This window comes from Jatropha curcas, chromosome 11, assembly GCF_041381405.1.
Source record: "Jatropha curcas cultivar XTBG-Jc1 chromosome 11, XTBG_Jcur_1.0, whole genome shotgun sequence".
Classification (NCBI taxonomy): Eukaryota; Viridiplantae; Streptophyta; class Magnoliopsida; order Malpighiales; family Euphorbiaceae; genus Jatropha; species Jatropha curcas.
In genome coordinates, this window is record NC_143161.1 from 7,404,793 (window position 1) to 7,523,184 (window position 118,392).

General features: G+C 33.2%; 15 protein-coding genes, 2 long non-coding RNA genes and 1 pseudogene across 38 annotated transcripts; 9 read left to right on the forward strand and 9 right to left on the reverse strand.

The window, feature by feature from the left end:
• Positions 1-10,003: 10,003 nt before the first annotated feature.
• On the forward strand, positions 10,004-11,047 carry LOC105641243 (germin-like protein subfamily 1 member 13). Its single transcript, XM_012225752.4, has 2 exons — positions 10,004-10,182; positions 10,312-11,047. The coding sequence occupies exons 1-2, from the start codon at positions 10,059-10,061 to the stop codon at positions 10,893-10,895; spliced, it is 708 nt and encodes a 235-aa protein (XP_012081142.4). The 5' UTR covers positions 10,004-10,058; the 3' UTR covers positions 10,896-11,047.
• A 1,542-nt stretch (positions 11,048-12,589) lies between these two features.
• Positions 12,590-15,986, reverse strand: LOC149492462 (uncharacterized). The gene is made up of 2 exons (XR_016318694.1): positions 15,550-15,986; positions 12,590-12,880 (listed from the first exon to the last, which is right to left on the reverse strand). It is a non-coding gene; the product is annotated as an uncharacterized LOC149492462 (long non-coding RNA).
• A 2,249-nt stretch (positions 15,987-18,235) lies between these two features.
• Positions 18,236-21,669, reverse strand: LOC149492463 (uncharacterized). Its single transcript, XR_016318695.1, has 2 exons — positions 21,167-21,669; positions 18,236-18,526 (listed from the first exon to the last, which is right to left on the reverse strand). It is a non-coding gene; the product is annotated as an uncharacterized LOC149492463 (long non-coding RNA).
• A 6,203-nt stretch (positions 21,670-27,872) lies between these two features.
• Positions 27,873-30,155, forward strand: LOC105642882 (germin-like protein subfamily 1 member 20 pseudogene; annotated as a pseudogene).
• Positions 30,156-39,070: 8,915 nt separating this feature from the next.
• LOC105641253 (hypothetical protein) lies at positions 39,071-43,067 on the forward strand. Its single transcript, XM_012225761.4, has 9 exons — positions 39,071-39,436; positions 39,595-39,932; positions 40,101-40,134; positions 40,344-40,577; positions 41,035-41,124; positions 42,046-42,111; positions 42,200-42,291; positions 42,375-42,422; positions 42,634-43,067. Exons 2-9 carry the CDS (start codon positions 39,598-39,600, stop codon positions 42,749-42,751), a joined length of 1,017 nt encoding a protein of 338 aa, XP_012081151.1. The 5' UTR covers positions 39,071-39,436; positions 39,595-39,597; the 3' UTR covers positions 42,752-43,067.
• A 547-nt stretch (positions 43,068-43,614) lies between these two features.
• Positions 43,615-44,636, reverse strand: LOC105641264 (glutaredoxin). The gene is given in 4 exon segments (NM_001308706.1): positions 43,615-43,700; positions 43,985-44,083; positions 44,336-44,424; positions 44,581-44,636. Coding segments are annotated over 4 exon segments (330 nt in total).
• Positions 44,637-51,687: 7,051 nt separating this feature from the next.
• LOC105641272 (isocitrate dehydrogenase [NADP]) lies at positions 51,688-57,320 on the reverse strand. Its single transcript, XM_012225785.4, has 15 exons — positions 56,964-57,320; positions 56,604-56,647; positions 56,401-56,510; positions 56,136-56,173; positions 55,888-55,965; positions 54,998-55,051; positions 54,814-54,915; positions 54,625-54,713; positions 54,440-54,543; positions 54,244-54,312; positions 54,053-54,168; positions 53,523-53,557; positions 53,290-53,432; positions 52,941-53,063; positions 51,688-52,073 (listed from the first exon to the last, which is right to left on the reverse strand). Exons 1-15 carry the CDS (start codon positions 57,226-57,228, stop codon positions 51,980-51,982), a joined length of 1,464 nt encoding a protein of 487 aa, XP_012081175.1. The 5' UTR covers positions 57,229-57,320; the 3' UTR covers positions 51,688-51,979.
• A 3,586-nt stretch (positions 57,321-60,906) lies between these two features.
• Positions 60,907-71,742, forward strand: LOC105641282 (polyribonucleotide nucleotidyltransferase). Its single transcript, XM_012225796.4, has 16 exons — positions 60,907-61,339; positions 62,016-62,171; positions 62,279-62,449; positions 63,649-63,774; positions 63,852-64,013; positions 64,213-64,332; positions 64,856-64,993; positions 65,128-65,290; positions 66,376-66,501; positions 66,738-66,868; positions 67,159-67,378; positions 67,484-67,567; positions 68,346-68,425; positions 69,528-69,671; positions 70,206-70,763; positions 71,098-71,742. The coding sequence occupies exons 1-16, from the start codon at positions 61,007-61,009 to the stop codon at positions 71,200-71,202; spliced, it is 2,817 nt and encodes a 938-aa protein (XP_012081186.1). The 5' UTR covers positions 60,907-61,006; the 3' UTR covers positions 71,203-71,742.
• A 240-nt stretch (positions 71,743-71,982) lies between these two features.
• On the forward strand, positions 71,983-77,146 carry LOC105642891 (cysteine-rich receptor-like protein kinase 46). Of its 5 annotated transcripts, XM_089716266.1 has the most exons (9): positions 71,983-72,457; positions 72,755-73,082; positions 73,553-73,678; positions 74,044-74,174; positions 74,275-74,485; positions 74,616-74,850; positions 75,709-75,859; positions 76,169-76,315; positions 76,797-77,146. In XM_089716266.1, the coding sequence occupies exons 1-9, from the start codon at positions 72,029-72,031 to the stop codon at positions 76,872-76,874; spliced, it is 1,836 nt and encodes a 611-aa protein (XP_089572392.1). In that variant the 5' UTR covers positions 71,983-72,028; the 3' UTR covers positions 76,875-77,146. The 5 variants fall into 5 exon arrangements, 4 of the variants coding, with proteins under 4 accessions (XP_089572392.1, XP_089572393.1, XP_020537927.2 ...); XR_016318807.1 differs by lacking the exon at positions 75,709-75,859; XM_020682268.3 differs by lacking the exon at positions 76,797-77,146 and having other exon boundaries at positions 71,985-72,457; positions 76,169-76,502.
• A 1,896-nt stretch (positions 77,147-79,042) lies between these two features.
• LOC105641290 (cysteine-rich receptor-like protein kinase 42) lies at positions 79,043-82,441 on the forward strand. Of its 3 annotated transcripts, XM_089716671.1 has the most exons (7): positions 79,583-79,723; positions 79,801-79,972; positions 80,341-80,454; positions 80,623-80,973; positions 81,089-81,323; positions 81,510-81,654; positions 81,748-82,441. In XM_089716671.1, the coding sequence occupies exons 2-7, from the start codon at positions 79,897-79,899 to the stop codon at positions 82,135-82,137; spliced, it is 1,311 nt and encodes a 436-aa protein (XP_089572797.1). In that variant the 5' UTR covers positions 79,583-79,723; positions 79,801-79,896; the 3' UTR covers positions 82,138-82,441. The 3 variants fall into 3 exon arrangements, with proteins under 3 accessions (XP_089572796.1, XP_012081199.1, XP_089572797.1); XM_012225809.4 differs by having other exon boundaries at positions 79,047-79,972; XM_089716670.1 differs by lacking the exons at positions 81,510-81,654; positions 81,748-82,441 and having other exon boundaries at positions 79,043-79,972; positions 81,089-81,327.
• A 3,072-nt stretch (positions 82,442-85,513) lies between these two features.
• LOC105641300 (Cytochrome c oxidase subunit Vc family protein) lies at positions 85,514-86,339 on the reverse strand. 2 transcript variants are annotated; one of them, XM_012225821.4, is made up of 2 exons: positions 86,232-86,339; positions 85,514-85,943 (listed from the first exon to the last, which is right to left on the reverse strand). In XM_012225821.4, exon 2 carries the CDS (start codon positions 85,928-85,930, stop codon positions 85,733-85,735), a length of 198 nt encoding a protein of 65 aa, XP_012081211.1. In that variant the 5' UTR covers positions 85,931-85,943; positions 86,232-86,339; the 3' UTR covers positions 85,514-85,732. The 2 variants fall into 2 exon arrangements, with proteins under 2 accessions (XP_012081211.1, XP_020538538.1); XM_020682879.3 differs by having other exon boundaries at positions 85,514-85,962; positions 86,232-86,315.
• Positions 86,340-87,244: 905 nt separating this feature from the next.
• RCK (DNA helicase ROCK-N-ROLLERS) lies at positions 87,245-95,295 on the reverse strand. Its single transcript, XM_012225832.3, has 27 exons — positions 95,228-95,295; positions 94,801-94,981; positions 94,379-94,540; positions 93,890-94,127; positions 93,761-93,797; positions 93,647-93,693; positions 93,374-93,411; positions 93,184-93,205; positions 92,847-93,059; positions 92,608-92,764; positions 92,459-92,510; positions 91,686-91,757; positions 91,536-91,585; positions 91,301-91,418; positions 91,152-91,215; positions 90,994-91,077; positions 90,790-90,915; positions 90,523-90,719; positions 90,248-90,436; positions 89,893-90,144; positions 89,708-89,757; positions 89,428-89,445; positions 88,922-89,004; positions 88,644-88,845; positions 88,432-88,481; positions 88,011-88,358; positions 87,245-87,926 (listed from the first exon to the last, which is right to left on the reverse strand). The coding sequence occupies exons 1-27, from the start codon at positions 95,293-95,295 to the stop codon at positions 87,328-87,330; spliced, it is 3,717 nt and encodes a 1,238-aa protein (XP_012081222.3). The 3' UTR covers positions 87,245-87,327.
• Positions 95,296-96,336: 1,041 nt separating this feature from the next.
• On the reverse strand, positions 96,337-98,919 carry LOC119369920 (pentatricopeptide repeat-containing protein At2g21090). The gene has a single exon (XM_037636882.2). The coding sequence runs from the start codon at positions 98,654-98,656 to the stop codon at positions 96,461-96,463; it is 2,196 nt and encodes a 731-aa protein (XP_037492810.1). The 5' UTR covers positions 98,657-98,919; the 3' UTR covers positions 96,337-96,460.
• Positions 98,920-103,016: 4,097 nt separating this feature from the next.
• Positions 103,017-105,481, forward strand: NRT2.7 (high affinity nitrate transporter 2.7). The gene is made up of 2 exons (XM_012225883.4): positions 103,017-104,155; positions 105,175-105,481. Exons 1-2 carry the CDS (start codon positions 103,017-103,019, stop codon positions 105,428-105,430), a joined length of 1,395 nt encoding a protein of 464 aa, XP_012081273.1. The 3' UTR covers positions 105,431-105,481.
• On the reverse strand, positions 104,427-109,040 carry LOC105641318 (uncharacterized). Of its 14 annotated transcripts, none has more exons than XM_089716200.1 (9): positions 108,812-109,031; positions 108,577-108,705; positions 108,419-108,490; positions 108,111-108,334; positions 107,358-107,405; positions 106,317-106,493; positions 105,690-106,118; positions 105,032-105,074; positions 104,427-104,717 (listed from the first exon to the last, which is right to left on the reverse strand). In XM_089716200.1, exons 1-6 carry the CDS (start codon positions 108,915-108,917, stop codon positions 106,326-106,328), a joined length of 747 nt encoding a protein of 248 aa, XP_089572326.1. In that variant the 5' UTR covers positions 108,918-109,031; the 3' UTR covers positions 104,427-104,717; positions 105,032-105,074; positions 105,690-106,118; positions 106,317-106,325. The 14 variants fall into 14 exon arrangements, with proteins under 14 accessions (XP_089572326.1, XP_089572325.1, XP_089572330.1 ...); XM_089716199.1 differs by having other exon boundaries at positions 104,427-104,812; XM_089716204.1 differs by lacking the exon at positions 105,690-106,118 and having other exon boundaries at positions 108,812-109,036.
• Positions 109,041-109,528: 488 nt separating this feature from the next.
• Positions 109,529-111,548, forward strand: LOC105641366 (hypothetical protein). Its single transcript, XM_012225890.4, has 6 exons — positions 109,529-109,685; positions 109,779-109,953; positions 110,084-110,276; positions 110,370-110,476; positions 110,641-110,839; positions 110,929-111,548. Exons 1-6 carry the CDS (start codon positions 109,606-109,608, stop codon positions 111,066-111,068), a joined length of 894 nt encoding a protein of 297 aa, XP_012081280.1. The 5' UTR covers positions 109,529-109,605; the 3' UTR covers positions 111,069-111,548.
• SIRB (sirohydrochlorin ferrochelatase B) lies at positions 111,467-113,441 on the reverse strand. Its single transcript, XM_012225904.4, has 6 exons — positions 113,308-113,441; positions 113,017-113,234; positions 112,866-112,927; positions 112,469-112,579; positions 112,274-112,366; positions 111,467-111,734 (listed from the first exon to the last, which is right to left on the reverse strand). The coding sequence occupies exons 1-6, from the start codon at positions 113,421-113,423 to the stop codon at positions 111,633-111,635; spliced, it is 702 nt and encodes a 233-aa protein (XP_012081294.1). The 5' UTR covers positions 113,424-113,441; the 3' UTR covers positions 111,467-111,632.
• Positions 113,442-113,456: 15 nt separating this feature from the next.
• LOC105641394 (RNA-binding CRS1 / YhbY (CRM) domain protein) lies at positions 113,457-117,347 on the forward strand. Of its 2 annotated transcripts, XM_020682204.3 has the most exons (6): positions 113,457-113,594; positions 113,961-114,238; positions 114,890-115,358; positions 115,928-116,329; positions 116,953-117,107; positions 117,237-117,347. In XM_020682204.3, exons 2-5 carry the CDS (start codon positions 114,174-114,176, stop codon positions 117,103-117,105), a joined length of 1,089 nt encoding a protein of 362 aa, XP_020537863.1. In that variant the 5' UTR covers positions 113,457-113,594; positions 113,961-114,173; the 3' UTR covers positions 117,106-117,107; positions 117,237-117,347. The 2 variants fall into 2 exon arrangements, with proteins under 2 accessions (XP_020537863.1, XP_012081307.1); XM_012225917.4 differs by having other exon boundaries at positions 116,953-117,347.
• The last annotated feature ends 1,045 nt before the right edge of the window (positions 117,348-118,392 follow it).

The window sequence follows — 118,392 nt, forward strand, 5'->3', positions numbered from 1 at the left end:
ACCATCCTCAAATCTCAACCCAAACGTGAAATTGCTACTGTTGAAAAATCCAAATAGCATTAATATTCCAATTTTATCAATTTTAATGAAAATAACCATAAAAATATCTAGAAAATGTGTTTTTTGCTTTGTTTGGGAAAAAAATATTGAAAGAAGAAATATTTCACGTATTTTCCACTAGACTCCACATGTTTTGAAGCTCCCGAATTTAAAGAGAAAAAATAAAGGAAAGTGAGAATTTCACTTATTTTTATTGAATTATCTAAAAACCTCAAAATAACTAGAATTACATTTTATTATAAAATAAATGAAAGTATAATTGTAAATTTTCAACAATAATATTTTATTTCTTTCCAAACAAAGGAAAATAAATTTATTTTTTTCCTTTATTATATCGAAATATAACGATGAAAATTAATAATTAGAGATATATAATTTAGGGAAAAATATCCTAATTTGTGGTCGGACACCAAGAATCAAATTTCAGTCAATAAGTGTTGTGTGGTGCCCACTCAATGGGACCCACACATGTTGAATATTAAAAAAAAAAAAAAGAATGGCAAGATGAGCTGTGTACAGCTCATGCGCAGTTGCATGAACTATGCATAGCTCATGCCCATGCTTTCTTCTTCTATAAATATAGGAGAAGAATGCTTCTTAAATCACACCAACGAAGAAGAAAAAAAAAATATATATATATATATATATATATAGAGAGAGAGAGAGAGAGAGAGAGAGAGAGAGAGAGAGAGAGAGAGAGAGAGAGAGAGAGAGAGAGAGAGAGAGAGAGAGAGAGAGAGAGAGAGAGAGAGAGAGAGAGAGAGAGAGAGAGTTTTAGAAAGGGTTCTAAAACTAGGGTAGAGAAAAAGATAGTGAAGAAAATTTGGGGTGTTTTTGGGGAACACTTGTAAGTGCCACTATTTTTATATTACTCTCTTTGTAAGCCTACTATTTTTAATAGTGGAAAAATAATTTAGAGTTTGTCTCGTGCACGTAGCCCTAAACAGTTAATGGTGAACCACGTAAATATCTGTGTGTCACAGTTTTATTTTTTCGCTGCCGTAATTATTCTTGTAATTTTTTTTTATCACCGGTCCTAACAAGTGGTATCAAAGCTTGGTTTCGGTAGGTCCAACCGATTAGATAGTGGTACCGGATCCGTGGATATATTTTGAAAATAAATATACCACGACGAAAAGAAAATTACGACAAGTCCATTGATGCAGTCCGTTCGAAAAGACATTGCAGAATCAACCTAGAGATGAATAGTCAAATAATAACTCAAATTTGGTAGTGAACAGTACTATTGGAGTTAAGTAAGCCCAGCAATATTCACACATAGTACTATTCACATGTACAGTTACTATTCATGTATATTATTACTATTCACGTATATTGTTACTATTCACACATACGGTTTCTATTGGTGATAATATTCTGCACAAGTCAAAAATGGACGATAGAACAAGAGGCACAATGGTTAGACTCAACTTATCAAACTATTCAGTATGAAAGATATTAATGGAAGATCTTCTATGCTGCAAAGATCTCTTTGAAATGATTGAGTTGAAAGGAGTCAGACCAACTTCAATAAATGAGACTGATTAGAAGTCGACTAACAGAAACGCAGTCACAACTATCAGGCAGTCTGTTGAAATGAGCGTCATAAATCATATCGCTCATGAGAAAGATGCCTATTCAATCTGGAAGAAGTTGGAGAACATGTACGAGCGAAAGAACACCCAGAACAAAGCTTTTTTAATTAGAAAGCTTGTAAATCTAAAGTACAGAGATGGCGAAAGTGCTTCCAATCACTTGGGCAAATTTCAAGAAATTTTGAACCAACTGACGACGTCAAAAATAGTGCTAGACAACCAGGTGCAAGCACTATTCTTATTGAGTTCCTTGCCAGACATTTGGGAAACGCTGATTGTTACGCTGAGTAATGTGTTAGAGGGGAATCTAACCTTAACCACAGTTAAGGAAAGTATTCTGAATGAAGAAACCAGACGTAAGGAGAATGGTACGAGTAGCAACTCAGATGCACTCGTTACAGTTACAGAAAGGAAGGGGAGAAGCAAAACCAGATACCCCCAAAATCTAGACAAACGTGACAATTCACAGAGAAGATCAAAGTCAAGAAAAGGTGTCACTTGCTATCATTGTGGTAAGCCCAGGCACATCCAAAGGCACTGCAGAAAGTGGAAGAAGGAACGAGCCAAAGAAAATGATGAGGAAAAGAAAGACGATACAGATGTAGCCTCAATAGCTATTGATGTTGACGCACTTGGTGATGGTAGTGCGCTAATTTCTCACGCTAGTCTCAGTGAGTGTTCCACAAGTCAACAATCTCTTTGGATTATTAACTCTGCATGTTTTATCATATTTCTTCAAAGAAGGAATATTTTTCATCACTTACCCTCGGAGATTACGGCCATGTCAAGACTTTGAATGGCACATATGTGAAAAATTGCGACATTGGAACAGTATGCATCAAAACCAATAGTGGTTATGATCTCTGGTTAGAAGATGTGAGATACACTCTTACGGCAAATTTCAATCTGATCTCAGTTCATTGTCTTGATGAATTGGGTTATGCAAATCTGTTTGTCAACAGAACTTGGAAGCTTTCCAAAGGTAACCTGGTGTTCGAAAGAGGAAGAAAGTTCAACACCCTCTACTACACCCAGACCAAAGTTTGCACAAGAGTGGTGAATGCAGTTAAAGATTCATCTGCTGAGTTGTGGCACAAAGACTTGGTCATTTGAGTGAGAAAGGAATGGAGACTCTCACCAAGAAAAAAATGTTGTCTTTGAAAGGTTTGCCCTTAAAAATATGCACTGATTGTTTGTCTGGTAAACAACATAGAGTCTCCTTTCAAAGATCCCCTTCTCCTTCTAGAAGGCCTGGTATTCTAGAATTGGTACACATTGATGTTTACTCAATGGTTGACAAATCCTTGAGTGGTTGCTCATATTGTGTTAGCTTTATTGATGACTGTGACATCCTACCGAGTCGAGTCTTAGCATTGAGTCGAGTCATTTCATGGGGTCGAGTTGAGTCGGGCCAAACCAAACCCGGTTGGGGTAGAATGGGTTTATAAGTGGAGTTACTTGAGTGAGAGAAAAAGATCAAAGCATATGGGTGAGGATTTATTTGCATTAAAAGATCAAGCTTGGGTATTAAGTGATAGCCTTTTGCTGATTGAGGTACCAGTTAGGAAGTTTTACATAAAATCCCTTGATTTTTGATGGCCTACCCGTGATTATCACTTCACTTTTCCATTTTTCATCTTTATCTTCATCTTCTTCATTTTCTTCCTTTCCTCTTCCACCTTCCTTTCAATTTTAATGGTAGTTAAGCCTTAACTTCAATTTTTCTTCTATCCAAGTAAGTAAACCTTCTTGAAGTTCATAATTGAATCATTTGGTGCTATTATTTTAGAATTTATAAGAATTCTTATTTATAGGTGAAGGGAGTTCAAAGAGTGTAGAAAAAAGAAGTTAAAGAGGAGCTCAAGCTTTTGGAGTAAAGGTTTGATATCTCTTGTTATTTTCCATTTTCTTTGCATGAGAATTGTGTGGTGTGTTGCTAGTGAGACAAGATATTGCTTCATGTTGAGTGGGAGGACTGGTAATGGTGAGAAACAGGGGAGAACAGGGGAGGTATTGAATAAATGAAGTACATATTGAGTTTATGTTGAAACAGGGCTTGCTGGAAATTTTACCAGTAACTTCATCTTGATTTTGACCCCATTTAATGATGGAATTAGGAAGTGTCATAGAAGAGTTATTTGTTCCTCTATGTGTTAGCTTTACATGGGTTTTTGAATCATCCAAATCGGAGTTGTATATTGAGAGATATGACCAAAAGAGTACAGACTGTGCAGGCTGGAAAACGCGAAGCGCGCGCGCGAATCGCATGACGAGCTCGCGTTGCCTTCTCGCGCTCGCGATTTTCAAATGCTCGCTCGCGACTTTCACCTGAAACTCTCTGACTCTCATTTGGCACTTCTCGCGCTCGCGACTTTCAAGTGCGCGCTCGCGTACTTGGTCCTTAGCCTGTAAGCGCTCGCGACCTTCATCGCGCGCTCGCGAATTTGGCCTGGGAACTCACTGTCTCTCATTTTGCACTCTACGCGCTCGCGACTTGTGCCCGATAACTCACTGTCTCTCATTTGGTGCTTTACGCGCTCGCGACTTTCAAGTACGCGCTCGCGACTTGTGTTTTCATGCATTTTTGGACTTCATTTTCAATGCAATTGTATTCCTTTGCTTCACTTATATGCCTCCAATCATTTTAACATCAAATACAACATGAGAACATGTATCAAAACAACATGCAAGCATGCAAATGATGTGAAATCAAATAAACATTATGAATTATGAAGTTATGAACTATTAATATGATGTTGTGTTATATTATTTACAATACCAACATTATGCTCCATTGAGGTTAGGTAAAAACCATGTAGATAAGGCTATGTTGTGATATAGGATAGCAGATCTGCACCTCATACAGTTTGATACTCCGGCTATAGGCCGTTGAGTGGATATGATTATATATGGACCATAGCAGCCAAGCATACAGTATTCATCCAGTTTCATACAGTTTTTCTTATCACTTCGGTTTCACTATAACCTTATGGAGCCATACAGATATATTAACATAACATTTCATGCATTATACAGTATTATAAACAGTACAAAAGATAATCAAGGTATCATGAAAGTATCATGATGTGTGTGCTTATATGTGCCATATGTGTTTACATGGTTCTTTCTATACATATATGTGTTTAATTGTTTCTTTATCTGTTGAGATATCCACTGAGCTTTATTTGCTCAGCGAGTTACCTGTTTAACTCGCAGGTTTTGAGTTTGGACCGTAGAGAGTCAGCTTACAACTGCTGCAGTTCATCTGTAGAAGACTCAGTCTTCAGGGTAGCTACTCATTTGGATGTGTATCTTTTGTCTATCCTTTTCATGGCATGTACAGGGCACACAGTTGGGCCCATTTCATTTTGACACTAGTATCATGTTTTGTAAATATAAATTACATTATTTTTGTATACAACATCAGCATGCTATTATATTCAATATACATTATGACTTCAGCATGTCAGGCCATACAGTCAACCAGTTTGTAGCGTCTCGGTTCGGTTCATTCGGGTTTACGGTGGACCGGGAAGGGGTGTTACAATGACCATTCTAAAAAGGTGTGGGCTTTACCAATAAAGTCAAAAGACCAGGTGTTGGATATGTTTAAAGTCTTTCATGTCAGTGTTGAAAGACAAACGGGAAGAAAGTTGAAATGTGTTAGAGCTGATAATGGTGGTGAGTACGCAGGACCATTTGAGAAGTATTGCTCAGAACACAGCATCAGACTTCAGAAGACAGTTCCCAAAACTCCACAACAGAATGGAGTTGCAGAGAGAATGAACAGGACCACTGTTGAAAGGGTTAGATGTATCCTCTCTTATGTCAAACTTCCAAAAACCTTTTGGGCTGAAGCAATGAGTACTGCAGTTTACTTAATCAACCTTTCACCTTCAACCTCCCTCAATGGAGATGTTCCAGAAAAGGTGTGGTCAGGGAAAAATATTTCTTACGATCATCTTAGAATAACTGGCAACAGGGCTTTTGTTCATATTCCAAAAGATGAAAGATCCAAGCCTAATTCGAAGTCAAAGCAGTGTGTCTTCTTGGGCTATGGACATGATGATTTTGGGTACAGATTATGGGATCGAGTTGAAAAGAAGCTCATCAGAAGTAGAGATGTAGTATTCCTGGAAGACCAAACCATTGAAGACTTTGAGAAAAATGAAAAGCCAAAGTCTATCAATGAGTTTCTTATTAGTCTTGACGTAGAACCTCGTGTAGAACCACAAAATGATGAAGAAGACAATGGTGAACCAGTTCAGAATGATGCTGAACCAGGTCCTACAGAAGAACTACTCAATTGAGAAGATCTGCGAGAGGCAGGATACCTTCCCAGAGATATTTTCCTAATGAGCATGACTTGTTGACTCAAGGGGGAGAACTAGAGAACTACCAGGAGGCAATGGAAGATTGTAAAAAGAATGAGTGGTGGAAAGCCATGCAAGATGAGATGGAGTCCTTGCATGAGAACCAGACTTATATGAGTTGGTGAAACTGCCTCAAGGTAAGAAGGCACTGAAAAACAAATGGGTGTTTAGGTTGAAGACTGAACAGAACAACTCACAACCAAGGTACAAGGCGAGACTAGTTGTGAAGGGTTTCAGTCAGAAGAAAGGAGTGGACTTAAAAGAAATTTTCTCACCAGTAGTCAAGATGTCTTCTATCAGAGTTGTGCTTGGTTTAGCAGCTAGCATGAATTTCGAGATCGAGCAACTTGATGTAAAGACCGCTTTCCTCCATGGTAACTTAGAGGAGGAAATTTATATGGAGCAGCTAGAAGGATTCAGAGTCAAAGGCAAAGAACACCTGTTGTGTAAATTGCAGAAGAGCTTGTCTGGCCTTAAACAAGCTCCAAGACAGTGGTACAAAAAGTTTGACTCTTTTATGGTAAATCACGGGTATGAAAAAACTACTTCTGGTCACTCTGTATTTGTGAAAAAGTTCGTAGAAGGTGACTTTATTATTCTCTTGTTATATGTGGATCATATGCTTATTGTGGGCCAAGATGTTAAGAAAATTGAGAGCTTGAAAAATGAGCTTGGAAAATCATTTGCCATGAAGGATTTGGGATCGGCAAAACAGATTCTCGGAATGAAGATCTCCAGAGACAGGAAAAAGAGAAAGTTGTGACTGTCTCAAGAGAAGTACATCGAGAAAGTTCTTAGCAAATTCAATATGTGAAATGCGAAACTAGTTTGTACTCCACTTGCAGGTCATTTCAAATTAAGTCTCAGTCAATGTCCTTCAAGTGAGAAAGAAAAAGAAGAACTAAAGAAGATTCCTTATGCATCTGCCGTTGGCAGCTTGATGTACACCATGGTATGCACAAGATTGGATATTGCTCATGTTGTTGGTGTTGTTAGCCCATTTCTTTCAAATCCAAGTAAAGAAAATTGGAATGCAGTGAAGTGGATTCTCAGGTATCTTAAGGGCACTTCCAAAATCTACTTATGTTTTGGTGATAATAGACCTGTGTTAGATGATTACACAAATGCAAATATGGGTGGTGATGTTGATTCGCGCAAATCAACTTCTGGATATCTGATGACCTTTGCAAGAGCAGCGGTTTCTTGGCAATCAAAATTACAAAAATGTGTTGCACTCTCATCCACTGAGGCGGAATATATCGCCATTACAGAACCTAGCAAAGAACTCTTGTGGATGAAGAAATTCCTACAAGAATTGAGAATAGAACAAGAGAAGTACACTCTGTTATGTGATAGCCAAAGCACGATACATCTCAGCCAAAGCACATTGATGTAAGGTATCATTGGATACGTGAAGCACTGGAGATGAAGTTATTTCAGATTGAAAAGATTCATACTAATAATAATGGCGCTGATATGATGACTAAAGCTTTATCTACGGAGAAGCTTGTCACTTGCAGAAAGATAGCTGGTATGGCTAACATCCCCACTTGAGTGTGCCGGAGAAGATTTGTTGTGGTGGTGCCCACTCAGTGGGACCCACACATGTTGAATATTTAAAAAAAAAAAAAAAAAAGGAGAAAGACAAGATCAGCTGTGTACAGCTCATGCGCAGCTTGCATGAACTATACACAACTCATGCCCTTGCTTTCTTCTCCTATAAATAAATATAGGAGAAGAATGCTTCTTAAATCACACCAACGAGGAAGAATATATATATATATATATATATATATATATATAGAGAGAGAGAGAGAGAGAGAGAGAGAGAGAGAGAGAGAGAGAGAGAGAGAGAGAGAGAGAGAGAGAGAGAGAGAGAGAGAGAGAGAGAGAGAGAGAGAGAGAGAGTTTTAGAAAGGGTTCTAAAACTAGGGTAGAGAAAAAAATAGTGAGATAATTTGGGGTATTCTTGAGAAACACTTTTGAGGCCATTATTTTTGTATTACTCTCTCTGTAAACCTACTATTTTTAATAGTGGAAGAATAATTCAGAATTTATCCTATGGACGTAGCCCTAAACAGTTAGGGGTGAACCATGTAAATATCTGTGTGTCACAATTAATTTTTCCACTGACGTAATTATTCTCGTAATTTTATTTTTATCACCGGCCCTAACATTAAGGTAGAGAGTTAAAACTACTTACCAACCAAATGAATTTCTAGGATTGAGCTTTTAAAGTTTGAACATTAACCTTAAAATTTTGAGCATAGTTTGACTCATTATTCCTAAAGTAAGCTAGTCCACATTTAACACGGCTAAAATTTAATTTGTAACATAAAATTCATTGAATATCAATTCGTATAATCATACAAATTCATTGAATATCAATTTATGTTATTTTTTAATGTTAATCCATTCAAGTTTAAAAGTTCTTGCTCCATAGTCAATTCCAAGAAATTAACTATATGAATTATCTTTGGTGCTGTATTTGTAAATGGAAAATGCTGCAAGGATCCAGAGCATGTAACAGCAGACCAACATCAGAACAACTTGGAGTCCATACAAATCTCGTAACGGTCGAAGAAATACCAGGGCTCAATGCTTTAGAAGACTATACCAAGTGGTCTCATATATTAGGGACCGCTAAAGCACAGAATAAAAGGAAAGAAATTGTGTTTTTTTGCACTATATCTAAATTGGGGATAGCACATGGGAAATGCTTCCACAGTGCATTAGTTGTTGCCCACTAAACTATGCACTAGCCACGGTCATGGTAGATTGGGTGCATAGTTTCCTTTTCGATAAGTAGATTTTTATTGTCCTTGGCTTTGTGTGAACGTAAAATCCTGCCAAGAGAAGAGAGGAGGGCCAACCTTGGAAAGAGAGCTTTCAAAAAATAAAGTTGGCCAGTGATGCATAGAAAGAGAATTGATGCGGAAAAATCCTGTCTTTATTGAAATTGAACAAAAAGAAATTATCTCAATAACTTTTTAAATTTGTGTCTTTTATAGAATCACTCACCGAACAATGTGGCTATTGAAGTTTTTAAAAATTCTGTTCATCACTTCGCGAGTGTGATATGTTAGTTAAAATGGATTAAACTTTCAGCTATTTGATGTCCAATTGATAAATAAGAGAAAAAATGTTGAATTGGATAGCAAAATCAAATAGAAAATCCAATATGTATCAGTATAATTTCAATGTGGACAGGCGACTTAAAGGAAATTTAATTCAATTACACTTGAAGCATATCATTTTCAATAAAGAGGATAACCACGTGGGTCATTTTTGGATAGATTATTAGTTGCAGCAGCAATAAAATTAAAATTATACCAATTTTGAAGAAAATCTTGATTAATTTATTAGTTGAGATCATTAGATTATGAGATCATTTTTATTTCAATTTAGTTCGAGCTTGATAATTAATCGATGTATTATTATTATTATTATTATTATTATTATTATTATTATTATTATTATACAAAAATATTAGTAGTAATTAGAAACACAATCTCAATATTATTAAAATTCATTGTCTGACTACAAATTTAGATTTTATCTATCATTTTGGAATTGAAAACATTATATATAGCACATCAAAATATAAATCGAATTATTTTTTATTCAAAATGGAAATTTACTAAAATACAATTATTATATTGTAGCAATTTTGAAGAAGAACATTTAGTTTGAATAAAAAAAAATTTGAGGAACTAAAGTGACTGGACAAAGTAATTTGATAATTACGTGTCAAAAAAATGTATCTATATTAAACAGAAAGAAAATACAAAATTTGCTATTTTCTATGCAAAATCAAAATTCTATGGTCTTTATTTCCACATTCTACTTGTGCAAATAAAAGTGGTTACGCAACTTTGATTAATAATAACTCTTGTCTCTTGCTAATAAGAGTAATAAATTATAATTAAAACCCTCATCTATAAATAGCCATGCATTCCATGCAATATTTCTCATCATCTCTTACCAAAATCAAGTTCATAACACATAAAGAACAACTTTAAGCGCAATAATGAAAATGGCTAATTTACTTATAGCTCTTGGTGTTTTGGCTATGGCTTCCTCATTTGCCATTGCCTATGATCCTAGTCCTCTTCAAGACTTGTGTGTGGCGACGGAAGACTACAGCTCTGGCGGTATGTATATTTAACTTCTTTCTAGAGTTTCAGATTTATTTATGCAGGTCTTATTAGCTCATTATTCATGCTATGGATTGTAATGCATAATTGCTAAACATGGCTTTTGATCTTATTTTGTGCATGCAGTACTCGTAAATGGAAAATTTTGCAAGGATCCAGAACACGTAACAGCCGACGACTTTTCCTTTTCTGGACTTAACAACGCTAGAGAAACCTCAAAACAACTTGGAATCCGCACAAATCTCTTAACAGTAGAAGAGATTCCTGGCCTTAACACCAATGGTCTCTCCATTGTTCGTATTGATTATTCACCTGGTGGTGTAAACCCACCTCACAACCATCCTCGAGCAGCAGAGATTATCACTGTCTTAGAAGGAACCATATATGCTGGTTTTATCACTTCAAATCCCGATCACCGGCTTTTCGCCAAGATTTTAAAGCCAGGAGATGTTTTTGTATTCCCATTTGGGCTCATTCACTTCCAAATGAACATTGGCAAAACTCCTGCAGTTGCTTTAGCTGCATTGAACAGTCAAAATCCAGGAGTGGTAACATCAGCAAATACAATATTTGGAGCTGTGCCAGCAGTTAATCCTGATCTTTTGGCAAGAGCATTCCATATTGATAAGGAATTAGTGACTAAACTGCAAAAAGATGAATGGGTTAATCCATCAGACCTTAATAGCTTTGACTCTACTTCATCCTATTAAGTATGAAATGGATTATAATTTGGAGATGTTAATTTAATTTCAGGGTTTTTAATTTACTAGTGAATAAATAAATTAAAAAGGTTGTTTATATGACAATCTTTATGATATTGTATTTGTTGAGCTTATAATAATAATAATAAGGGTGAAGAGGATATATGGTATATGCCTCTCTCACTAGTTCATTTTACAAGTGTTTGCAGTTTGTTTACCATCTCTATGATAATGTTGTATTTGCATATAAGGCAAATGATAAAAAAAAAAAAAATTTAAATGATTACTTATTTTTATAATAATATCACTTATTGGATCTATATACTTATTTTGAGAGGAAATAAAACATTTAAATGATTTTTCATCAAATGACTGTTTATCTATCATTTTGATGTAGGAAGCAACAAAAATCATCTCTATCAAGATGATAGACTCACTATCTGTATTTTCAATATGATAAATTATAATAAGTCTCACGCTCATATTCCAGAAATGCATTAACCTTTATTAACAGAAAGTTAGATCAACTTAAGTGACTGCATTAAGTTTAGAGATTTTAAATCTAAAATCGCTTCTATTTTAATGAATCAATACCACCCTCAAATCTCAACCCAAACATGAAATTGCTAGTGTTGAAAAATCCAAATAGCATTAATATCCCAATTTTATCAATTTTAATGAAAATAACCATAAAAATATCTAGAAAAAGTGTTTTTTGCTTTGTTTGGAAAAAAAAGTATTGAAAGAAGAAATATTTCACATATTTTCCACTAGACTCCACATATTTTGAAGTTCTCCAATTTAAAGAGAAAAAATAAAGGAAAGTAAGAATTTCACTTATTTTTATTGAATTATCTAAAAACCTCAAAATAACTAGAATTACATTTTATTGTAAAATAAATGAAAGTATAATTGTAAATTTTCAATAATAATATTTTATTTCTTTCTAAACAAAGAAAAATAAATTTATTTTTTTCCTTTATTACATCGAAATATAACGATAAAAATCTGAGTAGCATTAATTATTTTATTCCAATTTTATCATTGTCTAGATATTTACGCTATACCTTGTTTCAATTGAATGAGTATTAATTAAGGGTAATTTAGTCAATCACTTTTTTTCTTGAATTGAGATGATTTAACCATTTTCTTAATTTTTGTGAAAAAGTCAAAAACTGTCAAATTTAACTGAATAAAATGGATATTAAGTTTGGTTATTTTAAATTTATTGTCCTATCTCATATATCAATTGCTCACTTTATTATCAAATATTTATCACATTTATAGATTTAACTAATAATAAATTATTTTTTTCATTTTTATCCTTTGTACATGACCAATAGTAGTTAATGAAAAATTAAATTTGATGTTTGAATATTGTGTATTACTATAATATAGTCAATTCACTAAATAATTTATTATAATTTAGACAAATTAAATAATTTTCTTAAAGTACTTAAAATACCCAAATATTGCAAGTATTTAAGAATGGATAAAGTATGGTAAAGTCCAAGGATGGACTACATTAATTAGTTTTAAGAGTTAGTTTTCGCATGTGATACTGAGTTCACTGTCACGACCCAATTCCATGGGCCAGACCGGCACTAGGGCCCAGGTAAGCTTAAGGCCCCCGAGGCCCGTAGTAAGCCTGAAACACTAGAATCTATTATCTCAGTATAAATTTCAACATTCAGCCCATATGATAATGAAAAATAACCTCAATATTTTATTATTTCTCGGCCCAAGTTTATCTTCTACAGCATTCCATAGTTCGGGCCCAATTTACAATACATCACATTTCTAACATGAGCTTACAGAATTATTTTGTCTATGTTAATACACGACTAAATATATGTAAATCCTACAACTGCGGAGTCACTAACTCTTTGGTATACATAATTACATAGCAAATAATTGTGGAACTAGGAAAAATTTCTCTGTTGCCCTCCGCCGAAGGAACATAACCTAAATCAGATTAAAGAAGAACTTACTTCCTGAAACATCAAACAAAATATGTGAGTCTTTTAAGAAATAATACCTATTGCACCGCACACGCATTCACACAAATGAATAAATATATCAATCTAGTCATCCGACTAGTTATATGCTCACGCAGTCAGTCACACAAATGGCATATCATTAACACCCACAATCATTAACATCTTCATGTAATCACATCACGTGGAAATTGGTCTGTGGCGTCACCGAAACCCCCGATGAGCCGTCCTCCCACATGGCTCATCCTCTCATAACGTGTGCACCAGGGAGCCAATCCCCCATACTGGCCGACCGGTCTAATCCTCACTTGACCAGCCCTCTCGTTGTTTTTCCATTCTCTCTTTTCTTTTCCATACCAACAGGAGGCAACCCGGTCGTCTCCATCAAATCTAGATCATCAGGCGCTCATAACAGGAGGCCACCCTGCGGGCTGCGATCAAATCTAGATTATCAGGTGCGCCCAATAAAGAAGCCAACCTGTGGTTTTCCATATCATACAAACCACAATGGTAGGTACACACGGGGGCGCCGATCTCCCATTTACCCGGCCGACGGTCCAACCGTCCTCACAAACCCATGGTGACCCACTTCATCCCAACTCCACACAAACAAAGCACAGCAATATCACACACAATTAATCAAGTATTGCAATTAAATGCAAGCATATTAATCAATTAAACATCGTAATGCAATGCACAACTAGACATCCAATTTCAAATGCAAATAAATAAGTAAATAGTGTTAACAATAAACAACAATAATAAAATAAATAATAATAATAATAATAATAATGAACAAAATAATGAAAATAAATAAATGAATAATGGAATGCTTAAATGAATAATAATGACAATAAATAAACAATTAGAGTACTTTATTTATTATGTAACAAATAATAGAATTTATCTAAATAAACTTATTAATTATATTATTAATTACAACTAGTCTAAGTTCTATCGAAATTTCGGCAGCACCTCCCCTAAAAATTGGACTATCCACCTGTTTAGATAACACAGTATTATTATATATTTATCAATCAATACACACAGCCCATCCGTCGGGCAATCAATCAACTTAATTCCCATCCTCCTTCAATAGCAATGTCATAGCTAACAAACCATTTAAATTGTCTATCCATTATACATTACTTGTTTATATATATATATATATATATATATATATATATATATATATATATATATATATATATATATATATATATATATATACATCCTTCTAATACAACACAAAAACTCAAATGGTTGATGCCAACTTGCAGAAATAAAAGTTTTCTAAGTCTAAATCATGGATTAAACATTAACTAACTATTCCTATCGAAATCAAATTTATAACTTCAATGTACTATACTAGGCTACAATTTTCCAAAAATAAATAAATTGAAATAATTGCTTGCCAAATCTAAAAGTCTAGACTTCATGATTAAATTTTCATATTTTACACACTAGCTAACTCACTACCCTACAAGAACTTCATTTACAACTTCAAATACCCATCCCAAACATTATGATTCAAAGAACCAACTAATTAATTGCTGCTAACTCAAGGAATTCAAAATTCTCTATTTAATACCCAAAATATATCCACCATTCTTTAATCATTACTAAAATTCTAGATTAGGCATTACAAACCAATGTTTCCATTAAGTTGCAATTTAGTAATCTCATCTCTCAAGTAATCCAATACACAGCTTAAACATATATACCAACCCCAACAAGTATAATTATCTACCTTTTAATTTCATCAGGTATACCAGCTTCTAAGAACCTTCAACAATATAAATATTTATCTTCTAAATCAATCCCAACGATAAAAAGCTATTTAACTGTAATTCATTGGGCTTAAACACTAAATTAGTTCATACACCCCATTACAGCCAATTATTTAAAGACTATTAAATCCTTGACTCCTATTCAAAGAGTAAATATCTAATTAGCACTTAAAATTTTCTAAAGTTCTAAACAAATAAATTAAACATATCCGGCTACCGCAAATACCACAGACTAATCAAATTTAATTATTTACAGAAGAGTAAAAATATTCTATTTAGATATAGACTATTCCGATAATCTTATTTCTTATTATTTAATTAAATCTACTTATATATAATCCTATCTAAATAATTTAAATCTTATTATTTTATTGTACCTACTTTGATAATTAATCCACATAAATTTGCTAAGGTCACTAAATCTAAACTTCTACAGTTTTTTTTTTTTTTTTTTTTTCAGCTATAACACCGAATTTCTAAATTTGTGTCGAATAATTATTTGAAGGTCAATTGAATTCGGGTTGCAAAACTAACTGTATATTCGTAATCTACATAAAAAGGTCAACATTCTGCCATACCCATGCTCCGGTGACCGGAACAACCGCTGGCCGCCGGCATCGCCGCCATACAGGGTGGCGAGGGAGGCGGCAGTCCGGGATCAAGCAATTTCGACACTAATTTGCTTAATATTTCCATGAAAATTACAAATTCCTCTTCACTTTACACAAATCATGCCATTATCTAATGAAATCCCAAATTTTAATTTTTGACACCTTAACAAAATTTCTTCAAGGAATTTCCCTAAACCCCACAGTTAATTATCTATTGACACAAGAAAATCCAAGAAAGGAGGTTAGGGAGTCATGATCGGCTCACCTTGTTGATAGCGGTCGCCGGAAGGCCGGAGGAGAGGGAGTTGCCGAAGGAGGCAGCTTCGAGCTACGCCACTGCAAGGCCGTTCGGCGCGAAGAAAAGCGAGAGACGCGATTGGTGGCGTGAATGGAGTTGAGCGCCGCCTTGCTTTCCTCGCGTGGTGGCCGGAAACGAAGAGAGGAAAGGGGGAGAGGAGGTCGCGCGCTTGGTGCTGGCGCAAGGAAGAAGAAGGGAAAAAGAAAAGAAAAAAAAAGAAAAAAAGAAAAGAAAGAAAAAAAATCTTGGGGCTTCTAGACCATTCCGGTTCGATTCGAACCGGTTTGGTCTAATTCAATGATTCGGCTCAATTTGCTTGGTTTTCGAGTTTTTCGCTTGGTTTTCGAAAAATCAAATTGGTTAATGGGTCCAGTTTAGCAATAATAAAATACTAGCTGGTATAATCTCATTAGTTGAAAATAAAAAATTTAGTTTTTAAATGAAAATTCTACGAAATTAAATTTTCGGGTCGTTTCAATCTTCCCTCCTTATAAAAATTCGTCCTCGAATTTTAGAGATGAGCAAGAAATAGGAATGCAACTAGAAAAGAAAGCATGTAAGGACATTTAACAAACAAATTATCATTTGATTGACATCCACGAATAAATGAATGAAAGGTTTCATTATAACTCAAAATGTATTCGTTCAACCATCTATTACATTTATTGTCACTTGATTAAAACTCACAGGAAACTTAAGTCTATTACTATAACCTCGAATTTCTATTGCCAACAATCCTATTTAGTGCCACTTGGCTGAAGTTTACGAGAAACTTAAGCTTATTGTCTAATTCTCCAATTACTATCTTCAGACAGCTACTGAAATCTCTTTAGAAAATCTTTCTTTGAATAAAACTTTTACAATAAAACGGGATTTATCAAGAAGATGCATAATATATGTCATATATATTTCTCAAAATTATATAATTTTCTTTGAAAATTTAAATTTTCACTAAGTATTCCTTCATGAAAACCCAACATATAGTTTACAAACACAAAACGACTGAAATTTAATTTACTTCTAATATCAAGATTTAACTCGTTTAATTTACATATATTATTATTCAAACTTTTCTTTAATCAAAAATTCAAAAACTTATTACTTTAATTCAAAACTTTAAGAGAAAAAAAAAAATTCGTCTACGACTTCCGTTATCTATTATATCATAGGGCACTTCGAAATAACTGTCTGTTAATCCTCGTTAATCGTGATTTATCTAATCACCAACATTTCAATCTAAGACTTATTACTTACCCTTTCATCTAATACACATCAATACTAATGTCTTCTATGAAAATCTCGTAAGTCCTAACCTAATGCCATCTTAACACCCAAATATCACACCAAACCAATCTCATTAGTTTCTTATCGTCGAATGCATATATACTAATAACTTCACTTTTCTGTCCATATCATGGACTAGAATTTTTCTAATCTACAGTCTTAACATTTAATTAAATGTCTTAATTAGCCATACGTCTACCTATCACTAACTTGAGTCAACTGTATATTTAACTTACCTATCTCATTTGTCCTTAATCAATCAATATTCTCCTATTCAAGTCGAGTAAGGTATTTATAAATTCCAATTTTTTTTTTTTTTTTTTTATCTACCACTAACTCCTAATATATATATATTACAATTTGTCAACTATTATGTCTTACCCTTAAACTATCCAAGTTCATTTCTATTGTTATCTTTCTTACTTACACATTAAACAATCCTATACTCCTAATTTAGTAGCAACTCAACTTCTGTACCCAAAATTGCCTACCTGACCATTCCAACATTCGTGTTTCTATCTTGACTGCGAACTACCTACTTACCTATATCATTGTTATCATTATTATTACCACCCCTTTATCTTATCCCACCAGCCCTGTGATATAAATAGACAATTTTTCAAAAATAATTTTTTTCTATATAAATAATCAATTTTAAATTTATTTATCATAACACAATTTGAATTCAAAATAAAAATGGGGTTTAAAATTTAAATATCAATATCAAGTAAATAAAACAATAAAAAGAAATTCTAAAGAAATTCAGTAGCCGAACTGAATACTAAAATACCGATTCCTAATCACCCAAAATTCATCAATCCACCATACAATTAGAAAACCTACTTATTCTCTACACTATCCTGTTCACTGATAGGAATAGAGTTCACATGAAAAGTAGTGTACTGGGTGATCAGGCCAATCCACTACCATCAGGTATTACTCTATTCCCTAGCTTAAGGGTTGATAATTGCTTTCGCTCCTACAGGTATTGTGATGGGTTCATCCTACTATCCATTACTTTCACTCTAATCCTCAATTAGTTCTTCTATAGTTTATGGATCTTCACAATAGGTGTGGGTTTTCCCACCTCATAGGGTCTAGTGCGTCCACCATCCCTAGAGAGGGAAATCACAAAGTTTCCTTCCTTATGTTGGTTACGGCCGATCCCAACATAAAGAAATTTCCTATACTCCGCAGTTGTGTCCTAAAACCCTAACCTAAGCTCTGATACCAACTTTGTCACGACCCAATTCCATGGGCCAGACCGGCACTAGGGCCCAGGTAAGCTTAAGGCCCCCGAGGCCCGTAGTAAGCCTGAAACACTAGAATCTATTATCTCAGTATAAATTTCAACATTCAGCCCATATGATAATGAAAAATAACCTCAATATTTTATTATTTCTCGGCCCAAGTTTATCTTCTACAGCATTCCATAGTTCGGGCCCAATTTACAATACATCACATTTCTAACATGAGCTTACAGAATTATTTTGTCTATGTTAATACACGACTAAATATATGTAAATCCTACAACTGCGGAGTCACTAACTCTTTAGTATACATAATTACATAGCAAATAATTGTGGAACTAGGAAAAATTTCTCTGTTGCCCTCCGCCGAAGGAACATAACCTAAATCGGATTAAAGAAGAACTTACTTCCTGAAACATCAAACAAAATATGTGAGTCTTTTAAGAAATAATACCTATTGCACCGCACACGCATTCACACAAATGAATAAATATATCAATCTAGTCATCCGACTAGTTATATGCTCACGCAGTCAGTCACACAAATGGCATATCATTAACACCCACAATCATTAACATCTTCATGTAATCACATCACGTGGAAATTGGTCTGTGGCGTCACCGAAACCCCCGATGAGCCGTCCTCCCACATGGCTCATCCTCTCATAACGTGTGCACCAGGGAGCCAATCCCCCATACTGGCCGACCGGTCTAATCCTCACTTGACCAGCCCTCTCGTTGTTTTTCCATTCTCTCTTTTCTTTTCCATACCAACAGGAGGCAACCCGGTCGTCTCCATCAAATCTAGATCATCAGGCGCTCATAACAGGAGGCCACCCTGCGGGCTGCGATCAAATCTAGATTATCAGGTGCGCCCAATAAAGAAGCCAACCTGTGGTTTTCCATATCATACAAACCACAATGGTAGGTACACACGGGGGCGCCGATCTCCCATTTACCCGGCCGACGGTCCAACCGTCCTCACAAACCCATGGTGACCCACTTCATCCCAACTCCACACAAACAAAGCACAGCAATATCACACACAATTAATCAAGTATTGCAATTAAATGCAAGCATATTAATCAATTAAACATCGTAATGCAATGCACAACTAGACATCCAATTTCAAATGCAAATAAATAAGTAAATAGTGTTAACAATAAACAACAATAATAAAATAAATAATAATAATAATAATAATAATGAACAAAATAATGAAAATAAATAAATGAATAATGGAATGCTTAAATGAATAATAATGACAATAAATAAACAATTAGAGTACTTTATTTATTATGTAACAAATAATAGAATTTATCTAAATAAACTTATTAATTATATTATTAATTACAACTAGTCTAAGTTCTATCGAAATTTCGGCAGCACCTCCCCTAAAAATTGGACTATCCACCTGTTTAGATAACACAGTATTATTATATATTTATCAATCAATACACACAGCCCATCCGTCGGGCAATCAATCAACTTAATTCCCATCCTCCTTCAATAGCAATGTCATAGCTAACAAACCATTTAAATTGTCTATCCATTATACATTACTTGTTTATATATATATATATATATATATATATATATATATATATATATACATCCTTCTAATACAACACAAAAACTCAAATGGTTGATGCCAACTTGCAGAAATAAAAGTTTTCTAAGTCTAAATCATGGATTAAACATTAACTAACTATTCCTATCGAAATCAAATTTATAACTTCAATGTACTATACTAGGCTACAATTTTCCAAAAATAAATAAATTGAAATAATTGCTTGCCAAATCTAAAAGTCTAGACTTCATGATTAAATTTTCATATTTTACACACTAGCTAACTCACTACCCTACAAGAACTTCATTTACAACTTCAAATACCCATCCCAAACATTATGATTCAAAGAACCAACTAATTAATTGCTGCTAACTCAAGGAATTCAAAATTCTCTATTTAATACCCAAAATATATCCACCATTCTTTAATCATTACTAAAATTCTAGATTAGGCATTACAAACCAATGTTTCCATTAAGTTGCAATTTAGTAATCTCATCTCTCAAGTAATCCAATACACAGCTTAAACATATATACCAACCCCAACAAGTATAATTATCTACCTTTTAATTTCATCAGGTATACCAGCTTCTAAGAACCTTCAACAATATAAATATTTATCTTCTAAATCAATCCCAACGATAAAAAGCTATTTAACTGTAATTCATTGGGCTTAAACACTAAATTAGTTCATACACCCCATTACAGCCAATTATTTAAAGACTATTAAATCCTTGACTCCTATTCAAAGAGTAAATATCTAATTAGCACTTAAAATTTTCTAAAGTTCTAAACAAATAAATTAAACATATCCGGCTACCGCAAATACCACAGACTAATCAAATTTAATTATTTACAGAAGAGTAAAAATATTCTATTTAGATATAGACTATTCCGATAATCTTATTTCTTATTATTTAATTAAATCTACTTATATATAATCCTATCTAAATAATTTAAATCTTATTATTTTATTGTACCTACTTTGATAATTAATCCACATAAATTTGCTAAGGTCACTAAATCTAAACTTCTACAGTTTTTTTTTTTTTTTTTTTTTTTTCAGCTATAACACCGAATTTCTAAATTTGTGTCGAATAATTATTTGAAGGTCAATTGAATTCGGGTTGCAAAACTAACTGTATATTCGTAATCTACATAAAAAGGTCAACATTCTGCCATACCCATGCTCCGGTGACCGGAACAACCGCTGGCCGCCGGCATCGCCGCCATACAGGGTGGCGAGGGAGGCGGCAGTCCGGGATCAAGCAATTTCGACACTAATTTGCTTAATATTTCCATGAAAATTACAAATTCCTCTTCACTTTACACAAATCATGCCATTATCTAATGAAATCCCAAATTTTAATTTTTGACACCTTAACAAAATTTCTTCAAGGAATTTCCCTAAACCCCACAGTTAATTATCTATTGACACAAGAAAATCCAAGAAAGGAGGTTAGGGAGTCATGATCGGCTCACCTTGTTGATAGCGGTCGCCGGAAGGCCGGAGGAGAGGGAGTTGCCGAAGGAGGCAGCTTCGAGCTACGCCACTGCAAGGCCGTTCGGCGCGAAGAAAAGCGAGAGACGCGATTGGTGGCGTGAATGGAGTTGAGCGCCGCCTTGCTTTCCTCGCGTGGTGGCCGGAAACGAAGAGAGGAAAGGGGGAGAGGAGGTCGCGCGCTTGGTGCTGGCGCAAGGAAGAAGAAGGGAAAAAGAAAAGAAAAAAAAAGAAAAAAAGAAAAGAAAGAAAAAAAATCTTGGGGCTTCTAGACCATTCCGGTTCGATTCGAACCGGTTTGGTCTAATTCAATGATTCGGCTCAATTTGCTTGGTTTTCGAGTTTTTCGCTTGGTTTTCGAAAAATCAAATTGGTTAATGGGTCCAGTTTAGCAATAATAAAATACTAGCTGGTATAATCTCATTGGTTGAAAATAAAAAATTTAGTTTTTAAATGAAAATTCTACGAAATTAAATTTTCGGGTCGTTTCATTCACCTACCTAGTTACATCCATATCAAAATTAAGCTTTATTTAAATAAAAGTTTTTTTTTTTTTAAGGTAAATAACTATGAAAAAAATTTAGAAAAAAGTTGTTTTACCTTATATGGAAAATGGAAAGAAAATGTTGAAGGAAATAATATTTTCATTATTTTTCACTTGGATTTGTATGTTTTGAATCTCTCCAATTTGGAGAAAAAATAATAGAAAAGCGAGAATTTCACTGATTTTTATTAAATTACCTAAGTCAATTTTTGCATATGATACCAAGTTCACCTGCATAGTACCTAGTTACCATCCACATCAAAATTTAAGTTTTTGTTTGGATGAAAGTAATTTTTTGAAGAAATAACAATAACTATACAAATATTTAGAAAAATGTGTTTTACCTTATTTGGATTGAGAGAAAATATTGAAGAAATTAATATTTCATTTATTTTATCAGATCTATTATTTAAAATAAACGAGTGTATAGTTGTCGATTTTCAATAATAATATTTTTTTATAATAATATTATTTTATTTTCTCTAAAATTTTACCGAGGAAAATAAATTTATTTTCTTCCCTTGTTATATCCAAATACAAGTGTAAAAAATAAATATAAAAAAATTAATAATTTCTCATTATTTCCCTTCATTTTCTTTCCAAACAAGGTGTAAGAGGTTTCTAATTGAGAGAAAAAAACTCCTAGTTTATGGTCAGACACCACGAATCAAATTTCAGTTAATAAGGTAGAGTTTTAAAACCACTTACCAACCAACTAAATTCTTAGGATTGGAGGCAACTAAGTTAATTGAGCTTTTAAAGTTTGAAAATCAACCTCAAAGCATAATTTGATATATTGTTCCTAAAGTTAGCTAAAATTTGGTTTGTAACATAAAATTCATTGAATATCGATAAATAATCCTATAACATATTTTGAATCTCAATACATAAATTTCCCATGTATTTTTCACGAAAAAATTTCGTGACACTACTAATATTTTGATCCCTTGAATGTTTCAACTTATAAAATTATACTTATTAGTACTTTAATTGGATAGTTGAAAGATATGAAAAATGTATGAATATTATGTTGGATTTAATTTTCTATTGTGGGCTTAATATGTAAAATTAAATATGTACAGCAGTTCAATTGTAAAGTCAATTTTAAATGTGGTCTTGATTGTGAATAATTGACTATTGAGGTATCAACTAATTATAGATATTAAGTGTAGAGACCATTATATAATTCATATTTCGTTAAAGGACCGAAATAGGAATTGTACTAACCCTACAAGTATATAAAGGTCGTGGTCCCCAGAGGAGTTGAATACGATTCAGTTTTACGTTCCTTTCGTATTGCTTCCGCTAAATCGATTCTTCAATTCTCTGGAAGGCTGCAAACCTAATTCTATACATCAAGATCGACGAACAACGATGTCAGGTACGCAACCTTTTCTTATTTAATCTATTTTGTTGAATCTAGTGGTTTGCACGATCTAGGTTATTATTGAATTATTTGATATTAATTCTTAACAAGTGGTATCAGAGCCTTGTGCATAATTGCTAGATTTTAGATTGATTTTCGTATGTTTTTTTTATTTGTTTACCCTACTGTTTACGGATTGAGGGTTTTGTTTAATAAAAAATAAATAAATAAATAAAATTGTTCTCACTGTTCTTCGGATTCCCAAGAACAGGTAAGAGGTTTTGAACTAACGCCATTAACGATTAGTTGTTCGTTTGGTTTTTTTTTTTTTTTTTTGCTGGCTGGATCTTTTTTTTTAAAAAAAAAAAAAAAAAAAAAAAAAAGAAAAGAGAAACAGGCTGGTTTCTTTGGAGAGAGTCGGCGGAATGGAGGTTTCCGTCTCTGATGATTTGTGTTTTTAGGGTTAGGGATGGAAAATTACAGTTAGGTCCCTGGAAAATTTTGTATTAGGTCCTTAATTTTTTTATAACTTCAGATTAGACCCTTAAGTTTCTGTAACTTCATATTAGGCCCCCTAATTTTCTGTTTTTTTTCGTATAGACCCATAAACATATATTTAATTAAATTAGACCCCCGAACTTTATTTATTCAAATTTATTTAGTCCAATTTTATAACTTAGTCTCTAATTTAGTGACTTAAAGACTAGATTATATATATATATATATTTTTTTTTTTTTTGGGCTAAATAATTTTAGATTATTGAATATTTAGACAATCAATTCATTTAATTGCAATTGTTTTGTTTTAATTACAATTAAATGATTTAATTTGTCGACTTGAGATTAAATTTGGAGTGATTAAGTCCCTATTGTGTTTGATATTTGTTAAAATAAATTGATTTGATCAATAAGTCACCAAAGTGACCTCTATTGCTTGAATTGATTTATTTTAGAATATTAGACAGGTGTATTAGAATTCGTTGCGGATAGTTAATCGGCCCAAAGGGAGGTTACTATCTGGCTGAGTTTTGAATACATGTTTGGCAATAAGTATGTGATAATTGTTTGATTATTTTCCATGACAATAATATATCGGCCCAAAGGAAGATTTATTATTTGTCAGGACTATGTTATCAATATTTGATTGCTGCGTTGAGATACTTATTACAAGTTAATGTTTTACATCCAAAGATGAGAATGTTAATGTTGTGTCTGTATCTTATTTCCATTTTTTGATCTCTACTTATGTGAATTGTTTCATTTGTGGATTGTGAGCTTATACTTGTCTATTTGTTTATTTTCTCTGATGTCAGCTAACATGTCATTTAATCCTGATTGTGTCCCTAAACTTGAGGGATCAAATTTTGAGTCTTGGAAATCAGACATTATGATCTTTCTGGGCTGTATGGATTTGGATCTTGCATTCAGGATGGACGAACCTGCTCCTCTTACTGATATGAGCACTGATGTTCAAAGGTTTCAGTATGAGAAGTGGGAGCGTTCTAATCGCTTAGGTCTGATGATCATGCAGAAAGGAGTCCCAGAACATGTTCGAGACTCTGTCTCAGCTGAAAAGAACAATGCTCAAAACTATCTTGCCGAGCTGGAGAGGGCTTATGTCAAGAATGACAAAGCCGAAGTGGGAACACTTTTAGGAAAATTAACCTCCATGAAGTTTGCTGGCAATGGTGGTGTTCGGGAGCATATTCTTAGCATGTCTCAGATTGCAAAGAGACTGAAGGAGCTGGGTATGGCTTTACCAGATGACCTTTTAGTCCATTTGGTTATGAATTCTCTTCCTTCTCAGTATGGACAAATTAGGACTTCCTATAATTGTCAACGGAATAAATGGACTCTTAACGAGCTCATTTCTCATTGTGTTGATGAGGAGGAAAAGATGAATTCTAACAAAAGAGAGAGTGCTCATTTTGTTTCTTCAGCTGGGAAGGGCAAGAACAAGAAAAGAAAGAGGCCTTTTGCAAAGACTGTTGAAAAGGCTATTGAGAAACCTGCTGCTGCTACTGCTGTAGATCCAGTACAAAAGAAGCCTTATGTGCCAAAACGCTTCTTTTGTGGAAAGACGGATCACTTGAGAAAGGAGTGTCCTAAATTTGCTATTTGGCTTGCAAAGAAGGGTAAGTACCTTGTTTTAGTCTGTTGTGAAGTTAATTTAACTTCAGCTCCTAAAAACACTTATTGGATGGATTCTGGTGCTACCGCTCATATAAGTGTTTCATTGCAGGGCTGCCTCAACTACAGAAAGCCAACTGACGGTGAAAGATACGTCTATGTGGGAAATGGCGATCTGGTTGAAGTAGAGGCAATTGGACATTTTAGATTATGTTTAAGTACTAGCTATTTTTTGGATCTTTTAGATACTTTTGTTATTCCCTCTTTTAGAAGGAATTTGATTTCTGTTTCCTTTTTGGACAAATCTGCTTTTCATTGTTCTTTTGGAGACAATGTATTTACTTTATCTATGAATTCAAAAGTTTTGGGTACTGGTTGCTTGAATGAATGTGATAATCTATATATGTTAGACATTGATACTAGTTATCATGAATCCCTGCATGTTACTACAAGAGGTACCAAAAGAAAGTTGAATATTGATAACTCAGCTGTACTTTGGCATAGACGTTTGGGTCATGTATCCAAATCAAGAATTGAGCGTCTTGTTTCTGATGGTATCTTAGATACACTTGATTACACAGGTTTGGATTCTTGTATTGAGTGTATTAAAGGAAAACAGACTAAACAAAAGAGACTAGGTGCCATTCGGTCATCCAATGTTTTAGAACTGATTCATACAGATATTTGCGGTCCATTCCATATTGCAGCTAGAAATGGCCAAAGATATTTTATATCATTCATTGATGACTATTCTCATTATGGTTACTTATATCTCATTCATGAAAAATCTGAGTCTTTGGACGTGTTCAAATCTTATAAAGCCGAAGTTGAAAATCAACTAGGAAAGAAGATTAAATCTGTTCGATCTGACCGTGGTGGTGAATATTATGGTAAATATGATGGTTCAGGCGAACAACGTCCAGGACCTTTTGCGCTCTTCCTACAGGAATGTGGAATTGTCCCTCAATATACAATGCCTGGTACTCCCAGCATGAATGGTGTATCTGAGAGACGTAATAGGACTCTTATGGATATGGTAAGGAGTATGATTAGTCATTCTACTTTACCAGAGTCTCTGTGGGGTGAAGCGTTAAAGACAGCAGCTTATCTTCTCAATAGGATTCCATCTAAAGCAGTTGCTAAAACACCTTATGAACTTTGGACTGGACGTAAGCCTAGTCTAAAGCATCTTCATGTTTGGGGATGTCCAGCTGAAGCAAGGCCTTACAAGCCGAATGAAACAAAACTGGACTCCAAAACTATCAGCAGCTACTTTGTTGGATATTCTGAGCGGTCTAGGGGTTACAAGTTTTATAATCCTACTTCCAGAACTTTTTTTGAAACGAGAATTGCAACATTTTTTGAGGATGTTGATTTTGGAGGGAGAAATAAAGAAAGAAACATTGTCTTTGAAGAGGAACCAAGTAAGGATGATTCGGTTCTCATTCCTTTTGTTGTTTTTGATAGCGTACAGACTCCAGTTGCTCCTGTAGCTATTCAAGATCCAATTCAAGACAATGTTATTCTTCCTCAAGAACAAATTCAACAACCTCAAGAATTAGAGCCTGTTCAAATGCCTTTGAGGAGATCTACTAGGGAGAGAAGAAGTGCTATTCCAGATGATTATATAGTGTTTCTTCAGGAACATGAGGATACTGTAGACAGGATAGATGATGATCCAGTTAGTTTCTATCATGCCATGCAGAGTTCTGACTCTCATAAGTGGATTGAGGCAATGAACGAAGAGTATAAGTCTATGCAAGACAATCAAGTTTGGGATCTTGTTCAATTACCTGAAGGAAAGAAACCCATTGGTTGCAAATGGATATTTAAAACCAAAAGGGATTCTCAAGGTAATGTGGAAAGATATAAAGCACGTCTTGTAGTAAAAGGCTTTACTCAAAAGGAAGGGATTGACTATAAAGAAACCTTCTCTCCAGTTTCTTCGAAGGATTCTTTTAGGACAATCATGGCCTTAGTTGCAAATCTTGATCTTGAGCTTCATCAAATGGATGTTAAGACTACGTTTCTCAATGGCGACATTGATGAAACAATATATATGGTACAACCAGAAAATTTTGTAATTGGAGATCCAAAACATCTGGTATGCAAATTAAAGAAATCCATTTATGGACTCAAGCAAGCTTCTCGTCAATGGTACTTTAAGTTCAACCAAGTAATTGTCTCGTTTGGCTTTGAGGCAAATGCTGTTGAAAATTGTGTGTACCATAAGTTCAGTGGGAGTAGGTTTATCTTTTTGGTCTTATATGTGGATGACATACTTCTTGCTACTAATTGTAAAGTCTTGCTACATGAAACCAAAGTTTTTCTTTCAAAGCATTTTGAGATGAAAGATTTAGGTGAAGCTTCTTTTGTTTTAGGGATTCAGATACATCGAGACCGTTCTCGAGGTATTCTTGGATTATCACAAAAGAGCTATATTGATAAAGTGCTCAAGAGATTTAGTATGCAGAATTCTAGACCATTGGATACCCCTATTGCAAAAGGTGATAAATTTAGTAATCAACAATGTCCAAAGAGTGAACTTGAAATTCAGGAAATGCAAAAGGTTCCTTATGCGTCAGCTGTAGGAAGTCTTATGTATGTTCAAGTTTGTACTCGTCCAGACATTTCTTTTATAGTTGGCATGTTAGGTAGATATCTCAACAATCCAAGAATGGATCATTGGAAAGCAGCCAAAAGAGTCATGAGATATCTTCAGAGGACTAAGGGACATATGCTCACATATAGGAGATCAGATCAGCTTGAGATCATTGGGTATACTGATTCTGATTTCCCTGGATGCCAAGACAGTAGAAAATCCACATCTGGCTACGTTTTTCTATTGGCTCGTGGTGCTATTTCTTGGAAGAGTGTGAAACAAACTCTAGTAGCAACCTCCACCATGGAAGCTGAATTTGTAGCATCTTATGAGGCATCCAATCAAGCTATTTGGCTGAGAAACCTTGTCACTGGGCTGCGTGTAGTAGGTGGAATAGAAAGACCACTGAAGTTGTATTGTGACAGCAGGTCAGCCGTTTTATTCTCCAACAACAACAGGAGCTCTTCTCGATCAAAACACATTGAGATTAAGTTCTTGGCTGTGAAGGAGAGGGTACAGAGTGGACAGATATCCTTAGAGCATATTGGAACAAACTCTATGATTGCAGATCCGCTTACAAAGGCAGTGATACCGAAAGTTTTCCATGAGCACACCGCTCATATGGGTATCGTTTTGTTTGAGACTGTCTAGTTTTAGTGGGAGTTTGCTCTTTATGTATGCATTATGTTTTTGAATGCTCTATTTTGTTTTGGATATGCTTTATTATGAAATTTTGTTGAGTACTCATTTTGGTTGATGGTTACACTCTGTATTATTATTATTGTTTTGCTTGATCTCACTTTTGTTGGTGACCAGTTGGAAACAGACATGATGATCACATTGCATGTAGTTTTCATGCTACACTTCTATAATGAATCTATGTCATTTAGGGATATTGGTAATGTAGTTGATGATGAACTTAGTCATGAGATATATGGCGAATGTTTCTTCAACTCTTTATCAATATAACTAATATAACTAATGGACGAGATTGTTTTTGGATACCTTGTATGACTGCGTTTGTTGAGCTCATTTTGGTGTATGTATTTTATTTAACATATGTTCGCCCAAGTGGGAGATTGTTGGATTTAATTTTCTATTGTGGGCTTAATATGTAAAATTAAATATGTACAGCAGTCCAATTGTAAAGTCAATTTTAAATGTGGTCTTGATTGTGAATAATTGACTATTGAGGTATCAACTAATTATAGATATTAAGTGTAGAGACCATTATATAATTCCTATTTCGTTAAAGGACCGAAATAGGAATTGTATTAACCCTACAGGTATATAAAGGTCGTGGTCCCAGAGGAGTTGAATACGATTCAGTTTTACGTTCCTTTCGTATTGCTTCCACTAAATCGATTCTTCAATTCTCTGGAAGGCTGCAAACCTAATTTTATACATCAAGATCGACGAACAACGATGTCAGGTACGCAACCTTTTCTTATTCAATCTATTTTGTTGAATCTAGTGGTTTGCACGATCTAGGTTATTATTGAATTATTTGAGATTAATTCTTAACATATTAGTCCATTCAAATCTAAAATTTCTTGCTTCACAATCAATTCAAGTTAATTAACTATATGAATTATCTTTGACTAGTATTTGTAAGTGGAAAATTCTGCAAGGATCCAGGCATTTAACAGCACGCGATTTTTACTGTACTGGGCTTAATATTGCAAGACCAACATCAGAACAGCTCGGAGTCCGTACAAATCTCTTAATGGTAGAAGAAATACCAGGGCTCAATACTTTAGCAATGTCCATTGCTCGCATTGACATCGAAGCAGGAGGAGTCAACCCGCCACACCATCATCCTCGAGCATCAGAAATCATAACAGTATTGGAAGGAACTATTTATCCTGGTTTCATTACAAGAAATCCTGATCATAAGGCTTTTGTCAAAGTTTTGAAGGCAGGAGATGTTTTTGTATTTCCGTTTGGATTAATTCACTTCCAGTTTAATATTGTTAAACGTCCTGCAGTTGCTATAGCAGCATTATGCAGTCAAATCCAGGAGTGGTGACTTCAGCAAATACTATTTTTGGAGCTGTTCCTTCTCTTTATCCGAATCTTCTGGCTAGAGCTTATCATCTTGATAAAAGTATAGTGGCCAATCTTATAAAACAAAAATGGGTTAATCCATCTGACAGAGAAATAAAATGAGGATTGGTTTTGCCAACTCTGTGTTATTTGTATTCATTTCCCTAAAAGTTTCATTGTAATAAGAGGGGACTCTCTCTCTCTCACTGAATTGATTTTACATCTTATATCTTGTATTATTGTAATTTCGTGTATTATCTAAGGATTCAACCAGGCTTTCAAAATAAAACGGTAAAAATATTTAAACAAAATCAAGATTTTATGATTTGTAATTTACATTAATTACAATATAGATCATACTGTGCGTGTGATTTTGACAGGTCTTGCAAAGGGAATGAATGGAATATATCATGCGTTTTTGTTTTGGAAGCAAAAATTACATATTTGTGATAGAAGAAGAAGAAGAAAGAACACAATGCTATATATAATCCTATATCTGGTTTGGGTAACAACTAACAAGTGCTCCTGCAACCTTAGAAATAACGACCTAGAAGAATCAAGCGATGGAGCATCCGGTCGATGAAGCTGCTGCAAGTGAGAAGGATGGCGGTTCTGCAAAAAAGGGGAATGAAGCAAGTGTTTCAAATGAGCATATTCCGGTTTATTACACGCTGTTGGAGGGCAAGTTTTGTATCAGTAATATAGAGAGAAGTGAAATGAAAGATTTGGAGCAATTGGAATGTGAAATCGAGCGAATTGCTCTAGATGATATGCCTTTTCAAATACCTACCAAATATGTAGGTGTGTCGGAGACAAAATATATAGGCGCCAATGAAGAGCCATTGTCGGCTGAAGAAATGGAGTGGGCAGATTTTATCAGCAAATTGAGTTATGTTAATGTTGTTGGACCAATCAGCAAACCGACTTAACTGCGTTATTCAGTTTGCTGCTACTATTAATTAGGATATGATATAATTATATAGTTATTGAATAACCAGTTGTAATCTGTTCTATCTATATTTATAGACTATATACTGTATTGGGTTTCTTTCATTTCTTGTGAAACTGAACTGTTAACTATTTCTTGTCAGCTTGAATAACAAACACATCGTTTTTGCAATATTGCAACTTCTGAAAATGAAAGTTTGAAGCACAAGAATACAGAAGTTCAGCCAAATCTGGGACTTTAGCTTCTAGGACAGTTCATAGTGATTGAACCTTAGCTTAGCACATAAGCCTTGTAGCCAATTCTGGTGTCCACAAAAGTTTGGCCACCATAGCAAATTGTCATTTTTTAGCTAGACCCTCTTGAAGACTTCGGGAAGGGCACAGCTGCTGATTTACCAATGAGATTATTCTTTGACACAATCATCCATCATGTTATCCTCGTTTCGTCTGTTAACCAATTGTCTGTGAAGGTTACATATGGATTATCTCTTACTTTATTACTAATAAGCATATTAATGCGTATTATTAATGAAGTAAGAGATGATGGATAAAAATTAAACCTAATGTTCATGGACTTATTAAGTATGATTAAGCCAATGTTAAAAGATTTAGATATTAACCAAAAATTATACATATTGGTAGGGATAGAAGCAGAATGGATATTAGTGAATTTCTGTATTCATTTAAAATGATATTTTTATTTATCCCAGAAACATATTTAGATGTACACAAATTTGTTAATAAATTTATTATATGTATTTATAGGGGCAAAACTAGATGGACGGTTGATGGAGCCCCGCATCTACGACTGCACATAGCCCGTCCTAACCTGATTATCTAAAGCTGCACAAGACCCGTTCTAATCTGATTCAATCTAATCCAGTGAGTTTGAAAATATAATAAGTTAGATTGAGCGGGTTATTTTTATAAGGGGATATTATAGTACATATCAGATATTGAAACTTTATTTTATACAAATATTAGTTTGACCTAAACGGCTAAATCATTAAAATATTATGTGTACATCTAAATGAATAGCGCCTAATTTAAGTTTAGTTTCAATAGCGCCTAATTTTAAATTGTACCCAATTTAATGAATAAAATTTTATTTTTGTGGGACCAATTTAACTTTTTTTTTTTCTAAATTAGACTCATTCCACATCACTATTGCTTATATATAAATAATTTTTTATTTTTATTGTTATAAATATTAAAATAAAAAATAATATATTCATCTAAAAATAAAATATTTTTATTTATTTATATGATATTGACAACAAGTAATGATTCCTTAGAAATCAAATGATGCTGTAATGAACAAAACATATTTTTATAAGAGATTTAACTTGAATATAAACAAATTTTCATGCTTAAAAAATGGCAAAACAAATACCTAAACTAATATTCTATAATTATAACTAACTAAAATTTATTATTTTACTTGGCTTTTTATGAATTTAAATTTCTACCAATATTAATGAAGGCGTTGTTAAACAGTAAATTTTTAGTTAACCTAACCATAAGAGAAAGCATAAATCTAACGAAAATAATATTTTATTCATTAAATTAGATACAATTTAAAATTATGATGCTATTGCAACTAAAATTAAAGTTCATGATATTAGAAGAAGAAAATGAAATTTACGGTACAATTAAAACTATCCGCAAAATTTAGAGTATTTTTAATGATTAACCCAACCTAAACTATTAAAAGGCTTCTTCTTCTTCTTGTTTGAATAGTAGGCATGAACTCTGTTGATTATTGTAGATTTCTATGTTTCAAATGAGTTATTTTTGTTGATTATTGTATGAAATTCATCAGCATTTTGAATTGACATATATGTGCGTAGACATTATTTAATTGATTTCATTCAATGTGTTAATTCATATATATATATATATATATATCACCGTATTTAATTGGTTTTGTATATGTATACATATTGTATTTACCGTATATATTTGTGTGTATATTCAATATATATATATATATATATATATATACACACTATATATATCGTTGAATGGAAAAAGCTTGGCTATTTATCTCTTTGATTACAGAAACAAAACCACATGTTTATTTTGTATATATACCTAACTTTTTTATTTGTTTAGTTTTTTAATTTTGTTACTGCATTTTTCTGTTTTTTTTCTTGGTTTTCTGTTCGTTTTATTTTTTGCTTCCGTTTTATTTTTATTTTGTTACTTCATTTTTTCTTCTTCTCTATTTCTTCGCTTTTTTACTTGGGTGATAGTATGTGTGTTTGAGTGTGATGTGGATTCATTAAGGTTGTTGTGAAATTTATTATTTTTTTTGACTAAAAATGATATTCTCTTAATTTTTAAAATTTTCTAACATTTGGTTTATATGAAACCTTAATTTTTGACATTTATTAAATTGCCTCTTTTTATAATTTATGAGTTGGATCACTGGTTCAATAGGTAAACCCGCAAATCGGATCCAACCCGTAAATAATATCTTATATAGATGTATGTATGTGTTTAATTATGAATTATTTGAATTAATTTATTTTAGGGGAAAATTAGTATTTCGTCCCTGAATTTTGACCTAATTAATAATTCCATCCATATATTTTAGTCAAATTATTCAGACATCTCTAAGATTTGATTCCGTCTCACAATATAGTCTTTACGTCCAAATCGCTGATTTTCCGTTAATTTTACACAAAAAAGACAAAAAAAAAAAACACTATATATATGTTGAGGTGATGAGAACGAGGATTTCATGAAAAAAAAAAAAAAAATATATATATATATATATATATATATATATATATATATATATATGTTGAATACTTTTGTCAGGAATAGAAGAGGAAGAGAGAAACGCATTAAAAATATTTTTTAATTAAATTAATTCTAAAATATTATTGTTCTCAATTTTAACCAATAGAGTACAATTATAACCAAGTTTCTTAATTGTATTATCTATGCATGAAGTTTTATGGTTAGTACATATATAACTTGATAATAAATTCAGACTTCGAATCCCCTCCCTTACTCAAAAAAATAAAAATTAAAAATTAGACTTTGACAATTAGATTAACTTTGTCTTCAAATCCAAAAAATAATGAATATCATTAATTTATTTATTCACAAACATTATATATATATAGGCATATGTATTCTGCTCTGTTGAAATATCGAAAAATATTTTTGGCACAATTTATACTAGACCCAACATAAATGAAAAAATTAATGTCCTTAAAAAATTTTTTAACATGCTGATGTCACGTTAAGGGTATATTATAAATATGCACACTCTGTGTTAGGCACCACTTGTGTTATTTAGTAAAGTTTTATATGAACGGCATAAACATATAAATAAGAAAAAAACAAAACTGATATTATGTAAATTTTATTTTTTCTGTATTGATGTAACCAAAAAAAAAAGGGGAGCCTGAAAACCACAAAACAAAAATAAAATGGTAAAAATATTTAACAAAATCAAAGAAGAAATGGCAAAATCAGGACTTTATAACACTCGAAGGGAGTTCCAGGCATGGAGTTTTTTTAAATATTTGGAAGTGAAGTGAGCGTTTTGCCTCTCTTTATAGGCCTGCCCGACATGAATCTAGATTGATCGGGCTAATGAGCTTCGGACACGGATGGTTAAAAAAAAATTATAATATTAATCATACTGTATGTGTGCTTTTGCTTAATGAAAAATTGCAAGAAGAACGTGATTTTGACAGGTCTGCAAAGTGATTGTATGGAATATATCATGAGTCTTTGGTTTTGGAAGCAACAATAACATATTTGTGATAGAAGAAGAAGAAAGAACACTTAATAATGCTATATACAATCCTATATCTGGCTGGGGTAACAACTCACAATTCTCCTGCAGCCTTAAGTAACAATCTAGACTACGGCGATGGAGTATCAGATTAATGAAGCTGCTGCAGATAAGGAGAATGGAGGTGCTGCAAATCAGGGGAATGGAGGTGGTTCAAATCAGCAAATTCGGTTTATTATACGCTGCCGGAGAGGCAGTTTAGTGTTGACAATATAGAAAGAAGTGCAATGAAAGATTTGACCCAATTTGAATGTGAAATCATGCGAATTTATATGCCTTTTCTGATACCTACCAAATATATAGGTTGTGAAGAAGACGAGATATATAGGCGCCAATGAAGAGCTGAAGAAATGGACTGGCCGGATTTTATCAACAAATTGAATTATGTTAATTTTGTTGGAGCATGAAGATCATCTTAAATCCAAAGTCGTCAAACAATAACAGTCCAGCATTTATTTTGGCCCTTTAATAAGGCGTTTTTAATTTTGTTGGTTAGAAGTTTGTTGATTATTCATGTTAAATAGTTGTATTTTATGCAAAATTATTTTTATTATTTATCATTTATTTTGATCAAACAGTCTTGTAACGTCCCATTTTTCTATTGAATCGAGTCGTTGCTTAGAGTCGAGTCGAGCTGATCCAAAATCCGGTTCGATCCATTAGAGTCTAGAGTGGGCTAGAATGGGATGTAATTGAAATAAGGAAAAGAAGTGGACTTACTTGAAGGAAACAAAAATATCAAAGTATAAGGATTAGGACTTGCTTGCACTAAAGTATAAAGTTGAGGTATTGAGTTGTACTATTTTGACACTTGAGGTACCATTTGGTAATTTTACACACAAAATCATGATATTTTTGGAGATGTACCGAGACTTCCATTCACTTTCCCATTTTTCATCTTTATCTTCTTCATCTCCTTCATCTACTTCCTTTCCCTTAGTTCACCTTCCTTTCTCCATCAATTTTTAAGGGATTCAAGCATTATATTCAACTTCTATTCTATCCAAGAGAGGTGAGCTCAAAGGTAGAAGAAAAAGGAAGCTAAAAAGAAGAGCTTAAGCTTTTTGGAGTAAAGGTGTGCTATCTCTTTTAGTTTAATTCATTTCCTTACATAATAATTTGTGTGATGTGTTGAAAATGAGATGATATGTTGCTTAATGTTGAGTGAGAAGACTGAAAATGGTGAAAAAGCATGAGATGAAATGAATAAATGAAGTAGAGATTGAGTTCATGCTGAAACAGGTTTTGCTGGAAAATTTATCAGTAACTTCACCTTGATTTTGACCCTATTTAATGATGGAATTAGGAAGTGTCATAGAAGAGTTATTTGTTCCTCTATGTGTTAGCTTTACATGGGTTTTTGAATCACCCAAATCGGAGTTATATATTGAGAGATATGACCAAAAGAGTACAGACTGCGCAGGCTGGAAAACACGTCGCGCGCTCGCGAATTTCATTTGCGCGCTCGCGAATTGTGTCTGGAAACTCTCTGACTCTCATTTGCACTTCTCGCACTCGCGACTTTGCATGGCGCGCTCGCGAATTGTGTTCTGATGCTCTTTTGGACTTCATTTTCAATGCAATTGTATTCCTTTGCTCAACTTATATGCCTCCAATCATTTTAAAACAAAAAGACAACATTAGAACATGTATCAAAACAACATGCAAGCATGCAAATGATGTGAAATGAGGTAAACACTATGGTGTATGAAGTTATGAATGCTATGCAATTGTATTCCTTTTCTCAACTTGTATGTCTTCAATCATTTTAAAGCAAAAAGACAACATGAACACATGTATAAACACGAAATGCAAGCATGCAAATGATGTGAAACTAACATGACACAAGTTGCCCGCTTGGCGAGGCTATCAGCATACAGGTAAGCAGTATGGTTATGAAATGATGAAGCAGTTAATTTTATGACACAAGCATGTGAAAATAACATGACACAAGCATGCAAATTATGACACAGTTACTATGCTTTTGTTTTATCTATTGTCATTCCATTAATATGCTTCATTGAGGTTAGGTAGAAACCATGTAGATAAGGCTATGTCAAGACATAGAATAGCAGATCTGCGCCCCATACAGTTTGGTACTCCGGCTACAGGCCGTTGAGTGGATATGATTATATAGGCCATAGCAGCCAAGCATACAGTTTCATCCAGTTTCATACAGTTTTTCTTATCACTTCGGTTTCACTATAACCTTATGGAGCCATACAGATATCTTGACATAACATTGCATGAATCATACAGTATACTAAACAGCAAGAAAGATCATCAAGGTAAACTGAAAGTATCATGATATGTGTGCTTACATTCCATCTGTGAGTACATGTTTATTTCTACATATGTATGTGCTTATATGTTTCTTTATTCATTATGATATTCACTGAGTTTTAATCAAAGTTGCAGAATTCATACAGCATAAAGAACATCAGGTAAGATCATGAAAGTATAATGCGATATATGCTTACAAGTTTATTTATTGAATCTTTAAGGAGCCATACAGTCATGAGATGTTATTAATCATAACTTATATGATGTAACTAAAAGTGCATAAGTCATACAGCATAATGAATAGCAAGTAAGACAATGAACATATACTGTTATGTATTCTTACATGTTTATTGATTTCATTCATACAGCATAATGAATAGCAGGTAAGATCATGATAGTATCATGATATGTGTGATCAAAGGTTCATGTAAAGGAGTTATGAGATAATTAGAACTCAATTATTTATGTTAGAATTAGAAGTTTATTCTTCACTATAAAGATACATTTATGTTGAAATTCAATGATTCTAAGATTTTCAATGCTTTTATGAAATTTGTAGTTTAAGTAAGTTGACATCACACTTTGTTAAGTATGTGAATTATGAGCACCACTGAGTTTTATACTCAGCGCGTCGATTTTTATCACGCGTAGGTTGAAGATCGTGGTTGCTACTTGAAGACTTGAAGAGTACTATCAAAGCAAAAGTGACTAATTTGGGAGTAGTAGATTGAGAGTTGTATAATTAAGAATTATGGCATGTATTAAGATTTATGGCATGTATAATTATTACATTTGTTAGAGCTTATATGACTGGAAATATAATTGAAGCATGTAATTATTTTGGTGTAAGTATTTGGAGGAAATGATTGAATATGAAATATTTTACTATAGTTGGTATGATTAGGTCATGAAGACTTGATATAGATCATGAATGCAATTAATTGCTGGATATTAAATGCTATAGGATTTATACAGTTATGACTATATACATAAAGTGTTGTTGTGTTATGATGATTAGTTGGAGATATTGAAAGTTTGAAGTTTAATTGGGAGTGTTTTATATTCATATTTAGCATACAGGATGATATCAGCATGACAGGATATAAGTTCAACCAGATTGTAGCGTCTCGGCTCGGTTCATTAGGGTTAACGGGTGGACCGGGAAGGGATGTTACAAGTCTACTATGAATCTGTATCCAATCTAACTTGTACATAATTTGCGGTTTAAACATTTTATGGATCAGATTGGATATTCATCCACACATATTAGTTGGATACTTTAAATCAATCAATTCGATCCACGTGCAACTCAAATATTGGAATTTATAAAATCAACCGATACTTTAAATTTGACACTACGCCAATTCACACTCATTTATAAGATCAAATGTTGGAATTTTCATATCAATATTTCTATAATAATATATGGTAAGATATTCGCTTTTATTCCCAATTAAATCCACTTAACAGTGAATATGATAGCTAATAGTCACCTATGTTAATTTTATAATATGTACTTTCTCAAAATCAATTTATAATTATTTAAATTTGTAATAAACCAGTTGAGTACCCGAAAATAACTTTTATCTACATGGGCGATATTACTACGGTTCTAAAATCACTAGTTTTGATTTTAAAATTATCAGTTCCTTTTATAAAAAAAATAGAACCAAAATCAGTCATTTTTTAGCCGGTTTTGAAATGCTAATTTCAATTTTATTCCGATTTGAGACCAAAAATTAGATAATCACTTCAAGAGCTTGAATAAATAATAATACCTATTAAAAAAATTAAACCAATTTAATAAAAATTTATAAAATTATTTTAAAAATTATAAAAAAATAAAAAAATAAATTGAAAATTTCTTTTAGAAAATGTTTTCTATGGTTCCAAACCAGAACTATCCACTTTAAACCAAAATCATCACTAGAACTGAAATCGAATTTTAAATACACCGTTTTTTTTAAACAAGAATCATTGATCACAGTTTATTATCGATTTTGACTGATTTAGACCTAAGACCGAACAATGGTCGTACCTATGCGTGGGATACAAACTAAACTAATTAAAAAAAGTCTAGGGACCAATCTGTAATTAACCCATGATTAATGTCATGGTGTGAATCGGATGTCGGCTTTGCTCTTGGTTGTCCTCGTATCGCCGCAAGCATGTGTTCCAATTGTCAACTCCACCATCCAAATTCTCTGTCCCACTCCTATCATTTCCACAAACAAAAAGGAAAAATAATTTGTCTCGACAAAAATGAATTTAATTGGTCCGTATAGATTTTATCCTCCGTTACCATGAAAATTTGATCACCCACTCGCAGCAAACTCATTTCCAAGAACTTTCCGATCAGCCTCTGCAAATAAAGTCTACCCTTTTAAACGTCTTTTAAGTTTTCTTTTTTCACCAAACCAATAGAAAGCCGACCCTATTTCACATTTCTATAGTGTTTCCAATTCATTACTTACAGCAAAAGGAGGAAACTGTCTTTTTTTTCTTTATTTCTACTGTGAGTGCCCTTTTCTCATTCACTTTTTGTTAATTAGGTTCTGTTTTTTGTTTAATTGGTTGACATTTAATAACAACTTCGAAAACAAGAATCTGAATTTGTGCAATTGATGAGGAATCAAGAAATGGGTATGTATAACATTTTCATTTTTTTATCAGGATATGCAGCTATTGGTTACCCCTGATTCTACAACCTTGAATTACTGGTTAAACTGGAGAGTCTTGCTATGTGCAATCTGGGTGTTCACTCCTGTACTTGTATCTTTATTCGTTATCTGGAAATATGAAGATTTGGATAATTTGAGATCTTGCAGAAGAAAAACGCAGCAAGAGGTGGATCATTCATTGTATGAAGATAGAGCATGGAGGCCTTGTCTTGTGCAAATTCACCCCATTTGGTTATTGACTTATCGAGCTATTGCTTTCTCTGTGCTTTTGGCTTCACTTATTTCCAAAGTTTCTACCAATGGATTTGGCATGTTTTACTACTATACCCAGTATGCTATCTCTCATCTTTGTTGAATACAAATTGAGTTTGAACTTTTATGTCGATCAATTAATTGAAAATTTTCTTTACAAGCTAAGTTTAGTCCTTCCAGATTTCAAGCTAATTTTAAAATTTTTATTTTATTTCTTAATCTAATTTTAGCTTTGGGATTCCACAGGTGGACTTTTACTTCTGTTACCATTTATTTTGGGGTATGTGTTTTCCTCCCTAGACACTCCCTTCTATTTTGATTGAATGTATCATCCAATTTGTATTGTACAGTACAGTTACTTTAGCTGTCATAATCATGGATGCAGTTTGCTTGTGAACAACCTTTTGCATTTGTTCAAATAATATTTCTGGCATCATTTTGCACTTGGAGCGTTAACCATGTTCATTATGATCTCAACTTAATTTGTAGTTTGGGTTACTGCTATCCATCTGTGGGTGTTACCGGTATCACAATATGGACAAGGCCGTATCTCATATCCATGATGTTGTTGGAGACCATGCTGAGCAGGGGTACTTCGTTCCTCTGACATACGACGAAAGGACAAATATACCAAGTGTGCGAAAATCCTCAAATACTGAAGAGGGATTTTATGATTTTCAAGCAGCAAGCATTTCCAGTTATCTCTTTCAAGTTCTATTCCAGGTAAATTCTCTTCCAAGCTGAAAAAGCTTTGGTACAGTGGAGATAGCAGATAGGGTCCAAAGCATTTGAATCTGAATGTTAAAATGGCTGGACAGTAATTTGTCAAATACTTCTATTTTTTTCCATGTTTATAGGATTCAAATGTTCTCTTTTTTTTTTTTTTTGGTTTTTTTTGGTGCCATGTTCTTGTACAACTTGGTAGGGGAAGTTTCTTACTAATGAATGCAAAGTAACCATCTGTTAATTCGAAGTTTCCTAGCCCTCTACCTGAGATTTTTAACATGTACAGCTATCAGGCATAGTTTTGGCCTTCAAATAGTCTTATCTCTGAAAGCATTTGTCTAATAGAATTGCTTTACATTTTGATAAAAATTGGAAGTATATTATGAGAATATCTTCTTTCTATATTCTTTTTTGTTTCTCTCACAATTTCCTCTGTTTCATCTATCATAAACAGATGAATGCTGGGGCGGTCATGCTTACTGATTGTGTTTATTGGGCCATTATTTTTCCATTTCTTACCATCAGAGATTACAATCTGAATTTTGTAAGTACGACATTTTAAATCAGCTATTGACCTATTTTCTTTACTGGTTCCTGCATCTAGATATAACTGTAGGCGCACTTGATCCAGTCACATGTTAATATTCCCTACTTGCGTATTAGCTAATGAAAGACTTGTTGGTTCATGCTGGAATCTTACTGTATCTTTTTGGAAATGTAATCTCTTGGATGGCATATGTCTACGATGCTTGTATACATACTCATGCATATATAATTTCTGTTTATAAAATTTATCCAGCATCTTGCGCCAAGTGCTATCTCCTATGGCTTTGGCTTAGGAGGGTTTGGGAAGGCAGAACTAGCCTTTCAATTGGGCAATTTGATATATGTCTTTCTTCATTGCCTAAGCACTTGACGAAGCTAATGCTGTGAACGACAGCCTGTGACATTATATACTATTCTTTAAGTTTTTTTTTTTTTTTTTTTTTTCCAAGTCTTACTGATTTGGGTACTATCAGTACCCAGTGCCTGCCTTCTTACCTCCAGTTTCCTACATGATTTTGTTTCATTATCTCAAAGTTGGGAGCTGATCTCATCCGGGGTTGAGCATCCCTTACATTTCTGTCATTCTAACCTTCCAAATTAAACATCAATATCCACAGTATGCGCTTCATTGGGGTTAGAGATATCACATAAATATGTTAAATGGTCGTTGTGCTCAAACGAGCCTTGGCCTAACTTTGACCATGCTTAATCTTGAGACCATTTTAGCTGTTTTGTCTATATTCTGTGTTTATACCTTGTCTTTTGGGTTTCAGAGGTTCAGCAAATTGGACCTAGTGGCCACAATATGTAATGGATTACTAGTTGTGAATTGTGATGCTTCTATTTTTCCTCACATCTTGGTTTATCTATTTTGATTCTTTTCTTGTTCTTTTCTTTTGGTGTCTTAAAATCATATCAGATGACAGTAAATATGCACTCGCTCAATGTTATTGTACTCCTTGGTGATGCAGCTTTGAATTGCCTGGTAAATTAATAGCTTTTATTTTTCTTTTTTCTTTTCCATGAATTCTTTTCCAATTATCATTCATTTACTTTTCTTTACTCCATTTCAGCCATTTCCTTGGTTTCGGATGTCTTACTTCATTCTATGGACGGGTAGTTTTGTCATTCTCCAGTGGATTTTTCATGCTTGTGTATCAATTTGGTGATTTTCTTTTCCCTTTTAACTTTCCTCTTCCCCATCTTTGTCTCCCTAACAAATAGTGGGACTATTGTCTGTCATTTCAGGTGGCCATATCCATTCCTTGACTTGTCATCACCATTTGCTCCATTGTGGTTTGTACCTCCAAACTCTCATTACCCTTTCATATAGGAAATAAATCAAATTTATGCTTTACAAAGTTAATTTGAATAATCCTGGAGACGGTTTGAAATTAAGTTTTGCGCTTGCCATGATTATGCTTCGAGGTTATTTTTTTATGACAAACTTGTTCTGTTTTTACGTCATATGTACATTTTGATATTTTTCTTTGATATGGATTTACAGGTACTTGATGATAGGCTTGATGCATTTGCCATGCTATGGCTTCTTTGCACTGATCATCAAAATGAAACACAGCATTTTGTCGAAATGGTTTCCCGAGTCTTATCGATGTCTAAGATGAAAAATGTACCAATACTGTTAAGACACAGAATTTAACGCAAAAGGGTAGAGTTCCTGCAATGCTTAATTACTTCGTTCAAAGTCTAAAGGTAATTGACACACCAAGAGCACAGCAAGGTGTTTCCAGACGGGATTGCATGAAGAAACACCATACACGATACTGACAAGAAAGTGAAGAAGCAATCGGGGGCGCAAGGGAGAGGATTAGTCTAGGGAAATTAGACACTAGAGGTAAAAATGTATGTACAAAACAAGGTGAGTCTCTTACTAAAATTAGATAATTCAAGATCCCAGGAATACATGAATTTGCCCACAAATATTGCACATTATTATTATTATTATTATTATTGTTTTTTAGGTTGACCACCACTTATGAAAGGGTAAAAACATTTTACCGCCACTTTAAAAAAAATTACATTCCACTGACAAATTACATGGTTTAAAACTAAGTATCACGAATTTAAACGGATGGAGTCACAAACATGTATGACAAGTTTAAGAATAAAAATGCAATTTTACATTGACTTATCTAACCCGTCTATTTAAGAATAAAAATGCAACTTTATATATATATATATATATATATTATGCGGACTCATCTTTAACACCCGTAGCATTTGCTAGAGTACAAAAATCTGTAGATAATGTGAGGAAAATCATAGAATTTCATGTTAATATTCTTTCAACACTGGGCTATTTAAACAGCCATATATTCAGACTTGCAATATTGAGAATGACACTGGATACCATCAGATCAGAACACATACAATGTATTCAATCTGATCGGTTTAAAGTTTTACCAACATAAAATAAACACAAACATAGTTATTTTTTATTAACAAGGTAGTCCAACTCCTTTATAGCTTAAGCCTTGGCAACAGCAGCAGCAAGAGCTCCAGCTTCAGTAAGCAGAGGAACCAGCTTTCCTTCACCGTGCAAGCCTGTAGTTGCTGCAATGACAGTATATATAAATATGTATATATCAAAACCCATTTAATAAGCAAACAACAGGGAAACTCCACTAGCAAAATCTGGAAATGAAACTAATAATTTGAAACAAATGGCTTGTTCGGCAAAATTATCTTCTTTTTAGTAGCATTCAGCTGATTTAGCTGTTGGAGCAGCTAGTTTTTCGTAAAAAGTTAAAAGGCAAACGTTATAAAAGGCTAAAAAAAAAAAAAAAAAAAAAAAAAAAAGATGTTGGCATGGCATAGCTAGCAAATTAAGAGCATACCATCACAGCCACCAATGTGCTTGCCCCCAATGAAAACGTTAGGCACAGTGCGTTGTCCAGTCCACTCTGCTAAAGCTGATTGTATCTCTTTACCATCACCTTCAAAAAAACAAATAAAAGAGATTACTCATCTTGCCTTTTTTTTTTTTTTTTTTCCCTCTCTTTAAAGATAAGCAAATAAATTAAATAACCCTGTTTACAAATGAACTTAACAAATTTTGAGAAATTCGGGTGAAGAAAATATCTCAGACATAATTAAACCAAATTCTATCACTTATAATTTCTATATTTTAAAAATTTAAGATTTTCCCAGGCATCAAACAGAAAATTAAAGATTAATGAGTAACTTACTCTCAGTATCCAATTCGATGGCCTTGAAAGCTGCTCCCAATTGATTAAAAAGCTTCTTCACGGTTGTGCAAAAAGGGCAAGTAGTTTTGCTGCAAATTTCATAAAAATGATATTTCAAGTCAAAAAAAAAAAAAAAAAAAAAAAAAAAAAAAAAAAAAAACAGAACAAAGAACAAGCCAATTAACCAATTAAAAACAAAAGTATATCCGAGAAGATAAAGAAATTGACAGACAGAAAGAGAGAACCTAAAAACGACGACGGAATTGGAAGAAACAATCTCCTTAGCCTTTTCCAACGCCATCTTTCAATTCGATTCTCAACCCTCAAACGGTAAACAAGTCTCTAAATTTTCTCGCGCTGTATCGATTTTTTTCTAGAGGGGATATAAATAGGGAAAAGAAGGAGAAGTTGGAAATAATATGGTGCAGCCCTCGTTTAAGAATCAACAATGAAGATGTGAAATGAAGAAATGATCTAGACCGCACGTTTTGATTCCACGTGTATTATAGACCGCAAAAGCGGCTTGATTCCTTGAGTTTGTGGGCCATAGTGAGATAAATAGGAATAAAATCGGTTTTGGTCAAAAGATTAAAATAACGTCAATCTAATTATGAATTAATTAAACGAAAAATAACAACAATGTTTTTCCTTTATCAAATTCAAGTTGGCGTTGACGTATATATAGGGGTGCTGTGGGTTAACCGAGACAAACCAAAGCGAATAAACCCCGGTTCGATCTAACTGAATACATTTCTATAATAACCAAATTCAGAATCGAATAGTAAAAAAATCAAATTGAATTGATTTAGCTCGTCTGAATTTGATTGGTTCGAACCAAATAAACTATTTTGAGTATAAACATAAATTTCATTATTTATATAATAATTGAACTAGAAATTGAAATCAAATGGTTTTTTTTTTTCAATAAACCCATCTGTGAATAAATTTTAAAATATGTACTGCATCTTTAAATGTAATAAATTTACAATTTTACCAACTACATATTGTTTAGAGTTGAATATTTGAGATTTGATCGTAAAAAAATATTTTATTTTCATTTTGAAAATCTTGTTTCTTCAGTAAATATAAATAATTTTATCTTTAATCAATATAAAACAAATTTAATATAATTATTAAAATTAGTTTGTAATAGCACTTTATTGTTAAATGAAAAGAAAAAAATAATATAATATAATTTGGTGAAAGAACAAGGAAATTTTAGTTTGATCTTTTTTAGAAGGTTCTTGCTATGAGACAATCGGGAAAAGCCAGGGATGAGAACTTGCATGCCTTCACCCAAATGGAAATCCGCGTCTTCCCCCCCTTAAATCCAATATGATTACGTCATATATATTCTAAAATAGTTTTATATAATATTATTTAATAATTTTTATTATACAAGATAATAATGTTTAAAATATAATTATAAGAATCAACTAATTGGAAATTAATTTAGCTTAGGATATGGTTTCGATTTTCGCACTTCAAATCAGCCTCTTTGTTTCTTAAAGCAATCCAGGTTATAAAAATATTTTTAGACTTGGACATTTTGAAAAAATATAAAAAAAATTCTTAAAATTGTATTAAAATAGGTCCAATACTTCAATAATAATCATGATTCTGATAATCCAACCGCATCAATCAGTTGGATCGGTTTATCTGTGAATAGATCATCATTGGGTCGGAATTGAATATTTAAAAATGGATGCTGAAAAACCAGATTATACCGGTAAAAACAGATAAAAACAGTCGAATCGGAGCTGTTATTGATTACGGTTCAATTGAAATGAAAAGATTTAAGTAGCTTATGTCACCCACGTTTCTGTCAAAAAAAGTTTTCTGTCACTTCTTTGGCCCTTCGATGATACTCACCGACCACCCACGTGATCACTTTTATTTCTTCCGTTTCAGTCTTCCATTATACAATGACGACTTCGCTTTTAAGTCTTCGACTAGAAGTAAGGTATGATACCAAAATTCATCTACAAGGAGAAGAAGATGAGTTGTTATTTACTAATATTTTTAAAGTATTGTTTATGAATAATTAATATGTTACGGTTAGCTAATACTTTTTCTTATTTGTGAGATCAAGATGTTTCTAGTAGAACCATGTTCCTATTCTGAATATAAAATCTAAACTTTCATGTTAAACAATGAATAATTTTTTAGGACGTGTTTAATTATTGGAATTTTACGAGGAAAGGGAGTTGAAAGTAGTGTTATTAAATTTGATTTAAACATTATTAATTAGGTGTGATTTGATTGACTTTTTTATTTACGTGAAGAGTGAAAGATTTGAGTTTGAATCTTCTTCTCGAACACGTGTACTTCTTATTGTTTTGCTCTGAATTTTATAACTTGTTATAAATAATTGTATTTACATGTCATTTCTAAATCTAATGTTATCATATCCCAATTTGTAAGTTTGAAATTTATTGCATTATAATATAGGTAGTGATAAAAATTTTACTCCAAGTTGGTCTCTTATTATTTCAATTATGTTCGATTAATTCTAATTTTTAAATTTAGGAATAAATTAAAATAATATTTTCTTTTTATTCAAAAGGATAAAAAAATTTAAATTCAAAAAAAAGGAGAAAATTTTGCAATTCTTTTTTAAGAAAAAATTTCAAGACTAATTATTCATAAATATTCAAAAATTCATCAAAATTTTATATATTAAAGCTTCGTTTGTTTCCGTAAAATAACTTGCAAGAAAATATTTTTCACAATTTTCCATTATTTGGAGCGTTTAGAAAAATAAGTCAGCGGAAAATATTTTCATGGTCAAAGAAAAATTAAGTCATTTTTTAAGAAAAATAACTTCCTATTTTTTAGAAAATAAAACATTTTTCAGACATTGACAAATCACTATCAGTGTCACGACCCAATTCCATGGGCCGGACCGGCACTAGGGCCCAGGTAGGCTTAAGGCTCCCGAGACCCGTAGTAAGCCTGGAACACTAGAATCCAATATCTCGGTATAAATTTCAACATTTAGCTCATATGATTATGAAAAATAAACCTCAAGATTTTATTAAATCTCGGCCCAAATTTATCGGCTACAACATTCCACAGTTCGGGCCTAATTAACAATGCATCACATTTATAAAATGGGTTCACATAATTATCTCGTCTATAATAATAAATGATTAAAAGTATACAAATCCTACAACTGCGGAGTCACTAATTGTTAGTATACATAGCAAAATAATTATGGAACTAGGAAAAATTCCTTATTTCCCTGCGCCGAAGAAACATAGCCTAAATCGGATTAAAGGAAAAACCTACTTCCTGAAAAATCAAACAAGACATGTGAGTTTTCTAAGGAGTAATAATTATTGCACAACACACGCAGTCATACAAATGTGTACACATATTAATCTAGTCATCCGACTAGTTATATGCTCACGCAGCCACTCACACAAATGGCATATCACCAGCACTCACAATCATAAACATCTTCATATAATCATATCACGTGGAAATTAGTCAGTGGCACCACATGAAACCCCAACGAGCCGTCCTCACACATGGCTCGCCCTCTCATACATGTGCACCAGGGAGCCGATCCCCCATACGGCCAACTGGTCTAATCCTCACTGACCAGTCCTCTCATTGTTTTTCCCATTCTCTCTTTTCTTTTCCATACCAACAGGAGGCAACCCGGTGGTCTCCATCCAATCTAGATCATCAAGTGCTCACAACAGGAGGCCACCCTGCGGGCTACAATCAAATCTAGATTATCAGGTGCGCAACAACAAGAAGCCATCCTGTGAATTCCCATGTAATCTATATCATCAGGTGCACAAGGGGGCGCCGATCTCCCATTTTCCCGGCCGACGGTCAAATATCATATAATATTCGGATCCATATCACAGACCGTCCTCACAAACCCACGGTGGTCCACTTCATCCCAATTCCACACAAACAAAGCATAGCATTATCACAACACAATTAATCAAACATTGCAATCAAATGCAGACATATTAATCAATTAAACATCATAATGCAATGCACAATTAAACATCCAAAATCAATGCAAATAAATAAATAAATAGTATTAACAATAATCAACAATAATAAAATAAATAACAATATTAACAATAATAATGAAAATAAATAAATAAATATGTAAATAATTAAATGAATAATAAAGATAGTAAATAATCAGAGCACTATATTTATTATATACCAAATTATAGAACTAATCTAAATAAACTTATTAATTATGTTGTTAAATAAAAATTTAGTCTAATTTTTATCAAAATTTCGACAGCACCTCCCCTAAAAATTGAACTATCTACCTGCTCACATATCACAATATCATTATATCTTTATCAATCAATGCACACAGCCCATCCGTCGGGCAATCAATCAATTTAAAATCCCATCCTCCTTCCATAACAACAATATCATTAAGTTAATTTCAATTACTTTCACTTGATAGTTTCGTAGTGTCTAACTATTATAGTACTCTTTATCAATCTTTCATTTCTTCATTCTTGCTTAAAGATAATAGCCACATATTTATACCTTTGTTAAATTTTATATTAGCCAATACGAACAAATGCTTTTATTAAATTAAAATCTAAAGAATACATATACTAAGAGATTTAACTTACAGCTTAAAATATATCGATTAACTATTCCTAGCGAGAATTAAACCTACTATTTCAAATGTTTCAGTTTATCTTTCGCGTTTGGATTCATAATAATCATTCTGAATGTTTCGCATTCATGAGTTCAGAATTAAATGTATTTACCTATCAAGGTTCTCTAACAAGAATCATAATAATTTTAACTAGGCCTATTCGATCACTCCTATTTTCAACATAAAATTAAAACCCCTCTTATCCCAATTCATGTCAATTTCATGCTTAGAAAACATTAAAAATCCATATAAAGCTATAAAATTCAAACAAGAAAATAATCACAAATAAATTCAGACCCAGATCAAATTGACTTAAGCCATTTTCTAATAGAATTAAGCATTACTTCAGCTTTGATTACTAAAGATTACTATTAACTAATATATTGAAGCTTAATAACTAACAGATCCACAAGGAGATAGATTCCTATCTTAAACATTACTTTTGTATAACTAATTCATTCTTAGGTATTATTCATGTAATTATGTAGCTAATATCCTTAATTAACAAATTTTCTGCAGTCTTATACTTTCTAAGCCTAATTATAAATTCAAGTCAAACAATAGTTTGAATATCAATCAATGTCAGATTACAAATCTAACATTATAGTCATACTCTACTGGTTGAGTGCAAAATTCTGCCTATTTAGCACTTTCCGGTTACCGGAAACATCAACCGTCGCCACAAGCCACGGTGGCCCGACGGCCAGCAGGCCTGAGATCAAATAACAGTATACTGAAAATAAAGAATGCTTCCTGTAAGTTCGATTTTGAGATCAATATCTACAAAATATGGCAATTAATTACTAAAACCCCAAATTTTATCAATTGACAAAACCTAAATCTTCAATCATCTCAAGTGGCTCATTCAAATTCAATTTGTCCATTAATTATTTATCTAAAGATAACGGGAAGGCATTTTGGGACTCACCTTGCTAACGTGGATCGCCGAAAAACGATGAGGTCGCTGGAAATCGAGCAGGAGACGCGATCTGGCGGTGGAGCAGAACTGCGACTTCTGCCATCGTTGCGCTCGCCAGAGAGGAGGAGAAGGAGGCTTGAGCATCTGCGGCGGTGACGCGACGGCGAGGTGGCGCTGGTTCTGGTGGTCGGACAAAAACGAGAGGAGGAGAGGCAGTGAGGTCGCTGCGCCGCAGAAAAACGGGAAGAGGAGAGGCAGTGAGGTCGCTGCCGTTCGATGGTGGCACGATGGAGGTTCGGTCGGCTCAGGTGGCCGGAAACGGAGGAGGAAAGGGGGAGAGGAGGTCGCGCGCTTGGTGCTAGCGCAAGGAAGAAGAAGGGAAAAAAGAAAAGTAAAAGAAAAAGAAAAAGAAAAAGAAAAAAGAAAAAAGAAAAAAAATCTTGGGGCTTCTAGACCATTCCGGTTCGATTCGAACCGGTTTGGTCTAATTTAATGATTCGGCTCGATTTTTGCTCGATTTTCGAGTTTTTCAATTGGTTTTTGAATTATTCTTGTGGTTTTCGATTTTTGGGCTTGGGCCCAATTTGAAAATTTGAGCTCGAATTGAGCCTGTTTTACATTTACAGCCCACACGGCCAAAATTTGCGATTTTTGATTTAAAAAAAATTCGAAGGTTTTGAAAATAAAAATTCGGGGTATTACAATCAGCCACCAGCAGCTTTCATAATTTATATATTTTTTTTACATTTTTCTTATATTTAACAATAAAATTTTTAAATTATAAAATTTATATTATTAATAATATTTTTTATGGTCATAAGAGATAAAAACTTTAATTTTTAACTAATTTTTAATATTACAACTAAACAACTGAAAATAAGTCATTTGAAAATATTTTTCAAAGACAATATTATAAGCAAATTATTTTTTTGCAAGTTATTTTACAAAAAGAAACGGAACATAAGATTTAACTATCAATGAAACTAACTGTAATCATAGCTTTACATATATATATTTATTGCTTATAGTTAATTATATCCAATTAAAAAATAAAAAATGTAGAAATAAGAAAGTACCAAATTGGAAAATAACGATGAATCAACTTTAACAATTCTATTTTTAAATATCAGTTTTTTTTCCTTTCGGATTTTGTTTTAATTTTCATTTTTTACCAAAATAAAAATATTTTCCTATTTTTGTTCAATAAAAAATGATTTTAATTTACCCAAAATATTAAAATATAATAAAACCAACTTTTATAATTTTTTATCTTAAAATTTCGACATTTTTTTATTGTTATTATTATGAAAATCAATCCTACTGATTCTAATCGAAGAGTTCCCACGCTTGAAGAAAAAAAGAACCTCATATCTATTCAATTTCTTCTTTTTGGTTGCTTCAATTTTTAGTGCCTTTTTTTTTTGTATCTTTAATTTTTTAAAAAATTCATTTGTATAATAATTTTTATTTTATTTGAGAAAATTAAAATCAATTAACTAAACATAAAAGAATTATATTAATTTAGCCTAAATATAAAATTAAACGTAATTGAATAAAATTGAAATAATTTGGAACTAATTTGAAATGAAAATTTCTCAAAACCTATTAACCATACAATTAATCTCAAACCTACAAATTGAAGTATAATAATAATAATAATAATAATAATAATAATAATAATAATAATAAATCTACAAACGAACCATTGACATTATTGGCACTCCAGCTAGTCTTTTAAGTTCTCTTTGTTTTCAATACATTTGATTGCATAACTAGAGCTCAGCAGAAGATAAGAATTTGCATTTGAAATTTCAGATTGGAGATTCGTTTTACACATACAGGCCACAAGGGAAAAATTTTTTTTTTAAATTTTGAAGGAAGAAAGAAAACAATGATATCTCAGTATATTATCACTTGGTCAATAAAAAGAAACGTACTCATGAAACCTGAAAGGCTCCATCCTTTTGACAAAGAAACTGTGTGATAAAAAAATGATAAATTAGGTTTTAAAAAATATTTATTTTACTGCAAAAAATTATCCCATCCATGTGAATTTCCTAATCAGACGTGTTTATACCACTGCAGGTTCCTTAAGCTTTGCATCCAGATTTTGTTCAACAGCATCGATGAAATCCTCCGTGTTCAAGTAAAACTCCCTCGACACCCTGCAAGCATCAGCATCAGCATCGTCTTATAAATATTATCCCTTACCAACATTTGCCGAAGTTACTGACAATTTCAGCATAATAAAGCTCCCGATAAAAACAGAAAGGTTTGCATAACTGACGACACCTTCTACATGATTAATAAACTACCATATCTCGGATAATGCAGCATAAAAGCAAGTCAAGGGAAATTCCCACTCCAACACTGTCTCTCGGATAACGCAGGACACAGCTACTTTTCTTTCTGTTAGATGATAAGTTTCTCATTCTCTTTTTTTTTTTTCCTTTTTTTTTCTTTTCTTCTAAGTATTGTCCAGCAATCAGAGCCCTTCCACTTACAAATCTTTAATTCAGTCAGAAATGGATGATCAGTTCCAAGCTGACAAAAGCAATTCACTTTTTAATGCTACAAACTCACCTAATATTATTTTTGAATGTATTGGATTTTTACTTCCTTTGTCCTCCTAATTACCTATAGCATTAAAAAAATTTTATCTCTAGGGTCGGCTCAAAACAGCTCCATAAAACTTTCATGCTCCACCAGGCAAGAAAGAGAAATATATGCTCCCAACTTTTACATTACTATTTTTGAATATCAAAAAAGAACGCAAGGCCAAGTCCTAACTTTATGCAACATCAAAAAGATTCAACCTCCTATAATCTTTACTTTCATTTCCTTATCAGTTATTGCCAACGTTTGCTAGGTGATCTATGAATCGCTATGAGGCTTTCTTTAATCCAAACATTAAGTTCATTGACATTTAATAAGATAATATCCACCGAAGGAAAAGAAAATCCCAAAATCAGCAGTTAAGCACTCAAATCAAGAACCAAGGATAGAATGGGTAAAAACACAAAACCACTTACTTAGGGCCATGGATCAAGATCGCAAGATCCTTTGTCATTTTTCCACCTTCGACTGTCTCAATGCATGAAGCCTCCAACTTGTGCACAAAATCAAGTAACCTTTCATTCTTATCCAGTTTGGCCCTAGGTGGAAGAAACCATAGCGGTCATTTATTAATGAAAAACAAATTGAAATGTCATAGGATCATGATTCAACTTTATTGCATGAAGAACATCGACCAGCCTAGGACTTCGTAAGAGGCAAAACAAAGCCCAAATTGTTATATAGAATGTATTATATTGGTACTAACAATGATATCAAAATAAGTCGCCAAAAAATTAAAGATATCTTATAATGTCAATTAGATACCTATGTTCTAGTCCTCGTGTCCATGCAAATATTGAAGCAATACTATTCGTGCTAGTTTCCTGTCCCTTCTGATGTAACCGAAAATGCCTAGTTACAGTCCCATGAGCTGCTTCAGCTTCGAGTGTCTTTCCATCAGATGATAACTGCATATTTTACAGTATCCAAAGCATCAAATTATCACATAACAAAATAAAGAACCTAGCATTAGTCTTGAAAAATAACTTGATACAAACCAACACAGAAGTCATAAGGCCCAAGGAACCAAACCCTGCACAAAGCAAACCAAATTTAGAAAGGGATGCTAAGTCACAGCAAGCAAGTGCTTAAGGTCATTATAATGAAAAACAGAACCATCATTTATCGGTTCGATTTGGTAATTCTCGTGCCTCTTCAATTGAATAGGAAAAAAGGTGTTAATATTTTATTAAATAATAAATTGTCCATACTAAATCCATTATTTTCTATTAACTGTGTTGGCTTCAATTAATCTTAGTTTCCCTACATAGTTTTCGCAAAACTAGAAAATTCACTACTTTAACTGAATGAGATTTTCTGTGCAGAGCAGGAATCCTTTGATCTAAAATTAGTGGAAAATACAAACCTTAATCTGCCATCTAGTAACTGACAAGTGTCAGTTAGAACTTATCCTAGTATTATAAGTTCTGTCTTGAGAGGTCCAGCGATACACATGCCATTATCTTACAATATTTAAAACCTAGACATATAAATGAGTAAGGAGAGTCAGAGTGAAAAATTTTAGCACCTTGAGCTAGTAAATCACTCTGGACATCTCCATCATAATTTTTACAAGCCCAGACATAACCACCTTCACTTTTTAATGCATAAGCAACCATGTCATCAATTAGCCGATGCTCATACCTGAGAACCAGAAGGCATTCCATCAATTCTTTTTATCATAGTGAACAACAGAATACAAACTATATTTAAGCATACCATATTGAATTTTCTTCAAATTTTTGCTTCCACTTCTCTTCATATACCTGTTGGAATATATCCTTAAACCTGTGAAATGTACAAGTGATTATAATTGTGCATTTCTTCTCTCATTTAAAAATTGGAGGTTTAACTGATACAACGATTAGAGGTTTAAAGTATGTAGTTGAGGTGCAAGGAGGAAAGAAGCAATCACCGGCCATCGTATTTCTTCAAAATTGTGTTTTTAGTGCTCAAGTAAAGAGGCCACTTCTTTGCAAACGCCAATGACATTGATGACTCAGCAAAAGCTCGAATAGACTGCTCAATTACATAAAGGTTAGGCAAGTATTTACATATTGCAATGCAGATCTCCAGGAAATATTCATGCAACAAACAAACCTGGTCAACATTATACATAGCGAGCGCTACACCAGGACCCTTAAAATCATAAACATCAAGCTCTATCGGGGTTTCACCATCCTCTGGCACTGGATAATATGAAGAGAAAGTTGTAACTACTAATAACACCTAATAAGGACTAGGAGGAAAGAAGCCTTGTCGCTTAGATATAGAAATATGAAAGCTTACCAAAAACCATTTTAAGTTTTCCTGGCCCCTTAATGATTGTATCTGTGGCACGATATTGATCACCAAAGGCATGTCTACCAATGCATATAGGTTTCTTCCAACCTGCAGACCTGTTTATAAGTACTTAATACAGCTTCCAAACACTTAATAGGCTCTCAAGCGTACAGCAGGAACTGAACATTACCAGGAACAATTCTTGGAATGTTCTGGCAGAGAATAGGTTCACGAAAAACAGTGCCTAGATAAGTAAGAAACCCTTCCGTTAGAATAATCTAAAATACATGATAATTTAAAAATAATAGAAAAAAATCCCAAATAAACTGTTACAATAGCAACTAAACAGTAAAACTTTTGCATTCAACATCTGTAGGAAGGGTTCACAAGGACAAAATGTAAACAAGATGCCAACCAGAAATACTGCATCCAAGCCATACACATGTAGAATGAAATGCCCAATTGATGACGGACAAAAATTTATCCAACTTCAGTACTCTCTACCACAATATATCATCATTTACCATACTGGGATTGAAATTAAAAAGAAAAATGCATACTGCACCACTAACAAGCATAGTAAAGTTGTGAGAAACAGGAAAAAAAATATTCACATTCATTTCAAGAAGTTCCTTAGATACTACCCCACTAATCCTTGTGCTGTTTAAATACATGGAAGAAGAAGGAAAAACATTGTGATAGACTGTATCTTGAAATTTAGAGATGGTTGTCTAGTAATAACCCCTAGAAGAAATTAAATAAACCTGCAACAAGCTGCCCAGAATACAGAAAACAACCACCTACTAGATTCTTTCTTGCACTACTTTCAGACACCCTGTTGTAGACAGGAGATGATATACAGTCAAAGGTGTCACAAGATAATAAAGCAAGAACTTCAGTTGTAAAAAATATAAGCAATGGTGTTTTGCAGTTCTAAATGTTAGCAGTAGCTCATAAAATGAGAACTTTAAAATATAGAAATTTCCAGCAGCGTAGGATGTTTGCTAAAATATTGATGCATATCCACCCATACCCAAAATAAAAACTTTTTATTTTTTTTAACACAAAACAATAACCAACCATTTAAGATGTTTCTTATTGTTCCATTTGGACTCCTCCACATAGACTTCAGATTGAATTCTTTAACTCTGGTCTCATCTGCAGATAATGGCATAAAACAAAATCAGTAGCAGTTTCCACCCCAAAATCTCCATTTACACGTATAGAATTAAGATTACATCAACGGTTACATAAACTAGCACCTAGAATGACAATATGTTCTGATCACAAAAGATGCCAAAAGGGAGGGAAGAACAAGAATAGCTTACCAGGTGTGATTGTAGCACATTTTACAGCAACATTGTACCTGCACCATATAAGACATTAGGATGAAAACATAAACATATTAAACGAAAACTTAAAATAACTATGTACTATAAATAAGTTCAACTGCGGCTTGTTGAACGGTAATCATTTTATCCTATAAGCCCATAGGTTCATTATCTTCTACGCTAAAAGATACTTCCAAAAAAATAAAAAGGGAAAACTACATAGCAAGGAGTGATAACCTAAGTACAGGTGTAGCCAACTTACTTAAGAGTGGCCTCTGCACTTTCTACAGTGACCTTATCATCAGTGGCATCACGATTTAAGATCCCCAAATCATAATACTTAATATCCAAATCCAGATACGGAAATATAAGCTGCAATCACCAAAGCTCTTTAGAAATTTATATGCTCACAAAATTACTCCGTACCTATGAAATTGGAGAACTATGAAAGACAAATACGGTTACCTTTTCTTTTATCATTTTCCAAATGATCCTCGTCATTTCATCGCCTAATCATCAGACAGAATAACAGTAGTAAATTGAACTTCGCATATTCAAAAAAAAAAAAAAAAAAAAAAAAAAGAAAGAAACAGGAAAACTAAACCAAAATCAAATGAACTAATTAACAAATAAGAAGAAGAAGACCGATAAACAATCAACTGTAGAATTTCCAGCCTTTCATTAATTTTCACGCAATCCAAGAGAGAACATAAACAACTTAAAAAAATCTTTTGGCCTTACATTTTCCTCCATTTCAACGTCAAGTCCAACAAAACACATTCAACCACAATTCAAAACAGAAGCTAGGGTTTTAGGAGGTTTTACCATCCATTTCAACGATTGGATTTTGAACTTTAACTCGATCAAATCCAATTGAAGAGGAAGAAGCAAAGCATCGAAGCGAAATAGCGCGAGCAAACTGAGAAGATAAAGCAACACGACTCTTGACAGCTCCTCTTCCTCCATCGAGGAGATTAGAACTGGAAGAGAAATGCAAAGAAGGGTTTTTTAGGACAACTGAGGATTTCGAAGGAGAGAGCATCGTAGCGCCGGACATGGCTAGCAATCGGACTCTAGAAACGGTTAGCATTCGAGTAAAGGATGAAGTGGAAACTTCGCGTTTTTAAAGACGGAGCTGTTTGGTATGGGTCCAGCCGTCCAGCTCGTGGCTTCGTGTTTGTGTTTTTGTTCGTTTTTAATTTTGCCTTTTTTGGAGAAAAAGATGACGGATTTTTAGGCTTCGTTTGGGAAGGAAATGAACCAAAATATTGGAATAAATGTCAATTTTTTTCGATAATTTATTTTTTATCTTGTGTTTGCAATTTTGTATATAATGAATGGAAGAAACAATTTTTTTTTATTTGGATCCTAAAATTTTAGATGAAAAAAAATATTATCATTAAAATTGATAAATATATCTTCACTTAAATAATTAAGAAAAAGTTAAAGTTTATTAATTAATTTAAAGTATTTAAGTAATTTAACAAGAATAAGTGAATTTTTCACCTCTTTCTCCCATTATTTTCTCTCCAAACTGGAGGGATCAGTGAAATCACTAGTAGAACATGGAAGGGGCATAAGGGACCGAGGCTCAAATTTTATATTATATATATATATATATATATATATATATATATATATATATATATTAAAAATAATAATCCTATTTGTATTTTCGGCCTGCCATATAAGTAGACAATATTTGATTGAAAAAATATAATGTTCAGATACTCGATTGTAAAAGTTTTCTGTTGAGATATTAAAATATAAATTTTTCAAAAATTGAGATACCAAATTTATAAATTTTTCCGCATAGAGGATTTGTTGTCCAAATAATGATGCTATTTTCATAAAATGGACCTCAAGGTGAATGTTAATCCATAGGTGTTTGATCGTTAAAGTTGTGGGTTGGATTGAGTCATCGGGAATATAACAGTCTAGGCTTAACGAGATATTGTCCACTTTGATTCTAACTCGCTCAGGGCCACATGACTATGTTATTAGCTAGAACAAACTCAATTGCCCAAAGACGTCTTGTTAGTCTAAGACTTACCATTTTTATGTGTTTCACTTATACCTTGTACTTATTCGATGTGAAATTCACCTAGAGTGCCACGCCACCCTGCCTATGGGGTATATGAAACCATTTGGGACAGATGATGGCAGCATATTGAAAGCGTCTTCCTTTAGTTTTAGCTGCGGAACAGGCAGAGATTGAGGCTGCAAGCTTGGTTCTCAAATTGCCATAGAGTTAGGCTTTCACTCTTTCACTTTGGAATCAGATGCTCTTCAACAGGTCCAGCAGCTATCTTATGCTTGCTTTGCTGATATTGAATACGAGACTTATCTTTTTTTCTCTATTTTCATTACTGCAACAAGTTGGAAACTGGAGATGCTCACGCACCTCGCAGGCAGGACAATTGCGTTACTCATGCTCTTTCTAGATTAACTTTTTCTTCTGCCGATACTGCAATACGTTCCTATTTCTATTTTTCCTATTGTCATGATGGATTTTCCTTCTTCATACATCAAGTCTTTTTCATAAATCATATTTGACCGCCACACTCAGGTAAAAGCTAAATTTGATATGAAAAATCAAGTTGAGAGTGTTGATTGATAAAATTAAAAGAATTAGTTAGAATTAATAAAAGTTTAACGTTAATGATTTTTTTTTACTATTTAACTTATTTTTTATTTCAACATGTAATATAAGCAAAAGATAATTTTTAGTAGTTTTCTATTATTTGTAATAATTATAAATAAATTCACTAAATAAAGATATTACTTTTTAAAATATTTATTGATAATTAATTTCATAAGATTAATGTGTCTATGAGTCCTTATTTATATATATATACGTACTAGTCCTTATATATACATACGAATTTTTATGAATGTGCGTTCACATTGTTTGTACTCGTTTATCCCACTCGTAATTTATTTTTTATTAATTTTTTACTTATAATATACTTAACATATAATAATATTTTTAAATTGATGAGATAACTTAAATTAGGTTTAAAATTAATGATTTAAACTTTTTTTTTAAAAAAATATAATTCATTAATAAAATATTAAGAATTACAAATAATCATATAGATCAGATATATAACTCTACTAGTAGTAGCTAACAGAGTTTGTTGATCTTTTAACAAACCAAAAGAATTCATATTCTTTTGAACAATAAAACTAAAGTTAAAAAATATAATGTTCGATCTTTACGCTTGAATTTGTTATTTACAAAAAATATAAATTTTCATAGCAGCACATAGTCTGTTAATTGATTTAAGCGACAAAATAATAATTTTTCTGGATCTTCTATACCTGGATTGTTTTTTCAATAATTTGCAACATATGACAAATACATATGAGTGTACGTGCCTCAATAGCATCAATGAAGGAACAAGTTGCACTATCAGGCTCCATCGATCGAAATCGATCGAGGATCCATACTTACAAATCAAAATCTAAAGTCTACAACCAAATAAAATCAAATAATATATTATTTTAATTAGTAATAAACCCTCACAATAAAAGAAGGGACAACAAACACCAAATATGGAGACAAAAATAACAGTAACAAAATAAAAAATAGGACAAATCTGTTGTAAAAAAATATATCTGAATTTATTAGAGTGAATAAAATATTAAAAGCAAAAAAAAAAAAAAAAAAAAAAAAGAAGGCAGGAGGTAGAGGCTACCATTGATAAACAGCGACAGTCCCAAAACAAAACTAAAGTTAAAAGACTAGAGAGAAAAGAGAGAGGAGAAGAAGGAGGGAGAGCAAATAATTATTCTTCTAGTTTATTTTATAATTATTCTTAAAAATTTTTACAAGGGAGGGATATAATGTAGTTACGAATTTATGTTCCTATTATTAACAACATATAGATATAATTTATACTCACTAATTTAATAATTTAACATATATCTTTAATTATTACTATTAATAATTAAAAGGAATAATATTTAAATTAAAAATTCTAAATTTAGATATGTATGCGATGTATGTTTTTTCTACTTAACATGAAAATTTCTTCCTAATTACTATATTTTTATTTTTTCTATTTAATTTATTACTAAAATTACTAATTTTTTTATTTTCTGGTACATAATAATAATAACAATATGAAAAATTCTGCAAAGTCTATAAAAAATGAAAAATATAAAAAGAAATACCAAGAGTTATGTGTATGCAAGGTTTAAAAATTATCGCTTCAACTTGTTTGGTACAAACTAATAGGAAAATCTATTTCCTTTTTTATATTAATTATTATTCATGCTGCTAAAATCATAATAAATAATATTACAATCCAAACAATTTAATTAATTTTCTTTTTGTTTCATTAATAACTGTGCGAGAAAGAAAAATTTTATTTTTCATTTTTATTTCAAAGAAAAAATAAAGCATATTTTGCATAGTCTGAGTACTATTTTACAAATAAGAAATTTTTTTTAAAAATTTATTCCGTATATTATTTTAGGAAGGAGTGGAAGTAGTCATCATTGTAATTAGATGAATAAAATTTTTACTGTATTTACATGTATTAACAATTAAAAATATTCTTAAAAAAAAAAAAGCACTCTTAAAACTATTCTCTCTATTAGTTGAAAATGTTAAAAGGTATTGAAAACCTTCAAACCTTCTTGTGATGGAAATTAAAGACTCGGTTGGTAATGAAAATTTTTATTATAATTATATATAAACTTTTTATATATACATTTGAAAAATAGTTAAATGGGTTTGAATTGCTGGTACCCTACACCCCCACGTACCAAATTATAATTAAACCTTTCCTTTGCATTTTACTGTCAACTCCCTTAAACCCTAAACCCTTTCCCTCCCATTTCTCTCACTCAATTAGTCAATGTCCTCGATAGCAAGCAGAGGCTACAGAGCCAATTCTCTTCGCAGTTCTCTCCCTTATTTCCTCACATGGCGTGCTCTCGGCTTCCGCAACATCTGCAGCGGCCGTCTCGGCTTCGCGCCCTCTGATCCAGACCTACCCGTCGCCGGGACCAAGGTCCTTGAGACCTTCAAAGAAGAATTTGAGGTTGGATCGCGCCTTATTACCCTTGAGACTGGAAAAATCGCTCGATTTGCTAATGGCGCCGTTGTATTGGGCATTGATGAAACCAAAGTGCTATCCACTGTTACTGCCGCTAAAGGCGATTCTGTTCGAGATTTTTTACCCCTCACTGTATGACCAATTCTCAATTTTCCTATATTTTTCAGTTACTTTTTCAAATCAAACAGACGTGTAATTTCATACAAGGGAAAGTAGACGAACATATTTTTGCCTTAAAATATGGCTTAACAGTGCCTACTTTGTCTTTGAACTATTGTGAATAATTTAATGTTTAGATGATATTATTAGACATCAAATTCAAGTAAAAGTTTGGACTTGTTTTATATCTTGCATGAGTAGATAGTGGTGAATGCGGAAATTTTATGTTGAAGGGTCCATTAAATGGATGAGTACCTTCAAGAAACTTCTCTATAGGAATATTTTTTCAGCTTCCTTTTTATCATACGAGATGCCAGTGGACTAAGGATAATAGCCTTTTTTTTTTTAAGATGGCACTGCCTTTTTCTTATTATTATTTTGAATGGCCAACAAAAAGGGAGAAAAAGTAAGTTTGCTATAAGTAAAAATAGATGGGTAGTTGCTAGGAGTTGGAGCCCTCTTAAAGACTTATGATAAAAATTAATATTAATGGACCGCAGAATGCACCTGCTATGTTATTCTTCATCATAATGTTGTTGCTATACTACCTGCAAATCTATCTATTGCCTCATGATGCTATTAGATGCATCTCTGGAGATGTTGCCATCTTGCCGCTAAGTGTGTCTTAATAATTTGTGCCTTTGAAAAGGTTGATTACCAAGAGAAGCAATTTGCTCAAGGTGTAATTCCTCATACATTCATGCGAAGAGAGGGTGCTCCAAAAGAAAGGGAACTCTTATGTGGTCGTATCATTGACCGACCTATACGACCACTCTTTCCAGCTGGATTTTACCATGAAGTACAGGTATAGTCTTTCTTTCTAGGAGCTCTTTTTTTTATAATTTGAGTGTTAGCTCTGCTTGGCTACCCTATTCCACATTATGTCTTTTGACAAATGTTATTAATTCATAGGTAATGGCCAGCGTTCTTTCTTCAGATGGGAAACAAGATCCGGATGTAATGGCGGCTAATGCTACATCTGCTGCTCTTATGTTATCAGATATTCCTTGGGGTGGACCAATTGGAATGATACGCATTGGAAGGATCGGTGGCCAATTTGTCATTAATCCAACCATGGATGAGGTAATAGTCAACATCAATTGCTTTTTATCTAGCTTCATCTGAATTTTCAAGTGGTACACTTGAGTTTCAAGACGGGTATGTAGTCAGCTAGGAGAAATATGAGTAGGATGACGAATTTTTACGAGTATTTTGAGTTTCTACTTTATTGGTAGCAACAACTTACTGTGCATTGGTTTTTAAGTGGATCATCCTATAACATATTCAAATAGCTGAGAGGATTAGCTTTACAATCATAGGAATTTTATGGTTTTGGGTCGGCGGGGGAAAAATAGCAAAGTTTTTTCTTTGATCCCTCCCATCTCTTTTGGGATGGTATGGAAGGAAAAGATTTAGAAATTTTTAGAATTGAGATAATGAAATTGCCTATTGCTTGAGAGGCATATTTTTCTTATTTATTTAATGATTTTTTGTAGAACAGAAGGTCTAATAAAGACTTATATTCTGACTTCTGTCTTTTGCATTATAAACATGTTGAGACTTATCCTCACTTGTTTCTGTGTGATGAGGTGGTTTACCGATTTGGAATTTGCCACTTTAGACTTTAAAGGAGCATTGGACATCTACAGAAGCTTTTGGAATTTTTAGGTTTGTTTAACTGGGGAAGAGTGGGTGATAGTAAAGTTTCCAAAGTTGTTTCAAGTTTTGCTTTACTTTTTCCTTGTTGTGGCTCAAGTATTGTGATGGATAGAATGCACACATCTTCAAAATCTGAATATGTCCTTTAATTTGTTGTGGTGTGGGATATGGTAATTTCTTTGGCAATGTGGGCTTATGCATCTGATGCTTTTAAAGGGAGTTTCTTTTGGTGTTATATAATCTGATTGGATGGAATTATTATTATTATTATTTTATTTTTATAATTCTTTTGCATTTTGGTTTTTGTTTTATAAGGTTTTGCTATGCCGTTGATAGATTGCTTTTAATATGAACAGACCAAATGTTGGATACAGAGGATTCAAGTTTTGCTAAGGCTGAATTGTTGTTGTTGCTAAACCTTGGATAACACTTTCTTTGCTTTGTTTTTACATACTGGAGTATGAAACCTTGCACATGCATGTCTTGCCTTTCTTGAAATTATTTTAGAGAAAAACCTTCAAAAGTTTAGTGCCACAAATACATAGATTTTATTTGTGGTTATTGTGTATGGTCTTTCATTTGTCTGATACTCAGATTGGCATGTCTCTGTTTGTGTGATGCAGCTTAGCTTAAGTGATCTAAACTTAGTATATGCATGTACAAAAGACAAAACGTTAATGATAGATGTGCAAGCTCGGGAGATATCAGAGAAAGATCTAGAAGCAGGGTTAAGATTGGCACATCCAGAGGTCAGTCATTATAATTTCAGCAGTTGCCATTGTGCTATAATAGGGAGGCGCTAAGGTGCTTGGCTCTGATATTTCAGGCGGTTAAATATCTTGAACCTCAAATCAGACTTGCTGCCAAAGCTGGGAAGAAGAAGAAAGATTATAAACTGTCTATGGTGTCTGAAAGAACATTAGAAAAAGTTAGAAACTTAGCGGAAGGGCAAATTGAAGCCGTTTTTACTGATTCGTCATATGGCAAGGTGCATAATGTCTTCTTTCTGCAGGAAATGTTTCAATTTAAGGAATTACTTTTCTGAATCTTGTGTTCTTAGTATGTGCACAAGCATGTGTCTTTGCTCCTGTTTACATGCAAGGAAGCAAATGCGTAAAATATGATTATCTATGCCTTATACTTTCTTTTTTTTCTGGTTTTAATTATGGTTGTTTTCACTCTTCCAGTTTGAACGAGGAGAGGCCTTAGATAACATTACACAAGATGTAAGAAGAACGCTTGAAGAAGAATGTGATGAAGAAAGCTTAAAAGTCCTTCCAAAGGCAATAGACACAGTAAGGAAACAGGTGAGCTATCTACAGATGAAACCTGGGAATCCAGTGGGTTTGTGGTTTTTCTTTCCACAATATAGTTATGAAAGTGAATTGCTGACATGACTGGTCCATGTTTCTGCCCTTTTTTTTTTTTTTTTTTTGTTGGAATCTGTTGAACAAGCAACCATAACCGAGGTGCACTTTTTTCATATTCTTGTTTATTTTGGTAACTGGCTAGGTCGGAATCAAGCCTGAGTTGAGTTGGATTTTTCATTTTTAAAATTATAGAGCTGGCATATATTACTTTCACTGACCCATGGCTTTGTTGTAAACCATTTATTTTGCTTCCTATGATATGGTAATTTGGGGTTTGGCATTTGAACAGAACACAGTATTTTACAAGAGATGCTCTAATAATACACAGTTTATTTTTAATTGTGGATACTTGGGCTTTAGATTGCTCACCTCTTTTTCTCCCCCAATTTTGTCTTTAACATTTTTGCTCATCTATGTTCTCAATTGTCTGCAATTTCTTAAATCTTCTCTAAAATACTAGGTTGTTCGGAATAGAATCATTTTGGAAGGGTTTAGAGTTGATGGGAGACGTCTTGATGAAGTCAGGCCTTTGTATTGTGAAGCTGGTAATTTACCTATATTACATGGATCTTCACTGTTTTCTCGTGGGGACACTCAGGTTAGTGTGCATTATTCTTTAACACATACTTTACTGATTTACAATGCTTAAATGTTTATAAGGTTAGAATCCACATGCTACATCAAGTTGCTTTTGTGTTTTGAATGAAGGACTATATTTAATATTAAATGCAGGTTCTCTGTACTGTGACACTTGGAGCACCTGAAGATGCTCAGCGGTTGGAATCTTTAGTTGGACCTCCAACAAAGCGTTTCATGCTTCACTATAGTTTTCCGCCGTTTTCAATAAATGAAGTTGGTAAACGAGTTGGCTTGAACAGGCGTGAAGTCGGGCATGGTGAACAATTTGCACTTTCGCATTGTTAGATCATTAATGAAATATTAATTAAATGAAGTCTCTTATATTCAGTCATCTTCTTCTAGTTTAATAATTGCGTACTGACTGCTTAACTTTTCAATCATTTACTACTATCACCAATCAATGCTTACTTTTTTCTTAAGTGCCATTTGTTGGCAATATTTAGTTAGAACTATTCTCTTGTGGTTTTTATCATTGATCAGAAAGACAATCCTAGTGCACCTGGACTTATTGCATTTTGTCTATTGAGTCCTGAACTTTTATCAATCCACATTGAGCTCTCAAACTTCCTTTTTTTTTCCCTTTCATATGGAGGATTTATGAGGGTGGCATTGGTGTAACATTAAAGTTACTCTACTAATGATCTTGAGGTCATGGTTTGAGCCACGGAATAGCATTTCTGCCAAAGTTGGGGGAAGCTTTCCAAAGTCCACAAACGTTTCATACTTCATGTATTGGGTCACCTTTTACTTTTCATTGAGATTTCTTATGGGAAAATAAGATTCATGAGAAATTTATTAAAGACAGTTTCAGAACATAATTTTTTTTTTCATGAAAACTGCTCAAGATATATAAAAGAACTATCTCGTTTTTGTGTCTCTAATATTTTCAAGTTTAATCTATGAAGGGTGCATTGTTTAGTAATATATTATCCAGTGCTAATCAATTTTACATTTGCCATAAAAAAGTTCTCAATGTGAAAAGAGTAATAAACAATTAAAACAAAATTTCAAGGCCCTGATGCAGAGAAATTGAAGTTTAAGGGCTCAGTAACCAAAACATGATATTTCAGGGGCCCTAGGATAGGTATTTTCCATTATTGTATTTCTGTTTGCTTTACTGGTCAAATTCACAGAGTATGCTAGTAAATACTAGCTTCAGGATATCACTTTGCACAATGTGTGCACAATGTTTCTACCTTAAGCCATTTGTTATCTTTTCTTTTAAGCATCGACTTGGAATCCAGATAACTGTCTATGCAATAGAAGCTGATTGAATTTCCTAGACATGTTAAGGGTTCTTCCAAGGCAGTATATGATGTTTTGTAACTTCACTATTCCTAGGAACACTTGCGGAGAAGGCTCTGCTTGCTGTTTTGCCTCCTGAAGATGACTTTCCATATACAGTTCGTGTCAATTCAGAAGTCATGGCATCTGATGGTTCAACATCAATGGCAACTGTTTGTGGAGGTATCCCTTTTTACCTGTTGCTATAATGGCTTTTGTCTTTTCCCTGTTGTTATTTTCAATAGCTTGTATCTGCTTGAAAAATTGGAGTTAATACGAATTTATTTAGTACTGAAAGAATCCGATTCCTGAGAAACTTGAATGTCTTGTAATATATACATGGCTGTGCCGTTACGCTTTTTGTTAACTTTAGAATAGCTAGCATTAACATATAGTGCCTTTTTCTTTTTTCGTAACAGGTAGTATGGCCTTGATGGATGCTGGCATTCCGTTACAAGAGCATGTTGCTGGTGTTTCTGTGGGTCTTATTAGTGAAGTTGATTCCTCCACTGGAGAAATTAAGGACTACCGTATACTGACTGATATTTTGGTAAGATGCTTGCTTGGATTTTCTCGAGTCATTATTAACATTGTAGCTTCAGGATGTGTACTTCTTTGTGCTAGAGATCCTTAAAAGATGTTACAAACATTTGCTCATTATTCTTCCTCATTGATAATATTTTCTCAGTGTTAAAAATATTGTCAATTCTTCTGTGAAATGACTTTCATTTTTAAGGGCTTCTGTTCATGTCTTATGATATCCATTTTTAAGTTTTGGAAATTCTCCCCAAACTTTTCTGAGTCGCCTTTAAGAGTTTTTTGTATGTTTGATTTGTTCAGGGGCTGGAAGATCATTTGGGAGACATGGACTTCAAAATTGCTGGAACACGTAATGGTGTTACTGCAATTCAGTTGGATATAAAACCTGCAGGAATTCCTTTAGATATAATTTGTGAGTGTTTAGAGCCCGCACTTAAAGGCCGTCTTCAAATCCTTGATCGCATGGAACGAGAGATTAGTGCACCACGTACTCATGATGACAATAATCGCCCTCGACTAGGTTGGTTTTTCAGCATCTGCTACCTGCATTTTTTCTGTATATAAATAATTGTGCTGGCTAGAATCCTGTTGTTCTCCAACTCAATATCTTTCATTCATGATGCAGCTACCCTTAAGTTCAGCAATGATGATCTTCGTCGGCTAGTTGGCCCTCATCATGTTCAGAAGAGAAAACTTGAAGTGGAAACAGGTATGGGTCATCTGTCATAAATTACACAGTTTCCCTCTCCATTGATTAGTTTCATTTGCACTAGATTAACACATGTCTTACCATTTAACTAATTGGTTTCTCTTTTCCGGAACTATGATTACTGACATAATATTGTTGTCTAATTTTCTTGTTCATCTAAAATGCATTCTTAAAATGGCAGTCTACAGGCTTAGTATTACACTTTATCTTCCTTATTGACAACTTGAATTGAATATACTAATTTGGGGTTTCAGATTCAGGATTATATAGAAGAGTGAAGAGTATATATACAATTAGTATCTTTAAGGATTGCTTTTTTCGTCTCACTAATCTTGGTGTTGCTGCCTTCTAATCTTTTATTTGTCCATTGGTAAAATACATTTTAATATGTTGATTTTATTTTTAAAACATGATGTTATGTCCACTGGAGGTATCTAGCAAGAACATTTTTAAGTTTCCCATGTTATCATTTTGATGGAATTACAACTATCTTAAATTTTCACTTTGTAAGTATTCTACTGTGCAGGGAACTTATCAATTACGCTATTCATGAGCATTTTCTGGTTAATTCTTTCATCTGGAATGCATTACCAGAGGCACCCTTTTATCTGGATTATGCACTATTTTGGATGGGAAAACCATGGGCATACTCTTTTTTTTCTTTTTACATGCATGAAGATCTAAGTAAAATCTGCAGTAAATTTAGAAAATTTCTGTTGATTTTACAAGTGCATTAATATGATATGGATAATTCTGGTTGTATTGTTGCCCGATGCAGGTGCGCGATTGTCTGTAAGTGATGGCACACTTACTATAGTTGCTAAGAATCAATCCGTAATGAAAAAAGCACAGGAGAAGGTATTTGCCATGCTCAGTTGAGCTCTCTCTCTCTCTCTCTCTCTCTCTGTTTTCTGTTGTGATCCCTTTTAATTCGATTGAATTGGATTCTGTTTAGTAGCATTTTGTGTCAAATGGGTTTGTTTTTAAGTCAATATTGTACTTCAAAACTTATCAACCACTTTCACCAAGCCTTAAGCATTAGAAGAAATTTAAAAAAAAGTTTCTGAAGATTTTTCGTGTTAATTCAATTGATTTTATTACAAACCAAGTGCTTTAGAAGTTTGTGTTGCAGAAAGTCATAAATTTAGTGAAAACTCGACCCTGAAAATTCAACTATGCTAACATGTGGCTTCAATAGTGAATTCTCAGTGCGACCTTTTCGATGAGGTAGAAATATAATTCAACTGTGCTAACTGTGTAACATATTTTTTTGTAGAAATATAATTAGATTTGGTCAATTCCCAGAAGACCACTTCAATCCTATTCTATATGGGTGTACTTTAGAATGTACTGAAGCATTTCTGTCTAAAAAGAAGGTATTTGTTCAAGTTGTGTTAGGAGGTTGGGGGAATTGAAGCATCTTTAATTGGAAGGACTGTAAATCATTAATTAATTGGATTTTGCATTTTCTTCTGGAGCACATGAGATGTATACTCCAGCTTCATATATGTTAGAACTGTTAGTTTTGAGCAATATTCGTCATTATGTCAGTAGCTGTTGTGTGGATAATTGTGTTCTTCATCTTCTTAATTAAGCCTTTCTTTATCCAATATGATGTTAAAAAAGTGATTTATCAAAATTTCAAACCTGCTTTTCTTTTTTTTTTTTTTTTCAAAATCCTGTGGCAACTGTTTTGAAACAAACAGTGCTACTTCCTTACAGTCCAAGGCAATAGTTTCAGTGGCAAGTGGTGATAGAGACCGTTGCTTATCATAAATGCATATATACTTTTTCTTATAGCAAATTGTTTTCTGGCAGTAGCAGCAACAGTCTGAAATCCTACCCTGTCAAAATCAGTGCAGAATAGTCCTCTATTTTTATGTTTTACTTGCTTCAAAACTATCTATATTATCTATTTTGTTTGCTACCAATAGAGATGTTTCCTTTTCCTATTTCTCAGATTGATTTAATAATTGGCCGGGAAATTGAAATCGGTGGGGTTTATGAGGGCATTGTAACTTCAATAAAAGAATATGGTGCATTTGTTGAGTTCAATGGCGGCCAGCAAGCTTTGCTACACATTTCTGAGTTGTCACATGAACCGGTATGTAATGACATGGTGATGTGTTACCTTGGATGTCTGTTTATTTCTTTTCCTTATTTTCTTGTTGAATGTCAATATGTGAATCTTTATCCAAATCCATCTTCTCTCCACTCTCTGTCTCTGCTTTATTTGGAATTTGTTTAGTGGTTATTTGATTGCTAAAGTAAAAGTTCAGTGAGTGGCAGGTGAGAGAATAAATTTGCTTGGCTTTTCAAGACAGGTATTGATGTCTGGTGTATTGGATGCTATCAACCTAATCGGACCTGTTTGCTAAACAGTATGGACTTTCCAGTTGGACGATGGCTATAGAAATTTGATATGGGATTTGTTATTGCCTAATGTTGTTTCCTTTCATGATTTGGTTATATTCACTACTTGAAAAGGTTGCTGAGATCGAGAAATGGATTTTCTGAAATCTAGCCACTTTTACTAGTTTGCTTATGGATATCCACATCTAATAACATATGTCTATTTCAACTGTATTTTAATTAACTTGTTTGGCAAATTGAATCTTTATATACTCCCTTACACCAGGTGTCTAAGGTTTCAGATGTAGTATCTGTTGGTCAGCAGCTTTCTTTGACCTGCATTGGTCAGGATGTCCGCGGCAACATTAAAGTATCCCTTAAAGCAGCTTTACCAAAGCCGAGATCCATGGCAAATAATTTAGCTGAAGAATCTGTTCCCGTCATGAAAGAAACACCTAAGGTCTGGGCCTCAGTTGAGGGTTTGCCTAATGATGGGCAAAATGAACAGAAACCTGTGGCTGACTTGTTGGTGAATAAAAGTGTTGTAAATTCTTCAACTTCATCATCACCAGTAATTTTAATTCGAAGTGTTGCAGAATGTGATGAGGAGGAAAAATCCGCTGGTCTGAGTCAGGTTTCCAAGGTTACATTCAAAAAATCCCAGGCTTCGAAAAGGGATCAGAAGCCAAAGACAAACCCACCTAAGGAAGCCAAAGTGGAGGCTCCTATGAGTGCAAACAATTTGAAACTCGGGACAAAGGTCACGGCCAAGGTTTTCCAAATTCGAAAACATGGCTTGGTCCTTGAGTTGGGTGGTGGAGTTCGTGGAATGTATCGGTTTGAGGTATGCATTTCTACTAATTTTAAGCTTAGAATGGTCTGATTTTATTATAATAATATACCCTCATTTTTCCCACTCACTACATAGGAGACTCCCCCTTTTTTTTAAGAAGATGTACAAATGCCTGTGCTGCATATTCATTTTATTGCTGTACTTGATGCCTAAGTAAACTCTATAGATTTTTTCATCCTACCCCTGCATACATATAGATCTTTATGAGAAAATGCTTTTTTACATATAAAGCTTTTATGAAAAAATGCTTCAACTTTTTGGTCGCTACTCCCAACCTTTTTATCAGAGGATTCATATAAATCACCATGTTTTCATTATCATGCAGACAAATAGCAAGACGAATTTTGAGGTGGGTGATGAACTCCAAGTCAAGTGCACGAGCTTTTCCAGCAAGGGGATTCCAGTAATGTGTTTAGTGGATGATGAGTAGCTTATATTAATCGACAAATGCTTAATGGGAACGGCCACAAAAATGATAACCGACAGAAACTGAAGTTGAAACACTCCTGTTTGGTATTTCATACCAAAATATTGCTAATACTTATGCGAAACATGGCCTGAACTAGTGTGGTTTATGTTAACTAACCTAATCACTGCAATGGGTTTGACTTGAGCATGCCTTCTTGAGTACGGATTCTGGTTCTACACTTGGAGCACTCTGACCTAGTTCTAGTTATGAAACTGATGTTTATGATTTCATTGCACTTCTGACCTAAAAAATTTTGGTTAGCTAGGCATTTTTTCCATGTCTTCCCTTTTGGGATTATATTATTATGTAACTGTCATTGCACTACAGGGAAAATAATGTTCATATGTGGAAACAATCTTTTCTATATTTTGTACAGATGAAGAGCCAGGGGGACAGCCAATTTTTTTTTGTCAAATGGCAATATGTAGCCTACGACTGACTGTAGTCTTCTGAAATGAGAGATAATTTAAGCAGGAAAATTATAGACATCTTTTACTGTAAGATTGTCTGCTATTCATTTTCAGTTTTACTTGCATTGCATATATGTTGTTTTGCCACGTACTTGTCTCCAACTAGATTTAACACCTCAGGCAAAATAATAATAATAATAATAATAATAATAATAATAATAAAGAAATAAAGACCATATCTAAACTAAATATAACCAAAACAATAACACAATAATAGATAATTGGGAAAAAAAGAAAAGAAAAGCCAACAAAAAATAAACAAAAAATAAAAATAAAACACATCAAAACCACAATTTCTTATTATTTTTTTTTTTCAAATGGCAAAAAAAATTCCCTATCTTCTTATCATTCTCTTTTCAATCTATGTGAACAATAATCAAATTCAAATATCAATTGCAGACCCGAGAACCGAAATTGTTGCTCGTATATGTGGAAAAGTTCATGTCCAAAATATATCAAATTACTTCAAATACTATTCAAGAATTACAGGTTACATGCAAGATGAAATGTATAGAAACAAGTTTGCTTTCAAAGATGTAGGGAAGCCACCTGATAGGCTTTACGTACTCTCTCAGTGCATGGATGATCTTTCTTGTGACGATTGTGCTGTTTGCTTTGATCAGATAAATAACCTTATCCCTGGTTGTTTTCCCAATACCGGTGGCCGTGTTTTTCTTGATGGTTGCTTCATCAGGGCTGAGAATTATAGTTTCTATCGTGAAGCTCTTGGCTCTCAAGACACTGCAGTAATATTTCCTCCTCCTCCTCCTCCTTATTGTTATTTAGTACAATTCCCTTTTAGCAATGTTCATTTTTTGTTCATGACATTAATTAATAATTGGTGAAAAGGAAATGAGATTTTCTTGAATATCAGAAACAATGCTGGCTTAACGAAAAATTAGGATTTTTCTTTTCTATAAGGGATTATACAGAGAGAGAGAAAATTCAGCTATAGGTTTAATGCAAATTTTTATTGAATGATTAAAAGGAATGAAATTGATCGATATTAATTTGTTTCCTTTTTGGGAACCGAATGGAAGTAGAGATGCGGCACCGATGTAAACAGCGGACCGGCATTCAGAGAAGCTGTAGAGGAAGTGCTCGACGAAATGCTTAAGAAGGCGCCAATCACAGGTCCTGTTTGGCGAGGCTTTGCGATAAAGCATGCCACCGCACATGGCGTGACAGCATATGGCATGGCTAGTTGCTGGAAGATTTTGGACCCAGATTTGTGTCGCCTTTGCCTCTCGCAAGCAGTCGCTTACGCCTTGTCTTGTCTTCCTGCTACAGAGGCTCGCGTCCTTAACACTGGCTGCTTTCTCCGTTATGCAGATTTTTCATTTGCTAATGTAGCTACTGGTGAAACCAGAGGTTAGTTACTTCGATTGTATATCACTAATTATTATACTTATACCTCCTATATTAATTTTATGTACTTTTTTGGTGCTATGTGTCTAAGAATTAGTGGATAAATGGCTGGGAATTTTACTTTTGAATTGAGCAGCCAAATACAACTTTGATTACTTTTTATGATGTGAATTAAAGTTAAAAGAAACATAATGTAAATGAGTGCACACAAGGTTATTACCCATACGGGATTGACATATTTTGTTTGCTATCTAGTGGAACAGCTCATTTAATTTTGTTTTTTTGAAAGGTAGAAATCCAAACTTCATTAAAACATATGTAAAACTCAGCAATACAATTGGGGATCGTATCCCACACTCGGAGACAAGCATAGCGAATTGATGTTCTTGCAAGTGAAAGAGCAGCCAATGCTCGTTTAATTTATTAGTTTATGTTTAACTGAAGATTAAATTTTATGTGCTGTTCTCTTGCAGAAGAAATAATTTCATTCTTCTCATATATGATGGGTGTGGTTATAGTCTGCCTAATTGCGATTGGTATTGGGATCTGGGTTGGCAAACGTACTTACCAAAGAAAGAATGGTGTAAAAGTTTTGAAAGGTACTATTCAATGCTTGCATAATTACATTTGAATATTAACTGAAATATATAATTGAGTAACTCTTTCTTGTCAATATATATTTCATTTTCAACAAATTTTAAACTTTAGATTGGCTAACCAAAACATTAATCAAGTAATTTCTTGACACTTTTTTATTAGCATCCATGTTTATGAGTCTGTTTTGGGCTTGAAAATTACTAAATCTTCCAAAAGTTTGGTTCTTCCAATCAGTAATTTTCTTCATAAATTGAAGGCTACAGCCCAATTTACAAATAGGTGTACTTGATTATCATCTCATTTTTATCGCTTCAATCATTATTATCTCATATTAATGGTGCAATTTTGTATGTTTTACTATTTGAAGCGATGGGGGATGTTCTATTAGATGAGAGGCTGCAGTTCTTGCAGTTCAAGTATGCAACGATACAGAAAGCAACAGAAAATTTTGAAGAAATTCATAAGCTTGGAGAAGGAGGATACGGTGAAGTATACAAGGTACATGTAGAATGATCTTTGAATACATTCTTTTGCTTTAATTCTGTTAATATATTCAATAGTTACAAATTTATAAATATGCTTCTAATGAAATGAATAGGGCACCCTACCAGATGGAAGAGAAATTGCAATAAAACGTTTATATGCAAGTAGAAAGAGCAGAATTGATGAGATTTGCAATGAAATGGACATCATTAGCAGAGCACAACACAAGAACTTGGTTCGCTTCCTTGGTTGCTGCTTCACTAATATGGAGAGCTTTCTTGTCTATGAATACCTAGCCAATAAAAGCCTTGATCTCATGTTATTTGGTAAGCTACACATATATATCCATATTAGTTGCATATTTACTGAAAGTTTATATATATATATATATATATATATATATTAGTTGTCTTTTCTACAATCTAAAAATTAATTTTGGCAACCCATGGAAGAAAGATCCAGCAAAGAAGAAAGAACTCAGTTGGGGAAAAAGGCTCCTAATCATGACAGGAGCAGCTGAAGGTTTGGAGTATCTACACTCACAGTGTCAAATTCGAATTATTCATCGTGACATTAAAGCTAGCAATGTCTTGTTGGACTTGAAATTTAAACCAAAAATTTCAGATTTTGGATTAGCAAGATTTTATTCTTGTGACCGTTCCTTATTCAAAACAACCATAGCTGGAACACTGTAAGTACTTAGACTTTAATCCTTTCAATAATCTTGCTATCATTTCAATTGATATATATATAAAGGTTATGTTTTGTCCGTGTGGTAATGAAATGGAATATTATAAAATGAAATTTATTTTCAATTTAATATTGAATAAAAATCTATCTTATGAGATGTGTACACGGTTTGATTTAGGGTAGATTGCAAGAATTTTGAAATTTAACTGTAAATTGCAGTTTATAAAGTTTTTAGACTGAATTAAACTATTGGACAGATAACTTTTTCTAATAGTATAGTACAATTTTACTTATCAATTTTTTTTTTAGATTTCTTTTTTTCTTTCTTTTTTTAGTTTTAAAATAAGAGCTTCTTATTTCCATAGTTCAAAATAAATGAAAAACCTTTGGTTCTAAGTTCTAATTCAGGTCAAGAACATTAATTATATTCATTCGGACTATTTATAGTATCTATCCAAATAAAAAACTTATTTTGCATATTATTAATAAAATTTTATATTATATAACCAATTAATTAAAATAATAAAATTTAAAAGTATAGTGTTACATTTTCTTAATATATAAAATAAAAATAGTTTACAAATTCGGTTATTTTTAAAAATAAAATTGAGACTAAACTATGAACTATATTTTACATAAAAATTGTAAATCAAAGTAGTTTCTTTTCTTATTCTTCTTTTTTTTCTTTAAGAATCTGAACTAAATTATTTAATTCGTCTTGTCTGGTATATAAATAGTAAATAACTCTATATTTGATTATATTACACATTATGACAATAACAAATGTATTTATATAGCTTAAATTATTAATATTTGCAATCTGTGATTGACTTCTTCCTTTGTGTTTCTTGGATTTAAGAGGGTATATGGCTCCAGAATACATCGCCAAGGGACAATTAACTGAGAAAGTTGATGTTTATAGCTTCGGAGTTCTTGTAATCGAAATAGTAACTGGAATAGAAAACACCAAATATCATTCTGATGATACATACGAAACCCTAATTGCTCATGTAAATTCCTTCAACCTTATTTTTATTTATATATTTGTATGTGCATATGCTCTCTCTCTCTATATATATAATACTCAAAAGGGTGAGATGGAGTGACATGAATCATTTTTTCCTTAACTAAAATTTTTTAGTTCGAGCACTGAGTATGCAGCGTTTTGCCCCCTCTTCGTGAGGTAACCAACATGAATTTGAATTAGTCGGGTCAATGGGTTTGAGATACCGGATGGTTTAAACGCGATATGCATTTATTGATTGAATTTGATTTATTAATTGAAATATTTTTCTGAATGGATTTTGGTGATAATGCAGGCATGGAAGCACTTTCAATTAAATACAACACCAGAAATCATAGATAAAAGTATGGAGATAGAAGATGTTAAAGAAGTAGAAAGAGTTGTTCAAATTGGTCTATTATGCACTCAAGAATCACCCAATTTACGACCAACAATGACAAAGGTAGTTCAAATGCTTAGAAATGTGGATATTGAATTGCCTAAGCCATCAAACCCTCCTTTCATTGATGAACATATGGAATTACATAGTTTAGGTGAAGAATATTATCATAGACATTCTTTTTCTGATTAGTTAATTAGTAATTACTTATATCCCTTAATTATTAGCTTAAAGCAACAAAATTTTCTTCCCTACTCACTGTTAATTAAGCTTATCTTTCTCACCCTATTAATAATTCGGTAGCATTCGAATGTTTGTCTTATGATATATTCGAATGTTTGTCTTATGATCTAAAGGTTAACAATTAATGTTTGTATTATAGTCGGAAGATCAGAATTCAAAATTTGACAATTCTGCCCCATTTGAAAATAGCAATTAGCTATGTTTACAAAATGAAAAAAAGGGGTTGGTAATGTGTACATGTTTATGAAAACTTTACAGAAATGGATTGCTAATAGCATTTTTATTCTTTGAATGTGAACAGAGCATAAGACTTTCAATACTTCCAAACAAGCCTTTAGGTGTGCAAAACAATTTGCATGGACCACACATAGAAAAATAATGGCAGTGACCTAATTTATGCAATTTGTGAAAAGAATTGTTTGTTGTTGACTTTTGGAGGCCTCAAAGTCAATGAGTGGGTGGCATTAATCATTAAATTGAGTAGCTATTTCTGTATAGGAAAAGGGGGAAAATTAAGGTGTTTAGCTACCATGAAGACTTGTGTCAACATAATTAGGAGTTGATTTTAGATTTTTGGATAATAAAATATTTATTTAATCACAATTAGATCAATTCAAAGTTTGTTTATGTAATTGATAATTGATTGATGTAGAGACTATTGTATTCTTATACTTCAATGATGTGGACTTTACTTCTATATGAAAAGGTGTGGTTGGATATTAGCTACAGAAAAAAAAAAAGGTGGATTTGATTTTTTAGCTCAGAGACAAAGAAACACCATATCACGTGTACAGAACAAGAAAAGAGTTAAAAAGGAAAAATAACAAGAAATGAGTATCACGCAGGCTCGGCCATTACTAAGTTGTATATATATTTATAATTAGATTATATCTTAGTCGGTCTATTACTAAATTATATATATATATTTATAATTAGATTATGTCTTGGTGTATATTATTATAACATATTTGTGATGTATTTTTTGTACATAACATATATCATGGCAAAAGAAAAAAAAAAAAAAAAAACTATCCCTTTGTGAAATTCTTTAATTAAAGAAATTATCATCATGATACTTATTAAAAATTTCAAAATTCAACTATCAACCAAATTAATTATAAGAATTTCATTTTCTTTTACGTGAATCTCAATTTCTAATTAATTTTAATATATTTTTTTAAATTGACATGCATAAAATTTGACTTGTAATGCTAAATTTTACATATATGACGCTATTAGTACTAGATTAACATGATTCCTCTATGCAAAATTTCAATAAAAATATTTAATTGAAAATTAACTTTTAGACTTCTCTATTTCAATTTCGACGTTAATTTTGTCAAAAGTTTGACAGATAATTTTTTTAAATTATAAAACTAAAAATTGAAATTCAACTCGACCCCCCAATTGTAATATAGTTTAGAATGAAAATTTTTTCGTACTAATTTAAATTTCTGTTAAACTGCTTACAATTAAGTTGGATTCAGTTTTGATTCGAACCGAATCGCACCGAATTGATGAGCAGATTCAACGGTAAATAATGGATCCAAGGTGTCTCGATTTTCCCGCAACCAAATTAACACACAAATTTTACGAATTAAACTTCTAGAATCCAACAAAAAAAAATGACATTGACGTGCCACTGAATCACCGACTGGTGAGGATTGTCAAGAAAAATGGCCTACCAGACCATGCAGACACATTCTAAGGTGTCATAAAAATAAATAAAAAAAAGTTCATAGGGGCAAATGAATGTGTGCCAGGTGGGTATGTGAATACCTGCACTTGCACACTTTCCGATCACAGCTTTTAGAAGAATGAAATAATTTTTTCAAGATTGAAACTAATTAAGTTGACTAATCATGCAGCGTCCATCTTATAGTAAATTAATTAGTGTTGATTAAATTTTTTTAGACTAGTAGCTGAATAATATCAATCATTTAATTTTCTTTTATTTTTTTAGTGACGTATATTCCAGCCCACTAAATTAAATTATCATCATATCGAATCGATTTATTAAGAGTAAAATACTCCGATGAGTATTTATTCTATCAATAATAAAAAATTTTTGACCTCATGAAAAAAATATCGAACTATTCATTTTAATATAATAAATACTTTAAATTTACAATATTAAGATAGAAAACATAACAATTATAAAAAAAAAATTCAAAATAAATATTTACTTATTTTATGAGAATAAAATATTCGACCTTACTTAAAACAAAAAAAATATCCTGACTGCTCGTCCTATCACGAATAGTAGGTAAAATTAATGTATATATTTTTAATATAAAAAAATACCACGCACAAAGTTCTTCAAGTTAGCCAATCATGAATGCATAAATAAGAAAATAAAAAATATTGATAAATAAAATTATGGCTACGGAAAATACACTAAAAATAAAATAAAAATCAGAAATTTCTCCGTAAATTAGGACAATCCAGTCTCCAAAAAAGCTGGAAAGAAACAACAGCAAAAAGCAAAAAAAAAAAAAAAAAAAAAAAAAAAAAAAAATAGAGCAAGATAAAATACGGTGAAATGAAATAATACTAGTTTGAAAGCCAATGAGCACAAACAGAAACAAGACAAAAACCAAATTCAAACCTTTGCTTCTCTTCTTCTTCTTCTTCTTCTTCTTCTTCTTCACCCCACCGTCCATAAACAAACAGAGAAGAAAAATAGCCATCACATAATTTCCATGCACTCTTCACCTTCAGGAAACTACCCGTATCAAATATGTCTCTTCTCTTCCATTATCTTCTCCTTCTTCATCTCTGTCTCTTCTTCCGATCCTCGAATAACCCAATCTGGCCTTGTTTGCGGCAACTCAACGCAGACCATGAAAACACCTTCTGGTTTTATTCCAGCTTTTGTTAAAGAAATGGAAACTCTTTCACAACTGATAAATAATACCCATTTTGCCACCTATCACCTTAACTCTACAGTTCCTATGTATGCTTTAGCCCAATGTCACCATGACCTTTCTCAAAACGACTGTCTCCTCTGTTTTGCCGCTTCTCGCACAAAGCTCCCCCGTTGCCTCCCTTCTGCCTCTGCTCGTATATATCTTGATGGGTGCTTTTTACGCTACGATAAATATAATTTTTTTAAAGAATCGGTTTCTTTTGCTTTTGATGCTGTAAACTGTAGCCAAGAAAACGTTTCGCGTTTGGATGATGAAAATGAGAAAGTGAAGTTTGCTACAAGTGTTGGGTATGCTTTAGGTAATGTGAGTAGTAAAGCTATTAAGAATGGTGGGTTTGGTGTTGCGGGTACTGATGGGGTATATGCTTTGGTTCAGTGTTGGGATAGTATTGGAGAGGATGGTTGTAGAAAGTGTTTGGAGAAGGCAGAGAAAGAGGTGCAACGGTGCGTTCCAAGGAAGGAAGGGAGAGCAATGAATGCTGGATGTTATTTGAGGTACTCTACTGATAAGTTCTATGGTGATGGAGGAGAATTAGGGGATGCTCATGGTAGGTTGAAGTTCTTAATTTGAAATTTTTAGGTTTTTTTTGAGGATTTTTTGAGATGGGTTCTTTTGATTTTTGCTTTTGGCTTAATCTGTGTGATCTTTGAAATTGTAGGTAAATGATACTTTTTTAATTGCTTCGGTTCTATTTTAAATTAATAGTGTGGATAATCTCTGAAGGAAGTTTATTAGGCTGAATTGGGTGAAGGATTCACTGTTGGGTCTTGATGTGGAAGATTTTTCCTGGACCAATCAGCTCTTTTGGTTTCTTATCCTAATTTCTAGGGATGTTATTATTTTCATTGTTTAGTATAGTTGATTCATTTCCTTAGACCATATCAATCATCTAATTGTTGTTTTTGTGATATTCAGGATTTTCTGGTTTAGGAATTGCTATTGCTATTGTTTTAGCAGCAGCTGCACTCTTTATGCTGTCTCTCTTTGCAATTTATGCACGCTATAGAAGATTATTGAAGGAAAAAGAAGGTATTTAGTTACGTTTTTTTTTTTTTTTTTGAAATAAGGTATCTACTTAATTATTTACAGTAAATACGAATATTACACTGCAGCATCCAGTGCATCACATAACAATTGGATTATAGAAGCATTGTTGACTAGTTATCTGATTTTTCTCCTTGCTTTTGCTTTTCCCAGAACGTATTAATCTCGAAAAGGTTTCAATCAGTTTCCATAAATCAAGCTTGAATTTCAAGTATGAGACCCTAGAAAAGGCAACCGACTACTTCAATTCATCAAGGAAAATAGGCCAAGGAGGAGCTGGTTCTGTATTTGTCGGAAACCTTGCAAATGGGCAAACTATTGCTGTTAAAAGATTGATCTTTAATACGAGACAATGGGTAGATGAGTTTTTCAATGAAGTCAACTTAATCAGTGGAATTCAACACAAGAACCTTGTGAAGCTATTAGGTTGTAGCATTGAAGGTCCTGAAAGCCTTCTGGTTTATGAATATATCCCTAACAAGAGCCTTGATCAGTTCATCTTTGGTAATTTTCTCCTCTGTACAGTGTTTCAAATGCTATTATAATTTGTTGAGCCCTTTTGATAGCTATGTCACCAAAGTTATATCAAAATTCTTGATTATTTGACTTGTCTATACAGGAAATACTAAAACCAGGACTCTAAATTGGAAGGAACGTTTCAATATAATTGTTGGAACAGCAGAAGGGCTTGCATATCTTCACGGGGGTTCTCAAGTGAGAATTATCCATAGGGACATTAAAAGCAGCAATGTTCTTCTTGATGAAAATTTCAATCCAAAGATTGCAGATTTCGGACTTGTTCGGTGTTTTGGTACTGATAAGACTCATCTTAGCACTGGAATTGCAGGAACAATGTAAAGTCCTGATCTTTCCTTCCAAGATAATTTATCACTAAAACAATGGTTTGAAGTTAGAACATAGCTGTACTAATTGTATGCATCCGATGAACGATGAATCAATTACTAATAATGCTCAATATCAATGATGGGACCTTTTTGGTTTTGTTTTTCAATTAAACTGTTTATCCATATTTGATGCAGCGGGTATATGGCTCCTGAGTATCTGGTTCGAGGGCAGCTAACCGAAAAAGCAGATGTTTACAGCTTTGGGGTACTAGTTCTTGAGATTGTAATGGGTAAAAGGTGTAATGCTTTCATAGAGGACTCAAAATCCCTTCTGCAAACAGTAATGATCTCAAATCTTTCTGCAATTTTCTACTCATCAAATTAGTAAACATTTTGATAATTTGATGGATTTTTTTTAACCTTTTGGCCTCAGGTATGGCAACTTTACAGATCAAACAGATTGGTAGAGGCTGTTGACAGTTGCCTGAGAGAGGAATTTCCAGTACAAGAGGCATCCCGAGTGCTTCAAATTGGGCTTCTATGCACACAAGCTTCAGTTTCTTTAAGACCATCAATGGAACAAGTAGTGGAAATGCTAACTAATACTGATTGTGAGATTCCTCTGCCAAATCAACCTCCATTTATGAATGCTACTCTGCTAGAGACTGAAAGCTCCAAAGGGTATTGTAGCACAAACAGTTTTGTTTCAAATGTAACAACCAAAGTTGAAGCTTATTCTTGCTATTCCACAGAGTCCTCTAGCTTGAATAGCTCAGATAGGCCATCAAAAAGCGAAGAGTTAGAACAAAAATCAATTCCATAGTTCCAAAGATTATCAAATATAGAAAATATTTTTGTTTATACAAGTTTTTGAGGTAACCTTGCTAGATTTTCTTGGGAAACAAACAGTGATTTTTTAGCTTCTACATCCCATATGGATGTTCTATCACTTGGGAAAAATGCAAGCAAGGATACTGTACCTTTTTGCAAAAACCAAAGGTATGGTCATGAAGATTTACAGCTAGAGAAAAGCTTATTGGTTAATTTTTTTGACCTCCATTTTTTTAAGTTCTTTCTGTTATGTGATTTCATAAGCAAGATTTTGAAGAAATTTTGTGATCATAAAATTTTGTTGGGTGTCTTGATCACCATTCTCAAATGTTTGGGGTAGGTTGTTGTGTGGGGTTTCATGGGACCCATTTGAATGAAAAATCATCAATTATGGTTCAAAAAATTTGGTGCTTGTCCTCCAATAAAATTTACTCTAATGTTCAGGATTTAGGAGTAGGACCTTTAATTATCATCCATGCATTGTTTTAAAACAGTCCCATTATGTTTGTCTATTGATGGAATATGCATAGCCATTGATGCTCTGGTTTCCTAATAGATAAGACTATGCCATAGTTTAAGTCCCTATAGCATCAACAGCTCTCAAGTTTAGAAATTTCACTCATGATATTAGTTTGGAAATACTTCTAATATTTTTGAAATTATTTATTGATTACAATCTTAGATAATGTATTTCTGCTAGTCCAATTTTTGTAATTCGTAATATTTTTATCATTTATATAATATCGGAAATAACTTTTCTGCAAAGTATTAAAAAAGCTGTGTATTTTAATATTTTTAATGTCTATAAATATGAGATGTTTATGTATACCGGATCACCATTTTTATAATAATCATTATATTTATTATTTTATTTTAAATGTTGAGGTGAAAAGAAAAAGGAACAAGGCTCGATTTGCCTCTGAACTTGAGTATAACATATAATTTACCCAGAAATTAACTTTTTTTATAAATTAAATAGTTAAATTTGTACCAAAAGCACAAACTACTCAATTTTTATTTAAAAAATAAATTATTTGATCTAAATCAAATATGATTAAAAAAATAATTAACTATTTAATTTAAATCAAATATAATTAAAAAAATAATCAAACAAAAAATAATAAATATTTTTCTAACCAAACACCGCAATATAATGAAATCTTTTTCTAATTCTATAATTATTAAAATCAAGTAAAAACCATAAACAATTAACAAAACAACGTGCGGTTTGGGAAATCAATCATAATTCGTAAACTTCAAATTTTATTGAGTGGATTAATTAATGTTCAGATCTGTTTTGAAAGCACAAACATTAATTGGACGGTGATATGCAAGTTTATTAACTATTGATTAGCTAATAACTGTACCACCACATCACAGTGGATGATTGTTAAATAAAAAGATAGATATATAAAAAAATTACTATTTTACTTTTTTTTTTTTTTAAACAAGAGAACTCGTATATTATCTTTGAGAATAGAACTCAATCAGTACATTCGGAATATCAACTCATAGTTGAAACCTATTATGGCGAATAGAATTACGTGTTAGTAGATGGACACACTCATTTTCCTGTCTTCTAATCCAAAAAACTTTAATATCTGGCCTAGCAAGAAACAAGACCTTACAATCAGACATAATCAACCCAAAATCAGAATTATTCTTACTCATTGAGTTCAAAGACAAATATAAAGATCGGCGATCAGTAAAAATGCAACCAGGATCAAGTAAAGAAACAAAGACATAATGCACACGCTGCCTCAAAGCAAGAGCTTCTTGATTTTGCCATCAACAGATGATCACCACGCTGCCTCAAAACCTGAAATAGCTAACAAAAAATGACCTTCAGCATCCTCAGTAGCCAAGCCAAACCCCACAAAATCCGTTTTTCAAAACACTGCACCATCAACATAGGCGAGCCAAGTAGCTTTGTTCCTGTATTTTTTTTTTAAATATATAATTTTATCTCTATCTTTTACCTCCATTGCATTTTTTTTATGAATTTTTTTCTCATTCATATCAAACCTTTAATATTTTTCCATCAATTAAGTTTTACAGTGCTACGGTTCAAGCATTTTTCAATTATAACTTTCATTACAAATTACAATAGACCTTCATTTATGACAGCAGTAGAATATATTACAAATTTTAACAAAAATGAGAAGGGGGTGCAACCTAAAATCTGTATGAGTTTGTGCCGTTAGGCCAAACATCATTTGGCATATAGTAGCCTTCATTAAACATGGGTGACAAGATTGTGGCCATGAAGTTGTTGTAACTCCACATCATTCATTTATTTCGTTTTCTTTCATTTATTTCGTTTACTCTCAGTTGGCTATCAGGATAGCCGACTTTTAATTACTCTTTCCCATCAGCCGACTTTTAATTGCTATAATAAATTTAGAATTTCACGCTCCTTAATAAAATCATTAAATATGTCTAAATTATAATAAATGATCGAGTAAATTGATAATATTATTAATTTTCCAAAAAAAATATTAAATTGAAATAATAATTATTAATTATATGCAAATAGTAAATATGAAAAAAACATTTATTACTCCATGAAACTATAAATGTGACGAATATTTTAGAACAAACTATTTTCTTAAATGTGATAAGTATTATGGAATAGAGTTACCGATGTAGTAAATCGTTTTTAGGTAAATTATTTTATTCTAAAATATAAATCATTTTGAATATTTCAATACGTAATTATTTTGAGTATTTTAAAAAATAATAAATAATTTTTTCTTAATATTACCTTTACATAGATAGATGTTGTTTTCAATGTTATTTCCATAAATAGATGTTTTTTTTAATGTTACCTTTATTTTCGTAGATAGGGCAATTTAATCGATGTTATTTCCATAAATAGATGTTTTTTTTATGTTACCTTTATTTTCGTAGATAGGGCAATTTAATCAATGTTATTTCCATAAATAGATGTTTTTTTTTTATGTTACCTTTATTTTCGTAGATAGGGCAATTTAATTAAATTATAGATGTTTTTTTTTATGTTACCTTTATTTTCGTAGATAGGGCAATTTAATTACATTACTATTACGTGGAAAAACCTTAAACAACTTTTATTTTAAAACTAATGGAACACTTTGAATTTTCATTTTAAAAAAATTCATTGAAAACCATATTTTATGATTTATATTATTTTTTGAATTATTATCTTTTTTTTTTTTTCTGAGGGAAGACTTTGAATTATTATCTTTAATAGAAGACATATTCTCAACTACATTGGAGATAAGTAGTTATCATATATATTGCTCTTCGATACATTTATATGCCAACTATTTTAATTTAAACCCAAAAGGAACATGAGATCTTTTTATATATATACCAACCATTCAAAAAAAAAAAAAAAAAATCCATTCATTACATTATTATCTTGTCGGAGGAAACAGTTTCGTATAGTACGAGGATACATATTAATTAGGTAGACAACTTGACATCTATGCTGTATCATAATCTAACAATCTATAAATGTTAGTCATACAGTAATAAACTAACTCTTGAAAAAACCCAGAAAAGAAACATATAGCTAGCAGTAGTAGTGGCTAAAATAACAGCAGCTACTCATCTTCTACCACAACAGTAATTTCATCTTTCTCAAGAAGATCATAGAATTCTTTGGTTCTTCTCTGGTTATTCCAATGATGCATTTTCCATAAAAGACCAGCTGCAAGCCCTAGACTTATTCCATAAACTATCTCTTTCAATACACTTGGACCTCTGTAAACACCATGCCCTAACTTTTTAGCTGCACCCATTTGTTTTTCTTCTCTGGAAAAGCATTCACAGCCTCAAACATGCATTTAGATGTTATTTTCTCATTTTTTATTGATTAATTAATTCATAGTGGGGTTGATTTTTTAAATTCTTGAATTTTTATTATTGGAAAATTTATTCCAATCCAGAAAATCAAAATTAAAAAAGAAATGGTCAAAGCTAATTAATCTTGCAATATATATCAGGCAACATTAATCGATAATAAAAATACAATATTGCAATTCATAATTATAAAAAATAAAAAACATTGCAATTTCAAATATTACAAAATCAGGAACTTACCAGTGATTGTCAATGGAAGTATACAACTAACCAGCGCAGAGAGTGTGTGTTCTTTGAGAGTGAGAAGAAGGAATTTAGAAGAAGCTAGACTAAAATAAAAGTTTGGCAGCTCATTGAAAAGAGTTCACAGTTTTGTGCCACGTTAGTTGCCACGTTGCTTCCATGCACTTGGATTCATGCAAGTTTTTTTCCCAGAGACAAAGCACTTACGAAAAATTTAGAGATCAAAAAGTTTAGCCTACACTAAAATCTAGTCTTAAGTGCTAATTTTCTACTCCCTTCGATCCGTTAAACCATTACTGATTTTTTTTAGCTGGCATTTTTAAATATTAAGAGAATATTAATTATTTTAATTTAATTTTATCTTTCAATTAATTTAATAAAAAGTAATTTAGTCAATGAATTTTATTTTTTTCATTGTTTTTAACTCTTTAAATTAAAAAAACTGCCAAATGTAAGAAAGGGAGTAAACATTTTTACTAAAGAATTTAGTTTAATTATAAAATTTTACAAAGTTAATAAAAAAAAAAAAATACTAATTCAAATACATAAAAATCTAAAATTTCAAATGCATTTCTTAAATATTGTAGATTTCACCGATCAATTTAAATGAATAAATTAATTTTTTTATCAGAAAAATCAAATCACAGTGAACTTACAAATAAATCAATTGAATTTAATTTAATTTTTGGGTTAAATAAATTTGACTTTGATAATTCTTTTTTATTTTTTTTCAGGTTTACATAATTTATCAAACCAAATCGAAAACATGTTTTCTATTAAAATTGAAACTAAAAATAATTTTTAAAAAATCAAATTAACCTGAAGCAGTTGGATCGATTTAATTCAATCAGTTAAAACTTATTCTGCTCAGCCTACGAAGTAAGGCCCAAATGGCAAAGTTGCAAGTGGGAGAGAAAAGAAAAGCTAAAAGACATTCATAATTCATAAAAAAAAAAAAAAAAAAAAAAAAAAAAAAAAAAAAGAAAAGGTAAAAGGAAAAGGAAAACAACTATAAAGTGGAGTGTAGAATATATGAAACGAATTTTGCGACTCTGACACTTCTCCAACCACTTATATTACCAAGAACCAGAAATCAGAGAAATGAAAACACACTTTCAAATCCAAGAAATGAATCTACTTCCCTTGTTTTACCTGCCATTGCCAAGGAGCAGCGCTGTCTTTTTGATCCATTTGGAGAATAGTGTTGCTTCCTGCTATATTCCATGGAGCTTGACGAGTTCACTGATCGAGTGTTATCCTTTATCATAGAAATGTCAAAAGATAAAATCTTAATTGGTGATGAGTCATTATTAATGTTTGGCACTTTTGGAGTGATACTTGAACTCTCATATTTTTGGCATGGACTTTGAGACAAATTGTTCTCCTTCACCTTTGCTTCTGTCTTGGAACTGCAGATATCCATGACTTTCCCTTCAGGTTCCAAATCTGAAATTATTTTAGCATTTTTTATGAGCTTATCATCAGACTTCATTTCTCTCAATGCATCAGATGCTGCAATGGAAAACTCGGGTCGATTCACAACAGTTTGTTCCTTTGTCCAGATTGGGGACTGGGATTGAATTGTCCTTGATAATACTGGAAAATTATCAGCTCTTTCTCTTATGTGACCAAATATTGTTTCTCCAGTTAAACTTCTCAACATGCTTTTCTCAGGTTCAGAAGGATGTCCACCTTGAATAATCAAAATTAATAAATGAGAAAAAGAAATACAAAGCTAAAAAATGATTTTGTACTATTATCTGGTAAAGGGTGCACCTTTATAATCTATGAAGTTCTTAATAGCCAAGCTTCCAGAAGTATAGTTGTCAATACGAGATTCATTTTGTTCGACCTCTCTGGTTTCTGAAGTTAGATTTGAGACAATCTGTTGTGGGATTCTGATTTTCTCCGTTTCTTCTATGACATCCAGTTTATTGTCAAGTTCAAGGTCCTCACTGTGGCGCTTTCTTCTGAAAAGCAAGGCCTCTGATAATGGAGAACAGGAAATTTTTGAAGGAGTAAAGACAGGGAAGTTCTTGGCCTTTTGACGTATGTGGTCAAATATTGTCTGTTCGGATAGGATTTTACAATCATCCTTTTCAATTTGAACAGCATTATCACCTTCTGTATTTCAAGGAATAACAGACGGTGAAGATAGCATCAGAAAAAATAAAATCACAAAATTGTAGAGATTTACCATAAGCAATACTTTCTTCCACCTCTTCATCTATCAGTATAAAACTAGGCCTGGACGGAAAAATTGAATGGTTTAACAAAATTAGAATAGATGAACCGAGAAAGAAAGGAATTATACAGAAAGAGCCTCATTGCATCTAATGGATCAGAACTTTATATAGTAAGGCAATTTTAATATCAGAAGAATCTCCCACAAAATAAGAACAAACTCACATTGAGCTTTTTTCTGCTTTAGATTTTGTCGAATTGCCTGGCTTTTCAAATGATGCATAAGACGTAGTTTCATTATCATCCCTCATGATATAAACTTCCTCAGGTGAAGGAAAGAAGACAGGCTGCTTATGCCCATGTTTGTAATTCATGTCTGAATTTCCGTCCTTTGTTAGTATGATTTTTTGATGGAAATCAAGGCCAACTGCAGGAACACTAACATAAATGAATATAACAACTCAAGAAATTTGAAATTTTGACATATTTGACAGGGTTTTTACTGTATTCTTCAAAAACTAGATCAGCCTTCACCGTTAGCTTGCTTTCTTGGGGGATCGACAGGAGAATTGATGGACTGTAGGGGCTGCAATGAAAACCAATCACCTGAGCCTCAAAATGCATAAGCGAATTGACTAAACGTTCTGTTCTGAAGTACCAGAACACAAGCAAAATAGTCTTCTTTTAAGCACAGGTCCTTCCGTTTTCCCCAAGTAATTGACTCTTATTGCTAATTAGGTTCTGCTGTTGCAAAATTTCATATAAGTGATAATTGCTGGTAGTTTTTAACATTTGTAATCAAATAATCGGTGTAAAGATTAAAATCTAGGTTATTTCAAATGTTAGAATTTGGTTCAGGATATTGCCTTCATAAATCATTATGTCCATGACCTTTTCCAACTTGTTTCAAAAACTTTGATAATTTCATGCAATAGGAAGAAAAATGGTATAAGAACGATTGTATTTGTTTTTTTTTTACTAATATGAAGGGTAGTTGAGTCTCTGTTACCTGGTGAATTCATCAACTCTGCTGCATCCAAGGCAGATCAAACAGAAAGTGAGTGAGAATTAATGTTGCGTGTAAAGGATCAAGCATAATATAGAATGGGTATTACTTAGACTGAAAAATTGTGTACAAGACAAAAGGAAGTTTTCCAGATCAAAAGGTATGGGAGAGTAAGTGAGCACGTAAGATATATGCTTTGGAAAGATCCTTTTATTATGATGTTTGAATAGTTGAATTACTGGACCACTATCAGATCACTAGAAGTAAACAAATCATTCATCACCTTATTTTCTCATGAAAGTGAATGAGGTTATCTTCTTCTGTACCAACAATCTGTAACAGAAAAGAAAAAGAAAAGGGAAAGAAATTCAGTTTCCCGCATTCTTAAACAATAATCTCTAAACAAAAGTTCTCATAACTTCATTCAGGGTTGAAGAAAATATAGCAAATATGCTCTGGAGAACATACCATATCAGCGAAATGTCGTTTAGCTGATTGGATGGATTGTGATAACCTAGTGAGTGTCACTACTAGCCTGGACTTTCCTTGCCTCAGGCCAACATTTTCCTCAATGCTAAGATTGACTTTTGGAGGTAATGACTGTAGAGAATCCTTGATATGATTCCCAAAAGGAAATTTTCGGCCAGTGACTATCTCGATTCTCCTGGGATCAGCTTCAGCTAGTTCATCGAATGACTTAATTCCCATTGAATGAAGAGCCTTGCACAACAGAGTTAAAAAAATTGAAGAAACAGAAGCATTTGAGATACAAAGATTTCTCATTCAGGAAAAATAAATCGTGTTCAACAGAGGCAAATAAAACCTTTGCGGTCACCATTCCGATGCCAGGTAATTGCTTCAACAAGTATGGACTATCATCCCAGAGTTTCTGATATAATGATTTGGCAAGAAGGATCGAGTTTACAGCTCCTCTATAATTCTTTTTGAAAATAAAATACTCCTTCATGCACTTGGCAATTCTAGAACCGTTTAAGCATATAGAATTCATGTCCTAGTGCAAACAGGAGAATTTCGTAAGCAAAGTTTCAAGGATGAGACAAAATAATCAAATCTATTGGGTTATGGAAAAAATAAAACCTGGGTTAGGGATAAATCATGAACTGAAGGATCCCCAGTCAAGCAATCATTTGCCAAAATAAATATCTTCTCTTCTCTTGTTTGAATACGCTTTTTTCGTTTTCCCTTATCACCATTTATGTGAAAGCGAAGTCGGCCATCTTTGTCAATGTTAATGTCATTTAGAAGTTTCTTCTCAGCACGTCTGAGTTGTATCCCTTCATTTCAGCAACTAAGTACATCATTCCTCCTATTAACTGTTGAATGAGTAGGTACAGGTACACATACATGCAATTTCCTCTGAACGGCATATGACATTGAGCGCATCTTCCAAACTGCAGTTATCTGGGGTCTGCATAATGTGTTTCATTGTATCAAATTTCAAATAGTACTTGGTCATCAACCTTCCAGGCTCTGCAAGCACAAAAGAGGATAGAATTATAATTTCCATCCACAACAACAGAAAGATTCAGCTATGTGGCTATACAATACCAAGTGGCTTCAGAAGGAACCCATCTTCACCAGCCCAGATCATTTGCTGCTGTGATAACTCATTAACTTTCTTAACAGAAATCTCTGGCATGGAATTTCATTTGATGAGAAGTGTAGAGGGGAGAATAACAGTAATCATAGCAGTATAAGAATGGTACCTTGCAGATGCTTTTCTATTCGGTCTCTTGAAATCCCTTTTCTAACTCCATATTTCTCAGGGTTCTAACATGCAATGCATTAACAATTCTGAAGCTATTAAATGAAAGATACAGGTGATATCCTCTACAAGATTCTCAGAAATAGATACCTTTTTCATTCTCACGTATAAATATGAGCACTTCATCCACTCAATCGCCCTTGCAATATCAGAAACAGTTAACTGAACTATCTCTGCAGTCAGGTGCTCTGTCACACAAGAAAGCAATCTAAAAATAACAAGAAAAAAATCAGCAACCAAAAAAGAAAATAATAATTTTTCATAAAATGTGAACTGTTGTCCAAGTTAATGACATCACTATGGAGATTCTAGGTTATAAACGTACTGTGATTCCACCATTTCACATCCATTTAATAGATCCTCGTAAAGATGGACCTGAAATTATGTATCAAATTATAACTGAAAGACAGCAAAATGGAACTTAGTAACAAAAAAAATATCTACAACCGATGGAGAGAAGAAGGCCATTGATTACTGTTTCTCTTCTTGTCATAATTATAACCATTCCTGTATCATCAAATGGAGGCCGACCAGCCCTTCCACACATCTGCACAACAGTTAAATATCAACGCACCAGTGAGTATGGAAATTTAGGGTACACTCATGAAATCGAAAGAAAATTTATTCTTTTCTTTCTGGGGAGACATGGTTAGAATCACTATGCATATATTGCTATCCATCCACATTACTGTCTTCTCATTGATTTCCCTTTCACCTTTTTACGGGTTTTAGAATTTAGAAGAAAACCTCTTTGCAGAAAAAAGCTTTCTTATTTAAATGGGGCTGTCCTCCTACATTCCAGACAGTAATTAAGACTCTCAGGCCCCACCTGGTGAGTAGTAATGAAATGCAATATAATCTAATTAAATGCATTTCTAATTTAAACATAGACTAGAAATACTTTTATTACATCACGTTAATTATAGCTCATCAAACGGCACATTAGATCATTTTCATCCAAAAACTTTCACAAAGCAGTAACACATTAGATTATAATGATTGCTAATCAATAAAACATCCTCTAAATGAATTAACAACAGGGAAGGAATCACTCCACCAGTTCCTCAGACTATATTCTTCAGCCATTATCCAGATATAAATTTCATACATGAGCAAAAAAAATAAAAACCACGTAGAGTAATATAAGAATACATGGCTGTGGTGTTCATATTTCAAGTCCATATGTCTGTTACATCTACAGAAGAATAATTTTGTAAAACTAGTCACATAATATCAAGAGTAGAACACCTGTAGTATTGTAGATCGGTCATATTCCATGTAAAGACCTTTTTCCTTGTTGCTGTAATAATTAGAGGTTTGCATGAATTAAACGTGAAAAGTCCCCTAATTTCATTAATTCTATTAAAAAAAGTTATAGGAAAAAGTGCTCGACATACAAGTGCTGTGTTGATTTTATGATGACTGTATGTGCTGGTAAGTTGATTCCATGGGCAAGTGTGTTTGTTGTGCACAGAATTTGAATATCACCCTTGAGAAAGAGGCCCTCAACAAGGTTCCGATCCTTCAAGCAAAGCCCGCCATTGTGATAACCAACTGCTAAATTTACAGTAAATGTTAACTTGAGGAACGGCTTGTCAATGTTAGGTATAATATAGTGCAACAAGTTGCCACGTACCACCATAAAGGATATAGGATTGCATTTGTTTGTCACTGCATGATAGTGAAGCTTCCCTTAGCCTTTCCTGCTGTTCTCTGTCTTTAATGAATGGATTGGAATAGCCAAAGGTCATTGCTATCTGAGACAGTCGTTGTGCTGCTTCTTGTGCTCCTTTTCTGGTTGAGCAAAAAACAAGAGCAGATTTTCCTCTTGAATATTGTATCAGAAGATCTGCAGACAGTTGTAACCAAGTGTTTCAGTTACAACCACTTTGGAAGTGAAAATTCAGAAGAAGAAAAATCAGAACATACAAAACAAAATTCTAATAATAAGTTGGTCCAATGGTTCCACTTACCAAATATGTAGTTTTGAAGGCGCTGTAAGAGGAAGAAATACAAGGGATCAGAACAATGAGATACAACCCAAATCAATAAGAAAATCCTATATATATATATATATATATATATAGGGGGAGAGAGAGAGAGAGAGAGAGACAGAAGGTAAAAATGCAGATCATCTAGAACTTCACTATGATAAGAACTTACCTTTTCAAATAGAAAATCATTCTTTGCTGGGGTGTAGCCTGCAAAAGGACCATGGGAATACAGTGTAACACCAGTTATATAAATTGAAATATGCGGTCATCTCTATTAAATAGAAAAAAAGCACATGGCAGAAACTATATGGAGGGGAATGAGCAGATATAAATGACCCTTCCATATAGTGCATCTTTCAATTGTGGTCATTAAATAGAGTATATTAATGCACTTATTGAGAATCAAATTTTCAAATGAAGCAATCAACAAAGATAGGTATACCAAAAACTTTAGTTGTCAACTTCACAGGTCTCATTTCTTCTCCAAACCTGTACAATATTGTAGAATATTGAGATGAATGTACGAGATGATAAGAACTAGTATCATAAAAGGTACCTTTTAATTCCTTGGACAGGAACACTAAGCCATTCAGCTGCAGTTGTTGACACGCAAAGAGCAAATTGTTTAATCTTGTCAATGTTACAAATAGAAACTAAAATTGCTCATATTAACTTGTGTGATTACCAATGTCCTCAATGTTAGGAATTGTGGCTGAAACTGCAAGTAAGCGGACACAAGATAGAGGACTTGATTTCATTTCAGGGTTATGTGCTAGCATTTTTATTCTACTAACTATGGCTTCCAAAGCTGCTCCACGTGGATCATTCAGTAGGTGAACCTCATCGATAAGTAGCAGTGCTATGTCACTGAAAAAGCTCAAGCCACCATCCTTTATGCGATATCGAGTCACAGCATCAAACTTCTGTATAAAGGAAAAATGATGTTGTTGAGAATATAAAATGGATAAATGACAAATCATAGATCAAAAATCCAAACTGGAAAGCATTCTATTGGAACGTGAAACATGATTCAGACATCTTTTTCTTCAGCAATTATGTAGGTACATCTCTGGTTACGTATGATACTAGCCAATATACTTCTATTCAAGGGCCATATATTAATTTCAGTGTTATTATTAGAATTCAAGGGCTCTCCATGTTTTCTCAAACTGACCTCAGGAGTAGTTAGGATTATGTCAGCTTCTTGTACAGTCCTTATGTTGTAAAATTCGTTGTCCCCTGTCAACTCCAGGCAATTTATTCCCAATGATCCAAATTTTTTATTCCAATCCCGGAGCTTCTCCTGAACTAAAGCCTTTGATGGTGCTACGTAGATCTTGACACCACATGAAAGAAGTAGAGCAGGTAATAACTAACATGCTATTAGCTGGAAATAGAAGAACTTATAGTCCCACATCCAGGTACAAGAGAATCCTATTCTTGATTAAAATAAAAACTAGTCATGAAACAGTAAAATGAGCATCACAGCCTGAAGGTTGTAAATGTAAAAACAAACAGTTGTTCTCTATATCTTCTGAATAACAAAAATAAAACATCCATTATCAACTTTTATTGTCCTTGTGTTTGAATACATACTGTTTTGAGAGTTCCCTTGATGTGCACAAACCTCCCCTCAGATATGAACCTTGAGAGAAGCCTCAGTATACAAAGCTCGAAGAGCACTGTTTTACCACTTCCAGTAGGCGCAGAGATAACCATATTTACATCAGAATGATAACAAACAGGAAAACATTCACTTTGCAGTGAATTAAAGTACCTGAACCAAAAAGAAACAAGAACATACTAAACCATTTGAGATCAAGTTTCATCTGGTGAAATATCAAGTTTATTCATCCTACGCTTCAAAGGAAAACAAATCAGTGTAAAAAATTTCTGTTATCAGAATTTGCGGTCTTATGGATATTACAGATAAATAGAATTAAAAGCAAGGTAAAAAGTGTAATATTACCTAACTAGTAAGCTTCATGTAAAATTGATAGACTTAAATCAATAGGTATAGTACCTGAAACTAAAAATTGAACGAAATGTTACAGGCAAATCTGACACAGACTTGAGCGTATATGAATCCATTACTGAACCTCTTTACTGCGGAAAATGAACAAATCAGAGCTATTATTATCAAGAAGATCAAAACATATTGTCATACAAGTAATAGACATAACAGTTCACAAGTATATGCGGAGATCACTTCTAAAAAGGAAGGAAACAAATAATCAAGAAACTAAATACATATCAAATCAAATACAAAACATCCATAACCATTAATGTTAAAGTTAAGCTGGTTTCCTAGAAAACAAAATACCGTACATCTATGGCAAAAATTACAGAAAAGCTATTAATTACCATACTCTTGGTTTGCTTATCATCAAATCTGGAACAAAATTGAAAAGTAATTCATTGACGAAAATAGAATTTGTAGAGAAATCCAGTAATTGTAGAAGAACAGATCGATCCAAACTATGATCATTTTATGTAAGCACTAGAATTGAAGTAAGAGATGAAAATATCGCCATATATATCTATTGAAATTTATTCAGCATTGTCTCTAATCACTTACTTCAGTTCAGGTAGAAAGCGGAAGAGAGACACAGAGAGGAGAGAGAGAGAAGCGCCAAGCTTTGAGGCAGAAAAGATGACTACGTTACCAGTTCGAGCAGCGAATGCGGTGAAATTTTAAAAGCTAGAGACGATAGTATGATACTGAGCAAATAAAAAAAAAAAAAAAAAAAAAAAAAAACGCGCCAAGATTTGAGGCGGAGACAATTAAATTGGGCTGAAATGGGCCTGGTCTTTTATATGGGCCCTATTTTTCTCGGCCTAATTGCTAAAGTTTTCTTTTTCCAGTTACGTCGGTCTTAGATACAGCTTTCACTTTCATTTCAAAAGCTTTTTTTTTTTTTTTTTAACCATTTCAACCTTTTCAAAAAATTATTTAGTACTTATTAATTTGGCACGTGCGTTTCATGTCACTCATACAATTTCAAACGTGTAATTATTACTTTTGTATATTTTTTTTCCCAATGTTTAATATTCACTTGTTCAGATAAAATCTTAATATGTTCCACTACCCTTGATCCAACGACCTGTTGGTAGTTCTAATTCAAGACAAGATTTGATTAAATCATGACAAAAGGATTTCATATATATGAGTGGTTCTCCATTAAGTACAAGTGTAGACAAAATTACTCTAAAGCTCTACTCTTTTGAGTGGAGAGTAGAAAACTTTAGAGGTGTACTATATATTATATTGATTGAGCATTTCAAATCTCAAAAGCTCTAAAATCGCATAAATCTCAACTGACTGAGAGTGAGCTCCATCTTCTGAATAAAAAGAATGGACTTTATCTCTAACCTCAACCCAACTACAACCGCCACTCTTCTTCAATCCCTTTTCCTTCATTAATTTCCTGACTTTCAAAACATCTTCCCATCTTCCAGAAGAAGCATAGATATTTGACAGCAATACATAAAGTGCAGAGTTTTTCTCTGCTATTTGCCAAAGCCTCCTAGCCGTTCTCTCGGCTAAATCCTCATTTTTATAAGTCTTACAACCACTTAACAAAGCTGCCCATGCATTAGTTTCAGGCTGAAATGGCATGGCGTTAATAAACTCCTCGGCTTCATCGAGTCGTCCTGCTCGAGATAGCATATCAACAATGCAGGTATAATGCCTTCCCTTAGGCTTTAGTCCATAAACAACCTCCATTGAATTAAAATACCGGAGTCCTTTATCAACTAATCCAGAGTGAGAACAAGCAAACAGAACTGATAAAAGCATAAGCTCATTAGGAACAATTCGTGAAGTTTTTTCCATTTCCTCGAACAACTTAAGCGATTCCTCTGCAAAACCACTTTCTGCAAGCCCTTGAATCATCACAGTCAGAGAAACTTCATTCTTCTCTGGCATTCTATTGAAAACTTGCCTACAGCTCACAATATCTCCAGATTTTGCATACATATCAGTCAGAGCAGTGCCTACAAAAACATCACGTTGAATCCCTAATTTAATTATCTTTCCATGTAGGTTCTTACCCTTGTCTAAAGATGATGAACTCGCACAAGCACAGAGCAAGCTACAGAAGGTTGATTTATTTGGAATTACTCCTAACAAAAGCATTTCACTGAAGACTTCAAATACTTTATCGAATTGTTCACAATTTAAATAGCCAGAAATTATAGAACTCCAGGAGACATTATTACGCAGTGGCATGATATGGAACAAATCATTTGCTTCTTTGATTTGCCCATTCAAACTGTACCCTCCAATCATAGCATTCCATGAAACCACATTCTTCTCCGAAATCAAATCAAATACTAAGCGTCCATTATTAGTTTCTCCACATTTACAATAAAAATCAATCAAAGAGCTACTGACAAAAACATTATTTTCAATCCCAATTTTTATAACGTGACCATGGATGTCCATTCCTGCTCGCAAAGCTTCAACGCTAACCAATGCACTTAAAATACTAGAAAAACAAGAAATATTTGGCTTAAATCCTTCTTGAACCATCCTTTGAAAGAGTTTTAGCGACTCTTCAGGACAACCACTTTGACTATACCTCGCAATCATTGCACTCCAAGAAACCTCATTTCTTTCCGGAATTTGATCAAAGATTCTTCTCGCTTCTCCCAAATCACCCATTTCTACATACATATCTAGTATTGCTGTCCAAGAAACAACATCTCTCGTTTTCATATCATCAAATATTCTTCTAGCCAAATTTAGTTCACCTATTCTCAAGCATAACGTAATCAAAGAATTAGAAACAGCTAAGTTATTTTCAAATCCAGTTTTAACTATCAATCCTAAAACACTCATTCCCAATCCGAAATCACCCAAATCTGCACAAGCTCCTACAACAGAAGTAAATGTAACGTTATTTGCCTTAACCCCAGATTCAAGAAGCTTCAAGAACAGCCTTACAGCTTCAACACTAAGCCCATTGTTTGCATATCCATTAATTGCTGCAGTCCAAGATATCACATTCTGAAAGGGATTTCTTTCAAAGTACCAAATTGATTCTTTCACTCTTCCATATTTCATAAAACCTGAAATTAACGCTGTCCAAGAAACTTCATTTTTTTCAGGCATTTCATCGAACAGTTTACGCGCTCCATCGATGTTTCCCCATTGTACATTAGCAGTTATCATACAGTTATGCACAACGAGATCAAAACCATTAAATTCCTTTGAAATCTCACTTGCTTCAGCTGATTTCCGAGAATTTAGATACATTATCAAGAGCTTAATTGCTATATATCGCTCTGACGAAATACCCATTTTAATTAAATGGCCATGAAAGGCAGTTCCTTCTCTGATTGAACATTGGTTAGTGAGATTTTTCAAGAGAGAAACACAGGTTTCTTTATAAGCTTTGAAATGGGTTGATGGATTTATAGACAATAGAGTTTTGAGGGCATTTTTCATGTGGGACAAGGTAAGAGGCAGTTAAGTTAGTTGAAGAGAAATTGGGCGGCAGAAGACGAGAAATTGAAGGGAGAATGTGCCGTGTTTGGCTGTGAATGTAAAGTATAGGAATTCGGGTTTTGGGAGAGGATCTTTAAAATTGTGCCTCGCATAATGGTTTGGTAAAGCCTAAAGCGCGAAAATTCAAATTTGGACATTCTGGTATCTTAGGGAGGATTGGTTGAGCTTATTCATAAAGGTGATATCAATTTGTATCGAACAAATGTTGGTAATAATTTTAAGAGCGGTGCTAAATGCCACAATATGTACAAGGCTTAACAAAAAAAACATTTTGATTGTGAATTTACCTAGTTGTCCTTTATAATTATAATGGATATGATTTATTTGTAATTATTGTCTTTACAAAAGATGATTCTCTTCGTAACTACAATGATTGAAATTTCGCATGTTATACGCTTGGCATGTGGAAAATGTAAAAAGAGTAATAATGTGATTTCGTTACAACTATGATGATTGAAGTCTTGCACGTTATACACTTGGCAAATGTAGAATACAAAAATGTGGTAAATTGAAATAATGTGATTCTCTTTATAATTATAATTATTGAAGTCTTGCATGTTATACACTTAGCAAATATAGAATGCAAAAAGTGAGTAAGTGGAAATAAGGCGATTCCCTTTATAACTATAATAATTGAAGTCTTATATGATATACACTTAACAACCGTAGAATGTAAAACGTGGGTAAATGGAGATGGAGGGCCTTGAAAAAGAATGAAGTGAGTTTGGACTCTTAAAAGGATTTTGGATTGGCATACCCAAAAAATAAGGGGAAATGATATTATAGGCTATGGAGGCACAAAAAAAAAAAAAAAAAAAAAAAAAAAAAAAAGGAGAGAATGAAAATATAAAAAATGGCATGGGGAAGGTTCAAACCCCTGTTCCCACATCAAATGGCACACTCACATATTATTTGAATCACTGCTCCTCATCCAATTAAGTTATATCTCAAATTAATAATATTTAATATGATGTCCTTCATAGAATAGAGGTGCGATGAAGTTGATTTAAAAAAAATTAATATGAATGTAATGTCATGACCATAGATGTATTTATAATCTATATAATAGTGAGAATGGAAAAAAGAACACCGTAATTGATAAAAAAACATGATTAATTTTAGTAATGACAAAATATTGACTAATGAATAAATTAAAAATGGATATGGGGTAAGATTGCTTATATTGATTTTATAAGTTAAAAATCACCACATGACAACAATGATTTTATTTGTATTCCAATTGTCTATATCTTTTATCATAATATATCAATGATCTTTTCTACAAGGATTATTAATTAGGTGATGATGATTAAAATTAATTTTTTTCATAAATTGTCGTGAAAAGATGATACAAGACTTTTCTTGTAACACCATGAAAGAGAATGTTTTTTTTAATGTGTAAATCAATATGAACAATCTTACTTTATATCGATTTTTAATTTATTCGTTAGACAACATTTTATCATTATCAAATTTAACTTTTTTTTTTTTTATCGATCCCAACGTTCTTTTTTCATTCTCACTATTATATAGATTGTATGTACATCACTGGTCATAACATCACATTCATATTTTTTTATATATATCAACTCCGTCCCACCTTTCTTTCATTAATTAAAGTCTTGTCGGATTGCTATCATTAAAGTTAGAGAGAGAGAGAGAGTACAAGTTCCAAATTCAAATTTAGTATCTCTCATCTAACTAATGAAAAATTATTAAGAGGCCTTTGAACATTCCACCTATCAAGATTATCATCAAAATTCTTATATTATATGAAAAAATAAATAAAGAATATATAATAAATAATTGAAATTTTTACAAATTGAAAAAAAAAAGTAGTAAATTACTAAAAAGATTAATTCACAAAATAAATACAAAAAGAGATGCAACTGCTTTCTACATATTTTATACCCTCTTCTACAAAGAAATTGGTAAGACCGATTCCATTGATAATTCTATCAATTATTCTTTTATGAAAAAAATTCGGCCAATTTTTTTATACCTTAATAAAAAATATTGCATAAAAAATATTTATGTAACCTTAATTATAACACCAATTATATATCACATTTAGTATTTTGTCCTAAAGAATTCTCTTAAGAGTAAACATCAAAAACAAACTAAAACCATCTTGAAAATAAGCAATACTCGAGTTATCACTTATCATGAGCAAGCCAAATTAAGAGATGTTAAGGAGGCTTTTCAAGGATATGAATACTTAAAGCTCATTTGAAGCAGCTTTCGGAAGCCAATACGTACGCATATTTGCTTTACGGTAAATATCAACAATCTCAATACGACGGAATCGAGGAAATAACAATTGAAATATAGTCAAAAAATACATTCGTTTCAATAAAAAATTTTTCATTTCATTGATTTAATTTATAAACAGATATGGATTCGGATCGGCAAATTTTTTTCTATTTTAAAATGAACCGAACCTAAACCTAACAATACTCTACTCAGCTTTATTGAGACGTATACTCCTTAATTTTGACGTCACGCATAGAAGATGAAAAGTTGAAAATTATTATCGAGCTGACTGAGAATTTCTCCGGGAGAACCTGGCTATGTATGAGCATCACCACTTAGAATTTCACTACACATTACTACAAAACAAGTAATATTAAAAAAGACAACGTATATCCCTTCGTCCATCCTTCCTTCTTTTGGTATCATATGGCAGTGGCCAAAAAGCTTTTGTCATCAATCATCCTTTATTAACTCCAAGCCAAAAAGAATCGTACTTGAAACCCAAAAGATAGTCCATTACCAGGAAAAGAGAAAAGATCAAATTTTAGAAAAGTTAGTAGAAACTGTCTTTATCTCACATTATTTTTTAATTAAAATTTTGGGATCTATCAGTATCGTTACTATGTGATATATCAGATTATGTTTGCTCATTCTTGAGAAAGATTGTCTTACAAGGTTACTTACCAAAAGGGTTCTCTTAATTAAGATAACAAGATTATAAAATAAGACAAGGTAAAGTTAATACGTAATTAGTGTTTAATTACCGAGTTGTCGCAATAATAATGTGTCTAATCAAGTGGGGAAACTTAGAAATTTAACGGTAATTCAACCTAGAATATTCCTCGGACTAGTTATTTACTTAAGATACCAATTTATGGAGACCGACAATCGTTCAAAAGTTATTAATATTTCCTAATTAAAATAGAAAAAGAAGATAAAAGTAACAATAATTTTTTAAAAAATTTATATTTTTATTGATTTGATCCATAAATAGAATTATAGACTCGGTCTAAGCAAGTCTAATCCGTCAATTACAGTATACTCCTACTTCTCATATTTTTCCTCTTAAAGAAATAAAAAATAGGCTAACTAGGTTTAGGAGAAATAGATATATATACACACTATCGGCAAAGTATTTCTAAAAGAAATAATGAAATAATCAATTTTAAACTTAAATAATCATCTCATAAATAAATATATAAACAGATTAAAGAAAAATTAATAATAGTTACATTAGAAAATGATGCTAAATTAAATGAAATGAAAATTACTTTTATTTGGTAAATTACAAAAGAAAATAAAAACACCAAACTCATGAAATTGGGTTGCAATTGTAAAAGGTCAAGACACCTGAGAATTGGACTAAGGTTTGATCCTTAATGACAATATTCTCGTAGAGAGGCCTTTAATTTTAAGAGTGTCCAATTTGTTAAAAGCCTTTAATTTTAAGAGTGTCCAATTTGTTAAAGTTGATCCGCATCGAAATAAGTTTGGAATTAAAATTGGTCAGGTTAATTTGATTTGTATCGATTTGATTGAACAATTTAGTTTTATTCAGAAAATAATTACTTTTCAATAACTAATGCAAAGACTAAAAATCGAAATTATAAAAGATTGAAAATCAAAATCGAAATCAAAAACTAAAGATTGAAAATCAAAATCGAAATCAAAAACTAAATAACCGAACTAAAAATCGAAAATAATTTGATTTTCAGTTTTTTTCAAAGTTTGCTCACCCCTATTTAACTATAGTTCTCCCGAACCCACATGGACTAATCCGGTGTGACGTGGTTTAACAGAAAAAAAAAGAATATGAAAACACCAGAAATCTAATCTCAAAAAGAGATTCCAATAGGACGAAACTTCATACATGATAGGTTGCAGTTTGAAACCGTAATTTCAGAGACTAACAAACCAAGATAATAATCAGAAAAAACGGCATTACACATACACCTCTAACTTGTATAAATTATTACCTAGCGTCTCTCATGCACACAATCCATCCTATAACAAACATTCTTTTCTTGATTTTCTTGCCAAATCCTCCATGGAATCTCAGGATCACTCTCTAAAACAACCTTCTTTCTCTCTTCCAGTAGATGATGAACAAAAAGCTACTAAATTCAATCCATTTTCATTATCATCACCTCACATGCTTGCTTTTCATCTATCATGGTTCTCTCTATTCTCTTGCTTCTTCTCCACCTTCTGCATTCCTCCTCTTCTGCCTATTATCCGCACTGACCTTAATCTAACCGATACTGATATAGGAAATGCAGACATCGCCTCCTTCGTCGGTTCCATCTTCTCCCGCCTTGCAATGGGTCCCATTTGTGATCTCATCGGTCCTCGAGTTGCATCCGCCAGTCTCTCTCTTGCTACTGCTCCTATCATAATGTGCACTTGTTTTATCAAGTCTCCTGCTTCCTTCATCCTAATTCGGTTTCTAACAGGATTCTCATTAGCAAACTTCGTAGCTAACCAGTTCTGGATGAGCTCTATGTTCTCAGGCTGTGTCGTAGGTCTAGCCAACGGTGTCTCCGCCGGGTGGGCTAATGTTGGAACCGGTGTAGCACAACTAATCATGCCACAAATATACTCACTAATGATTAGTTTATTAGATACATCTTCATCCACTGCGTGGCGATTCTCATTTCTTTTCCCAGGAATTTTCCAAGCTATAACAGCTTTAATGGTCTTGGCTTACGGCCAAGATCAGCCCTCTGGAAAACATAAATCCCAGAGGACTTGCAAACCCATTAATGAGAACTTTCTTCAAGTTCTGTTTAATGGTTTAAAGAACTACAGAGGGTGGATACTAGGTTTAACATACGGGTACTGTTTTGGGTCAGAATTGACAACTGATAATATTATTGCAGATTACTTTTATGAGAGATTTGGGGTGAATGTTGAGGTTGCAGGGATGATTGCTGCAAGTTTTGGAATGGCGAATTGCTTTTCGAGGCCAATGGGAGGGGTTTTCTCAGACAAGATGGGAAGGAGGTTTGGGGTTAGAGGCAGATTATGGGGGCTGTGGGTGGTGCAAACAATGGCGGGATTTGCGTGTTTCTTACTTGGAAGAATGAACTCACTTTGGACTTCTGTTGCTGTCGTGTGTTTGTTCTCTGTATTTGTTCAAGCTGCTTCTGGCCTCACTTTTGGGGTTGTTCCTTTCGTTTCCAAGAGGTAACGTACAATACAAACTCTACAAATTAACGTAACATGATTATATTTTTTTTAATGTATAATTAATATGATTTTCATTATGTAAATCGGTAAATGATAGCTTTAAAAAATTAGCTTTATTAAGAAATCATTTTAATTTCAATTCTTAAGTCATACAACTACAGCATAATAATTATATTTTTTAGAAATCCAATATTTTCAATATAAATAATTTAAACTTAAAGAGCGCTCAACTTATTATGCCTTATTTAATAAACCAACCAAACAAGAATTTTTCAAAATTTGATTCGATTCAATGTTACTAATCCAAATACCCAATCACAACTCATTGTCAAACATCTTCCTTGTACTATAATTTTTTTTAGCATCAACCTTTTTGGCACACTTGGGCGTCATACACCACATGCAAGTTGCAAGATTTTTTTTTTTTTTTTGAAGGAAAGTTCCAAGATTCAGAGTTATCAAAATTTGTACAGTAAATTTCTCTTACATAAACTTGTATACACCTGTACGTCATGCACTTCTCTTTCAGCTTACCAGCCTTACATAAGCTTGGATGCACCTGTACGTCATGCACTTTACTTGTAAATTGCAAGCTTTGTCACTACGAAACAAACACTTCAGAAAACAATCTTTACAAGCAGATTCGATCCGTCGCTGATTGGCATTTGCATTTTTTCAAAAAAAAAAATAATAATAATAAATAAAAGAACTATGAATTTTTTAAAATTTTAAAAAAAAGCAAAAATTAATATTTTAACATCAAGAAGTAAAAACCACAAAATGCAGCTTTACTGGTTTTACCAAGCAGTTTCTTGCATATGCTTTTGAAGTACTGGACACAATAACAAAACAAAATTAATAACAAGCTCCTACCTGCTCCTAGCAGGCGATGTACCACTTCAGAATGGTGTCAAACCTTGAAATCAAAAAACTGGTCTCAGTCCAAAAGAAAAGGACACCAAATAATTGCACCTATGTAATGTATTACATTTTAAGTTATGGCGGTATGTTTGCAGGTCACTAGGAGTGATATCAGGGATGACAGGCAGCGGAGGAACTTTGGGTGCAGTAGTGACCCAATTCTTATTGTTTTCAGGCTCTAGATTCTCAATGCAAAAAAGTATTTCTCTAATGGGTATTATGATAATAGTATGCACTCTCCCTGTCACCTTAATCTACTTCCCTCGATGGGGCAGCATGTTCTGTAGCCCTTCCGGCGACAGAGATTTGGCCGATGAAGATGATGAAGAACACCGCTACTTGCTTGTATGAGACACAAAAAGAAATGAAGTGCAAGAGATGAACTTTTTCTTTTTCACCATATTCACCTCCCTACTAATTGCTAAAAAAATTTCAAGGAATCAACAGAGAGACTACCTACTGCAAGCTGACAACAATATTTATAATGACACCACATAAGCTTAGCTTACCGGTATATGTTTATCCCATATGGGTATAAATCCGAGTTACCATATCTCACAATGACCCAAAAAATAATAGTATACTTGTAAAATGAAAGAGAAAAGCACACCTGCCTCGGACTTCTTCAATAGTTTCTCAAAACTGAATGTTCAACACTGTAGCTTTTTCGCAGAAACAAGTGTTGTTCATAATTATGAGAATCTAGGAATAAATTTGTAATTTGTACTTTTTCTTCCTAACAAAAAGAACAAAAGAGATAGTAACAAAATCGATTGACAATATCGAAATTATTGTATTCTAGAATGTACTTGCAGACCAGCATACACTAAACTCAAGGATCATTGTCTTTTGGTCTAAAATGCAAAATTCTTTAATTAATAAAACATATCATTATTTCCTACATCACATTTGGCTGCCTTGCAAGGAATCTCATTGATTAGACTCTATGATTTGACTCACAGAATCACCAACACTGGTGATTAATTGCGGTTGTTTTGATACAAGTTGCAGAGATATGGGATTCAAACTTGTTATAACCCTGCAGAAGATATATTTGTTTATTAATTTCAAATGGACGTAGGAAAACGGGATAAGAAAGGACAGAGGACAGTAGATTAAGGTTTAGGGAAATGAAAAACAAGGGCTTTGTCCAAATGTTCTCCAACTACCAGAAAAGCCAAACATCAAGAAAAATATAGATTAGCAGCAAAAAAATTTCCCAGAGCAGTTAAGTTACCTTCATTTCTCAGTAAAGCACACTATCCAAAAACACGGAAAATGCTGTCTGTGATAATGGCAAAGCCCACCAACCACCAAGTACTCCAAGCAAAGTAAGCGTCTGGCCTTTCACTTCAACTGTGGCAAGGCAAAAAAACTTGTAGTCTTGAACTTCAACTTTGTTTGCATATAATGACTGCAAGAAAAATCAAATTATTGCCAAATCAATTAAAGCAGCATCTGAAAATCCAATTGACAGTGTTTGATAATGCATTTGACATTTCATGCAACATTAGACGAAATTAGAGAGCTCTCTTCTATAAGAGGGGCTGGTATTCTCTCTCTCTCTCCCTTCACAGTTGAGAAGTTTAGATGCCAGTTTCTTTTCACACTTCCCCCTCGTGCTACAAATAGGTTCTCGCCCCTCATTGAACAGGCTAAAAACCACATTCACCTCTTCCCTCAGAGAAGACCAGTTTGCAAACATCAATTATGAAATCATTGAATGGAAGACTGGCTATGAAAAAACTACAAACATATATGCAACCCGCAAATGACACCAGATCTTCACTTAAATCGCTAATTTTGTGCTTGGGTAAAATCAGAGGGCAGAAAGACAAAAAAAGGAGAGGAAAAAAATCGGAGAATGCAGATAAGAAAGAGAAATCACTTTCCATGTTTGGATAGAAAAGGAAAGGGGAGGAATGCAAATGGAGAGGACAATAATCTACGAATCTAAATTACAATTTTCAACTACATGTTTTTAATTGAAAAAAGTTGTTAATGGGGACATGTATGTAATTTCATCAGTTTTCTCCCTGCTTTCTCCCCAATTCAGTGAGAATTTATTTGCACACTCCATATGCCATTCTTTACATCAAATGTCATCCATGTTCTCTACTCTCCCAAACGAGGGAAAAGATGAACATTGTTTAATTTCATTTCCTTCTTCCTTCTTCCTTCTTCCTTCCTTTCATCTTCCACTCTTTCCAGATGTAGTATAAATCTCATTTTTGAGGAAGTACTTACAGAAATAATTTAATGGCATCAGAGAACATACCTTTAGAAAGTACATGTAGGGCTGCTGGCGCATGGATCGATCACACAACTGAAAATTTAAAACTTGAGGTCAAGAGCATTTCAAGTAGTAGCCCTGTGCATAAGAAATTGATCAGATAACACCTCTCTCTATCTCTCTCCCTCTCTCTGTTCCGTCACCCCTCAAGAAGCATACAATGACAAATGACAATCATAAAGTGAGAGATGCACTAGGCATGCAGTCACTGCAGTTAAATGTCCAGTAATGTCCAAGAACGAGGAGTACCTCTCAAGTTCATTGCTCAACAAGAACCTTTTTCACATCCATGACTAGAATCAAAGTTTTAATGCCACTCTTTTTAATAGCAAATACCCTATAAATCATCTCAATTAGCATTCTATTTCCTTCAAAACTTGTGCAGATATTAGAAACTAATATTTTCACGTATAGAGATGACAATAACCTTGATAATACAAGTAGCAAGGTCGTATATGTTCACAGGTCTTATTGTGAATCATGCATGAATAACAATTTTTGGTATTACCTAAATGCATAGCAATCCTTTTTTTTTTTTTTTTGGGTATCCAAAATTCCACATTTCCCAATTTGAGTTTGCTGAGACAGACATTAGGACGCCAATTGCATTCCATTTCACACCACACTCATCCACACTAGCCTAACATCTATCAAACTTTTCAATAAGGTTCATCATCAAGTTGCATGCATCTAATAACACAGGTAAAAAAGGAAAAATAAGCATCAATGCTTCCTTACCTGTTCAACAAATACATAGACTGATAAAGGGCTTGGCTTTGTGCTTAGGAGGAAAAGGGCAACTTTAGTAATAAGAATGATTGGATGGTCCCAATTCACTAGCACAGTGAGAAAGCAAAAGGCAGGTAACCAAAATTTTTTAAGGAACATCCATGCAACAGGAGAATCTCTTTCTCTATCGGAAGAATCTAAAAAATCTCTATCATCCACCAAAATTTCTTGCCCTGCAAAACCCAAACCATGGAAATTAGCCATAAATACATGCTTCAAAAGGCATCAATAGAATCAAACTGCTCAGTGCTGCTCACCATCCATGGCATAAGCAACCTGAGTCGAAAAACCTATTGATCCAATTACAAATGGTACACCAATCATGCTTCCTAACGAAACAACAGATAATTGAAAAATTAAAGTCAATATCCGATAAATTGAAGCAATATAACAGACGAAATTTGACCTAAAATACCTGATAAATATAAATTACGAATAAATTGTGCGTGTAAGTTCAATTTACACTGAAAGTTTGAGCATCGACACTGTATTGAAGGCTCAAGCTGCTTCATCCATGCTCTTACAAGCTCAAATTTGCTATTAACTGGATAAATAATAATTAATTATTAAGTAATGCTAAAATTAACACATAATAAACTAATGAAACATGAGCAAGAAAGAAAGAAAGGAAACAAAGAGGAGCTTTATACATAGCTTACAGGTTTTTGTTCTTGAGATTGATGAAGAACTGTAAAAATAAGATATTGAAGAGAAAGATTGTCTAATTGGATTGAGAAATTTTCCAGTGTACGCCATTTCCGTGTTTACCAGTGCCTCTGTTATTTCTCTTCTGAAAGCTCTAAAAGAGGCTCTTCCATGTCGAATCTATAGGAATTTTTCTAAACGAATCTACTAAACCTGTGATAATAGGCTATCGTTGCAACTCTGCTCGTATACGGCGTCGTTTTACCTCTTGCTGCTAGGATGTATGAAAGTATTAGGGATAAATACCAATTAGTGCCTCAAATTTGACACTAATACTACTTTGTCTATCTTTTTCGGTAAATATATTAATGTCCCAAAGTTTATCTTCATTGAACTATTTAATCATCTTTTGACAGTTCAATTTTTTATTTTTAATATGATATTACTATTTAGTACATCATATTTACTATTTTCATCAGCTAAAGTATATCTTATTTATAAGAAGATTAAATATTTTACCTATTAAACCTCAACCAATGTACTTAATATTTACCACAAAGAAGGGACAAATTAATGATTAAGATCAAATTTCAGGGACTAACTAAGTACTTATCCCTATGTGTTATGGTCCTTGCACCTTTTTGATGCTGACATGGAGAGTTGTGATTATTCAAAAAAAAAAAAAAAAAAGGATAAAAATATCTTTCTATGCTCTAAAAAGACAAAACTATCTAAAGCTATATTGCTTGCTAAATTCAGGCTCTAAAGAACATAAGAAGGGGTGGCAGTGAAGAAGGATATGTCATTTTCTGTAGTTCCAGCTTATCAAGAAGTTTCCCAAATTCATGGGTTCTTCAATCCAAACAAGACTCTTTTCAGGTACATATATATATATATATTGAAGTGCTTGAAATATATAGATATACATATATAGTTTTTATGTAGTGTTAATTTAAGTTGTTTGGTTCTAAGGTGGAGGAAGAAATGCCCTGCAATCAGATGTTCAAATAGAAAAGCAGAAAGTGCAAGGATAGAGAAGAACTACTATGAGTTATTGGGAGTTTCTGTTGATTCAGATTCTAAAGAGATTAAGGAGGCATATAGGAGGTTGCAAAAGAAATATCATCCTGATATTGCTGGACAAAAGGTCATTCTCTCCCTTGATTGTTATTCTTGGAGTCTGTTTGGTACTGTGAATTAATGAAATTATTAATATAGAATCCATATTTGTTATGTAGGTATATACTTAAAAAACGTCTTATAATTTTTTTTTTTAGGGCCATGAGTGTACTCTAATGCTGAATGAAGCTTATAAGGTCCTGATGAGGGAGGATCTCAGGAGAAAGTATGATATTTCCATTGGTCAATTAAGAATGGGAACTGGAAGGAACAATAATGTGATGGGTTTCAGCTCCTGGAAAGGGCCAGTTAGACATCAAGCTCTATTTGTTGATGAAAATGCATGTGTAGGTTAGTTAGTACCACACATGCCTGCCCAGTTATGGATGTTTGATTATGCTGCAGTACAGTTATTTTCAGTTTCTGAATGTAAATATTTTGCAGGATGCCGAGAGTGTGTCCACCACGCGAGCAATACATTCTCCATGGATGAAGCTCATGGATGCGCACGAGTCAAAGTTCAGTTCGGTGACGATGACGAAAAAATTCAGGTGCAAGTTTCAAACGACTGAACAATTCTCCAAAACTGTTCCTTCTGATAATAATTAAAGTTATACTTTTCCAGAAAAGTAATTTCAATCTAAAAAACAAAACAGACTTTATCATAGAAACACATAGAATTTGAAATTGAGGTACATGACTTGGAAGCTTACAGGTATCCGTTGATTCGTGCCCGGTGAACTGCATTCATTGGGTTGATAAGGAAGAGTTGACTGTGCTTGAGTTCCTGATTCAACCTAAACCCAGAGAAGGGTATGGTGTATTTGGACAAGGCTGGGAAAGACCTAGTAATGTTTTTGCAGCAGCAAAGTCATTCAACAAGCAACTAAAACGACAGACTGAAAATTTTGAAAGTAATAGCGAGTCCTTGCTTGCATTCCATAAACTCATAAAAACTTTTTTGTCTTTATTGACTTGCACATAATGAACATTGCTCTAACAGCAGCAAGAGCAACCACTGAAGAAGAGACGCCTGCTCAAGCAGAGGCTCGAGCCAATGCTAGCATGAAAATTGAGAGGGAGAGATTCTCAACAATCTGGAATTTTGTGAGAAAATTCCTTTGGGTCAAACATATGGAATAGAAGTGCAATGTCCATACCATAAGAGGTTCTCTTTTCTTATAAGTATCTAATAAGACAGCCTAAAGCTGCCAGCACAAACGATTGGAGCATAAACAAGATGTACAGTGCAAGGAGTATTACAATTTTATGTTTCATATATTGCAATGCAAGCACCAAACTGCAAAAGAGAGTAAATACAATATTGTATTGGTTCTACATGTGTATATTTCAAAAAGGTGCTTAGTTTCTCATCACAATGTGACTGCAAATTGTTAAAGGCAACAATGGAACAACTTCTCCACATCTCTTTTGAATTATTGAGAGCAATGGAGAATGCCAGAATCGGAAGATCAAATGAATTCCTAGTTAGTATAAATTTGCAAAAGAAAATTGTGTGTCGTGCATTGACACAAGCAGTGTAGTCGCATAAGAAACTCAGTCAAAACATATATTTACTTTGATTTCCTCTACAAGATCAAGTTTCCTCCTCATTTTGAGTAAGTGCCTCAGTTTTTTGAATAAGAACAGAAATAAACACCCCACATGACAAGCCAGACCAGTATGACTGCTTTGCAATTTCATGGACTAATAGAGCTTGCATTTGCCTGTTCCAACACAGGCTGCACATTCATCAGCATCTCCTGCAACATGTCTTAAGCAGTGTTTGATCCTATCATTCACAACATCCTGCAATATTGGCCACCAAAATTTAGAATAGAAGAGGCATCCATTTAAATCAATTATATGTACATCAGCAGGGTTAGCCATCACAGCTTAGCAAACAACCCAGAGGAAAAGGTAACTAGTTATAATGAAGGTGATTATCAATAACAATAGGAATCATCTGAAGGGAAATCTGTTCCAATGATTTACTCCATGAGTGAGGTCCCTGGTTCAAGTCCAGGATGGCCCAGGAAAATGTTGACCATAAATGAAAGGACTGGTTGCAACTTCTAAATTTGGGTTAAAAAATTGACTCATTCTACGAGTAAACGTACAATAGTGGAAATGCAATAACGGAGATGCTATCATATCAGATCCATCACAAAAAACTATGGAAGCTTTTAATGTTTCTAGATTCACGTATATTAGTAAAAAAAAACTACTCAAAAGTCTGAAACGACATAAGCAAAAAAATTAACTTAATATCATTCACAAATATAACTAAGCTTTGTTTCTGACAGACTTTATGGCAGCCAAGAAAAGGAAAATTGATAATCACATACCACAAGTAGCTCATGCAAGCCAAGAGGTGCAGTTATGATGTACGAGACACCAGGATGCTCCTTAGCAGCTTCAGCAGCTAACGAAGGAATATCCTTTCAAATAACATGTGAATCTATTTCGGTCACCGCACGAAAAGTTCCAATGGAATAATTAAGTTGGTAGTCTAGTTACCAGGGAAAAATTGCAATGAGTACCTGGTGCCAATGCCTTCCAGGAAAGAGAAAGAATGGACTTACAATCACCCGGTTTGCCCCTTGTTGAACACATAAACCAAATGCATCCTTTATTGAGGGCTCTGCAAGCTCCTGGTTATATTAAAAAGTTGAAAAGAATATGTAAAACAATCGTATTGTTAGTTACTCAAATTTAGGACTCAAGGAAAGTATACAGCAATGTGTCAATCTCAAAGCAAGATAATCGAAGGAAAGACATTAAACTAATAAAACAGTCATTTTCTTTCTAGCTGCTTGCCTTTCAGCAAGTCTGTGAACATCCACAAGATTATCACCAAAAAAAAACAAAAAAATAACTTAAATAATATTGGCATTAACACTGACTGGCAGAAGAAAATTAAAAGAAGAAGTAAATTACCATGTGAGCAGGCTCAACAATTGGGTACCCAGATTTATCTCTAAACATAGCAACAAACTCATCTGAAATTCACCATTATCTAACTCAATTAATCCAAACAACAACTTACAAACCAGTGATTGAAATTTAAACTGTTTTACTAGCTTATTACTTAGCATGAGATTTGATTCCTTGCGACGCGACCCATGGTCGACAATTATCAAACCATCTCTCTCCCTAACCCCGTGTGCGTTCTTTGTAATTTCGCCATTTCCGGTTCTCAAGCACAGCCTTGTTGATGAATACTTGGTTTTGCAGGGAACTCCGGGTAATTTTGAGAATTTGGGTGGTGTCCATATAGGACTCGCTCCAGTTTCGTTCACTGAAAAACTGTGACAAAGAATTCGATCAAGAAAGAAAAAGATAGAACTTTTGAAAGGAAAATTTGCATAAGTTTTGTCACCTTTTACTGGTGGTTTGAGGAGGGCAAAGGAGAGGCTTCAACGCCATTTTTTGGAGCCACACTGCATCAAGCTGTGAGCTTTGCGTCGTTTCATCTCTGGAATGGAAAGGGCACATATTGAAATACAGTAATACGGAGCGTGGCGAAGAGTGTATAACGGTACCGTTTTACATAATGAATATAAAGGAGCTGCCTTTATACCAAAATTGTCCCTTTCTCTTCTCAACTTCTTGCTATAGAGATACACGGAGGGGAAAGAGACGACCTGAATTATTGTTAGCCTCTGGGTATGATGATTTTCCTTTTTCTTCTCAATTAAGCTTTTGATTTCTCTGTTTCTTGGTTTGAGGAAGTCACAGTCTTGCCTAATTAATAAATAATTTTAGCTGGACTCCGTTTCTGCGATTGATTTCATATTTTCTGCCACTACCATTTCAATAGTTTTTAGAGACACATAAAGAATACTTAATATAAAAGCTTTAAGATAATGGATTGCAATAATAAACTTCTTCTATTTTCGAATATTTTTAGATGTGTTGTGGATTGCAATTTATATAATTCTTGTTTATAATTTTAGGTAACGGGTGTTCTTCACCTTTTTTATTATTTAGCTCGAAGACGTGATTTATCATACTTTTTTTGTGTTGCCGTAGGAAGTTTCTGCCAAGCTGAATTCTATTTTAACTTTCAAATATGAGCGTGTTCTTTCAATGCTATGAGACAGTGTGGTAAAGATATCTGAAAGCAAGTTAAAATGGAGGAATCATGGTTCCCTTAATTCTGGAGAGGATAAACTTTTCCCGGAGAGCCTAAATCCAAATGATGATATCAGTACATGTCCCTTTTTTTGTTGAATTTATGAGATAATGATGTTTGCTATAGGTTCAATCAGAGGCAGAACCAATCTTGGACATAACTACATTGTCAAAAGGTGTGTTCTTTTTCATCAGACTTATGTTTTTGGTATCAAATAAACGCTTAAAAATTAGTTAGGTCTCAAATTATGTGATTGTTTTTCTAGTCATTTCTTAAGGCCCTTTTTTTCACAATGAATTTGAGCTTAACATTATACAGATGCTTTAAGCTTGTGATCTTAGATTATTTGTTTTGTTCTGTAAGATCATGGGGTTTTCCCCCAATTGTTCTTTTAGCTTGTAATTGTAAGATATTTAGCCATTGAAGGAATGTGTCAGTCACTTGCTTATTGTTTAAGAATGTCCATAACATTCCACGGCATGAAAGTGTCGAGTAGTGGACTCAAGGTTGGCTTTGATACCAACTGATAACTGCCTTAGTAAACAAAAAAAGTCAAGGAGGAGTACCTGCCCATATCAAATTCCCCATTTTACTGAATGGGGATATTGGGACCATAATAAATTCTAGGTTATAATAAAGCAGAGTAGTCTCTGCCGGAACCTTGTCACTGTGTTCGTTACATTTGCTCCTGATGATTAATTTCACATTTGAAATTCTCATGTAATTAGTACATGTGACCTTTAACAGGAAAATCTTGGATTGATCTTTATTGCCATTTTCTCATTTAAATTGCCTCCGGAAGAAATGATGCCTGTGCTTTGTGCAGGGAATCTTTAGTTTTGTTGTCTTTTCTATTCCAGCAAGGGTCCAATCTTTCATCATTGCACAAAGCTACTTCTGTTACTCCATTGCTTAACTGGACCACCTCTGTGAACCTGAGAAGTTACAGGGCTGTTATACCTTTTCTAGAGGCAGTGAGGGTATCTTCTCCTAATTTTTTATTGACACAGAGGTTAAATGTGTTTGCTAGTCATAGTGTTCTCAGAAGTTGGGTATACAGAAGATGGATGAGCCGTGCGTCATTTGAGCTGAAGACAGACAATGATGTTGTGAGGTTTGCTTTTGGTAAGCAGCCTGGTAAAAATGGTTCTTCAGAAAAAAGGAAGAAGACTACCAAACGAGTTAAAATGTCTAGAAAGGCCAAACTAAATGAACTTAGGTTCTATCGTCTCAAGGCCAAAAAGAAGAAGAATTCTCCAAATCCAGAAGTCCGGATTAGATATAAACTTGAAAAGGTCAGAGTCCTTTTAGATTTCCTCATTTCTCTTTAATTGTCTCATTTTCTTGAATATTATTTAAGATTGCGTAGATTTGCTGATTTTGCTCTGTTGATCTTTTACACCTTATTTCTGTTTCTTTGATGAGCGGAACAAAAAAAGTTTCATTGATAACTTATCCAGCACTGCTGCAATGGCACTGCTGTGTCCAACTGAGCTCTTGACTTAAAGATGAAGGTTCTCGTAATTTTTTCATCATGTACGCTATTACTTGATACTTTAAACGTAGAAGATCCATCATGTTGCCCACCCTTTCTAGGAGTTTTTTATAACTCATTTTGGGATAAATAACTTGCTGCAGAAAGTACATTTTACATGGTGTTTAATGGATTAGATTTGTTTTAGTGACCTTAATAATTAAAGGAAATATCCTGTTGCCAATCATGAAGGGATTATCCTGTTAATCCTAGCAATGTGTTTTAATTTTTATCAAAGTTTTGTTGATTTACTTCAAGTTTTTACATTTATTCTGGTAGTAATCCTTGTTTTTAGCTATAATTTTGTTTTTGTCTATTACCTCTCCTTAGGCCAAACGAAAGGAAGTATGGTTGATTGAGAAGCTGAGGAAATTTGAGGTTCCCAAAATACCAGCTGAAGTATATGATCCCGAAATATTAACTGAAGAAGAGAAGCATTACCTCAAGCGTACTGGGGAGAAGAAGAAGAACTTTGTTCTAGTTGGAAGACGAGGAGTATTTGGAGGTGTTGTTCTTAATATGCATCTTCACTGGAAGAAGCATGAAACAGTGAAGGTTATTTGCAGGCCTTGCAAGCCAGGGCAAATTCATGAATATGCTGAAGAGCTTGCTCGACTGAGCAAAGGAATTGTGATTGACATAAAACCTAACAATAGTATTGTATTCTACAGAGGAAAGAACTACGTTCAGCCTGAAGTTATGTCCCCTCCAAATACGCTTTCAAAACAGAAGGTAAGTTATGCCTTACATCCCCATCCCAAACACTCACACAAACACACAGAAAAAGAAAAATGATGCCTCTGCTAAATGCACTTTATATATGTGTGTATGTGGGCACATGCATTGAGCTGTCTATTGGTGAGTGATCCCCCTCTATGGTGATTTGACTAGGAATTTGAATTAACTGCACAGGTTTTCCCAAGCTTTATCTATGTGGTCTTTTCTTATAGCCTTGAAACTTTGTGCCTTATAAATAATGACTCGTGCATAATTCCTCTAATTAGTAATTAGTAATGTGGATCATCCATAAATATTAGTCACACTAGTAATTGCATTATTTTGGTCTTGCATAAGCATATAAAAATTTTTCAGAGGGCCAACAGTTCCACCACTAAAAAGATCAGCGATTTAAGTCTTTCAGTTATTTTCTTTTTTGAGACAATCAAACACTGGAAAATTATAATTAGATTTAACTGGGCTTTTTTTTTATTCTGGCAACACAACGATGCCATGAATCCAAATTATTAGTTTATAAAGTAATTGACAGGACTGCTGAATACTTATGGCATTCAATAAAAAGTTAGGTTCTTGGTAGTTATGGAATATTCAGTTGCTGCCATTTGTGTATTTCACAGGCTCTGGAAAAGTACAAGTATGAGCAGTCCCTTGAGCACACAAGTCAATTCATCGAGAAATTAGAGAAAGAGCTTGAAGAATATCTCGAGCATGTTGCTCGTTATAGGAAATTAAAAGAAGATACACAATACTGCACCATTGCTGCTGCATGATGGTAACTGTCTAATAAACATTTGGTCCTTCTGCTGCTGAAGAAGTTGATCAATGTTTTTATGTTTGGTTGGCCAGGGCTTTTCTTTATAGAAGTTCTCTTTTGTTTATTACTTACTTGTTTTTCTTGTAGGATAAGTTCCATAAAATAACATAATAGCCAACAAATCTTGCACAGAGCCAGATGACATGCAACTCTGACCAGCTTATTTATAATATGGAATACTACCGCTATTTTTTATAATGTTCAGTGGAGTTTAGTTTTTACGAAATATGTTGAGCATGATGACGGGTTCATCCAACAAGGAATGCTAGTGAAATGATCCCAGCTGCATCCTAGCCACCTTTGGAGTTTTATCGCGGGTGTCTGGTGGTGACAATATGCTGCACCCCATTGGAAAAAACTTTTGTTAACTTATCTAAAAAAAACATTTTCTAGGAAAATAGTCTTCAAAATCCCTAATTTTTCTGTTACATGACCACCATATTGAAAATTAGTTTGAAAAGGTTAAAAGTTTTAATTCATAAAAATAGAGTATTTCAGATATTAAAAAATTCCGAAAATGTGTACCTTTATTTTCCTACTATAGTAAAGCATTAGCATAAGCAAAATAATGGTAAGAAACATTGTTAAGATTTAGAGTTTAAGGTTGCTGGTAATATGTGTATATATAATCATGAATAAAATGATCAATCCTTAGCTATTACCCTACCAGTTGATGCTTGCTTTCAATTTAAAAGACATAAAAGCTTACAACTGTCTCTAAACCAGTCATTGAGAGTCCATAAATACCGGTTTGGTAGTTGTTTTGTTTCTCTCGTATTTTGGTGTATGCTTATTATTATTTGGGTTCATTACAGTCTGGAAGATTTTAGCTGAATATCATTATGATATATAGTGGTTAGCAAATAGTTGATTTGGTTCAAAATCAAATTGAACTTAATTTTAGAAGGACAAATTAACTTTTAGGATTGAAATCAAATCGAACTAAGGCCTTGTAGATTTTCATATAGCGGCACTATTTCTATTGTTTATATTTTGATGATGTAGCATCAGCCTTAGTGCTTAGAGTTTGAAAAAATGAATTATGAAAACGCTTTAATGTTTTGTTGAAACTCTAGTTAAACAATTAGCTATTAAGACAGCTAACAGCTATTAAAAAAATTTAGATGAACATGCCCTAAAAGTATTAACTGAAAGAAATCGAATCAACTCAATCTATTTTTTCATTATGAAAGGATTGATTCAATTAAGTTTGACCGATTGAATTTTATAAAATTGAGCCATA

Coding starts and splice junctions, on each gene's coding strand:
- LOC105641318 (XM_012225858.4), bottom strand. CDS start 108,917: ATGGCGTACACTGGAAAATTTCTCAATCCAATTAGACAATCTTTCTCT. Junction 108,491..108,576: donor TCGTAATTTATATTTATCAG/GTATTTTAGGTC, acceptor TTGTTTCGTTAG/GAAGCATGATTGGTGTACCA. Junction 108,335..108,418: donor GGTTGCTTATGCCATGGATG/GTGAGCAGCACT, acceptor TGGGTTTTGCAG/GGCAAGAAATTTTGGTGGAT.
- NRT2.7 (XM_012225883.4), top strand. CDS start 103,017: ATGGAATCTCAGGATCACTCTCTAAAACAACCTTCTTTCTCTCTTCCA. Junction 104,156..105,174: donor GTTCCTTTCGTTTCCAAGAG/GTAACGTACAAT, acceptor GTATGTTTGCAG/GTCACTAGGAGTGATATCAG.
- LOC105642891 (XM_020682268.3), top strand. CDS start 72,029: ATGGCAAAAAAAATTCCCTATCTTCTTATCATTCTCTTTTCAATCTAT. Junction 74,851..75,708: donor ACAACCATAGCTGGAACACT/GTAAGTACTTAG, acceptor CTTGGATTTAAG/AGGGTATATGGCTCCAGAAT. Junction 75,860..76,168: donor ACGAAACCCTAATTGCTCAT/GTAAATTCCTTC, acceptor GTGATAATGCAG/GCATGGAAGCACTTTCAATT.
- LOC119369920 (XM_037636882.2), bottom strand. CDS start 98,656: ATGAAAAATGCCCTCAAAACTCTATTGTCTATAAATCCATCAACCCAT.
- LOC105641290 (XM_012225809.4), top strand. CDS start 79,198: ATGCACTCTTCACCTTCAGGAAACTACCCGTATCAAATATGTCTCTTC. Junction 80,455..80,622: donor ATTATTGAAGGAAAAAGAAG/GTATTTAGTTAC, acceptor TGCTTTTCCCAG/AACGTATTAATCTCGAAAAG. Junction 81,655..81,747: donor CAAAATCCCTTCTGCAAACA/GTAATGATCTCA, acceptor TTTTGGCCTCAG/GTATGGCAACTTTACAGATC.
- LOC105641394 (XM_012225917.4), top strand. CDS start 114,174: ATGATGTTTGCTATAGGTTCAATCAGAGGCAGAACCAATCTTGGACAT. Junction 115,359..115,927: donor TTAGATATAAACTTGAAAAG/GTCAGAGTCCTT, acceptor ACCTCTCCTTAG/GCCAAACGAAAGGAAGTATG. Junction 116,330..116,952: donor ATACGCTTTCAAAACAGAAG/GTAAGTTATGCC, acceptor TGTATTTCACAG/GCTCTGGAAAAGTACAAGTA.
- LOC105641243 (XM_012225752.4), top strand. CDS start 10,059: ATGAAAATGGCTAATTTACTTATAGCTCTTGGTGTTTTGGCTATGGCT. Junction 10,183..10,311: donor GGAAGACTACAGCTCTGGCG/GTATGTATATTT, acceptor TTGTGCATGCAG/TACTCGTAAATGGAAAATTT.
- LOC105641272 (XM_012225785.4), bottom strand. CDS start 57,228: ATGCTAACCGTTTCTAGAGTCCGATTGCTAGCCATGTCCGGCGCTACG. Junction 56,511..56,603: donor GGAAAATGATAAAAGAAAAG/GTAACCGTATTT, acceptor TGGTGATTGCAG/CTTATATTTCCGTATCTGGA. Junction 54,169..54,243: donor TTTGAAGAAAATTCAATATG/GTATGCTTAAAT, acceptor TCTGGTTCTCAG/GTATGAGCATCGGCTAATTG.
- LOC105641300 (XM_012225821.4), bottom strand. CDS start 85,930: ATGGGTGCAGCTAAAAAGTTAGGGCATGGTGTTTACAGAGGTCCAAGT.
- LOC105641282 (XM_012225796.4), top strand. CDS start 61,007: ATGTCCTCGATAGCAAGCAGAGGCTACAGAGCCAATTCTCTTCGCAGT. Junction 62,450..63,648: donor TTAATCCAACCATGGATGAG/GTAATAGTCAAC, acceptor TGTGTGATGCAG/CTTAGCTTAAGTGATCTAAA. Junction 66,869..67,158: donor GTATACTGACTGATATTTTG/GTAAGATGCTTG, acceptor TGATTTGTTCAG/GGGCTGGAAGATCATTTGGG.
- LOC105641366 (XM_012225890.4), top strand. CDS start 109,606: ATGTCATTTTCTGTAGTTCCAGCTTATCAAGAAGTTTCCCAAATTCAT. Junction 109,954..110,083: donor CTGATATTGCTGGACAAAAG/GTCATTCTCTCC, acceptor TTTTTTTTTTAG/GGCCATGAGTGTACTCTAAT. Junction 110,840..110,928: donor ACAGACTGAAAATTTTGAAA/GTAATAGCGAGT, acceptor TTGCTCTAACAG/CAGCAAGAGCAACCACTGAA.
- SIRB (XM_012225904.4), bottom strand. CDS start 113,423: ATGTGCCCTTTCCATTCCAGAGATGAAACGACGCAAAGCTCACAGCTT. Junction 113,235..113,307: donor CCTCAAACCACCAGTAAAAG/GTGACAAAACTT, acceptor TCTTTGTCACAG/TTTTTCAGTGAACGAAACTG. Junction 112,580..112,865: donor TTGTTGAGCCTGCTCACATG/GTAATTTACTTC, acceptor TAATATAACCAG/GAGCTTGCAGAGCCCTCAAT.
- LOC105641253 (XM_012225761.4), top strand. CDS start 39,598: ATGCAGCTATTGGTTACCCCTGATTCTACAACCTTGAATTACTGGTTA. Junction 40,578..41,034: donor TCTTTCAAGTTCTATTCCAG/GTAAATTCTCTT, acceptor TATCATAAACAG/ATGAATGCTGGGGCGGTCAT. Junction 42,423..42,633: donor TCACCATTTGCTCCATTGTG/GTTTGTACCTCC, acceptor ATGGATTTACAG/GTACTTGATGATAGGCTTGA.
- RCK (XM_012225832.3), bottom strand. CDS start 95,295: ATGGATTCATATACGCTCAAGTCTGTGTCAGATTTGCCTGTAACATTT. Junction 94,982..95,227: donor CGTTCAATTTTTAGTTTCAG/GTACTATACCTA, acceptor TTTTTGGTTCAG/GTACTTTAATTCACTGCAAA. Junction 93,060..93,183: donor CCTTCAAAACTACATATTTG/GTAAGTGGAACC, acceptor AACTGTCTGCAG/ATCTTCTGATACAATATTCA.